This window comes from Schistocerca nitens, chromosome 12 (genome assembly GCF_023898315.1).
Source record: "Schistocerca nitens isolate TAMUIC-IGC-003100 chromosome 12, iqSchNite1.1, whole genome shotgun sequence".
In the NCBI taxonomy this organism is placed as follows: Eukaryota; Metazoa; Arthropoda; class Insecta; order Orthoptera; family Acrididae; genus Schistocerca; species Schistocerca nitens.
This window is the reverse complement of record NC_064625.1, coordinates 146,882,842-147,027,020: the sequence shown is the minus strand read 5'-3', so window position 1 is coordinate 147,027,020 and position 144,179 is coordinate 146,882,842. Positions and strand designations below refer to the sequence as shown.

At 46.2% G+C, this 144,179-nt stretch overlaps 1 protein-coding gene across 1 annotated transcript; it reads left to right on the top strand.

The window, feature by feature from the left end:
* Positions 1-34,243: 34,243 nt before the first annotated feature.
* Positions 34,244-108,822, top strand: LOC126214974 (sterile alpha motif domain-containing protein 1-like). The gene is made up of 5 exons (XM_049941607.1): positions 34,244-34,461; positions 79,235-79,541; positions 89,944-90,126; positions 99,093-99,292; positions 108,657-108,822. The coding sequence occupies exons 1-5, from the start codon at positions 34,244-34,246 to the stop codon at positions 108,820-108,822; spliced, it is 1,074 nt and encodes a 357-aa protein (XP_049797564.1).
* Positions 108,823-144,179: the final 35,357 nt, after the last annotated feature.

Sequence of the window (144,179 nt, the reverse complement as noted above, 5' to 3'; positions counted from 1 at the left end):
ATTATGGAGCCGCGCGGGATTAGCCGAGCGGTCTAAGGCGCAGCAGTCGTGGACTGTGCGGATGGTCCCGGCGGAGGTTCGAGTCCTCCCTCGGGCATGGGTGTGTGTGTGTTTGTCCTTAGGCTAATTTAGGTTAAGTAGTGTGTAAGATTAGGGACTGATGACCTTAGCCGTTAAAGTCCCATAAGATTTCACACACATCTGAACATTTTTTTGAACCATTATAGAGCCACCACCAACATGCACAGTGCCTTGTTGACAACTTGTGTCCATGGCTTCGTGGCATCTGTACCACACTCCAACCCTAGCATCAGATCTTACCAACTGAACCCGGGACTGATCTGATCAGGCCACGGTTTTCCAGTCGTCTAGGGTCCAAGCGAATACGGTCACGAGTTCAGGAGAGACGCTGCAGGCGACGTCGTGCTATTAGCAAAACCACTCGCCTCGGTCGACTGCTGCCGTATGCCATTAACGCCAAATATGGCCGCACTGTGCCAACGCATAAGTTTGTCGTACGTCCCACATTGACTTCTGCGGTTATTTAACGCAGTGTTGCTTGTCTGTTAGCACTGACATATCTACGAAAACGACGCTGCTCTCGACCGTTAAGTGAAGGCCGTCGGCGGCTGCGTTACCCGTGGTCTGAGACAAAGTCCAAAGATTGGTAATCTCGGCACACTCTTCACACTGCGCATCTTAGAATGTTGACTTCCCTAACGATTTCCAAAACACAATTTCCCACGCATCTAGCTGCAACTACCATACCGCGTTCAAAGACTGCCAGATCCCGTTGTGCAACCGTAGTCACGTCGGAAATCTTTCGACATGAATCACCTGAGTACAACTCACATCTCCGCCTATGCACTGTCCTTTTACAGGGTGTTTCAAAAATGACCGGTATATTTGAAACGGCAATACAAACTAAACGAGCAGCGATAGAAATACACCGTTTGTTGCAATATGCTTGGGACAACAGTACATTTTCAGGCAGACAAACTATCGAAATTACAGTAGTTTGTCAACAACAGATGGCGCTGCGGTCTAGGAACTCTATAGTACGATATTTTCCACATATCCACCATGCGTAGCAATAATATGGCGTAGTCTCTGAATGAAATTACCCGAAACCTTTGACAACGTGTCTGGCGGAATGGCTTCACATGCAGATGAGATGTACTGCTTCAGCTGTTCAATTGTTTCTGCATTCTGGCGGTACACCTGGTCTTTCAAGTGTCCCCACAGAAAGAAGTCACAGGGGTTCATGTCTGGCGAATAGGTAGGCCAATCCACGCCGGCTCCTGTATGTTTCGGATAGCCCAAAGCAATCACACGATCATCGAAATATTCATTCAGGAAATTAAAGACGTCGGCCGTGCGATGTGGCCGGGCACCATCTTGCATAAATCACGAGGTGTTCGCAGTGTCGTCTAAGGCAGTTTGTACCGCCACAAATTCACGAAGAATGTCCAGATAGCGTGATGCAGTAATCGTTTCGGATCTGAAGAATGGGCCAATGATTCCTTTGGAAGAAATGGCGGCCCAGACCAGTACTTTTTGAGGATGCAGGGACGATGGGACTGCAACATGGGGCTTTTCGGTTCCCCATATGCGCCAGTTCTGTTTATTGACGAAGCCGTCCAGGTAAAAATAAGCTTCGTCAGTAAACCAAATGCTGCCCACATGCATATCGCCGTCATCAATCCTGTGCACTGTATCGTTAGCGAATGTCTCTCGTGCAGCAATGGTAGCGGCGCTGAGGGGTTGCCGCGTTTGAATTTTGTATGGATAGAGGTGTAAACTCTTTCGCATGAGACGATACGTGGACGTTGGCGTCATTTGGACCGCAGCTGCAACACGGCGAACGGAAACCCGAGGCCGCTGTCGGATCACCTGCTGCACTAGCTGCGCGTTGCCCTCTGTGGTTGCCGTACGCGGTCGCCCTACCTTTCCAGCACGTTCATCCGTCACGTTCCCAGTCCGTTGAAATTTTTCAAACAGATCCTTTATTGTATCGCTTTTCGGTACTTTGGTTACATTAAACCTCCGTTGAAAACTTCGTCTTGTTGCAACAACACTGTGTTCTAGGCGGTGGAATTCCAACACCAGAAAAATCCTCTGCTCTAAGGAATAAACCATGTTGTCTACAGCACACTTGTACGTTGTGAACAGCACACGCTTACAGCAGAAAGACGACGTACAGGATGGCGCACCCACAGACTGCGTTGTCTTCTATATATTTCACATCACTTGCAGCGCCATCTGTTGTTGAAAATTGTAACTACTGTAATTTCGAAAGTTTGTCCGCATGAAAATGTACTGTTGTCCCAAGCAAATTGCAACAAACGGTGTATTTCTATCGCTGCTCGTTTAGGTTTTATTGCCGTTTCAAATATACCGGTCATTTTTGAAACACCCTGTATATCTTGTGCACGCGGTACTACCGCCATGTCTATATGTGCATGTCACTATCCCTTGACATTTCTTACCTCAGCGTAAGATTACAGTACTGGCGAAAAATTACTGGATACAGAGACTGCCGTAACATGGTTAGGAGTAAGGCTGAGGAGCGATCTAAAGTGGAATGATCACATAAAACTGCAGGAAAAGTAGGCGCCCGTCTGAAATTCATTGGAACAAAGAAACGTAATCCATTCACGAAAGGGAAGGCTTACAAAACAACCATTCGAGCGATTCCTGAGTACTGATAACCTGTTGGTGTGGCCGCGCGGTTCTAGGCGCTTCAGTGTGGAACCGCGCGACCGCTACGGCCGCAGGTTCGAATCCTGCCTCGGGCATGGGTGTGTGTGATGTCCTTAGGTTAGTTACGTTTAAGTAGTTCTAAGTTCTAGGGGACTGATGACCTCAGATGTTAAGTCCCATAGTCCTCAGAGCCATTTGAACCATTTAAAGCCATCTGAGTCCAGTCTGGGGTCATTGCCACGTTGTATTAGTAAGAGAGATATGGAGGATCTAAAAAAGATCGGTTCATTTCGTCAGCGGATCGTTTATTCGGCATGAGTGTGCTCCGAAGTTTCTCAAGGTATTCTAGGGGCAGGCACTGTAAGAGAGGCGTTCTGCATCACGGAGGAATGTACTATTGAAGTCCGATAGAATACTTCCCCCAACAAGTCGGGCAGCATATTACTTCCTCCCACATACGTCTCGCGAAACGACCGCGTCCAGAAAATTACAGAACTCAGAGTTAATACGAAAACTTATAGACAGCCATTCATCCCACGTGCCATTCGCTAGTGAAATAGGGGAGGACGAGAAAGACAGCAGAATCACAAATATCCTCCTCCACAGACAGTATCCTCAGTTCTGGAGTATGGATGTAGACTGTAAACCATGTCCTGGGGCGCTGTCGGCCGATGGATACCGCCCGACCGCCGTATCGTCCTACTGGAAGGGCGTTACTGGTTACGGTGTGGACAAATATGGGGTTAGCAGACCGCCTTCTCGGCCGTTGTTAAGTGTTTAGACCTGGAGCCGCTACTGCTCGGCGAAGTAGCTCCTCAGTAACTCATGGCAGTACTGGAAATCGAACCCAGTTGTACTGACCACTCAAGTGTGGAAGCGGACAGTGTAGATGTAAGAGGGGCGCTCAATAAGTAATGCAACGCTTTCTTCTCGCCCAATCTTGGCTGGAAAAAAATTTCAGAATGTAAAACAATAAACTGGCAGTCAAGATCGCAGGAATTCTTTATATTCTATGATAACCAGTTTCGGTGAAACTACGAGGTGCATTCAAGTTCTAAGGCCTCCGAATTTTTTTCTCCAGACTGGAAACAGATAGAAACATGCGCATTGTTTTAAAATGAGGCCGCGTTCATTGTCAATACGTCCCAGAGATGGCAGCACCGTACGGCAGATGGAGTTTTACCGCCAGCGGCGAGAATGAGAACTGTTTTAAATACTTAAAATGGCAACGTTTTCCTTACTTGAACAGCGTGCAATCATTCGTTTTCTGAATTTGCGTGGTGTGAAACCAATTGAAATTCATCGACAGTCGAAGGAGACATGTGGTGATGGAGTTATGGATGTGTCGAAAGTGCGTTCGTGGGTGCGACAGTTTAATGAAGGCAGAACATTGTGTGACAACAAACCGAAACAACCTCGGCCTCGCACAAGCCGGTCTGACGACACGATCGAGAAAGTGGAGAGAATTGTTTTGGGGGATCGCCGAATGACCGTTGAACAGATCACCTACAGAGTTGGCATTTCTGTGGGTTCTGTGCACACAATCCTGCATGACGTACTGAAAATGCGAAATGTGTCATCCAGCTGAGTGCCACGAATGCTGACGGACGACCACACGGCTGCCCGTGTGGCATGTTGCCGAGCAATGTTGACGCGCAACGACAGCACGAATGGGACTTTGTTTTCGTCGGTTGTGACAATGGATGAGACGTGGATGCCATTTTTCAATCCAGAAACAAAGCGCCAGTCAGCTCAATGGAAGCACACAGATTCACCGCCACCAAAAAAATTTCGGGTGACCGCCAGTGCTGAAAAAATGATGGTGTCCATGTTCTAGGACAGCGAGGGCGTAATCCTTACCCATTGCGTTCCAAAGGGCACTACGGTAACAGGTGCATCCTACGAAAATGTTTTGAAGAACAAATTCCTTCCCGCACAGCAACAAAAACGTCCGGGAAGGGCTGCGCGTGTGCTGTTTCACCAAGACAACGCACCCGCACATCGAGCAAACTTTACGCAACAGTTTCTTCTTGATAACAACTTTGAAGTGATTCCTCATGCTCCCTGCTCACCTGACCTAGTGACTTTTGGCTTTTTCCAACAATGAAAGACACTCTCCGTGGCCGCACATTCACCAGCCGTGCTGCTATTGCCTCAGCGATTTTCCAGTGGTCAAAACGGACTCCTAAAGAAGCCTTCGCCGCTGCCGTGGAATCATGGCGTCAGCGTTGTGAAAAATGTCTACGTCTGCAGGGCGATTACGTCGAGAAGTAACGGCAGTTTCATCGATTTCGGGTGAGTAGTTAATTAGAAAAAAAATCGGAGGCCTTAGAACTTGAATGCACCTCGTACAGCCGCTATCATGATCTTGACTGCCAGTTTATTGTTTACAACCATCTAGATCGCTCCCACATGAGCACTATGTGCTCCTTACAAATGCGGAATGTGTTGTGGGACCCTGATGCTTAATGAACCTGCGATAGGTGTCGGCGCTACACGTAGCCTTCTAAATCGACGTCTGTAGACGGAGGAGCGTTCCAAGCAGAGAGCTGTCATTGAGTCTTTTTCAATGGAAAACCACCGCATCACAGATATTGATAGACGCTTGCAGAATGTTTATGGAAGCCTGGCAGCGAACAAAAGCATGGCCAGTAGTGTATTTTCTTCTTCTTAGATTAGTTCACACTTGTACTCTCGTTGCTTTCATCCCTTAGAATCCTTCTACATTTCTGTATCTACGAGGTCGTTCAGTAATGTTATACATTTGGGTTTATTCACAATTGCAACACACCAAAGTATTTGCCACGCTTCTGACTACAAAACGCTATTTTTCAACGCAGTCTCCATTCATTGCGACGCCTTGCGCCACCTTACTGGGAGGCCCTATGTGCCCGCATGGTGTCACTCTAGAGGTCGACGACGGAGCCGACATATTCCTGCGTCATTAGCCTCCCCGTCACCTACGCACTGCTTCCCGTGGAGTACATGCTTCAGTGAGCCAAATAGATGGAAGTCGGAAGTTGCGAGTCGAGAAAGAATAGTCTAGTGAAATTTTGTGAGGTCTTCTCGAATGTGCAGATTTGTGTGAGGCCTTGCGTTGTCACGGGGAAGGACAAGTCCGTTTACATTTCTGTGGCGACCAACACGCTGCAGCCGTTTCTTCAGTTTCCTAAGGGTATCACAATTCACTTCACAGTTGATCGTTGTACCATGAGGGAGGACATCAAACAGAATAAACCTTTGACACTGCCAGAAGACCGTCGCTGTGACTTTACCAGCCCGAGCTGCGACCTGAAACTTAGTCTTCGAGTTGCCGTTTTGTTTCCGGTTCGAAGTGATGAACCCATGCTCTATCACCTGTGACGCTGTTCTAGGAGAAGTTGTAACGATCAGATTCGTAACGAGCGAACAATTCGGCATGTTGTTGTTGTGGTCTTCAGTCCACAGACAAGTCTGATGCAGCTCTCTATGCTACTCTCTCCTGTGCAAGCTTCTTCATCTCCTAGTACCTACTGCAACCTACATCCTTCTGAATCTGCTTAGTGTATTCATCTCTCGGTCTCCCTCTACGATTTTTACCATCCACGCTGCCCTCCAATGCTAAATTTGTGATTCCTTGATGCCTCAAAACATGTCCTACCAACCGATCCCTTCTTCAAGTTGTGCCACAAACTTCTCTTCTCCCCAATCCTATTCAATACCTCCACTGTCCACTGTTCAAAGTGCCGTCAATGCGAACGAGAGGTGACCGAGACGTGTAGCCAATGGCACCCGATACCATCACGCGTTCACCGCGATGTCGCCAAACACGGATGCGACCACCATGATGCTGTAAACAGAATCTGGGTTCGTCCGAAAAAATGACGTTTTGCCATTCGTGCACGCAGCTTCGTCATTGAGTACACCATCGCAGGCGCTTCTGTCTGTGATACAGCGTCAAGGGTAACCGCAGCCACGGTCTCAGAGCTGATAGTACGTGCTGCTCCAAACGTCGTCGAACTGTTCGTGCAGATGGTTGTTGTCTTGCAAACGTCCGCATCTGTTGACTCAGGGATCGAGACGAGGCTGCACGATCCGTTACAGCCATGCGGATAAGATGCCTGTCCTCGACTGCTAGTGATACGAGGCTGTTGGGATCCAGCACGGCGTTCCGTATTACCCTCCTGAACCCACCGATTCCATATTCTGCTAACAGTCATTGGATCTCGACCAACGCGAGCAGCAATGTCGTGATACGATAAACCGCAATCGCGATAGGCTACAATCCGACCTTTATCAAAGTCGGAAACGTGATGGTACGCATTTCTCCTCCTCACACGAGGCATCACAACATTCACCAGGCAACGCCGGTCAACTGCTGTTTCTGTATGAGAAATGGGTTGGAAACTTTCCTCATGTCAGCACGTTGTAGGTGACGCCACCGGCGCCACGCTTGTGTGAATGCTCTGAAAAGCTAATCATTTCCATATCGCAGCATCTTTTTCCTGTCGGTTAAATTTCGCGTCTGTTGCACATCATCTTCGTGGTGTAGCAATTTTAATGGCCAGTAGTGTACATGACGAAGGGATTAAAGAATATTAGTGGGGAAAAGGAGGGCGTATGATGAACATTCCAAATTGTTACGTGTACGTGTCAGTTGACCAAAGTGGGCGGAAAGTAAAGTTCAGCCATCAAAGTTTAAGGCTGGAGTCAGGGTTGGGCCCGTAATTTCGTACAGAACACAGTGGCCCGGCTGTGGGGAGCAGACAGAGCGGCTCGCGGTGTATCCCGGATTGGCGGCGGTGCTGAAAGACGGAGGGCGGTGCTTTATCTGTCTGCGTCGGCAGCGATCAGGGCTAGGGGGGGGGGGGGGCGGTGGCAGGGCCCTTCAGGTAGGGACGCAGGATGCGGGCACGATCAATGGCGATCACGTACGCCCGGGGTGGGGGGGGGGGGGGGAGGCGAGACGATGAGGAACCCCTCTGGACGTCTTCCGTGGGTCTCTCCCTTGCCATCTGCCGCTGCCTCCATAGGCACATCCCGCAAACAGCAGGCGGTGTTCTTGCGTCTGCCTAGATTTACCGCATTTTCTGACAGGCGTTCGGAACTGTGACACACCACCTGCTATTAATCAACATGCGATCACAAGGGATATGCGACTGGTTCGGGAATATTTAATTAACAGAGATTATACGAGGGTTGAAACTTCCTGGGAGATTAAAACTGTGACTCGAACTCGGGACCTTTGCCTTTCGCGGGCAAGTGCTCTACCAACTGAGCAACCCAAGCACGACTCACGCCCCGTCCTCACAGCTTTCCTTCTGCCAGTACCCCACCTCCTACCTTCCAAACTTAACAGAAGCTCTCCTGCGAACCTTGCAGAACTAGCACTCCTGAAAGAAAGGATATTGTCTACATGGCTTAGCCACAGCCTAGGGGATGTTTCCAGAATCAGATTTTCACTCTGCAGCGAAGTGTGCGCTGATATGAAACTTCCTGGCAGATTAAAACTCTGTGCCGGACCGAGACTGCAGAGTGAAACATCCCCTAGGCTGTGGCTAAGCCATGTAGACACAATATCCTTTCTTTCAGGAGTGCTAGTTCTGCAAGGTTCGCAGGAGAGCTTCTGTTAAGTTTGGAAGGTAGGAGACGAGGTACTGGCAGAAGGAAAGCTGTGAGGACAGGCGTGAGTCGTGCTTGGGTAGTTCAGTTGGTAGAGCACTTGCCCGCGAAAGGCAAAGGTCCCGATTTCGAGTCTCGGTCCAGCATACAGTTTTAATCTGCCAGGAAGTTTCATATCAGCGCACACTCCGCTGCAGAGTGAAAATCTCATTCTGTATACGAGGGTTATTCGAAAAGTAGAGTCCGATTGGTCGCCATGTCGGATACAGAGTGAAAATAAAAAATGTTTTATTTTCAACAAAAACATGGTTCAAATGGCTCTGAGCGCTATGGGACTGAACATCTGTGGTCATTAGTCCCCTAGAACTTAGAACTACTTAAACCTAACTAACCTAAGGACATCACACACATCCATGCCCGAGGCAGGATTCGAACCTGCAACCGTAGCGGTCGCGCGGCTCCGGACTGATCGCCTAGAACCGCTAGACCAACGCGGTCGGCCAAACCTAAAGAGATCACACACATCCATGCCCGAGGCAGGATTCGAACCTGCGACCGTAGCAGTCGCGCGGTTCCGGACTATTTTCAACAGCTGGCAAAACCTTCCAGCTACTTCTCTACAGTCACCGTTCCGACTGAGACATCTGTGATGGCATTGTATCAACTTTCCAATACCATCGTCACAGAAGGGGGCCTCACATGATTTCTGCCGATTCTCTACGCTACACTGTAGCTCGTTGTCTGCGCGAAAATTCTGCCTTCATAGCCCGCGGGTCATATGAGCAGAGATAAAAATCAAGGGGACCACGTCCAGACTGTATGGCGAGCGATCAAACACTTGCGATCGAAAACGCTGCAGGGACGTCTTCCCTGCTACTGCACTGTACGGCCGAGTACTAGCATGAAAAAGAAAATGGATGACTTATGTTGGGTTGCATGAAATCGGGCGAAATCTTTCACAGCCACTCGTACTTCGCTGGAGACCGGATTTTCTAGGCATCTCTACATGCTCTCTATTCGCCCAGAACTAAAAAGAGCGATGTTACGCGATCTACAGGAATACTAGAGATATTGACCAACATATCGCCGGCCGAAGTGGCCGTCCGGTTCTAGGCGCTGCAGTCTGGAACCGCGAGACCGCTACGGTCGCAGGTTCGAATCCTGCCTCGGGCATGGATGTGTGTGATGTCCTTAGGTTGGTTAGGTTTAAGTAGTTCTGGGGGACTGATGACCTCAGACGTTAAGTCCCATAGTGCTCACAGCCATTTTTATTCCGTTGTTGTGTGGGAACATAAAGTCCATGAATGGCTGCAAATGGTCTCCAGGTAGCTGAATATAACCGTTTCCGGTCAGTGATCGGTTCAGTTGGGCCAGAGGACTCGAGAGGACTAGAAAATTAGTGTTTAACGTCCCGTTGATAAAGAGGTCATTAGACCGATCACGAGCTCGGATTGGGGAAGAATGGAGAGTGAAATCGGCCGTGCCCTATCAAAGGAACCATCCCGGCATTTGTTCAAAGGTGTGTGTGAAATCTTATGGGTCACAACTGCTAAGGTCATCAGTCCTTAAGCTCGCACACTACTTAACCTAAATTATCCTAAGGACACACACACACACACACACACACACACACACACACACACACACACACGACCGCGGGGGGGACTCGAACCTCCGCCGGGACCAGTCGCACAGTCCACGACTGCAGCGCCCAAGACCGCTCGGCTAATCCCGCGCGGCCGCGGCATTTCTCTGAAGCGATTTAGATTGGTTGGTTGATTTAGAGGAAGGGAAGGAGGAGTGAGGTCTTCCGTTCCATTGGATTAGGGAAGGATGGGGAAGGAAGTCGGCCGAGCTCTTTTAAGGGTCTCCGGAAAGGCTCAAAATCATGAAAAGTTCAATTTTTACTTTTTTGCGTTTTCTGAATCTGCAGACTATTACCTTTTAATAGATATATAATTTATTCAATTCCGAAGACTACAACTATTTTTAAATTTTTTTTTAAAATGTGTTCTACATGGGTGTGACCCACTGTGGCGCTGTTAAACTGCTGTCTAATGGTGTTATTATTAACGTCCGTGTTCATCAGGTACATTTTAGTGATGTGAGATAAAGTATGTGTTGTGGCTAACCTGTGATGGTTCAATATATATCGCTGGTGTGATTGTCGATTGTTTCATGTTTATTTACTCTGTCGTTATCTCGAAAATATTCGTAATTAATTCTGTTTCTTGAGTCTCTGTTTTGTTGAAGTATAATAATGGGTAAAAGTAAAGTTATTAGAAATCCTCTGAAGGCTTTTAAGAAAAGGAGAAATGTCGGAAAGCCAAAGGTATTTAGAAATATGGGAATGAAGATAGGTTCTAACATGGTACGAGCGATGCTTGCTTTAGACAAGGAACGCCTTCGGGCTGCAGACAGGGCTGTAAAGAGTCTAGAAATACAAGCAAGAGTAAACAGGAGGAGGAACAAGAGGAAGCTGGAGGAGGAGTTTGCAGAGGATGAAGATAATCCATCCTATGGACCTGGAATGCACTAAAAAGTTAATCGAATCTTTGTCGCTCGATTCCCAAAACTTTTATTTTCTCATACTAATTACATGTTTTCTAAGGGTCTTCCAAACATATTTGTTTCAAACTTTCAGTAAATATTACACAGTACCTTCTGCATAATTTAACACAGCCTTTTTCCAAAAAACTGTATATTTTTGAATATATAAATAAAAAATTGCAAAAAAATGTGAATTTTTATTACAATTGAAAAAAAATCATCTTTAATAACTGAACTAAAATTTTGTAAAATCCATGTGTTAAGTTGTAGCCCATATTCCAATAAATAATCTGTTAAAAGTTCAACTTCCTACCTCAAATACTTTGTGAGGAAAGATGTAATTTATAAGCGTTGTTTTAACATTGCAAGCATAGGGCGTTCAGGAGCCCCTTAAAGAAACCATCCCGGAATTTGCCTGAAGTGATTTAGGGAAATCACGGAATACCTAAATCAGAAAGGCCGGACGCGGGTTCGAACCGTCTTCCTGCCTTTCGAGTCCTTTCGAGTGTGCTAGAGCCTGTGTCATCTCGCTCGGTCAGAGAACCCCCCTTAATTCCGTGTAAACACAACCCACACCGTAAAGCAGCCACCTGATTATGCACAACACCTTTTTGACAACGTAGGTCCATGGCTTCGTGGGGTGTGCGCCAGCTGTTACCAACTGAAATCTGGATTCATCTGACCACGCCACGGTTTCTCAGTGGTCCAGGGTCAAACAGATATGGTCACTAGCCCACGACAGGCGCTGGTTAGCAAAGGCACTAACGTCGCTCGTGTCCTGCCATAGGCCATTAACGCCAAATTTTGCCGCAATGTCCTAACGGGCCGGCCGGTGTGGCCGAGCGGTTCTAGGCGCCACAGTCTGGAACCGCGCTACCGCTACGGTCGCAGGTTGGAACCCTGCGTGTGTGGTGTCCGTAGGTTAGTTAGGTTTAATTAGTTCTAAGTTCTAGGGAACTGATGACCTCAGCTGTCGAGTCCCATAGTGCTCAGAGCCATTTGAACCTTTTTTGTCCTAACGGATACGTTCGTCGTACGTCCCAATTTGATTTCTGAGGTTATTTCACGCAATGTTGCTTGTGTGTTTAGCACTGACAACTCTACGCAAAACCCGCTGCTGACGGTCGTTAAGTGAAGGCCGTCGGGCGCTGGGTTATCTGTGGCGAGAGGTTATTCTTGTAAGCAGTCCGTCTTCAGGCCACGAGTGGCCTACCAGAACCATCCGACCGCCGTGTCATCCTCAGCGGAGGATGCTGATAGGAGGGGCGTGGGGTCAGCACACCGCTCACCCGGTCGTTATGATGGTATTCTTGACCGAAGCCGCTACTAATCGGTCGAGTAGCTCCTCAATTGGCATCACGAGTCTGAGTGCACCCCGGAAAACGGCAACAGCGCACGGCGGCTGGACGGTCACCCATCCAAGTGCCGGCCACGCCCGACAGCGCTTAACTTCGGTGATCTCACGGGAACCGGTGTATCGACTGCGGCAAGGCCGTTGCCGGTGAGAGGTTATACATGAAAAAATTAGGTATTCTCGGCACACTCTTGAAACTGTGGATCACGGAATATTGAATGTCCTAACGATTTCCGAAATGAAATGTCCCATGCGTCTAGTTGCAACAACCATTCCGCGTTCAGTGTCTGTTAATTCCCTTCGCGCGGCCATAGCCAAGTCGGAAACCATTTCACATGTATCACCTGAGTACGATGAGTGGCCTTCTGGCTATTGACCGGTGTTTTTCGCGCCACCCCTCGGTCTCTGTCATCCATGAACATCTCGCTGATATTCACCGTGCTGCTTGTTGCGTTGACTTCCTTTGGGTCCCTGGCCATGTGGGTATTCCGGGTAATGAGCTCGCTGATCGTTTGGCTGGGGGAGCAGTCACTTACCCCCCGTTTTCTGTAACCCTTCCTGCAGCGGATTTACGACTCCACATCAAATCCCACTTCGCACAATCATGGGCCAACTCTTGGAAGGCTACTCCCCTGTCTAATAAACTTCGTGCCATTAAGGTGACACCAGGCCCGTGGCGTTCTTCCTTTCGCCTCTCCGGAAAGGACTCGACCACACTGTGTCGTCTCCGCATTGGACATACCAGGCTGACCCACGGTTTTGTTTTGCGTGATGAGCCACCCCCACTTTGTGGTTGTTGAGCCTTCCAGTCAGTAGCCCACATTTTGGTTGAATGCCCCCCTTCTTTTGGCTCTGCGTGCTAAGTACAGGCTCCCCCGCACTTTACCTTTGATGTTGGCTCACGATTCGCGGATGGTCTCCCTGGTTCTCGGTTTCCTCCGGGAAAGTGGTTTTTATTCTAAGTTTTATGGTTTTTGATCTCTCTCTGGTGTTGGGGCAGGGCGGTGAGTGTTGGGGTATCTCCCACTGTAAGCCGTGTTTGCAGATTGCCGACTCCCCTCCATGACACATTTTTTTAGGATTGGTTAGTCTCCTTTTCCCATACGTACTTCTACATTCTAGCGGTTGCACCTTTTAAGTCGCAGGTGGTCTTGCCTCTGCTGCTTCTGAGATGGGATATTTCCTGCCTCTAGCATAGCGTTGGGTTCGCTCTCTTGCTGACTTACCTCATTTTCTTTTTACCATTGACGACATGACTGCCCTTCTACATTTCTTAGCCTTTTCCCTTTTATTGTTCTGAGATGTCACACTATCGGAATGGACCACATTTGAAACAAGGGACTGATGACCTTGCTGTTTGCTCCCTTAAACCCCAACCAACCAACCAACCAACCTGAGTACGAATGACAGCTCCGGCAATGCACTGCCTTTCATTCCTGGTGTATGCGATACTGCCGCCATGTGTATATGTGTATAAAGCTATTCCATGGCTTTTGTCACCCCATGTATTGTTTCGGTGCCTTTATGTCTTATAAGATGAATGAAATCGACACCTAATAGATCCTCTGTTGCCCCCCTCCACCCTTCTGTATATTACACTTGTCATCTCTAAACCTGCCCCCCGCCCCCCGCCCCCACCCTTCCTCACCCTCCTCTTTCCTTTATGGCCCTCGGACTGGTGACGCCAGTCAGCTAGCGCGTCTGCGGCGGCTCCTGATTGGCCTGCTGTGCCGCTAGTAACTGGCGGCGCTTACTGCCAAACTTGGCCGCCGGCCCCGCCTTGAGACGCCGCCTGCGCCGCCCCCCGCCCCCCACTGCCGGCCGTCAAGTGCCGTCTCGCGGCGGCCGCAGTAAAGCCGGCCGCCCCTCGCCTCCCGCCTGCGTCGCGTTATCACGGTGCCACAGCGCGCACACACTCGCCCAGGTAACGGCCCCGAGCACATGGATGGACACTCAAGATTTACTACTGCCCTGTCTGGGCTGAGGCGCTACCGCAGTCGAGGAACCACGCTGCACATTTACCACCCATGAGCGGTAGCCCACTTGCTTACGTCTGTGGTTTTGGAGCACAATGTTACTCACTGTCAGTAAATACCTCGACTTCCTTTCGTTGCATACATCGTTCGTTATGTCTCTTTACAACTGATTCCAGAGGGGGGGTGGGGGGGAGAGAGAGAGAGAGAGAGAGAGAGAGAGAGAGAGAGAGAGAGAGAGAGGGCGGGAGGGGGGGGGGGGGGCGTTGCACTAGATCAAAAATTACAAATCAATATCCTTAACATCGGTTCTCTGCGAAGTTCTTGAACATATTCTGATTTCGAATATTATAAATTTCCTCAAGACCGAATAGCTTCACGAATCAGCATTGTTTTAGAAGGCATCGTGCGAAGCCCAGCTTGCCCTTTTCTCTTATCACATAGTGAGAACTATAGGTGAAGGGCAACAAGCAGAAAGTTGAGTTTTGACTTAATCTACCAGCAAGTCACGGCTGTTCACATTGTGTCGTTTGCTGTTCGTTGTCGACTGTTGGGACAATCCTGCGAGCAACAAAGTGTGTTTTCAAGTTTTTAGCCACTCTCCAGTGCAGTTTAACTGTATTTGGTTATTTGAATTGAATTGCACCAGCGGAATCTTCAGGCTTGTGGCCGTTAAAGTTTCGGTTACCTGCCCAGGCCGTTGACGTAAATTCAGGCAGTGTATTTCCCTCATCCTGTTGTCGCTGTCCAGCACGGCGTGTATTTTAACAGCTCAATGTAAAGTTTGGAAGGTAGGAGACGAGATACAGGCAGAAGTAAAGCTGTGAGACCGGGCGTGAATCGTGCTTCGGTAGCTCAGATGGTAGAGCGCTTGCCCGCGAAAGGAAAAGGTCACGAGTTCGAGTCTCGGTCGGGCACACAGTTTTAATCTGCCAGGAAGTTTCAGCTCAGTGTATAATTGCTTGTGGGCGCTAATACCTTCTACATTGCTCCGTTGAACTGCCTGTTGTGTGCTGGTCGGGTGAAGTGGAGGTTATCTTGTCGGTGGGTACGTTGACTGTCTGTCGGTTGGGTTGTCGTCGGATCGACAATGGTTGGGCCGACTACCTGTCTCATCTAAACGAGTGATAGCTCAAGAATGGCTCTGAGCACTATGGGACTCAACTTCTGAGGTCATCAGTCCCCTAGAACTTAGAACTACTTAAACCTAACTAACCTAAGGACATCGCACACATCCATGCCTGAGACAGGATACGAACCTGCGACCGTAGCGGTCTCGCGGTTCCAGACTGTAGCGCCTAGAACCGTACGGCCATTCCGGCCGGCCGAGCGGTAGTGTTTGAATTCGAGACCGACCCTCGGAACTTCAGAGCGCCCTTCGTTGTGCTGCCTTTTCTTGTTTGTTCCTATGGTTTGTACTTGTATGACATCTAGCCGATTATTAGATTAAGGTTGTTTTACCCTTCTGGCGTCAGATAGTTTGGGCCTTCAGCCTAATGTAAGAGCTGCTTTATGCAAAGCCTTTAAAATTGTTCTTCAGTTAATGGTTCAAATGGCTCTGAGCACTATGGAACTTAACATCTGACGTCATCAGTCCCCTTAAATTAATGTTATTTAGTCTTAAGTGTTGAGTCTTCAGCCAATTTTGAATTTAAGTTGTTTTGCTATTAAAGTGTCAGATTGTTTGGACCTTCAGCTTAATTAAGGAACTGTTTCAAGGGAAGGCTTTGCCTTTTAAATTTCTGACTTTGGTTGAGCTCTAACTTATTGGCTTTCGGCCGTTTTTAAATTAAAGTGGTCTTGCCCTTAAGGCATGAGATTCTACGGCGCATTAAGGTCCAAAACTGAAGCTGTGTTTTTTTTTTAAAGTATTTATTGGCTCTTGTAATGTTTGATCAAATAAAAGGATGTATGAAACTTCTTGGCAAATTAAAACTATGTGCCCGACCGAGACTCGAACTCGGGAGCTTTGCCTTTCGCGGGAAGTGCTCTACCAACTTTTTTTTTAACCTCATTTTGTTCGCTGTTGTTGTTGAATCTGCTCGGGGCGGACGTCGTAAGACTTCCGTTGTTGATCGATTAACTCAGTTTTTTTATTACAGAGGGCAGCTAACCCTCTGACCGAACACGCTGAGCTACCGTGCCGGCTTACCAACTGAGCTACTACCTAAGCACGACTCACACCCCGTCCTCACAGCTTTACTTCTGCCAGTACCTCGTCTCCTACCTTCCAAACTTTACAGAAGCTCGCCTACGAACCTTGCAGAACTAGCACTCCTGAAAGAAAGGATACTGCGGAGACATGGCTTGACTTCGGTAGCTCAGTTGGTAGAGCACTTGCCCGCGAAAGGTAAAGGTCCCGAGTTCGAGTCTCGGTCGGGCACACAGTGTTAATCTGCCAGGAAGTTTCATATCAGCGCACACTCCGCTGCAGAGTGAAAATCTCATTCTGAAAAGGATGTATGTTCAAGTGTATCTGACAGCCGCTTATTTTGGCCCCTTTCAACAACTTCAACTACTTGTCTTGTCCTGCGGGTTTAGCAGGGCGTCTCATTGCTTTAATCCTGGACACCAGTCTACTAGCACACTGATACCCAGAGAAGTAATGGCTTCGTACGACGGCACTACTGCGTAATTCCGAGTCTCATAGACGTTATATCCAACAAAGCGGCGGTCGTGAATGTAATGGCTGTGAGTACAAAGAGGTTATACGGGGGACCACTGCATTAACAGAGCGGCGCAGTTTTGAGGCGGGGGTGTCGGAGCAATGCGCGCGCATGCGCCGTACGACAAGTGGTGCCCGCCACATAACTCGTCGCGGCACAGAACGATGATATTAGGCCGGTGTACAATGGCGGCGCGACGTGCGGTCGCAAATACACACGCGCGCGCGCATATATACGTATACACGTCAACAAGCGATATGGGGGGAGAGGTGTGACAAGAGAGATGGAGAAGGCGGCGTTTTGGAACTTTCGCATACGCAGTGCGCATACGCAGTTACGCAGACAAAAGCGGATCTACCGCGCTGGCCTTCCAGGTATGGCAATAACACGCGGCCGTCCCGTGTGCTGCCGACATCCTATTGTCGCGCCGGTCACACGGCGCTTCACCGGCAGCCGACGCACACGCGTCCACACGCGCACGCAAGTGCGTGAGTGCGTAGTGGTGCGTGAGCCCGGCTGCCGAAATGCCTCCGCCCGCACCGTGCCGCGGACGCGTTCTCTTCTGGCTCCGAGCGCCATAAATTAATCGCGATGCATATTCAGTTTTGCGTTCTCGGTGCGTCGCGTCGGACCGCGCTAGAGGTGATTTCAAAATAAACGGCGCTGTCCGCGTGAGGGGAGCGACACGCATGCGTGTACGCATTAGGTGCGCGCATGCGTGAGACAGTCAGGCTCGAATGAAGGGCTGCGGAACCGTGCCGGCGAAGCCACACACCGACTCACGTGTCGTGCGAACACTTCTCCCTGTGTTACGATTCCCAAGTCATGAAGATTTCATTATCATCTCGCATTAATCAGGCTGCTACCTGTTAAAGTGCCGTTGTGGTCTTCAGTCCGAAGACAGTTTTAATGCAGCTCTCCATGCTACTCTATCCTACATCTACATACATACTCCGCAATCCACCATACGGTGCGTGGCGGAGGGTATCTCGTACCATAACTAGCATCTTCTCTCCCTGCTCCACTCCCAAACAGAACGAGGGAAAAATGACTGCCTATACAGGGTGTTACAAAAAGGTACGGCCAAACTTTCTGGAAACATTCCTCACACACAAATAAAGAAAATATGTTATGTGGACATGTGTCCGTAAACGCTTAATTTCCATGTTACAGCTCATTTTAGTTTCGTCCACCTACGCTCAATGGAGCACGTTATCATGATTTCATACGGGATAATCTACCTGTGCTGCTAGAACATGTGCCTTTACAAGTATGACTCAACATGTGGTTCATGCACGATGGAGCTCCTGCACATTTCAGTCGAAGTGTTCGTACGCTTCTCAAGAACAGATTCGGTGACCGTTGTATTGGTAGAGGCGGACCAATTCCGTGGCCTCCACGCTCTCCTGACCTCAACCCTCTTGACTTTCATTTATGGGGGCATTTGAGGGCTCTTGTCTACGTAACCCCGGTACCAAATGTAGAGACTCTTCGTGCTCGTATTGTGGACGGCTGTGATACAATACGCCATTCTGGAGGGCTGCATCAGCGCATCAGGGATTCCATGCGACGGAGGGTGGATGCATGTATCCTCGCCAACGGAGGACATTTTGAACATTTCCTGTAACAAAGTGTTTGAAGTCACTCTGGTACGGTCTGTTGCTGTGTGTTTCCATTCCGTGATTAATGTGATTTGAAGAGAAGTAATAAAATGAGCTCTAACATGGAAAGTAAGCGTTTCCGGACACATGTCCACATAACATATTTTCTTTCTTTGTGCGTGAGGAATGTTTCCTGAAAGTTTGGCCGTACCTTTTTGTAACACCCTGTATGCCTCTGTACGAGCCCTAGTCTCTCTTATCTTTGTGGTCTTTCCGCGAAATGTAAGTTAGCAGCAGTAAAATTGTACTGCAGTCAGCCTCAAATGCTGGTTCTCTAAATTTCCTCAGTAGCGATTCACGAAAAGAACGCCTCCTTTCCTCCCAAGACTCCCACCCGAGTTCCTGAAGCATTTCCGTAACACTCGCGTGATGATCAAACCTACCAGTAACAAATCTAGCAGCCCGCCTGTGCAAGCCTGTTCATCTCCGAATAAGTACTGCAACCTACATAATTTTGAACCTGCTTACTGTATTTATCTCCTGATGCTCATCTACGATTCCCCCCCCCACTCCCCAACACTTTCCTCAAACAATATACTGGTTTGAAACTTTCCTGGCAGATTAAAGTTGTGTGCTGGATCGAGACTCGAACTCGGGACCTTTGCCAGTTTCATATCAGCGCACACTCCGCTGCAGAGTGAAAGTCTCATTCTGGAAACATCGCCCAGGCTGTGGCTAAGCCATGTCACCGAAATATCCTTTTTTTAAGGAGTGCTAGTTCTGCAAGGTTCGCAGGAGAGCTTCTGTAAAGTTTGCAAGGTAGGAGACGAGGTACTGGCAGAAGTAAAGCTGTATGCTCGCGAAAGGAAAAGGTCCCGAGTTCGAGTCTCGGTCCGGCACACAGTTTTAATCTGCCAGGAAAATTTGATATCAGCGCAAACTCCGCTGCAGAGTGAAAATCTCATTCTGGAAATATACTGGTTTGTACAGGAGCGGAAATTACTGACAGAAAGATTGCATTCACGTGTCGATTGTGTGCACATTCAGTAAGTTCGAAAACTTAACATGCAAATTTACACTTTGTCGTTGTTGTTGTTGTTGTTTTCTTCTTCATTCCGAAGACTGGTTTGATGCAGGTTTCCATGGTAACCCATCCTGTGCAAGCCTCTTCACGTCCGACCGAGCGAGTTGGTGCAGTGGTTAGCACACTGGACTCGCATTCGGGAGGACGACGGTTCAATCCCGTCTACGGCCATCCTGATTTAGGTTTTCCGTGATTTCCCTAAATCGCTTCAGGCAAATACCGGGATGGTTCCTTTGAAAGGGCACGGCCGATTTCCTTCCCCATCCTTCCCTCACCCGAGCTTGCGCTCCGTCTCTAATGACCTCGTTGTCGACGGGACGTTAAACACTAATCTCCTCTCCTCCTCTTCACGTCCTAGTAAATATTGCAACCTACATCCTTCTGAATCTGCTTATTGTATTCATCTCTTGGTCTCCCTCTACGGCTTTTATCCCCACAGGCCTCTCCAATACTAAATTGGTGATTCCTTGAAGTCTCAGAATGTGTTCTACCATCCAGTCACCTCCTTTGGTCAAGTTGTGCCATAAATTTCCATTCTCCCCAATTCTATTCTGTACCTCCTCATTAGTTTCGTGATTTACTCATCTGATCTTCAGCATTCTTCTGTAGCATCGTATTTCTCAACCTTCTATTCTCTTCTTGTCCGAACTGTTTATTATCCACGTTTCATTCCCACACAAGGCTACACCACCAGATAAAGACGTCCATGAAAGACCTTGTAACGCTTCAGTATGTATTCGATGTTTACAAATTTCTCTTCCTTAGAAACGGTGTTCTTGACAATCCCAGTCTACATTTTATATCCTCTCTACTTCGACCATCATCAGTTATTTGACTGACCAAATAGTAAAACTCATCTCCTACTTCTAGTGTCTTGTTTCGGAATCTAATTTCCTCGGCAAAAACAGATTTAATGCGACTACATACCATTTCCCTTGTTTTCTTTGTTGGTGTTCGTCTTATATCCTCCTTTCAACACACAGAACATTCAGCTCAACTCTTGTCTAAGTCTTTTGCTGTCTTTGAGAGAATTACAGCGTCGTCGGCAAATCTGGAAGATCCTTTTTCCTCTACCTGAACTTCAATTCCATTTCATAATTTTTTTTTTATTTACGTTATCTCTTGCTCAGTGTACAGATTGAATAACATCGGGTATAGGATATAACCTTGTCTCACTCCCTTCTCAACCATTTCTTCCCTTTCGTCCCTTACAAGTGTCATCTCGTTTGTGTACAATCCGTAAATAGCCTTCCGCTCTTTGTATTTTATCACTGCTACCTTCAAAATTTCAAAGACTGTACTCCAAGGAACGTTGTCAAAAGTAGTCTTTAAGTCTACAATTACTATTAACGTGAGTGTACCTTTCCTTTATCTATGCTGGAAGAGATTTGGTAGGGTCGGTATTGCCTCACATTTTCCTATATTTCTCCCGAATCCCAACTGATCTTCTACGAGGTCAGTTTCTACCACATTTTCCATTCTTCTGTAAATAATTCGTGTTAGTATTTTGCATCAATGATATATTAAACTGATCTCTACCTATTCACTCTCGAATGCGCCGCCTTGTTCGCAACAATGGATGACTTGGTGGGGAGCTTGCTTACAGAAGTCTCCAGTTCGGTTGTTGAGCTAACGTTCTACATGAAAAAAAAAAAAAAAAGATAGAAGTCGTTCCGGAAATGCTGTCACGCGATGGTATCATCATCTGAGGAAAAATGGAGAAGTCACTGGGTGCCCTGTTGGAGAAGGTTCAAATGGTTCAAATGGCTCTGAGCACTATGGGACTCAACTGCTGAGGTCATTAGTCCCCTAGAACTTAGAACTAATTAAACCGAACTAACCTAAGGACATCACAAACATCCATGCCCGAGGCAGGATTCGAACCTGCGACCGTAGCGGTCATGCGGTTCCAGACTGCAGCGCCTTTAACCGCACGGCCACTTCGGCCGGCTGTTGGAGAAGGTAGCTGATCAGAAAAACTGTGGTACACTTTGAGATAGATATGATTTTATGATGTTTTTCCGTTATGCTCGGAGTGGACCTTCCAACCAACAAAAGTGTATACGATGTAACTTTTTTTTGATAATGGGCACTACTGTCACAAGTAACGTAAAATGTAATTATTAATATTTATAATGAACCTTTGTCCCTTAATTAAGATTCCTAGATATCTGAAAAATATTATTCCATTCGACAGTGTTCTGACCTGTATTCATGGTATCCTATTTGAAGTGTTGGCAGAAGAGCCAACACCGTGTTGCTAGAGGAGGCCGAAATGCACGCGTTTAATTACACGCAGACTGGCGTGAGGTCTGGAACAAGACAATGTCTTGAGAATTGCAAATAAAATACGAAGATGATGTAATACTTAACTTTAATCCATAATTGGTGTACATCGCTCTTGACGGTACAGGTTTTATAATAAACTCAATATAACTGGTAATGGCGCCTTACTAGGTCGTAGCAAATGACGTAGCTGAAGGCTATGCTAACTATCGTCTCGGCAAATGAGAGCGTATTTGTCAGTCATCCATCTCTGGCAAAGTCGGCTGTACAACTGGGGCGAGTGCCAGGACGTCTCTCTAGACCTGCCGTGTGGTGGCGCTCGGTCTGCAATCACTGAGCCGGCCGAAGTGGCCGTGCGGTTAAAGGCGCTGCAGTCTGGAACCGCAAGACCGCTACGGTCGCAGGTTCGAATCCTGCCTAGGGCATGGATGTTTGTGATGTCCTTAGGTTAGTTAGGTTTAACTAGTTCTAAGTTCTAGGGGACTAATGACCTCAGCAGTTGAGTCCCATAGTGCTCAGAGCCATTTTTTGCAATCACTGACAGTGGCGACACGCGGGTCCGACGTATACTAACGGACCGCGGCCGATTTAAAGGCTACCACCTAGCAAGTGTGGTGTCTGGCGGTGACACCACACTATTTAGTTTGCTACTAGTAGTTTAGTATTGTTTTAAGACATCCCATTTTGCACGGCAAAATGCAGCGGCTGTGTGGTCACTATGGCCTTGGGAGTATCACAAGCAGTCACTCATCGAGCCGGCAGAGGACACAGTATATCATTCCTTACCTGTGTTACAGCAATTTTGCGACTGGTTTGTTATGTTTAACACGGCTCTTTGCTCCTTCACATCTTTAATTGGGAGGGGGGGGGGAGAGAGAGGGGGGAGGGGCTTGTACATTTCACTTACGCGATTTTCTGTATTTTCTGTATAAATTTTATATTAATGCCTTAGGGTGAGTGTTTCCTATTTTCTTTCACCTATGTTTAATATGTGTGACGGCGCAATGGTGTACTTAAATTCGCTTTAGTTTATGCCATTTGCTTTTTAGACGTTGACGTTGGGATGTTGGGTTTTAGACGAAATGTGGAGTAGTAGGTTTTAATGCGGTTGACGCTGGCACAGCAACAAAGACTCGCACAAGGTTTGTATTTCATCATTTTACCTACGGAATTTTTATCTGTCAAAGTAAATCGTAACGTCATTTGATTGTAATACCAAATGACATTCATACTGGTTGTTTGATTGATATGTGGGAGGAGACCGAACAGCGAGATATTGGTCCCATCGGATTAGGAAAGAAAGGGGAAGGAAATCGGCCGTGCCATTTCACAGGAACCATACCGGGATTTGCCTGAAACGATTTCGGGAAATCACGGAAAACCTAAATCAGGATGGCCGGACGCGGGTTTGAACCGTTGTCCACACGAATGCAAGTCCAGTGTGCTAATCATTGCGTTTTTACCGTTATGAACCTCAGTCGGTAGAAACGGAAGCGTTATAGGATCACTTCGTTGTCCATCTCTCTGTCTTTACGTAGTGTTCAGAACGCTTTTTCTCAGGAATCAGTAGACGCATCAAGTTGAAATTTGTCACATTTAAGGTCTATGGTCCGTTGGCGGTGTACAGAATTTAAGCTTGCCCGTCAGTGCAATCAGACATTTATGTCACTTATTTTGATACTTTCAAATTCATCTAATTACAATAGGAAACACGAAATTATATAAAAAAATAAAACTTCACACAAGAAATTAAAACGTTTTCGAAAATCTAGAAATTAACGAGACCGGTATCTTGCCTGTATCGATATAGATAACAAACCGTCGATATTCCCGAGACAGATGACGTATCTAAAGCTCTAAACTCCACCCGAACAGGCCATGAAGGCCCAACGGCACCGACCGGCCGCCGTGTCACCCTCAGTACACAGGTGTCAGTGGATGAACATATGGAGGAGCATGTGATCAGGAAAACGCTCTACCGGCTGTATGTCAGGGTACGAGACCGGATGAGGTACCTAGGAGGGTTGAAAATGGTTCACATGGCTCTGAGCACTATGGGACTTAACATCTGAGCTCATCAGTCCCCTAGAACTTAGAACTACTTACGCCTAACTAACCTAAGGACATCACACACATCCATGCCCGAGGCAGGATTCGAACCTGCGGCCGTAGCGGTCTCGCAGTTCCAGACTGTAGCGCCTAGAACCGCTCGGCCACTCTGGCCGGCCCTAGGAGAGTTGAATATAAAGTAACGGCAACACTAGCATAACATGAAGGATGCGCATCAAATGGCGGCCGCGCTGCCTGTAGTTGATTGCAAAAGGTCAGTTGAAGTATGGCACTGATTGGGGGCGGCCGCGTTTGAGTCAGTTGAAGTGTGTACTGTCTGAAAGCGCGCGAGACAAGTTTAAGAGCCCTGGCAGTATGATCAGGGAACACGAACAACAGCCCCGGGAGCGCACAACAGTCTCGAGGACGACACGAGGCGTTGGTGACGCAGAATTACCATATCATACTGTGGCGCTCTGTGCAGGAAGTTACTGCGTACGTTGGGGTAAGACACACTGGAAGATCGGCCGTATTCACCCGATATGAGTCCGTGCGGTTAGGACCTGCTCTCCAAAATGAAGGAACCACCTCCTGACACGCGCTGCAACACAATTGAGAAGACGACATCCGTGGCACAGGGCGGCCGTTGACGAGACATCTACACAGGTGGACACGCGAAATGTGTACGGCGCCTTCCGTCTGTGTAGAGGGTGATCGAAATGTGGGGCGATCATATTAAGAGCACGTAATTGTGTGAACTCCGGTCAGTAACTTGTGGTATGAACTATAACTGTGTTGCCACTACTTTTTATCCAGTATATGCACAATTAAGATTTTACGGTACCCTCAGAACGCGAGTGCTACTGTCACTTGGCCGAGTTTTTGTGTTAATGGTGCTAACTGGTGATGTACATGCAAGCTGTGCCCGTAACCACAACTTTCAAAACAGACCTTTATTGGGGATACCATTAGATGGAACTGGCTCCACACCAATGTGACTACTGTTTTCCACTGTGGCAGAGGTAAGTTAAAAGTTTTTGTATTTCTGACGTTATTCTTCTATTTTTGTAGCAGCTGTGACTTTTTTCATTGGATTCCCTACCAGGTAGTTTGAAAATGGACAGGGGTACGAGATGAGCTCACCGAAGTTAAGCGCTGTTGGGCGTGGCCGGCACTTGGATGGGTGACCATCCAGGCCGCCATGCGCTGTTGCCATTTTTCAGGGTGTACTCAGCCTCGTGATGCCAATTGAGGAGCTACTCGACCGAATGGTAGCGGCTCCGGCCAAAGAAAAGCATCGTAACGACCGGGAGAGCGGTGTGCTGACCACACGATCCTCCTATCCGCATCCTCCTCTGAGGATGACACGGCGGTCGGATGGTCCCGATGGGCCACTTGTGGCCTGAAGACGGAGTGCTACAAGATCACCTAATAGTGCAATAGCATGAAACAAACTGTTTTCTTCAGACATAAAAATTGACTACACAAGACAGTGGCTTCACTCAGAAAGCTGCGATAGTCAAAAGCAGCATCACGTGTGAATGTGTTGTGCGCAGTAGCCACGCTACCAATGACAGGTTACAACAGTGGACCAGCTTTATAGTCAGGAGAGGATATAGCTGCTTTGTGACACCTTTCCCACCCGAAACACTGCAGTCATCCAGTCCAGAATGGGGACGAACACAGACGACACGTGGTGTTTAATTTAGTTTCTTCCTCCCTCCTCTGGGTACTTCACTATTTTCTCGGACATTGTATTTCAGAGTTGCACGAGAGGCTTGTACTATCGTAACACCGTACTGTTTCAGCTACTCCGTAAACAATTTTTTTTAAATGTTTAATGCTACTGTTTTCGTCATCTTGGGGATCAGCAGGTAGTTTTCAGGTGTAGGTGTAATATGGTGTGGACGTACGAACCTGGGTGCTAATATGTGGTATTTTGATGGGATGGGGGGGGAGGGGGGGAGAGAGAGAGCACGGTGGGATTGTCGGGGGCGGAGGTGCCGGCGGCCGGTTGCCTGTCTGTCTGTCTGTCTAACTGCGAGGGTGGGTGTCGGCCCGTTTGACGCGGAACAATGCGGCCATTGTTTCTGGACGACTGCCCCGCCCGCGGCACAATCGAAACCTGCCGCGCGGCCGGCGGACACAATGGCGGCATTAGGCGGGCAGTCGGGGGAATCCCCGGCTAGGTGCGTGTCGGTGCGCGCGCCGCATTCGGCGTCCGCGTTTTACGACGGCGCGCACGGGGATCGGCGCTTTGCCCGTCGTTAAACGCGACCCTCCACTGGCGCCGACACCTACGGCGCGGCTACAGACCGTGTCGATTAGTGGAAACGTCCCGCACCCTCTCCCAGATTTCCTACCTCCCTCCCTGCCACCCCCTCCTATATGTCTCTCTCCCTCCCTCGCCGCATCTGCATGCACTGCCGGTCACTAAAACTGCAGCGCCAGTATGTATTTCATTTATAGTGCAGTTAGAGAAAGGCAGGGTTAGTTTTGTAGGTCATATGAAGGTGATATAAATAGGGCGAAATTTCGAAATTTATTTCTCAGATGCGATCAAGTTCGGCAGCGTCACACGGGCGGACACCGAGCCGAATCTAGCTCGTGAGACAGATACTGCTACGTCATTCCAAGCTGCTTCAGATCTATGGCAAAGGTCATTGACCGTAGTGACCGGCCAGTGATGAAGTATATCTACAGCATTAAATGAAGACAAGTTGTTGTTCAAGGTTGTTACCAAAATTCTTGAAAAGTACTTGAGCGCTTTACTTAAGATTTTTACCCGATACTCCAAAGAACATTCGGACGGACACAGACTTTATATTTTTTTATCTATATAATATTGAAAAATTAATAATACATGAAGGGGTGTGTTGCTGTTAGCATAAGTTAGTTTAAGGAGTGTGTACGTCTAGGGACCGATGATTTAAGCAATTTGGTCCATTAGGAATTCACACACATCTGAACATTTAATGTGATGTGTTTTTGTTCAAATGGTTCAAATGGCTCTGAGCTCTATGGGACTTACACTTGAGGTCATCAGTGCCGTAGAACTTAGAACTACTTAAACCTAACTAACCTAAGGACATCACACACATCCATGCCCAAGGCAGGATTCGAACCTGCGACCGTAGCGGTCGCGTGGTTCCAGACTGTAGCGCCTAGAACCGCTCGACCACTCCGGTCGGCGTGTATTTGTTGTTTCTGTGTATTTGTCCATCCCATGTACTTTGTCTTTCGCTGGAGGTGGAGTTGAAAAATCAAAATTTGTGAAACTATCACTACTTTTCTTGCCACGGTTCGCGCGGCTACCCCCGTCGGAGGTTCGTGTCCTCCCTCGAGTATGGGTGTGGGTATTGTCCTTAGCATAAGTTAGTTTAAGTAGTTTGTATGCCTAGGAACCGATGACCTCAGCAGTTTGGTCCCATAGGAACTTACCACAACAAAACTTTACGGCGGAGGAAATCTGAAGATTTCAATTGTACTAGAAATACGGCTTTACCTACTCTTTTTACCGAATCTCCATAGATTAACTTTAGAGCTTATGCGTATTGGAAGAGTCAGGTCTTCTGCTGCTCCTGCGTGCTACTCTCACCGTTCCACAATTCATTCGTCCGACTGCAACTTTCCCTGAAGGTTTGCCGACCGTGACTGAACCAGCAAAAAGACGGCACTATTGGAGACGTCGCATAACACACTCATTGTGTATAAAAGGCGTCTCGCTTCGACAGCTAAGTCTGCGCGAATTAAACGTACGGCACACATACCCACAGACAGGGGGCTGGCAAACACACTGGCCCGTGTACTTGCTCCAAATAATCACTCGCCGGCGTCTGTCCGCCCCCACCCTCCGCCACACACCGCTAAGTGAATTAGGGCCGCCGGCTGCGCGTTAGCTCGGCTGTCGGCAGCCGCCGTGACGTCATCGCCGCTGTGCGCCTGCGGCCCGCAAGTGTAACACAAATGTCCCGGCCGCTACCTTTCCTTTCCTCCCCTCTTCCACCTCGCTCTCTCTCCACCACTCTCTTACTCTCTCGCTCTCTTTTCCCTCCCTTCCCCTCCCCCCCCCCCTCTGTTTGTTTGAGAGAGAGCCCCCGTGAAGCCCGCCCGGACTCGCAGCGAATGCATATGCATGCAACGGACCGCAGATTGCCGTTATACCGGAGTAGGCAGCGCCGGCGTCGAGCAATCGGCAATTCTAATTGGTGTTCCTCGGCCGGGGCGTAATGCCGCATCGCCAAGTGTTTCCAGCCGCGCCGGGAAACGTTGATTAATATTTTGTTGGTACTCCGGGCCCGGAACGAGGGCAGTGAAAAATTCCTGTTTGCCCATCAGTTTCTCGTAGCTACACGAGTCGGACCCCTCACTCCAGCCATCCACTGACACACACACACACACACACACACACACACACACACACACACACACACACACACACGGGAACGCCTCGTTCTCCTGTAATATCGCCGCTGCCCACTCAGAATACTATTAGACTCTCGTTTGGCGTAGGGAGGGAGCGGAAAATGTGTGTGTGTGTGTGTGTGTGTGTGTGTGTGTGTGTGTGTGTGTGTGTGTGTGTGTTTCCCCGGCAGCTTGCTACAGGGAATGTGTCTGGTACACAACAGCACCTGACAGAAAATACATCACACAGCTGCAGTGTGCTCCACGTTATTCTACTCAATCGTGATTTTGTTCTTTTCATTGCCGTTACGACCGAAGTAAAATGTTAAACTGCCTGTTCCAGGACGAATAAACACTTGGTACGCGCCGGCCGGGGTGGCCGAGCGGTTCTAGGGGCTTCAGTTTGAAACCGCGAGACCGCTTCCAAGGTCATCAGTCCCCTAGAACATAGAACTACTTAAACCTAACCAACCTAAGGACATCACACACATCCATGCGCGAGGCAGGATTCGAACCTGCGACCGCAGTGGTCGCACGGTTCCAGACTGTAGCGCCTAGAACCGCTCGGCCATCCCGGGCCTGCTCACGCTCAAGTCCTTGGCAGAGAAATCACACCAGTGCTTTCACATTATTTCTCTACCAGAATGAGATTTTCACTCTGCAGCGGAGTGTGCGCTGATATGAAACTTCCTCGCAGATTAAAACTGTGTGCCAGACCGAAACTCGAACTCGGGACCTTTGCCTTTCGCGGGCAATGGCTCTACCATCTGAGCTACCCAAGCGCGACTCACGCCACTCTCAAAGCTTTACTTCAGCCAGTACCTCGTCTCCTACTTTTATTTCTCTACCGTTCGACTCTTGAGAAAAACGCGGGAAAAAACGATTACCTAAATCTTTCCGTGCTATCTCCGATTACTCTTATTTTATTTAGTGGTAATTTCTCCTTATGTACGTGGGAGTCAACAAAATATTTTCGCATTTGGAGGAAAAGTTGGTGACTGAAACTTTTTGAAAATACCCCGGCGCAACGAAAAACGTCTTTCTTTCAGTAATCGCCATACCAACTGGCATATTATATCCATGGCACCCTCTCCCCAATTCCGCAATAATTCAAAACGATGTGCCTTTCTCTGAATATTTTGGAAGTTCACCGACAATTCTACTTGGTACTGCTCTTCTAAAGCGCTGCACCGCTCTACCAGAGGACGGACAAGTGTTGCGTGGGCAGTCTTTTTAGTACATTTCTTACATATTATAACTGAATGTTTGACAATCTTAGGAAATAAAACTTTCGCATTTACGAGAGCTCAGTGTCAGTAATTTTATGTGTTGCATTTTGCTGCATTTAAGGATTAATGTGTTCCCCGAAAGACACGAGCTGATATTACTGAAAAAACTATCACCTGCGTCATATACATCTACATACACTCCTGGAAATGGAAAAAAGAACACATTGACACCGGTGTGTCAGACCCACCATACTTGCTCCAGATCCTGCGAGAGGGCTGTACAAGCAATGATCACACGCACGGCACAGCGGACACACCAGGAACCGCGGTGTTGGCCGTCGAATGGCGCTAGCTGCGCAGCATTTGTGCACCGCCGCCGTCAGTGTCAGCCAGTTTGCCGTGGCATACGGAGCTCCATCGCAGTCTTTAACACTGGTAGCATGCCGCGACAGCGTGGACGTGAACCGTATGTGCAGTTGACGGACTTTGAGCGAGGGCGTATAGTGGGCATGCGGGAGGCCGGGTGGACGTACCGCCGAATTGCTCAACACGTGGGGCGTGAGGTCTCCACAGTACATCGATGTTGTCGCCAGTGGTCGGCGGAAGGTGCACGTGCCCGTCGACCTGGGACCGGACCGCAGCGACGCACGGATGCACGCCAAGACCGTAGGATCCTACGCAGTGCCGTAGGGGACCGCACCGCCACATCCCAGCAAATTAGGGACACTGTTGCTCCTGGGGTATCGGCGAGGACCATTCGCAACCGTCTCCATGAAGCTGGGCTACGGTCCCGCACACCGTTAGGCCGTCTTCCGCTCACGCCCCAACATCGTGCAGCCCGCCTCCAGTGGTGTCGCGACAGGCGTGAATGGAGGGACGAATGGAGACGTGTCGTCTTCAGCGATGAGAGTCGCTTCTGCCTTGGTGCCAATGATGGTCGTATGCGTGTTTGGCGCCGTGCAGGTGAGCGCCACAATCAGGACTGCATACGACCGAGGCACACAGGGCCAACACCCGGCATCATGGTGTGGGGAGCGATCTCCTACACTGGCCGTACACCACTGGTGATCGTCGAGGGGACACTGAATAGTGCACGGTACATCCAAACCGTCATCGAACCCATCGTTCTACCATTCCTAGACCGGCAAGGGAACTTGCTGTTCCAACAGGACAATGCACGTCCGCATGTATCCCGTGCCACCCAACGTGCTCTAGAAGGTGTAAGTCAACTACCCTGGCCAGCAAGATCTCCGGATCTGTCCCCCATTGAGCATGTTTGGGACTGGATGAAGTGTCGTCTCACGCGGTCTGCACGTCCGGCACCAACGCTGGTCCAACTGAAGCGCCAGGTGGAAATGGCATGGCAAGCCGTTCCACAGGACTACATCCAGCATCTCTACGATCGTCTCCATGGGAGAATAGCAGCCTGCATTGCTGCGAAAGGTGGATATACACTGTACTAGTGCCGACATTGTGCATGCTCTGTTGCCTGTGTCTATGTGCCTGTGGTTCAGTCAGTGTGATCATGTGATGTATCTGACCCCAGGAATGTGTCAATAAAGTTTCCCCTTCCTGGGACAATGAATTCACGGTGTTCTTATTTCAATTTCCAGGAGTGTACATACACATCAAAAAAAGTTTTGCATCACCTCGGATCCGAGAGTTCCGGAACCTGTACAGAAAATTGGAATAGAGATCAACACAAACATCATTTTTGGCCTTTTTATTACGCATGAAAACCATACACTGCATGTTGTACCACCATACAGCGATACCTTCAGAGGTGGTGGTCCAGACTGCTGTACACGGGTACCTCTAATACCCAGTAGCACGTCGTCCTGCATTAATGCGTGCTTGTATTCGACGTGGCATACTGTCCACAAGTTCATCAAGGCTCTATTGGTTCAGATTTTCCCACTCCTCAATAGCGATTCGACGTAGATCCCTCAGAGTGGTTGGTGGGTCACGTCGTCCATAAACAGCCCTTTTCAGTCTATCCCAGGCATGTTCGATAGGATTCATGTCTGAAGAACATGCTGGCTACTCTAGTCGAGTGATGTCGTTATCCTGGAGGAAGTCATTCGCAAGATGTGCACGATGGGGGCGCGAACTTTCGTCCATGAAGACGGATGCCTCGCCAATATGCTGCCGATATGGTTGCACTATCGGTCGGAGGATGGCATTCACGTATCGTACAGCCGTTACGGCGCCTTCCATGACCACCAGCGGCGTACGTCGGCCCCACATAATGTCACCCCAAAACAGCAAGGAACCTCCACCTTGCTGCACTCGCTGGACAGTGGGGCGTTCAGTCTGACGGGGTTGCCTCCAAACACGTCTCCGACGATTGTCTGGTTGAAGGCATATGCGACACTCATCGGTGAAGAGAAAGTGATGGCAATCCTGAGCGATCCATTCGGCATGTTGTTGCGCCCATCTGTACCCCGCTGCATGGTGTCGTGGTTGCACAGATGGACCTCGCTGTGGACGTCGGGAGTGAAGTTCCGCAGCACGCAGCCTGTTGCGCACAGTTTGAGTCGTAACACGACGTCCTGTGGCTGCACGAAAAGCATTACTAAACATGGTGGCGTTGATGTCAGGGTTCCTCCGAGCCGTAATGCATGGGTAGCGGTCATCCACTGCAACAGTAGCCCTTGGGCGGCCTGAAGGAGGCATGTTCTTGTCTCACTGTCTCTCCTCTATATCCGAACAACATCGCTTTTGTTCCCTCCGAGACGCCTCGACACTTCCCTTGTTGAGAGCCCTTCCTGGCAGAGAGTAACAATGCGGACGTGATCGAAATGCGGTATTGACCGTCTAGGCATGGTTGAACTACAGACAACACGAGCCGTGTACCTCCTTCCTGGTGGAATGACTGGAACTTATCGGCTGTCGGACCCTCTCCGTCTAATAGTCCCTGCTCATGCATGGTTGGTTATATTTTTGGGCGGGTTTAGTGACATCTCTTGTCAAAAGAACTGTGTCTGTGATAAAATATCCACCGTCAACGTATATCTTCCCGAGTTCTGGGAACCGGGGTGATGCAAAACTTTTTTTTTTATGTGCGTGGAAATCCTGTCTGTCATCTTGTATATTCCTACAGTCACCCAGTCTCGATGCTTTCCCCTACATTACAGCTCCATCAGCAAAGTGGCGCAACTGTTGCTCACTGTATCGGCTATATCATTTATGTATATCCAGGAAAACAACGGCCGTATCTCATTTCCCTGGGGCGCTCCCGATGATACCCATTTTTTATTATGAACATTCGCAGTCCAATACGACGTACTGGGTTCTATTACCTAGGAATCGTCGAACCACTCACATACCCTATTTTCTTCTAACATTTCTTTTCCCACTGCGTATGTTTAGTTTACTTTCTGGTATCAGTATTTATCACTCTGTCTTTCCTTGTACGCCTCTTTCCATTTCTCAGAAACCTCATCTGCGTATTATCAGTATGCTTATCTTACTCCTTGTTTATAGTGCATCATTCATTCCCTATAACACCATTAGTGCCGTAAATCGTCTTCTCTCGTCTTCAGTCCTAAGCCTGGATCGATGCAGCTCTACACGCTAGACTATCCTATGCAAGACGTTTCATCTCCGAGTAGCAGTCTGCAGTGCGATGTGAACCTCATGTCATGAATATATATATATATATATTTCTATCAAAATCTTTCATTTCCTAACTATGCCTATCAGTAGTTAGTGCCTTCAGTAGTTTGAATCTTTTATTTAGCTGGCAGTATTGGCGCTCGCTGTATTGCAGTAGTTCGAGTAACGAAGATATTTGTGAGGTATGTGATTCATGAAAGGTATAGGTTATTGCTAGTCAGGGCCATTCTTTTGTAGGGATTATTGAAAGTCAGCTTGCGTTGCGCTAAAAATATTGTGTGTCAGTTCAGTGTTGATCAGAATAAGTAAGGAGAGAAATGTCTGAGTACGTTGAGTTTTGCTCAGCTGTTTGAAAATCAAATAACGTAAGAAGTTTACCAGCACAGTAATTCATGATTTTTCAAGGGGGACGTTACAACTTTTCAATAACAAAAAACAAAGCTGAAGGTTAGAGAGGGGGTAACAGAGGAGATTGGCAGAGGGTGGATGGGGCGGAGGGAACTGGTCATAGACGGAAGCAAGGAGAAGATGGACACAAAAGGGGCTGAAGGAAATTAGGACGTACATCCCATTCCCATACAAATCTAGGAATTCGAAGCACTTCTGGGTTCAATATGTAGCTATAAAAACCGTGCTTTAATTTCCTGCCCCAAAATTTGCAGAGACATAAAATATACGCTGATTTGTTGGCGAAATTCACACTGTGACAATTTAAGAAATTGCTATGGGGTGGCATAGATGCTGATGTAGAAGTAGATGTTGATTAAGAGGACGAGTCAGTGGGGTGAAACATGCTTCAGGTATATTCGGTAACGTGAATGTACGCCCTAAAGTCACCAGGCGACTGAAATACACGTGACACTGCCGCACGTTAACTAATTCCTTCGAGTCTGCCAGGGCGGCAGTAAACTTGTTACGCACAAGTGTGGCTGGCATCTCAATGACCTCTTGACCGCCGTTCAGTTGAACTCGAAAGTGGGAATCAAGGCGGAAGGCGACGAGAAGGAGCGGAGGTAGAGAGGAGCGTGCTGGAAGACAATGCGTGCAGTGCGCACACACGCAGCGTGCGTTTCCTCGCGGTCCTCTCTCCTTCCCGCCTCTGCGTCTCCCTCGTCTCCTCCACACATGCCCGGGCTTCCTCCTCCCGCGCCGGGCCGTGGCTCCGGCGCGCTCAGCCCTGGCATCCGGCGCTCTAATTGGAATAATCCTCTCCGCTGGCTTCTCTCAATTAATGGGGCAGCCAACAGCGAGCGGCACGCCAGCCAGCTAAGACTTAATAAAAGCCCCCGACAGCAGCGCCTGCCGGCTCGCCGCCCTACCTGCCCGCGCAGCACCGCTGTAATGCGGGTAGCCGACTGTGCAGGGGTTGCCACTGTGCACAGGCTCCGAAAATGTGTTTTCTTACATTTAAGGGGGATAGGAGAGGCACCACAGGACATTTTAATTTCCACTGTCTATACTTTTACGAATAAATTCATAAAACTTTGTCGACATGACCAAGAAGGGTTCAGGATTCACGCTCATAGCAGTGGAAGTTCAAAAATATAACAAAATATTTTTTTTCATGTGAAATGTCATCATTTTTTCACTTACTATCGGCTGCATTCGTTGCTATAGCTACACTTTCCTTCATAAGTGAAGAAGATTCTTCGATGAATTTTGCAAAGCATACAAACCATACTTCCAGGTATATGAAACTCTAGAATTTTCCAAATCTATTAAGAACTGTGCTAAAAATTGAGATAATAAACCATAAAATTTGAGTTTTTTCTAAACATGTAGTTTAAAATGTAACAGCTCATTCATTTTTCATTAATTAAATAAATTCTAGAGTTTGATACAAGTATGTTTTGTTCGCTGTGCAAAATTCATCGAAGAATCTCTCTCACTTATGAAGAAAAGTGTACCTATAGCAACAACTGCAGCCAATAGTAAGTGAAAAAATGATGAAATTTCACACGTAAAAAAAATTATTTTGTTATACTTTCGAACTTACATTGCTATGAGTTTGAATCCTGAATTCTTCTTGGTCGTGTTCACAAAGTTTTATGAATTTATTCGTAAAAGTATAGTCAGTGGAAATGAAAATGTCGTGTGGTGCCCCTCCTGCTCCAAGTCGGCCCATTTGATGTCGTACCCCCTTTCAAAGAGTCCTGCTTCTTTTTTACGATGAGAAGCGGTGTTCCGATGAGTTGCACAGGTCGTAGTCAGTTGCACGTGCTGTGTACAATGTTATCACACTATGAAAACAGCTTACGAGACGCGCAATATAATTTTTGCTTCGTTAAAATACAGGTTGATTATAATTAAATTCTCAAAACGCTGTAGAAATAACACCACTGGTCAGAATCATGTCAAATTGCAACCGAATATTTTTGGAGAAGGGCGAAAACGTATGGTAGAAGAAAAATAGTCACAAAATGTAGCCATAGATCTACATCTACATACATACTCCGCAATCCACCATACGGTGCGCGGCGGAGGGTACCTCGTACCACAACTAGCATCTTCTCTCCCTGCTCCACTCCCAAACAGAACGAGGGAAAAATAAACTGCCTATATGCCTCTGTACGAGCCCTAATCTCTCTTATCTTATCTTTGTGGTCTTTCCGCGAAATGTAAGTTGGCGGCAGTAAAACTGTACTGCAGTCAGCCTCAAATGCTGGTTCTCTAAATTTTCTCAGTAGCGACTCACGAAAAGAACGCTTCCTTTCCTCCAGAGACTCCCACCCGAGTTGTTAAAGGATTTCCGTAACACTCGCGTGACGATCAAACCTACCAGTAACAAATCTAGCAGCCCGCCTTTGAATTGCGTCTATGTCCTCCCTCAATCCGACCTGATAGGGATCCCAAACGCTAGAGAGGTACTAAAGAATAGGTCGTATTAGTGTTTTATAAGCGGTCTCCTTTACAGATGAACCACATCTTGCCAAAATTCTACCAATGAACCGAAGACGACTTTCCGCCTTCCCCACAACTGCCATTACATGCTTGTCCCAACTCATATCGTTCTGCAATGTTACGCCCAAATATTTAATCGACGTGGCTGTGTCAAGCGCTACACTACTAATGGAGTATTCAAACATTACGGGATTCTTTTTCCTATTCATCTGCATTAATTTACATTTATCTATATTTAGAGATAGCTGCCGTTCTTTACACCAATCACAAATCCTGCCCAAGTCATCTTGTATCCTCCTACAGTCACTCAACGACGACACCTTCCCGTACACCACAGCATCATCAGCAAACAGCCGCACACTGCTATCCACCATATCCAAAAGATCATTTATGTAGATAGAAAACAACAGTGGACCTACCACACTTCCCTGGGGCACTCCAGATGATGCCCTCACCTCCAATGAACACTCACCATCGAGGAGAACGTACTGGGTTCTATTACTTAAGAAGTCTTCTAGCCACTCACATATTTGGGAACCAATCCCATATGCTCATACCTTACTTAGGAGTCTGCAGTTGGGCACCGAGTCAAACGCTTTCCGGAACTCAAGGAATATGGCATCCGTCTGATACCCTTCATACATGGTTCGCAAGAATGATGTCAAATTGCAAACGAATATTTTTGGAGAAGTGGGAAACCGCATGGTAGAAGAAAAATAGTTACAAAATGTAGCAATAGATGGCCTGTAAGCATCATAATTTAATAGTGGTCGACTACAAATGACAAATGAATCATACAATGCCTAAGGTGTACGTTTGATGTTAAACAAACTGTAGTACTCAGTCTCCATGGCTGTGGAGGTGTGATACTGTTAGTTACGCAAGCCCAACCACTACGGCAAAGTGATATCACATCAGATGGAAAAAATCTGTTTTTAATTGTCCTGAAGCCAAAAACCGCGTAAAATCATCAGTAATATCGGTTTTTAACTGTCCTGAGGCCAACAACCGCATAAAAAGCATCAATAGAAATCAGATCGGATTATTAATTTCCTTGTGACAGGCGCGAAACATGTACAAAACATGGCTCTGAGCACTACGGGACTTAACATCTGAGGTCATCAGTCCCCTAGACTTCAAACTACTTAAACGTTGTAAGTAGGCTGTTTAGGTTTTTTTATTGGTAACACCACCTCTGTATGAAAATCACTGGCTGTGCTGTGTGCAGTCTGTGGCTGCTTTGCATTGTTGTAATGCTCGCCATTGTAGTGTTAGGCAGCTGGCTGTGAACAGCGCGTAGCGTTGCGCAGTTGGAGGTGAGCCGCCAGCAGTGGTGGATGTGGGGAGAGAGATGGCGGAGTTTTGAAATTTGTCATGAACTGCTATATTTATATATGATGATATCAAGGTAAATACATTGTTTGTTCTCTATTAATATCTTTCATTTGCTAACTATCCCTATCAGTAGTTAGTGCCTTCCATAGTTTGAATCTTTTATTTAGCTGGCAGTAGTGGCGCTTGCTGTATTGCAGTAGTGGGAGAAACGAAGATTATTGTGAGGTAAGTGATTTAGTGATTTGTGAAAGGTATAGTTTAATGTTAGTCAGGGCCATTCTTTCGTAGGGATTTTTTGAAAGTCAGATTGCGTTGCGCTAAAAAATATTGTGTGTCAGTTAAAGCACAGTCGTGTATAAATTTTTCTAAAGGGGACGTTTCAACGTAACTGACCTAAAGACATCACACACACCCATGCCTGAGGGAGGATTCAAACTTGTGACCATAGCAGCAGCGCGGTTCCGGACTGAAGCGCCTAGAACCGCTCGGCCACAACGGCCGGCCATGTTTAATATGCCGTCCACCGTTTTCTGCAAGCTGAAATCGAGAAACAGCATGTTCCACAACTGATGGAACTGTTTTCGAGGTCACGTTCAGAATGTGTTGCGCAATGCGTGCCTTTAATGAAGCTAACTTTTCAATCGGAACACTGAACACAACATCTTTCAGATAGCCCCAGAGCCAGGCTATAGGGAAATGGAGGCTGGTAATTCTAGCATTTCCGAAATAAGCTTCAGCAGCTGCTAAACTGGTTTTGGATTGTGCGGAGGTGCGCCATCTTGCATAAAAATGATCCCAGCCACACATGGACGCTATTGGAGAAGTGGAATGACGTGGTTGCGCAAATGACGCTCATAGCGCTTACCAGTGACGGTACAGGTAACAGGACCAGAAGCACCTGTCTCTTCGAAAAAAATATGGCCCTATGAAACAATTCTGTGTATTGACATATCCTGTCAGATGGAAGTGGGCTTCGTCTGCGCAAAAAATCTTCGACGGCCAATCATTGTCACATCCATGCGAGCAAGAAATCCTAAAGCAAAGGTCTCCCTCGCTTGCAGGTCAACAGGAAGCAGCTTCTGGGTAATTTTGAATGAATACCCGAGAAGGATGTTTCGTAGGATTTTATGCTATGTGAAAACCCGTCTTCTCGAATTTCCGAATCATTTTCTCCAGATCACGGCAGTCATCGGACCGACGCCTTTCTTCAAACCCTTCTGTGACCGGAACTTCTGCAGCACGACGTGTGCACAGTCATCATTCTTGTAATACAGCTTTACAGGCAGAGCGCGATCCTGCATTGAGACAGTCATGGCGAACGTCGCAGACGCGAAAGAAGGAAAAGCCGTGTATCCGGCGTGTTTATACCAACTTCAGAGCGTCATGCGCATGAGAGAAGTTTCCATTTACGGATTCTGACTCATACAGCGAGCGCCATCTATTGATCAACTTTCACTCTATCTTTTTTCTTCTGCCATACGGTTTCCTCCTCCTCCGATAATATTCCGTTGCAATTTGACGTCATTCTGACCAGTGGTTTTATTTGTACAGCGTTTTGGCCGTCCGCTGTGGCCGAGCGGTTCTAGGCGCTTCAGTCCGGACCGCTACGGTGGCAGGTTTTAATCCTGCCTCGGGCATGGACGTATGTGATGTCCTTAGGTTAGTTATGTAAGACTGATGACCTCAGATGTTAAGTCCCATAGTGCTTAGAGCCATTTGAACCACTTGTACAGCGTGAAACGTCCCCTTAGAAAAATTATACATGACTGTGCTTAAACTGACACACAATATTTTTAGCGCAACGCAATCTGACTTTCAATAATCCCTACAAAAGAATTGCCCTGACTAACAATAGCGTTTACCCTTCACAAATCACATACCTCACAAAAATCTTCGTTACTCGAACTACTGCAATACAGCGAGCGCCACTACTGCCAGCTAAATAAAAGATTCAAACTACTGAAGGCACTAACTACTGATAGGCATAGTTTGCAAATGAAAGATTTTGATAGAGAACAAACAATGTATTTACCTTAATAGTGTTCAAAAGTCATAATATACACTCCTGGAAATTGAAATAAGAACACCGTGAATTCATTGTCCCAGAAGGGGAAACTTTATTGACACATTCCTGGGGTCAGATACATCACATGATCACACTGACAGAACCACAGGCACATAGACACAGGCAACAGAGCATGCACAATGTCGGCACTAGTACAGTGTATATCCACCTTTCGCAGCAATGCAGGCTGCTATTCTCCCATGGAGACGCTCGTAGAGATGCTGGATGTAGTCCTGTGGAACGGCTTGCCATGCCATTTCCACCTGGCGCCTCAGTTGGACCAGCGTTCGTGCTGGACGTGCAGACCGCGTGAGACGACGCTTCATCCAGTCCCAAACATGCTCAATGGGGGACAGATCCGGAGATCTTGCTGGCCAGGGTAGTTGACTTACACCTTCTAGAGCACGTTGGGTGGCACGGGATACATGCGGACGTGCATTGTCCTGTTGGAACAGCAAGTTCCCTTGCCGGTCTAGGAATGGTAGAACGATGGGTTCGATGACGGTTTGGATGTACCGTGCACTATTCAGTGTCCCCTCGACGATCACCAGTGGTGTACGGCCAGTGTAGGAGATCGCTCCCCACACCATGATGCCGGGTGTTGGCCCTGTGTGCCTCGGTCGTATGCAGTCCTGATTGTGGCGCTCACCTGCACGGCGCCAAACACGCATACGACCATCATTGGCACCAAGGCAGAAGCGACTCTCATCGCTGAAGACGACACGTCTCCATTCGTCCCTCCATTCACGCCTGTCGCGACACCACTGGAGGCGGGCTGCACGATGTTGGGGCGTGAGCGGAAGACGGCCTAACGGTGTGCGGGACAGTAGCCCAGCTTCATGGAGACGGTTGCGAATGGTCCTCGCCGATACCCCAGGAGCAACAGTGTCCCTAATTTACTGGGAAGTGGCGGTGCGGTCCCCTACGGCACTGCGTAGGATCCTACGGTCTTGGCGTGCATCCGTGCGTCGCTGCGGTCCGGTCCCAGGTCGAAGGGCACGTGCACCTTCCGCCGACCACTGGCGACAACATCGATGTACTGTGGAGACCTCACGCCCCACGTGTTGAGCAATTCGGCGGTACGTCCACCCGGCCTCCCGCATGCCCACTATACGCCCTCGCTCAAAGTCCGTCAACTGCACATACGGTTCACGTCCACGCTATCGCGGCGTGCTACCAGTGTTAAAGACTGCGATGGAGCTCCGTATGCCACGGCAAACTGGCTGACACTGACGGCGGCGGTGCACAAATGCTGCGCAGCTAGCGCCATTCGACGGCCAACACCGCGGTTCCTGGTGTGTCCGCTGTGCCGTGCGTGTGATCATTGCTTGTACAGCCCTCTCGCAGTGTCCGGAGCAAGTATGGTGGGTCTGACACACCGGTGTCAATGTGTTCTTTTTTCCATTTCCAGGAGTGTATATAGCAGTTCATGACATCCATTCTTACAAATGTACTGTTTCTGATGGACACACGTCCAGATCATCCGCTCTCAAAAATCCGCCATCTCACTTCCCCACATCCACCACTGCTGGCGGCTCACCTCCAACTGCGCAACGCTATGCGCTGTTAACAGCCGACTGCCCAACGCTACAATAGCCAACAACAATGCCAACCAGCCACAGACTGCACACAGCACAGCCAGTGATTGTCATACAGAGCGCTACGTGGCGTTACCAATAAAAAAACCTAAACAGCCTACTTACAAGCGGTTTGAAAGTTTAACTTTAATTATAAGCACCAGCCAATGTCACGTAACTAAGGTAAGGCGTAATGTTTGCTTGCAGGCATCATGCAGATTTTGGATGTCATTACGTCATTCAAAAGTATGATGGATTTTGTTATACGTGATTCATAGCCATCTTAAGAATTTGCATTCGATACCTGGAACTAAGTTTAAGTCTTTGAAGAAGTATACTAAAGTGCAGTGTATTAATTGACATTTCGAAATGGTTTCCAACTACGCAGTGCAGAAAGCGTCTAAACAGCTTCGAATATCGAGGGATGACATACTGCAAATTAGATACCTATCATCCCATGAAATGATTAATGTACAAAATTCCTCGGTTTTTACGTCCTGCTACAATGTTTTCAATCGTCGTTCATCCGAAGGGAACTAAACTTACTCTTGCGGATATATGGACAGCCCTGCAGGATTTATGGTGTCATTTCGCTCCAGCAATACTTCAGACATTAGCTTAATCCATGGCACGTTGTGTTGCGGCAATTCGCTGGGGCTCTACACGATGTTCGGCAGGTGAACCAGTTTCTTTTGCACTTCTGTGTAGTATACCCCATATGGCAGACACAAGTTGCGCCTCCCAAAGTACTATCGCAATGGGAATTGACACGAAGTGTGGCTGATTAAAACTGTGTGTTCCAACGAGATTCGCACTAGGACCTTTGCTTTTCGCGGAAAGCGCTATCCTAGCTTTCAGGAGACACTGTAGGATATAATGCTGTGATAGCGAGCCCTGAGTAGTCGTTAAGTCTGTAAGAGCACTTTCCGCGCAAGCCAAAGGTCACAGGTTCGACTCCGGTGAGACACTATTTTAATCTGCCAGGGAGGTTCAAGGTATAACAGACTTACCTATTGTATTGTATCGTATGATACTGAACGAACATTGGCTGCTACGAAAAGCCCTTACCATTGCTACGATGCTTGATTATCACAATTCGTTATCAATACTGGCTCTGTTGGGTATTCTGAATAACGTTAAGATTTTAGGTACGAGGTTCTGCCGTTCAGGGTTTTGCTTTTTTGACGTTGTATGCCTGTCGGTGAGCGTGATGTATACAGCTACAAATTTAGTGATGGCCGGAACTGCTTGCAATAATTAAGACTTTTCGTTGTAGCTGATTCACATGTTTACTTCTGCAGTCGCTACATTTAACGCTGTTAGGCGTACTTACATAGACCTGCATACTTCAGTCCTTTATTATGAATGGTTTTTTATGTAGGAAATAGTTGAGAATGGACGCACGAGCTGAAAATGTACTTCGAATTTAAAAAGAACGCAGCGCAGGGACAAGGATTGACCTCTTCTTTAAAAATGTTGCCTAATTTATCCCGATCTTGTGGACCAGTTCTACATTTCCATCTCAGATGTAGAAAGCACATATGGTGTTGTTTTAGCAGAGAAATTGTTTCCACATAGCTTTGCAAATCCATTTTGAATGACATCAGCTGATTTCTTTCTTCTTTTTTGTTTCAGGTAAGTGGCAAACTTCAGAGGACTGTGCCAGTTTCAACAGTCACTGGAAACGTATAGCTATTCAAGCAAGACAACATACGGAGTCCTGGCCACGCCTCTTCAAAACGAGAAAGACAAAGTTATTTCGATCTACCTGGATCGACTACGCGGCGTAACACACCCTGTAAGTTACCGCGCGTCGCAGTAGCCTATGTTTACAATTTTATACGAATATTTTACAGTGACGCATGCTTCTGGTGAAAGGCATAGCATGCACGGAAATATTTACGACTCGAAGTATGGTGATCCATTATTGTCAACTGTCTGCAAGTTAATCCAGAAAAATTTCTATTTTTTTTCAGTCACAAGCGCATTATCATATATTCTCTATATTGAATAAGTCATCAACACAAGTCGTGTGAAGTTAGCACCCCTTTTTCGAGAAATATACATTTTTTTCAGAGTTCTTGATAGATATGGCATAGTTCTAGAGTTCTTTGTACAAAACTTCAATAGTTCTGCAGAATTTAGCGAAGGAAACAACAATATTTGAAAAAATTTTCGTATGGAAAACATTTTTTGTCAAAACACAGCATGGCAAGTGGGACCAGCTTCTTAAATAATCTGATGTATTGGTGAAGTTGACGACATACTGCTGATGATTCTGACACCATAGTAAAAAATGTGCAGCCATCTGAACGTGGACATAATGAAAGTGGTCAAGGTTGTGAAATAAATCTTCTTAAAAGTGTCTTGATTTTCCATCGTAGTGAATGGTGGGAACAGTATGATTTACAATGATAAATACACCAGCCCCTCGCTGCAAGAATGTTTTCTTAATTTATTCAGTTTCTTTCGGTAGTCAGCTGGTGACCGCTAAGGCGTCGTCTTGCGTGGTGGTGTTGACGCGAGAGTTGCACCTTTGCTGGTCAGTGGTGACAGCCAGCTGTGATCACGAAAAAACAGTACCCAACTTCGTTAGACGTATATTTCAGGATGTTTCTGAAGATTGGGCTGGCAATCCCGAAATCGACTGTGCTTTAAAGAAATTAAAAGCCATCCTTGTAGCCGGAGGCTAACTTATTTATAATACCGAAATTTTGAGCTCTGTTCCCGTGTTTGCATAAAATTAAAATGAAATAAGGATAGCTTCGCCATCTTGCAAGAACACAGTCATCCTTTTTCTTTAACGCCGGAACACATTTCACCACAGTTGTGGTACCCTCAGCGGTCTGGTTTGTTTTCCCTTGTTTTGAAATACATACTCAAGGATTATATTTTGTTAGGAAATATGCTATATCGGATTCTGTTGTTATTTAAATTACATGTGTACTTTATATTTTATTATTGCATATTATGCAGTGGCTATCTTGTGGTTAGCACCAGAAATCGGTACACATCTAAAGTTGTACACCATGCCATCTGCAAGCATAAGGGTTGTTAGGGTAATGTCTGGATCGAATATTTGTTTCTGATACCACCTTTTAAAATACATATTCCGGAAAAATCGTGGTATATGACCCTTTCTTTTTTGCCTCACCATCGCTGTATTTATCTTTCATGAGCTGTAGTTCTTTTGTGTTTGTCTGCCAGACGCGTTTGTGTTGTTTTTGTGTAATTCGAATGACCTGTAACCATTGGTAATAATTTGTTAAGCTTTGGTATCGAGAGCTGTTTGGTGTGGTTCTTATTCATTGATTATGTTCCGTAGTTCAACAATGTTTACTCATGTTTATCGTGCTCATTTGCGAATACTCTGCAACGAAGCGGTATTCAACCCTCTAAAAGAAATCTCTCTATCTCTCTCTCTCTCTCTCTCTCTCTCTCTCTCTCTCTCTCTCTCTCTCTGTGTGTGTGTGTGTGTGTGTGTGTGTGTGTGTGTGAGAGAGAGAGAGAGAGAGAGAGAGACAGAGAGAGAGAAAATTGGAATCTCGCGGCCGTCACACTAAGACAGAACAGTGAGACAAACAAGAGTCAAAAAGGCATCAGAAACGTAAATTGTGCAGCGAAGCACGTGTCTAAGCCACAGCAACATAACAGCATGCAGTATTCACAAATGAGCAGGAGAAAACGTAACATACGAAAATGTTAAAATACGAGACTTATCCCATGAATAACAAACCACACCAAATAGTTCTCCATACCATTGTTTAATAAATCTTTATCGATGTCCGCAGATGAGTCCAACCACATAAAAACAAAACAACACGTTCGCGACACAAACACAAATCAGCCACAGCTCAGGACAAACCAAATACAGCGATGTTAAGAGCTAAAAGGACCAAATGCCACGACTTTTGGCTAAATATCTATTTTAAAGATTGGATTAAAAACAGCAATTCAGTGAAGACAATATCCTAACATCCCTTACGCTTGCACATGGCTGATTTCGGTTGGCAGCTGAAGAAAATGTCATAACAAACGGTGAAGTACATATGGAATTTAAACAACGACAAAATCTGATGTATCTTATCTCTTAACTTAAATATAATCTGTATGTGTGTTTTTCAGAAAATTAAAAGGAAAAAGACCGCTGAAGATGCCACAACTGCGTTGAAATATGTTTGGGCATTAAAGCAAATCAAGTGTGTACTTGCAAAAAGGTGGACTCATCCTTAACTCGTTGTAATTTATTTATCATTGCTTCTTAAAAGTGTTTGTATGTGGTTGCGTTCTCTATCACCAGTCCTTGATTGATTAATAACCAGGGATTTGACAAGATTTAGTATGATAAAAAACATAATCACAAATATCCCTATATAGTAACGAGAGGATGCATAAATTGTTCTCACATGTGACTAATGCCGGTACAAGCAAGCGAATCCTCGGACCGTTAGAACAGAATCAGTTCGACATAATATTCGCCTAGTAAGCCTAGTAAGTGAGGGTGGAGGAATACTTCGTGACTGTCAGGCAGCGTGTTGTTCGATTAACCAGTCACATTACACGGCGATAATCGCTTGTCTTGGGATGCATTGACGGCTACATGCGTAAAGGCTGATTAAAAGTGTCTGAATTATATTGATTATCTACTCAGACAGTTAATTTACAACGACGTGTTTATTAGAGCGAAGGAAAGGAAAATTCAAAGGAGGAAAATCAGCAATGTTTAAATTAAACGCGGAGTTTGGGAAATTAGCTAGAAGAGACAAGAATGCCGAGAGACAAGAATTCCGAGACAAGAATGCCTCCTTAAATGAACAGTGCAAGGAAGTTGAAAAGAAGAGTAGATAGCCAAAGACGAGGGATCTTTCCAAGACAATTAAAAAAATCAAAATAAAATTCCAGGCAAAAATTGGAATGGTAAAAGATAGAAATGATAAAGATCTAACAGGAACAGAGCACTTGAAATGAAGATGGGCGGAATATGTAGATCTATATAAGAAAGAACTACATACTGATGATGGTGACGTTAATGTGATTTTAGCTCCAGAGACAGATATTTGGCAGAGTGATGTCAAATGGGCCCTAGAAAATATTGCTACAAACAAAACCAATGAATATGATGGAATTCCAGTATAATTGGTCAGATTCATTGAAAAGAATGCAGTGAAAGAGATGCATTCAGTGCGTCAGAAAATATTGAGGAACCAGCAGTGGCGAAAAGAGTAGAAAAGTTCAGTATTCATCCCGATTCTAAAGAAGGGAGGTTCTGAAGACCACATCACCGCACAATCGCACTTATCTCTAATGCTAGCAAAGTCGTGTTTCAAGTCATACAATATAGACTTCCTCAGTGTGTAGTCGTACAACTACCTGAAGAACAAGCTCGATTTCGTAAAGGAAGAGCGACCTCAGAACAAATCACCAACGTCCAATGGATTATGGAGAAAGTAAGAGAATTCCAGAAATGTGTAAATCTCTCTTTATTGATTATGCGAAAGCCTTTGACGTGATTGATCACAACAAATTATGGAAAGTACTAAAGAAACATGGGAGTACCAGATCACCAAATTTACCTCATACGGAATTTATAGTAAGCCCAAGAAGCCACCTTCAGAACCATATATGGAACACCTAGATGGGTCAAAATTCAGAAAGGAGAGCGGCAAGACTTTGAAGAATATTGGCTTAGATGAAGAAGAAACCGAAAATAAAATAGCCGGGATGAATGTAATTAACTTTAGATATTCAGATTATACCACATTTACGGTTGAAAGTGAAGAAGAAATACAAATAATGTCACTGAAGGTGAAAAAAAGACGGTACAAACGCTGATCTGATGCTGAACATTAAAAAACGAAAATTATGGCCTGTAGGAGGAGAAACATTGGAGGTAATTTCTGTGTTCAGTTACCTCGGCTCCCAGATTTCATTTGATGGTGACTGCAGTCACGAAATCAAGAGACGCGTGTTACTTGCCAGGAAGTCAATGTTCAACCTTGACCATGTTTGGAGGAGTAGAGGCAGAACTTTAACAACAAAGATCCACATAATAGAGGGTACGGCCTTTCCAGTTGTGTTGTACGGATGTGAGACCTCTACCATAAGAAAGGCTGCACGTAGTAGAATACAGTTGTGGTACTAAAGGAAACTCTAGAGTTACACGGATCGCAAAGAGAACGAACAAGTCGTTATAACAGCACATAAAACCAGATTGCTCCTTTGAAGGTCTTTTACTGAAACAAAAACTGAATTACTTTGGGCACATGATTAGAAGACGTGACTCACTGCACAAGATTATTAATGCTGGGGAAGATCGAAAGGACGAGGAAGACGACAAACGTTAAGATGGATGGATGTATTTGCAGAAGAAATAGATCTCAAACTGAAAGCCTGCGATAGAAAATGCAGGACAGAGGAAATTGTCATTCTTTAGTTCATGGAGTCACGGAGTATAGGAATCGACTAAACGAGAGAGAGAGACAGAGAAAGAGAGAGAGAGAGAGGGAGAGGGAGAGAGAGAGAGAGAGAGAGAGAGAGAGGCGGTGACGTGTCGTGGCTCATGAAATTGCCTCAAAGACAACAGCAAGTTGCTCAGTTTGAAGTACATTGAAAGAAGTTCTCTAAGATGCGTACTGGCAAGTCGTTAAGGTGCTTTGCTGAATACTTCAGTGACGGAATGTTTATACATTGGCTCTGTAGTAGCCGTGTTACCGCCGAGTTGTCCCCGCGTGTCTCAGCGTTGAGGCGACTTCCAGGGGCTGAGGCGGCATCTCTCTGTATCCTGGGGTCCTCCCCCGGCACGAGTCCTCAGGGGGCAATATCTGGAGGCTCCAGGCGCGCTGGAGAGGCGCCGGAGTAGATCACGCCGGTAGCTCAGGGCGGCGAGCTGAGGGGGTGGATAACTTGCCACCTGGGCAGAAATGACGAAGGTAAGCGGATCTCACGGCTCGAGAGTGCGGGGGCGGCAGCAGGGGGAGAGGGCCGTAACGGGATGACGGAGGGGCGGGGGGAGGGGCTGAGCCAGTGTTTTCCCCACCCCCTCCCCTTTCTTTCCTGGCAGGGTCGCCACTACCTATTCGCAGTCTCTCTCTCTCTCTCTCTCTCTCTCTCTCTCTCTCTCCCTCCCTCTTCCTTGTCTCGCACTTCGCGCGCGTGAATTCTTCCGGTCGGGAGAGAAGTGAGCCAGCGCGGAAAGAGAGAGGTGTGGAGGTGTAGTGGCTGCAAGGGTGGGGGAGGAAGAGGGAGGGGGAGATTGTGCTTGTCTCAGCGGATGCAGGCCGCGCCGGCTTAAGGTGAGAAGAGGGCGCCCTCCCCTGAGGACGATCGCTGGGGTGGGGGTGTGCCCGCAGCAACACCGGCCTTATTACACAACCGCCCCCACCCCCTACCTCAGCAGAAAGGTAGGGGGGAGGCGGATGTGATGGCTCTGTGAGACGCTAGCGTGGCTGGCGGTTTTTTTCCCCTCCGCCAACCGTTATTGACGCTCGAATGGAAAAATAAAAGGGCGTTAGGGTGTATTGGGGGATCAGGTGCAGCCCCGAGTTGCTGTGTCGATTCGGTTTTGTTTACGACGCGACAGCGGAAGGGAAGGAGAGGGTTGTGGCTGCTTGCTTACCTCACGAGGCGCCAGCTGCAGCCTTTGTTCGCGAACCGAATCCCCTGCGTTCTAGAAATTTCGGTAGTACTTCTCAATAGCGAGAACACTGCCTGAATCGCTTTCCAGGCTTTCACCTGTCCTCCTGTAGGGAACACTGTCAAATGAAACTCACCGAACAACATTAAGTGAAGTTTTTAAGGTTTTTTTTTTTCAGTTGGCGCTCCACAGCTTGTAAATATTTGGAAAAAGTCGTATTTCAAAATTACGAAGAGCTGCTCGTGAAGCAATTTTTTATTTATTACGTGTTCCCATTACCTGGTCATCATCAGCTGTCGTAAAATTATTTTCTACAGACTGGATGGCAACTTTCTTAGTACGACGTCAACTAAAATAAAGGCCATCATTCGTCACTGCCGCCAACAGAAATTACATTATACAGTCAGTAGCTGCCGACACAGGTAATCAATATCCGTGCACTGCGGTAATCAGGTTCTACCTTTTAGTGTGTAGTGCACTCTACATGCGATCCACGCGTCACTTCGTACAGTGCACTCCGCACGAATGGGAGATGACAGGAAGAGAGATCGTGTGAAAAAAAATTGGGTAGTAAAATGACACATTAAAATGGCTATGTAGAACTGAAACGTTTCAAAACGTCTTTGTACTGTTTTTGTGCCATCTTGCATCTCCACATCGGACATTTTGAGCAAACTGTTTCCTATGTTCTAAATTTTTTTCCTTCTGCGATTTTCGATCCATCTAATATAGCTTCGAGTGTCAAGTGAAATGTTCCTCAATGTCTTAGGAGCCGTTCCACACTATTTGGAAAGATCCGTCTCATCAGTAATGTTTCATTTCTATGTCAACTTCAATTTTACTTTCTTCTATCGCACCACACTTCAAATACTTCTCTTGTTTTTCTTCTGTTTCTCTACAATCTATCTTTTACTTTCATGCCATCAATCGATACATTTTTTCTTAATTTCGTTCCAGTACTTGCTGTCCCTTTGATAAGAAAGCTTTTTTGTAGCGCATAAACACTTACCATATTAGCCTCGCATCGACCATCTGCCGCAATCTCCCTTATTAGGTGGGAGAATTTAATTGCTACTGCTAAAGTATTGCACGAAATCACTTTGTATTGCTAGTCTACCCCATCATAAAATTCTGTAACTGAATATCTTCCTAATAGCTTTAATTTGGTACAAATGTTAAAATGTGTGTGAATTCCTAAGGGACCAAACTGCTTAGGTCATCGGTCCCTAGACTTACACTAACTTGCGCTAAGAACAACACACACGCCCATTCCAGAGGGAGAACTCGAACCTCCGGCGGGAGGGGCCGCGCACATTGGGACATGACGCTTCAAACCTCGCGGCCACTCCGCGCGGCTTAATTTGGTACCACCAACTGAATGTCTAAAGCTGAAAATTTTTACACCTGCTGCACAAAACACAACCTTATATCTGGCAACAACATTAACGCCGGCCGGAGTGGCCGTGCGATTGTAGGCGCTACAGTCTGGAACCGAAAGACCGCTACGGTCGCAGGTTCGAATCCTGCCTCGGGTTCTAAGTTATAGGCGACTGATGACATCAGAAGTTGAGTCGCATAGTGCTCAGAGCCATTTGAACCATTTTTTTAACAACATAAACAGTAGAATGTGCCGCATTTCTTGTTGTGTTCTGACATCGGTCACTAGATTGAAACACAGACCAGAAAGTCTCATGTGTGCCTAGGTACACTATCCACAAGGTACAGCACCCTTATCTGCAATCAAAGGTTCAGTCTTCGAAGTTCAATTAACGTGAAACTACGCCTAGGGGTTTGTTAGCTTAAAGAAGTAGAAACTATTCGGAGTTATAAGTAATCAACAATTCTGAGTTTTGCATAAAGTGTTTCAACACTTCGTTTTTTTTAATACACTGTACTAAAATACAGATTATCGTCTTGAACTGTGCTGTGATCGCATTTCGGAGAGAGTATCAACTGTACGATGTGTTTCGTTCTGTCTGTAGGCACGTGTTTTGCTCTTCAGCTGTTAATGGTGACAACCTCCTCCCGCTTGACGAGAATTTAGAGACCACTCTGTATCAAGGGTGTCGATCGCGTATTGTTACCGATTTGCTGCCTATCGCAGCGTGATGACTTCGTTTAAGATCGGATAACAATTGCTCACTGGTACGCGAAGATAGGAAGTTCCATATAAATGCAAGCTGTCGAGTTTATTTTGTGATTAAGCATTGAATTATACTGCACATTCAGTATTGCACTGAGATGGCGGTTGATATTGAGCAAGCAGTAAAGGAAACAAAAGAAAAATTCGGAGTAGGTATTAAAATCCATGGAGAAGAAATAAAAACTTTGAGGTTCGCCGGTGACATTGTAATTCTGTCAGAGACAGCAAAGGACTTGGAAGAGCAGTTGAACGGAATGGATAGTGTCTTGAAAGGAGGATACAAGATGAACATCAACAAAAGCAAAACGAGGATAATGGAATGTAGTCGAATTAAGTCGGGTGATGCTGAGGGAATTAGATAAGGAAATGAGACGCTTAAAGTAGTAAAGGAGTTTTGCTATTTGGGGAGCAAAATAACTGATGATGGTTGAAGTAGAGAGGATATAAAATGTGGACTGGCAATGGCAAGGAAAGCGTTTCTGAAGAAGAGAAATTTGTTAACATCGAGTATAGATTTAAGTGTCAGGAAGTCGTTTCTGAAAGTAATCTTATGGAGCGTAGCCATGTATGGAAGTGAAACACGACGATAAATAGTTTGGACAAGAAGAGAATAGAAGCTTTCGAAATGTGGTGCTACAGAAGAATGCCGAAGATTAGATGGGTAGGTCACATAACTAATGAGGAGGTATTGAAGAATTGGGGAGAAGACGATTTTGTGGCGCAACTTCACAAGAAGAAGGGATCGGTTGGTAGGACATGTTCTGAGGCATCACGGGATCACAAATTTAGCGTTGGAGGGCAGCGTGGAGGGTAAAAATCGTAGAGGGAGACCAAGAGATGAATACACTAAGCAGATTCAGAAGGATGTAGGTTGCAGTAAGTACTGGGAGATCAAGCAGCTTGCACAGTAGACAGTAGCATGGAGAGCTGCCTCAAACCAGTTGGCTGGCTCTGAGCACTATGGGACTCAACTGCTGAGGTCATTAGTCCCCTAGAACTTAGAACTAGTTAAACCTAACTATCCTAAGGACATCACAAACATCCATGCCCGAGGCAGGATTCGAACCTGCGACCGTAGCGGTCTTGCGGTTCCAGACTGCAGCGCCTTTAACCGCACGGCCACTTCGGCCGGCCTCAAACCAGTCTCAGGACTGAAGACCACAACAACAACAACAACAACAACAACAACAACAATGGCGGTTGCACAGGGAACTTGATGACATAGATGAAACTTCCCGGCAAATAAGAAACTTCCCGGCACATTACAGGAACAGATGTCCATGTTTCCGATTTTAACTCTCGCGTTCGACATCTGTCCGCTAACATAAAATGTCTGACAACTAGCTAAGCATAATTTAAGTCTAGTCTAAAATCATTTATTCTCGACCTTTACCCCTGTACCACAGTAGAATCCTTAATTAAATACTGGCAGAACGTGTAGCTTTCAAAAGTGAAAAATGAAAAATAAGCTCAAGTTTATCACTTGTAACGCGCGTGGTACCAAGGACAAACATGTTCACTCTCTTTCAGTTTAGGGCAACAAGTGTCCATACAAACAGATCATGTATACATCACCTGCGAAATGACTAGTTCCACATCTCCATAGATATCATGTAACATGTAACTAACTAGTTAGAAAGCTGCACCGAAATAGCTGCCTTTAATAAATGATCTTCATTCACAACACACTGTATCGGCATTTATCGCCACTGTCAAATACCTGCGAATACAATGTGAATGTCATTTGCATTAAAGTGACTGTATTGTACGCGCGTCTAGAATGATGTGACGTCCATATTACGTCATTAGTGAACTGTCTTACAACTATCACTGATTTGATAAGACGGTAAATAACGTAAATATATTGAAAATAATACGTTAATCATGGTTTGACGGTAGTTTGACAGTTCTGCTCTTACGATGTTAAGTGTTGGCAAAGATTCTACAGATGAGCAGCGACATTATTTTACTAACTAAATTTTGTTACGATTATCCTTGATTGTTGAACATGTTTTTTTCCGAATTATCTATTATCGTGTTAACGATGCCACACCCTCGTTTTCATTTTTGCCTGTATTCATTCACGTTCATTGTGCATTCCGACGGAGGTGGGCAATTCCAGCAGGACAGGGCCACACCCGACACATCCGTCCATAACTGCTACAGAATGGCTCCAGGAACACTCTTGTGAGTTTAAACACCTCTGCAGGCCACCTAACTCCCCAGGCATCAACATTATTCAGCATATTTTGGATGCCTTCCAATGTGCTGTTCAGAAATCTCGACCGCCATAAGAATGATCTCCGGTAACTCGGACAGTGGAATACGAAGACTTGGTTACTTCGTGAGGTTTCACTGTGTTAAGTCGTAGGGGCAACCGCGAATACTCGACAAGAATATTGTTAGCCCGGAAAGGGACGGTTAGTTGGCGAATTTCGTATAGGCCGGCTGTTCGGGCGTCTGAAATTCTACGTCTCACGTCCGTGTATATACACTATGTGATAAAAACTATCCGACACACCCAAAAGCATACGTTTTTCATATTAGGTGCATTGTGCTGGTACCCACTTCCAGGTACTCCATACCAGCGACCTCAGTAGTCATTAGACACCGTGCAGAGCAGAATGGGGCGTCCGCGGAACTCACGGACTTCGAACGTAGCCAGGTGATAGGGTGTCACTTGTCATACGTCTTTACGCGAGATTTCCACACCCCTAAACATCCCTAGGTCCACTGTTTCTCATGTGATAGTGAAGTAGAAACGTGAAGAGACACGTACAAAAGCGTACAGGCCGACCTCGTCTGTTTACTGACAGAGACCGTCGACAACTCAAGAGGGTCGTAATATGTGTCAGGCAGACATCCATCCATCCAGACGATCACACAGGAATTCAAAACTGCATCAGGATCCACTGCAAGTACTATGACAATGTACAGGGTGTTTCAAAAATGACCGGTATATTTGAAACGGCAGTAAAAACTAAACGAGCAGCGATAGAAATACACCGTTTGTTGCAATATGCTTGGGACAACAGTACATTTTCAGGCAGACAAAGTTTCGAAATTACAGTAGTTACAATTTTCAACAACAGATGGCGCTGCAAGTGATGTGAAAGATATAGAAGACAACGCAGTCTGTGGGTGCGCCATTCTGTACGTCGTCTTTCTGCTGTAAGCGTGTGCTGTTCACAACGTGCAAGTGTGCTGTAGACAACATGGTTTATTCCTTAGAACAGAGGATTTTTCTGGTGTTGGAATTCCACCGCCTAGAACACAGTGTTGTTGCAACAAGACGAAGTTTTCAACGGAGGTTTAATGTAACCAAAGGACCGAAAAGCGATACAATAAAGGATCTGTACTGGGAACGTGACGGATGAACGTGCTGAAAAGGTAGGGCGACCGCGTACGGCAACCACAGAGGGCAACGCGCAGCTAGTGCAGCAGGTGATCCAACAGCGGCCTCGGGTTTCCGTTCGCCGTGTTGCAGCTGCGGTCCAAATGACGCCAACGTCCACGTATCGTCTCATGCGCCAGATTTTACACCTCTATCCATACAAAATTCAAACGCGGCAACCCCTCAGCGCCGCTACCATTGCTGCACGAGAGACAATCGCTAACGATATAGTGCACAGGATTGATGACGGCGATATGCATGTGGGCAGCATTTAGTTTACTGACGAAGCTTATTTTTACTTGGACGGCTTCGTCAATAAACAGAACTGGCGCATATGGGGAACCGAAAAGCCCCATGTTGCAGTCCCATCGACCCTGCATCCTCAAAAAGTACTGGTCTGGGCCGCCATTTCTTCCAAAGGAATCATTGGCCCATTGTTCAGATCCTAAACGATTACTGCATCACGCTATCTGGACATTCTTCGTGAATTTGTGGCGGTACAAACTGGCTTAGACGACACTGCGAACACCTCGTGGTTTATGCAAGATGGTGCCCGGCCACATCGCACGGCCGACGTCTTTAATTTCCTGAATGAATATTTCGATGATCGTGTGATTGCTTTGGGCTATCCGAAACATACAGGAGGCGGCGTGGATTGGCCTCCCTATTCGCCAGACATGAACCCCTGTGACTTCTTTCTGTGGGGACACTTGAAAGACCAGGTGTACCGCCAGAATCCAGAAACAATTGAACAGCTGAAGCAGTACATCTCATCTGCATGTGAAGCCATTCCGCCAGACACGTTGTCAAAGGTTTCGGGTAATTTCATTCAGAGACTACGCCATATTATTGCTACGCATGGTGGATATGTGAAAAATATCGTACTATAGAGTTTCCCAGACCGCAGCGCCATCTGTTGTTGAACATTGTAACTACTGTAATTTCGAAAGTTTGTCTGCCTGAAAATGTACTGTTGTCCCAAGCATATTGCAACAAACGATGTATTTCTATCGCTTCTCGTTTAGTTTTTATTGCCGTTTCAAATATACCGGTCATTTTTGAAACACCCTGTAAGTAGGCTGTTTAGGTTTTCTTATTGGTAACGCCACGTAGCGCTCTGTATGAAAATCATTGGCTGTGCTGTGTGCTGTCTGTGGCTAGTTTGCATTGTTGTCTGCCATTGTAGTGTTCGGCAGCGGCAGCTGGATGTGAACAGCGCGTAGCGTTGCGCAGTTGGAGGTGAGCCGCCAGCAGTGGTGGATGTGGGGAGAGAAATGGCGGAATTTTGAAATTTGTAAAACTGGATGTCATGAATTGCTATATATATATTATGACTTTTGATGACTATTAAGGTAAATACATTGTTTGTTCTCTATTAAAATCTTTCATTTGCTAACTGTGCCTATCAGTAGTTAGTGCCTTCCGTAGTTTGAATCTTTTATTTAGCTGGCAGTAGTGGCGCTCTCTGTATTGCAGTAGTTCGAGTAACAAAGATTTTTGTGAGGTAAGTGATTTGTGAAACGTATAGGTTAATGTTAGTCAGGGCCATTCTTTTGTAGGGATTATTGAAAGTCAGATTGCGTTGAGCTAAAAATATTGTGTGTCAGTTTAAGCACAGTCATGTATAATTGTTCTAAGTAAGGGGACGTTTCAACAGTTAGGCGGGAGGTGAGAAAACTTGGATTTCATAAGCCACACATCACGCCGGTAGAACAGGGAGTTCTGCGCTCATAGGAAGCACACCGCGCCTGGAACACGCGGCACTCGGGGACCACAGCACAGCTACACCTGAGGATGGGCTTATAACAGTCCGAAACCGGTCGTGTGGAAATAAAGTAATTTACAACTGAAGTGGTATTTTCAACCCCAACCATAATGCTCAGTAGCGAATGTTGTGCAAACAGTATTGTTTGTTGTTTAATTTCTTTGTACATAAGTTATATAGTCAGCTTTCCATTACCAGTTTGCTCAGACTTCCATATACAGGGTGATTCAAAAAGAATACCACAACTTTAGGAATTTAAAACTCTGCAACGACAAAAGACAGAGCTAAGCACTATCTGTCGGCGAATTAAGGGAGCTATAAAGTTTCATTTAGTTGTACATTTGTTCGCTTGAGGCGCTGTTGACTAGGCGTCAGCGTCAGTTGATGCTAAGATGGCGACCGCTCAACAGAAAGCTTTTTGTGTTATTGAGTACAGCAGAAGTGAATCGACGACAGTTGTTCAGCGTGCACTGAGAATCCGCGGGAAACAACTCAGTATGAACGTGACTCGCCTAAAGTGAACGTTTTCTGTGCCATTTCAGCCAATAAAGTTTTTGGTCCCTTTTTCTTCGAAGGTGGTGTAACTGGACTACAGTATCTGGAGATGTTAGAGAATTGGCTGTTCCCTCAGCTCGAACCAGAAGCACAACAATTCATATTTCAGCAGGATGGAGCGCCACCACATTGGCACTTATCTGTCCGTAACTACCTGAACGTCAACTACCCGAGGCGATGGATCGGCCGCCAGGCAGCCCGTGACAGAGCACTTCATCACTGGCCTCCAAGAAGCCCTGATCTTACCCCCTGCGATTTTTTCTTATGGGGGTATGTTAAGGATATGGTGTTTCGGCCACCTCTCCCAGCCACCATTGATGATTTGAAACGAGAAATAACAGCAGCTATCCAAACTGTTACGCCTGATATGGTACAGAGAGTGTGGAACGAGTTAGAGTATCGGGTTGATATTGCTCGAGTGTCTGGAGGGGGCCATATTGAACATCTCTGAACTTGTTTTTGAGTGAAAAAAAAACCTTTTTAAATACTCTTTGTAATGATGTATAACAGAAGGTTATATTATGTTTCTTTCATTAAATACACATTTTTAAAGTTGTGGTATTCTTTTTGAATCACCCTGTATAATGAAGAGCAGAAGAAACTGGTACCTGCCTAATATCGTGTGGGACCCCCGCAGGTACGCACAAGTGGCGCAACACGACGTGGAATGGACTCGACTAATGTCGGAATTAGCTCTGGAGGGAACTGACACCATGAATCCTTCAGGGCTCTCCATAAATCCGTAAGAGTACGAAGGGATGGAGATCTCTTCTGAACAGCAAGTTGAAAAGCATCCCAGATATGTTCAACAACGTTCATGTCTGGTGACTTGGATGGCCAGCGGAAGTGTTTAAACTCACAAGAGTGTTCCTGGAGCCGCTCTGTAGCAATTCTGGACGTGTAGGGTGCCGCATTGTCCTGCTGGAATTGCCCAAGTCCGTCGGAATGTAGGAAGGACATGAATAGATGCAGGTGATGACGGAGGATGCTTACGTACGTGTCACCTGTCAGAGTCGTATGTAGACGTATCAGGGGTCCCTGGTTGGTTGGTTGGTTGGTTGGTTTGGGGAAGGAGACCAGACAGGGAGGTCATCGGTCTCATCGGATTAGGGAAGGACGGGGAAGGAAGTCGGCCGTGCCCTTTGAAAGGAACCATCCTGGCATCTGCCTGGAGCGATTTAGGGAAATCACGGAAAACCTAAATTAGGATGGCCGGACACGGGATTGAACCGTCGTCCTCCCGAATGCGAATCCAGTGTCTAACCACTGCGCCACCTCGCTCGGTATCAGGGGTCCTCTACCACTCCCACTGCACACGTCCCACACGGTTACAGAGCCTCCACCAGTTGAACAGGGTCCATGGATTCATGAGGTTGTATCCATCCGCTCGATACACTACGGAAGGAGGCTCGTCCGACAAGGCAACATGTTTCCCGTCATCAACAGTCCAATATCGGTGTTGACGGGCCCAGACGAGGCGTAAAGCTTTGTGTCGTGCAGTCATCAAGGGTGCACGAGTGGGCCTTCGGCTACGAAAGCCCATATCGATGATAGTTTGTTGAATGGTTCGCATGCTGACACTTGTTGATGGTTCAAATGTGTGTGAAATCCTATGGGACTTAACTGCTAAGGTCATCAGTCCCTAAGCTTACACACTATTTAACCTAAATTGTCCTAAGGACAAACGCACACACCAATGCCCGAGGGAGGACTCGAACCTCCGCCGGGACCAGCCGCACAGTCCATGACTGCAGCGCCTTAGACCGCTCGGCTAATCCCACGCGGCACTTGTTGATGGCTCAGCACTGAAACCTGCAGCAATATGCGGAAGAGTTGGACTTGTGTCATGTTCAACGATTGACTTCAGTCTCCGTTGGTCCCGTTCTTGCAGGATCTTTTTCCGGCCGCGGTGACTTCGGAGATTTGATGTTTTCCCGGATTCCTGGTATTCACGTTACACTCGTGAAATGGTCGTACAGGAAAGTCCCACTTCATCGCTATCTCGGAGATGCTGTGTCCCATCGCTCGTGTGACGACTATAACACCACGTTCAGACTCACTTAAGTCTTGATAACAGCTGCGTCAGACATTTGTCTGCCGACCGCAACGCTGTATTCTGCCTATTTACATAGCTCTGTATTTTTATTCGCATGCCTATACCTTTTTATTTGGCACTTACATAGAGGTAGTGGCGGAAGCAAAACTTTGCGGGTGGGCAGTGCACAGGTGGTTCAGTCGGTAACACCATTACTCGCGAAAGGGAAAGGTTCCGGGTTCGAATCCCAGTCTAGCGGGCAATTTTAACCTGCCAGAAAGTCTGGTAAGGTCCAGTAAACTCACTGCGCACGCGCACCAATGACATCTGACAGCGTATGGCCGCTGGTGGCACAGTATGAGGTGCGTTCTTCCGGTGGAGCAGCGCCTGCTTTAAGAAGACGTCTTCTATTCTCGCCTCCTCTCCCCCCGTTCTCCTGGCGCTGTGGGGAGGGAGGAAACCTCGGACAGGGCCGATGTGGAGGTGTATAATAAAACCTGGCCAGGATTCGGGTCACGCGCGACTTTTCATCCCCCACAGTCCAACTCCTCCCCCCCTCCCCCTCCCCCTCCTTGGCGGCTCTCCCCTCCAGACCGCACACAGACGTGGGCCCCGACGCGAATATATCTGGCCAGCAAAACCCCAGTCTTACAAGCGACCGCTGTACGTCTTACGCTACACGCGCCATGTGTCTCGCTTCACATATTCTTCTCTACAGTTTCTGACCTTCACTTTATTTTTTTTCCACTTCTTCGTGTGGCAGCTGCGATTCCTTCTCATTTCCTGTTCCTCTTTTCATCATTTCCCTTTCTTCTTCCTTCACATCACTTCACACATTTTTTATTACTTTTTTTTAGGAAGTCTTCTAATTTTCTCTTCTTCTTACACAAAACTATCTGATGCTGTTTGTTCTTTTATTTTTTTATTCGTAATCTTTTCTAACTCCTTAAGTCTATTTTCTTGGCAGTTTCTCCTTCGAAGGATACTTAATTTCCTGTTTTCACTTTCACTATACACATCATCTGTTCCGTCTGGACCACAATTTTCAAACGGTTTGTACAGTGTGTGGGAGTGTTCTTCTTCTACGACCATGATTTACCCCTTTTCTTCTTCCATTCGCAAATGTTCTGCGAAAAGAACGAATGTCGATAAACCTCCGTGTGAGCTCTAGACCCTCTCATTTTCTCGTGGTGGTCATTTCGCTAGACGTGTATGAGTGGAAGTACAATGCTGCCCGACTCTTCTTCGAATGTACGCTTTCGGAATTCGAACAGCGACCCTTGTTGTCATGCACAGCGCCCCTCTTGTAGCGCCTGCCACTGGAGATTGTTGAGCATCTCCGTAACGCTCTCACGCCGACTAAACGATCCCGTGAAGAAACGCGCCGCTCTTCTCTCGATATTCTCCATATTTTCTTGTGGTTGTGTTTCGTGAGGATCCCAGACTGACGAGGAGTACCGAACAGTCGGTCGAATGAGTGTTTTGCAGACCACTTCTTTCGCGGATGGATTACATGTCATCAATGTTGTTCCAATGAATCTCCTCCTAACATCTGTTTTCACTTCTGTTTGTTTTATCCGGTCGTTGCACTTTAGACCTGTTACTGTTTGCAGTAATTTACCGGCAGTAGGATAATCGAACAGTGGTATAGTGGTATTTCTTCGTCTACTTATTTGAAATCGCTACAGTTGTTTACGTTCGGGATCACCTGCCGATCTATGCTCCTGTTGTGGATTTTCTACAGTCTTCTGGTGTTACCACCTCCCTGCAGATGACAGCATGTTCCTCACGGAATGCACACTGCACTCGTATTCTGGAGGACGACGGTTCAATCCCGCGTCCGACCATTCTGATTTAGGTTTTTCGTGTTTTCACTAAATCACTCCAATGAGATTTCCTGTTGATTTTTCGTCAGGGCGCTGATGACCGTGATGTCGAGCGCCCCCTCAACCCATCATCATCATTATCATCATCATCATCTAAATCACTGTGGGCAAATGCCGGGATGATTCTTTTGAAAGGGCACGGTCGACTTGCTTCCCCGTCCTTCCCTAATCCGATGAGACCGATGACCTCGCTGTCCGCTTCCCCCCTCCCCCCGCCCCCCCAAACAACCCCAACAAAATGGTCCAAATAGCCCTGAGCACTATGGGATTTAACATCTGTGGTCATCAGTCCCCTAGAACATAGAACTACTTAAACCTAACTAACCTAAGAACATCACACACATCCATGCCCGAGGCAGGATTCGAACCTGCGACCGTAGCGGTAGCGCGGTTCTAGACTGAAGCGCGTAGAACCGCTCGGGCACTCCGGCTGGCAAGACATCAAGTGTCTGGCGCAGTTGTTAGATCGGTTACTGCTGCTACAATGGCAGGTTATCGAGATTTATGTGAGTTAGAACGTGGTGTTACAGTAGGCGCACGACCGATGGGTCACAGCATCTCCGAGGCAGCGATGAAGTGGAGATTTTCCTGTATGACCATTTCACGGGTGTACCGTGAGTATCAAGAATCCGGTAAAACGTCAAATCTCCGACATCGCTGCGGCCGGAAAAATATCCTGCAAGAACGGGACCAACGACGGCTGAAGAGAATCGTTCAACGTGAGCGTATCTGGGATGTAAGTCTGCAGGCTTTCGTGGCCGTTATCACTGAACTTAAAATCTTCTGGGTTATTAGACCTTGTCATGTTTCTTCTAAAATGTTCGACGTTTCGACCCCTCTGCTGGGATCGTCTTCGGTATCTTTTGGTGTCCACTTCTGCTAGAACACTGTCAGAGACGAGTGTCGCATCCACTGATAAAGGGGGAGTTTTCTGGCGTTCGTGCTGGCGAAGGGATACTATTGGTTAAAATTCAAATGGCTACCATTCGTGGGCCATAGTCATAGGCTAATATTCCCGCTCTGATGCAGAAGGGGCGTTGGTAGCTCATCTCCTGTGGATACCATTGACGGTAGCAGGCATTTCAACCAATAATCCTTCTGCAGCATAAGTGTGGACCGCCAATGGTATCCACAGGAGATGAGCTACCAACGCCCCTTCTTCTGCATCAGAGCGGGAATATTAGCCTATGACCACCAATGGTAGCCATTTGAATTTTATCCAATACTATCACTTCGCCAGTACGAACGCCAAGAAAACTCCCCCTTTGTAAGTGGATGCGACACTCGTCTCAGTGTTCTCGCTGTAGTGGACACCAAAAGATCCTGAAGAAGATCCCAGCAGAGGGGTCGAAACGTCGAACATTTTAGAACAAACATGACAAGGCCTAATAACCCAGAAGATTTTAACTTCATATCTGGGATGCCTTGGAACGTGCTGTTCAGAAGAGATCGCCACCCTTTCGCACTCTTACGGATTTATGGATAGCCCAGCAGGATTCATGGTGTCATTTCCCTCCAGCAGTGCTTTAGACATTAGTCCATGCCACGTCCTGTTGCGGCACTTCTTCGTGCTCGCGGTGGCCCTACACGATATTAGGTAAGTGTACCAGTTTCTCTGGCTCTTCATTGTGTAAAATGTGTTAGATAAGCACAATTTCATTTTTTGTCTTTAGCTAACGAACTTATGGCTCTTCGCCAAAACGCGAAGTAGCGTTGGATCGCGTGGGGCGGGCATTCACGCCTCTGCCGGTGTTAAAGCCGCGCGGGACGTAAGCCGCCGCGGCGACGAACGGCGCGCACAGTGGAGAACAAAAGGAAAGGCGGCGCCACCTCCGGTGTTGATTCCGGCTGATTAAACTGTGTACCGCGGGCCGCGCCGGCTGCTGGACGCCGCCAGCCAATCAGCAGGCCGCCGGCCGCTGACTCACCGCGCCACTTGCTGCTCCGCCAGACGCCTGCATTCACCGGCCTAAACTGCTCTCTCTCCACGGTACGCTACCGACGCGAACACGTGGGAGGACTTTTCCTTCAGTGGTGCAGCCTCGTACAAGAATACGAAATTGCAGTGCCGGTGTTACTCTGATGACGATGCACTGCGGCGACCACAGCTGTTATCCAAATTCGTATATGAGAAAAAAAATTAATATTTGGGTCAACATTTGTAAAACTCTTAATTCTTCTCTCTCTCAAACCCCACCATATGGGGAGAGAGGGAGAGTTTTAGTTGTAGCGAATCAAAATTTACGAAGTAAATAAGTATTTTTTATTTATCCGTTACCATTTTCCACGCAAAATGGGTTTTCTTGAATTGCAGCGCCAACTACCAAGAATCAAAAAAAATGTTTACGACAAAATGTACGTAGTTTTTTTATGTATAATCTGATTCTGCAATAAAAAATTGGGGTTCCCAATTGAAATTTTAAAGTTGCCTCCCCCCCCCCGCCCACCCAGGGGGCTGCAGTGGCGGGCTAATTTTAGCACCAGCAGAAGTCCCCCACGAAAATAATCATTATAGGGTGTAAATTTTAAGCTGACAAATGAGAATTACTCGAAAAATAAGCTTCATACGAAAAAAATGTGCAGAATCAAAAGTTGATTATTTAAAAAAAGTTGTACACCTAAGTAATATTCAAATTTTCAAATGTGTGTGAAATGGGACTTAACTGCTAAGATCGTCCGTCCCTAAGCTTACGAACTACTTAACCTAAATTATCCTAAGGACAAACACAAACACCCATGCCCGAGGGAGGACTCGATCCTCCGCCGGGACCAGCCGTAATATCGTGTACGGCCACCGCGACCACGCACAAGTGCCGCAACACGACGTGGCATGGACTCGACTGATGTCTGAAGTAGTGATGGAGGAAATGGACGCCACGAATCCTGCAGGTCTGTTCGTAAGAGTACGAGGTGTTGGAGACAACTTCTGAACAGCACGTTGCAAGGCTTCCCAAATACGGTCAATAAATTTCACGTCTGGGAAGTATGGTGACCAGTGGAAGTGTTTAAACTAGGAAGAGTATTCCTGGAGCCATTCTGTAGCAATTCTAGACGTGTGGGTTGACGCATGTCCTGCTGGAATTGTGTTTTCAGTAATAAACAGTCCAATGTTGGTGCTGACGGGCCCAGGCGAGGCGTAAAGCTTTTGTGTCGTGCAGTCATCAAGGGTCCACGAGTGGGCCTTCTATTCCGAAAGCCCATATCGATGATGTTTCGTTGAATGGTTGGCACCCCGACACTTGTTGTTGGCCCAGCATTGAAATGGTTCAAATGGCTCTGAGCACTATGGGACTTAACATCTGAGGTCATCAGTCCCCTAGACATAGAACTACTTAAACCTAAGTAACCTAAGGACATCACACACATCCATGCTCGAGGCTGGATTCGAACCTGCGACCGTAGCAGCAGCGCGGTTCCGGACTGAAGCGCCTAGAACCGCTCGGCCAAGCTTTGAAATCTGCGGCAATTAGCGGAAGAGTTGCACTTCTGTCACGTTGAACGATTCTCTTCAGCCGTCGTTGGTCCCGTTGTTGCAGGATCTTTTCCAGGCCGCAGCGATGTCGGAGATTTAATATTTTAATAATAAATGAAAAGCACCAGTTTGCTTTTGTTCTACAATATTGTACATATTGTAGAACAAAAGAGAACGGGTGCTTTTCGTTTATTATTATAATGTTGTTCTACCAAGAACCGACGGAAGATTCTGTTAATTTAATATTTTACTTGATTCCTGATATTGAAAGTACATTCGTGAAATGGTCGTAAGGTCCCCACTTCATCCCTACCTCGGAGGTAATGTATCCCATCGCTCGTGCACCTACTACAACGCGACGTTGTAACTCACTAAAATCTTGATAACCTGCCATTGTAGCACCAGTAACCGATTTAAGGGGCTCCGGAACGCCCTATACTTGCAATGTTAAAATAACGCTTATAAATTACATCTTTCCTCACAAAGTATTTGAGGTAGGAATTTGAACTTTTAACAGATTATTTATTGGAATATGGGCTACAACTCAACACAGGGATTTTACAAAATTTTAGTTCAGTTATTGAAGATGATTTTTTTTTCAATTGTAATGAAAATTCACATTTTTTTGCAATTTTTTATTTATATAATCAAAAATATACAGTTTTTTGGAAAAAGGCTGTGTTAAATTATGCAGAAGGTACTGTGTAACATTTACTGAAAGTTTGAAACAAATATGTTTGGAAGATCCTTAGAAAACGTGTAATTAGTATGAGAAAATAAAAGTTTTGGGAATCGAGCGACAAAGATTGGATTATCTTTTTAGTGCATTCCAGGTCCATAGGATGGATTATCTTCATCCTCTGCAAACTCCTTCTCCAGCTTCCTCTTGTTCCTCCTCCTGTTTACTCTTGCTTGTATTTCTAGACTCTTTACAGCCCTGTCCGCAGCCCGAAGGCGTTCCTTGTCTAAAGCAAGCATCGCTCGTACCATGTTAGAACTTATCTTCATTCCCATATTTCTAAATACCTTTGGCTTTCCAACATTTCTCCTTTTCTTAAAAGCCTTCAGAGGATTTCTAATAACTTTACTTTTACTCATTATTATACTTCAACAAAACAGAGACTCAAGAAACAGAATTAATTACGAATATTTTCGAGATAACGACAGAGTAAATAAACATGAAACAATCGACAATCACACCAGCGATATATATTGAACCATCACAGTTTAGCCACAACACATACTTTATCTCACATCACTAAAATGTACCTGATGAACACGGACGTTAATAATAACACCATTTGACAGCAGTTTAACAGCGCCACAGTGGGTCACGCCCATGTATAACACATTTCAAAAAAAAAAAATTAAAAATAGTTGTAGTCTTCGGAATTGAATAAATTATATATCTATTAAAAGGTAATAGTCTGCAGATTCAGAAAACGCAAAAAAGTAAAAATTGAACTTTTCATGATTTTGAGCCTTTCCGGAGCCCCTTAACAACTGCGGTAGACACTTGTCTTATGTAGGCGTTGCCGACCGCAGCGCCGTATTTCGCCTGTTTACATTTTTTCTGTACCTGTATACGCATACTTATACCAGTTTCTTCGGCACTTCAGTGTAGATTCAAAGCAAACAAATGGAAGCATCTACGAACACTGCGCGTGGAAGTTAATTAGCTTTTTGCGAAATGCAGCGAGCCGAGCTGTTGCACAGATCAGCTTTACTGTGCCAGACTTGCGTCTGGCGTGCTGTGAGAAAGCGACGTAGCACTGCCGGATGCCGCGGCTGCAGCCATAGGTCAAGGGTGAGCGCAATAACGTTCTTCCTCTGGCCAGACGCGGTCGCACTGTTGCCTCTGTGGCAGTGAGTCACCAGGAAAACCGAGCCCGTGTTTACACGAACCCTCTCAGGAAGACTGCGACGAGACGCGGGTGTGTTGCGTTTCCTGACACACTTCTTCAGCCTCGCAAATAACTCACACCTTTGCCTTGGATACTATGTAGAGCGAAATCGAAATACTTGCGTCGTTTTCAAGAAATCTTTTTTGGAGGACCATCAGAAGAAAGTCGTTGTGTAGGGGTACGGGAAGATGTCGTCGTTGAGTGACTGTAGGAGGATACAAGATGACTTGGGCAGGATTTTTGATTGGTGTAAAGAATGGCAGGTAACTCTAAATATAGGTAAATGTAAATTAATGAAGATGAATAGGAAAAAGAATCTCGTAATGTTTGAATACTCCATTAGTAGTGTAGCGCTTCAAGGAGTCACGTCGATTAAATATTTGGGCGTAACATTGCAGAACGATATGAGTTGGGACAAGCATGTAATGGCAGTTGTGGGGAAGGCGGATGATAGTCGTCTTCGGTTCATTGGTAGAATTTTGGGAAGATGTGGTCATCCGTAAAGGAGACCGCTTATGAAACACTAATACGACCTGTTCTTCAGTACTGCTCGAGCGTTTGGGATCCCTATCAGGTCGGATTGAGGGAGGACATAGAAGCAATTCAGAGGCGGGCTGCTATATTTGTTGCTAGTAGGTTTGATCATCACGCGAGTGTTACGGAAATGCTACAGGAATTCGGGTGGGAGTCTCTAGAAGAAAGGAGGCATTCTTTTCGTGAATCGCTACTGAGGAAATTTAGAGAACCAGCATTTGAGGCTGACTGCAGTACAATTTTACTGCCGCCAACTTACATTTTGCGGAAAGATTGCAAAGATAAGATCAGAGAGATTAGGACTCGTACAGAGGCATATAGGCAGTCATTTTTCCCTCGTTCTGTTTGGGAGTGGAACAGGGGTAGAAGATGCTAGTTGTGGTACGGGGTACCCTCCGCCACGCACCGTATGGTGGATTGCGGAGTATGTATGTAGATGTAGATGGAGTGCAACAGCGCGCATGTAATATTTCCTTTTATCATCATTATTTTTATCGTTATTATTTGGTTTTCGGTCTCAAGTTTAATGCCATCAAGGATGAAACTTCCCCTTTGAATGTAAATAGTGACTGTGCTTGTAAAACTTCTAGGTTACTTGATTTTTCAAACACCATAGTGAAACTGAACGTACTCAGACAGATTTCTCTTTACTTTTTGTGATCGTTTCTAAACTGACACACAATATTATTAGCGCAACGCACTCTGACTTTCAGTAATGCCTACAAAAGAATATCCCTGATTAACAACTGACTAACAATAACCTATGCCCTTCATCAATCACTTACCTCACAGCCGGCCGCGGTGGTCTAGCGGTTCTGGCTCTGCAGTCCGGAACCGCGGGACTGCTACGGTCGCAGGTTCGAATCCTGCCTCGGGCATGGGTGTGTGTGATGTCCTTAGGTTAGTTAGAGTAGTTCTAAGTTCTAGGGGACTTATGACCTAAGATGTTGAGTCCCATAGTGCTCAGAGCCATTTGAACCATTTGAACTTACCTCACAAAAATCTTCATTACTCGAACTACTGCAATACAGCGAGCGGCAATACTGGCAGCTAAATAAAAGATTCTAACTACTGAAGGCACTAACTACTGAAGGCACTAACTATTGAAGGCACTAACTATTGAAGGCACTAACTATTGAAGGCACTAACTACTGAAGGCACTAACTACTGAAGGCACTAACTATTGATAGGCACAGTTAGCAAATGAAAGATTTTGATAGAGAACAAACAATGTGTTTACGTTAATAATGGCTCTGAGCACTATGGGACTCAACTTCTGAGGTCATTAGTCCCCTAGAACTTAGAACTAGTTAAACCTAACTAACCTAAGGACATCACACACATCCATGCCCGAGGCAGCATTCGAACCTGCGACCGTAGCGGTCTCGCGGTTCCAGACTGCAGCGCCTAGAACCGCACGGCCACTTCGGCCGGCCCTTAATAATGTTCATATATATATATATATATATATATATATATATATATATATATATATATTCGTGACATCGAATTAAACAAATTTCCTTTTTCTGACGGACACATGTCCAGATCGTCCGCTGATATTAACATCTCAGAACTCCGCCATCTCTCTCCGCACCTCCACCACTCCTGGCAACTCACCCCCAACTGCCTAACGCTACGGGCTGTTCACATCCAACTGCCCGACAATACACTGGCGAATAACTTCCAACAACGAGTCCAGCCAGCCACAGACTGCACACAGCGCAGTCAGCGATTTTCATACAGAGCGTTACCAACATAAAAACCTAAACAGCCTACTTACAAGGAGTATTTTTCATCAGACTTGTACTGGTCTAATATGTAAAGCATCTTCTGTGGCCATTCTGGAAATGTAGTATCGTATACGTGTCTCGACATTCTGATATTTACAAGTTAATACGCTGTTTATTTGTTGTGAAAAACTGGTCCCGTCGGAGGTTCGAGTCGTCCCTCGGGAATGGGTATGTGTGTGTTTGTCCTTAGGATAATTTAGGTTAAGTAGTGTGTAAGCTTAGGTACTGATGACCTTAGCAGTTAAGCCCCATAAGATATCACACATATTTGAACATTTTTTTGTTGCGAAATCACAACAAAAACATAGGGCGATTTCGTTACAACGGGTCATGCAACACGTAGCTTTTCGCCACACCTCACGTTGTAATAACATTGAAACCTGTCTTCAGCGCGGACGCACAGCACGTTCGTACTCTTACGGGAATCGGCGAAATGCCGCAAGTAATGAGAACAATTGACAAGGGTCAATACATCAGTATTGTGTGGATAAGTTGAGAATTTTGGTCTGACGAAAGGCGTGCTAGGGTGATTACCACTGTGTCCGAATGGTTAAGCGATAGAACTTCTGCCTAGTGAACAGGAGACCCGGTTTCGAATACCGGTCCGACACAAATTTTCAACCGCCTTATTGATTTAACTCATGACCCTCTCGCAGCCAATGTCTGTAATTCCGCTGTCTCTTAAAAAAAACTTTGTCTATCGTAGTGCTGCACACAAATAACGGACACAAAACGACACCCCAGCAATGAAACAACGAAACCTGTAACAACCATCTGAAGGTGGATTTACAAGAAATCAGAGACCGGTTGTGGTTTGATCCAAATAAACCTTGTTAAACCTCACTTGTGCCTGGTCGTTTTTTCGATTATAAACCTTATAGTGTTACAGCCGTGCCTCCCAAAATGTCAGTTTTCGACAAAATAGTAATACTCTCGCGCTATTTTTGCCTCTTGCTGAGTGTTAGCGGAAGTTGAAAAAAGGAACGTGGTTGCACATTTTTAATTTTCACAATTCTTCGCCTTTTACCAACACGCTTTTTCTTACGCTGCATTTGTGACTGTTTTCCTCACTTTTGCAAACTACGCAAGGGTAATAGTAAGCCTACTGCATTTTCAACGTGTTCCGCACGCAACTAAAACCTCCTACTCGACACACCGTTTATGTCTACTCATTCGTTTTCTGTATAGGTTCTGCGTATTGCCAGCGCTGTGAATGCAGCGTAAGGAAAAGAGGCTTCATAAGTGGCGAAGAAATCGCGAAAAGTGAATGTGCAACCAGGTCTTTTTCGCTTTCGACCTCCGCTAACAACGAAGGAAAATGTGCACGATTTCAGAACACGTAGTAGCAGGCAAAACAGTACCATAAGTGAAATGTGCGCCAGTTTAACAAAGAAATACAGTATCTAATCTATAAATACCAAAATGCAGAGAGGAGTTGTGTGTTGTGTGTAGGGTACCGCATTTCTACGATGACCACAGAGGATGCTTTATGAATAACAGTGATATTGATGATGTTTGATTTGTGGGGCGTTCAACTGCGCTGTCATCAGCGCCAGTACAAAGTCCCAATTTTTACTTAGTCCAGTTTTATTCACACTCCAATCTAGCCACAGTCACGGATGAAGATGACGATGATGATGATGATGATGATGATGATGAAATGAAGAAGACACAAATATTCAGTTCCTGGGCAAAATAACAGTCAGGGGTGGGAAGCGCCAACAAAAGATTTTCGCATTCGAAGGAGAAAGTTGGTGGTTGAAATTTCGTGAGAAGAGAAACGCCTTTGTTTTAACGAGGTCCACCCCAAATCCAGCCTCATTCCTTCCCTATTTCGCGATAATACAAAACGTGTTGATTTTCTTTGAATATTCTCGAAACATACCGTTAATCCTATATGGTAAGGATGAAATGATAATCAAATCAAGACCATAAGCTGTCGACAGGCGTTGATAAACATCAAAGGCGACAGTTGAAAATACGTGCCCCGACCGGGACTCGAACCCGGGATCTCCTCCTTTCATGGCAGACGCTCTATCCATCTGGGCCACCGAGGGCACAGGGATAGTGCGACTGCAGGGATTTATCCCTTGAGGGATTTATGCCCCGCCGGCCGGGGTGGCCGAGTGGTTCTAGGCGCTACAGTCTGGAACCGCGCGACCGCTACGGTCGCAGGTTCGAATCCTGCCTCGGGCATGGACGTGTGTGATGTAGGTAGGTTTAAGTAGTTCTGAGTTCTAGGGGATTGATGACATTAGAAATTAAGTCCCATAGTGCTCAGAGCCATTCGATTTATACCCGTGAGACCCACATTCCGAACTTAATGTCCACACACTATATTCGTAGTGCCCCTGTCCATTACACTCATTAATCGTGGCAGACAATCTTACCGAGTCCCGTAAGAGTTCGGGCAACGTGTGTGCATCCAACACAGAAGGAGGAGGTCAGTGGCCGGTTTTCCTTAGCTATATGAACATAATATCTGTTCTTTCGGACATGTCCGAAAGAACAGATACCATCTTCATATAGCTCTGGTAAGGATCCTACACCGCGCAGCAGTATTCTGAAAGAGGACGGACAAACTTAATGTAGGCAGCCTCCTTAGTAGATCTGTTAACATTTCCTAAATGTTCAGCCAATATAACGTAGTCTTTGGTTCGCCTTCCCCACAACATTTTGTATGTTTATTCCAATTTAGGTTATTCGTAATTGTAATTCCTAGGTATTTAGTTGAATTTACGACCTTTGGATTTGATTGATTGATCGTGTAATCCAAGTTTAACAGATTCCTTTTAGCACTCACGTGGATGACTTCACACTTTCCATTATTTAGTGTCAATTTCCAGTTTCCTCACAATACGTATATGTTTTTTAAATCGTTTTACAATATCTTTCGCCGGCCGGTGTGGCCGTGTGGTTCTAGGCGCATCAGTCTGGAACCGCGCGATCGCTACGGTCGCAGGTTCGAATCCTGCCTCGGGCATGGATGTGTGTGATGTCCTTAGGTTAGGTAGGTTTAAGTCGTTCTGAGCTCTAGGGGACTGATGACCTCAGATGTTAAGTCTCATAGTGCTCAGAGTCATTTGAACGGTTTGAACCATACAATTTGTTTAGATCTTCTGATGACTTTACTAGTCGATAAATGACAGCGTCATCTGCAAACAACCTGATATGGCTGTTCGGAATGTCTCCTATATCGTTTATATAGTCGAGGAACAGCAAGGGCCTTGAGAAATTCAGAAATCACTTCTATTTTATTCGATGACTTTCTGTCATTTATTACGAACTGTGATCTTTCTGAAAGGAAATCACGTATCCAGTCACGTAACTGAGAAGATATTCCATATCCGGTGCGCTCCAGGGAGAGTGATCGATGTGAAGTACGCCACAGGCTCAAATGGTTCAAATGGCTCTAAGCACTATGGGACTTAAGATCTGAGGTCATCAGTCCCCTAGCCTTAGAACTACTTAAACCTAACTAACCTAAGGACATCGCACACATCCATGCCCGAGGCAGGATTCGAACCTGCGACAGTACCAGCAGCGCCGTTCCAGACTGAAGTGCCTAGAACCACTCGGCCACAGCGGCCGGCTGCGCTGCAGGAAACGAAATCAGTTAACAGGACATCGCTGAACGAGATGGACGAATAGGACCTCAGGAACTCAGATGCGCAGACAGCAGGTACTGTGTGGGCGAGGGAAGAGTCTGTGAGCTGTCTCCCTGCAAGCGAGACAATGAAAACAATGGCCGCCTGTGGCCGCCGTTCAGCGCTATCTGAACTTAGGAGTCTGGCAAGAGAGAGTTCTCTCCCGTTTGCTTGTGTTTGCGCGTTAGAAAAACTTCTTCTCGTCGCTACAGCGCAGACAGTTCCCGTCCCAGAGCGGCGTGTTGCACTCCGCCCCGAGCTTGTTTGCAAACACGCCAGAAAGGCGCCACACAGCCAAAGTCTCGCCGCTGACGTGAAGCGTCTTCACCCATCACGCTTCCAGGCCCCTCATCGGGAAACCGTGAATGAGTCACTGTCTTGCATCACAAACACGTTTCGCAGTAACTTTTTAAACGGCCTCTCTTCGGTGTGAACGTTACTGCTCTGACAAGGGAACCTCCCCATCGCCCCCCCCCCCCCCTCAGAATTAGTTATAAGTTGGCACAGTGGATAGGCCTTGAAAAGCTGAACACAGTTCAATCGAGAAGACAGGAAGAAGTTGTGTGGAACTATGAAAAAAATAAGCAAAATATACAAACTGAGTAGTCCATGCGCAGGATAGGCAATATCAAGGGTAATATTAGCGTAAGAGCGCCTTGGTCCTGTGGTTAGCGTGAGCAACTGCGGAACAAGAGGTCCATGGTTCAAGTCTTCCCTCGAGTGAAATTTTTTATTTCTTTATTTTCGCAAAGTTATGATCTGTCCGTTCGTTCATTGACGTCTCTGTTCACTGTAATAAGTTTAGTGTCTGTGTTTTGCGACCGCACCGCAAAACCGTGCGATTAGTAGACGAAAGGACGTGCCTCTCCAATGGGAACCGAAAACATTTGATCGCAAGGTCATAGATCAACCGGTTCCTCCATAGGAAAATACCTCTGATATATTCTATACGACACTGTAGACGGCATGTGCGTCACATGACAGGAATATGTTGTCGACCTGCCTAACTTAAAAACTTAGCGAATGCGTAAAAAGATTCTTCTACCTTGCCCGTTTTAGGTTTTCTTGTGGATGTGATAATCAGTCCCAAAAAAGTGGTGAAAATATAAGACTTTGTCACATAAACTGAAAATAAAAAATTAAACTTTTCACTTGAGGGAAGACTTGAACGAAGGACCCCTCGTTTCACAGCTGCTCGCGCTAACGAGACCACGGCGTCCGGAGCTAATATTATTCAAGAAGTTGCCTATCTTATACATGGACTACTGAGTTTGTATATTTTGCTTATTGTTTTCATAGTTCCACACAACTTCTTCCTGTTTTCTCGATTGATCTGTGTTCAGTTTTTCAAGGCCTATCCACTGTGCCAACTTATAACTATATCTGAGGGGGGTGCGATGGGGAGGTTCCCTTGTGAGTAGTGCGAACAGGTCTTGCGGAGCCGACCAACCGCCGTGTCATCCCTAGACTATAGGCATCGCGGGTAGCGGATATGGAGCGGGCATGTGGTCAACACACAGCTCTCCCGGCCGGTCAGTTTTCGTGACCGGAGCCACTACTTCTCCGTCAAGCAGCTCCTCGGTGGACCAAGGGCTGAGTTGCACCACGCTGGCCAACATCGCTCGGCAGATATGGGCGGTCACCCATCCAAGTGCTACACAAGCCAGACAGCGCTTAACTTCGGTAAAACGCTTTTTTATTTTAGTCTCTGATCACAAATGAATTCTTTAGACGATGACCGGTTTCAGTCTGTAGTGACCATCTTCAGATCTAAAATATATAAATATATACATCTAGTGACCAGTGTGTCTTTTAACATAAAACAGCGATATGTATCACAATACACTGTCATACACCAGGGAAATGTACAGATAAAATATGGTATAACGTACCTTTTTTACACCATGTCCTAAAGTGATACGGCCATAATGGCATCGTCCAAACATATAATCAGCATAGCATCGTCATATAGAATTAAAATATGGTGTAGAATAGGCCACATCGTCCACATCGTGATTATTGCCAACTAGCTACTGAAGTACAGTAGCATCCAGAAACATGTTTGCCTACACCCTCCCTACATTTCGCTACTGTGGGCTTGCTTATATGTAGTCATCATTTATGCAAAAACATAATCTGATAAAAGCACATTAGATAAAATGCATGTAGCAGACTTATTAAAATTGATGACTATCATAGAAGCCAATTGTGATACATTAAAAGATGAATGCAGTTACCCATATAAAATTATTAAATGAAAAACTTTGAAGAGTATAGGTTCGACCCTTTCTTATGGTGAATTTACGGCCAACAATTAATATATCGTAATACAGTGCCTGTGGCAACCTATACTTATGAAAGATAAAATGTCTATATGACATTGATCTGTCTCTTTTTCAGCAAGCCCACAGTAGCGAAATCTAGGGAGGGTGTAGGCAAACAGGTTTCTGGATGCTACTGTACTTCAGTAGCTAGTTGGCAATAATCACGATGTGGCCTATTCTACACCATATTTTAATTCTATATGACGATGCTATGCTGATTATATGTTCGGACGATGCCATTATCGCCGTATCACTTTAGGACATGGTGTAAAAAAAGGTACGTTATACCATATTTTATCTGTACATTTCCCTGGTGTATGACAGTATATTGTGATACATATTGCTGTTTTATGTTAAAAGACACATTGCTCACTAGATGTATATATTTATATATTTTAGATCTGAAGATGGTCATTACATGCTGAAACCGGCCATCGTCTAAAGAATTCATCTGTGATCAGAGACTGAAATAAAAAAGCATTTTACAGTATTGGATGACTGTTTGCACACGTGATTATGTTGCAGTTGGCTTAACTTCGGTGACTGCCGCTAGCAATGGTGGTGCTCTGTCGTACGGATTATGGAAAACACTGCTCTGCCTTAAATTGTCAGTTTGTTGTTCGTGCATCACGACTGCTCCTTGTTATGAAGCGAAAGAAATTCATCTGCAATACGGATGTTGCCTGCTGGCCAATGAAAAGGCAACGAAACTAAGGTTAGCAGTTAAAGGGATTGTGTCACATTGTGAAAATACACTGTGTTGGAAGAGTAGGCCTATTGATTAATTTGCTGGGGTTTTTGGGTATACAGCTTGCGAAATCCAGTACACTGAGCTGCCACGTCTGACAATAGCAATGACTCTGCCCATGCCAGTGGAACTGAGTGTGGATGAGAGATGCGGGTCCGTCATTCGACGTTGCTTGAGCTCTGTGCCAGCAGATTTCAACTATCATAATGACTGACGAGTGCTGGCGTGTCAGTCCCCCGGCACCGGGGACCAGATGTCTGTGGGTGAAACGTATGCAAAACGTGCTTGCTAGAGCAGCAGCAGTCGAAGACCTTCGATGTTGAGATAGCGGTCAGGACAGCACGGGCCACATGTGGTCTTGCGTTATCCTGTTGAAAGATAACATCACGTACCCCTCGAATTACAGAGTGCAGCCACTGGCTTCAACACGTCACAAAGACAATGCGAGTAATATTTTATATGTTCCTATACGTATTTTTACGAGATATATTATTGGTCAAAGGTCTTACGTCAGCTATCACGTGGTTGAAACAGGGATTTCGCTTTCAGTATTCCATCATATCCTTATTCTGATAATAAAACAAGCATAAATATATAAAGACTAAGCGTCTCTGTTGAGTATTTGACCGGTTCTTTGCCTAGAGCGTGCGCGTGAGTATCCTCAACAAGACTGACGTCCTTTTACTGAAGATGGGCTCTTTCGGATGGTCCTCATACCTAATGGTGTCTGTGTAGCAATCGTGTCGCATTAATTTAGACTACATTGCCTGCATCTTGCAGCGTGCTTGTGTACTTTATAAGGTTCATACCATATTACCTTCTAATGCAGGGCTTCACAACGTACGTGCTCGCGGAGCAAGCAGTGAGCAGCAAGGCGCGAGCACGGAGCAGCGCGAGCACGCTACCCCCAATACCGGACCAGAGCGGAGAGTGGGGAGAGTCACGTGGGGCACACAACAGCTGCAGCAAGTCGACGTAAATCCGCGGCCACCTGCAGGGATATCACTCACGAATTATTACTGCGACAAATGAAACAAATAAAGGAGAATGTACACGTGCCACATAATTTTATTAGCTTAGTGTATGCCTCTACCATCTGTAGACACTGAAACTAAAGAATTCCACGACAATCCTACATTTTCAACACTTTCTTCAACACTACTTAAAATATCACCTCCGGTTGTAGTGTTCTTCATGGCTACTACATCGAGGAGCTCCCCCCTCACCTGAAGATCTCTTTTAACACCTCTAATAAATATGGAAAGCTGCGCTGTTCCAGTGATATCAACACTTTCGTCCAGAGCTAGAGAATACGCCATAAAATCTTTACAGATATTTGCAAGCTGGCTCTGGACGTCGTCTGCTATGTCCTGTATGCGACGCATAATGGTCATGTTAGATAATGGCACAATCCGAAACTGTTCAACTTGAGATGGACACAAACGTTCCGCTGCAACTACCAAACATTCTTTTATTAGATCGCCATCAGTTAAGGGGAGCAGGGATTTTCCTAAAAGCACAGCAATTTGGTAACCCACTCTGAGAGCTGCCTCACTTGATTTTTCTTCGTCGTCCAGATCTTCTTCGGATAGCTTCCTTTTAAGTTTAATAACTTCCTGTGCACGATCTGGTCAATCACATTTTCCACGTCCGTAGTCTTTCGCGTGGTACGATATATAATGTCGCTGCAAATTAAATTTCGTAAAAGAATTCAGCATTTTGTGACATACTGAACATTTTGCAACACCATCTTTTTCTGTAAACAGATACAATTCCTCCCAATGGGGGTTGAACTGCGAAAGCATGGTTGGGGTTACAGAACGGCGACTTCACATGATTCTTAACCAGCGAAGTGACTGTTAAGAGCTGATCGTAGTACTTTAAACGTTACACAGTCGGCGCGAATTCAATAGGCACGCTGCGGCCCTATTCAAACGTGCGCCCGCATTTCCCCTCCTTCCTCTCCCTCCCTACTCCACGACCTTGCAGCTGCTCGCGAGCACGTGCCTGAGCAGACGCGAGTACTCGCGCTCAAAACCGGCCAGTTGTTAAGCCCTGTTCTAATGGAACGTAAGTAGAAGACTGGAATTGAAAACCGTGCTGTAATTGTAGGTCTGGATCAGGAAGGCTATTCTAGTAGGACAACAGCAACAATCATTTTCGTAGCCCAATCTACAGTGGGTGTAGACATTGCACACTGATACCAATGCAAGCGTTCCGCGATCCGGAACGCCCATTACAAAGACCAGTGGACAGAACAGAATACTGGGCGTTCCGGATCGCAGAGCACTTGCATTGGTATCAGTGTGCAATGTCTACACCCACTGTAGATTGGGCTACGAAAATGATTGTTGCTGTTGTCCGACTAGAATAGCCTTCCTGATGCAGAGCTACAATTGCAGCACGGTTTCCAATTCCAGTCTCGTATTTTCGTTCTTATGTTCGTATAGGGTGCCTCTGAAGCTGTTTTCTAGGATTTCTAAACTGCAGTTCAAGCAAATCGTATTAATGGTGTTTATTAGAGTAAGTTTCCGCCCCCGGTAGCTAAATGGTCAGCGCGGCGGTTTGTGAATCCTCTGGGCCCTGGTTCGATTCCCGGCTGTGTCGGGGAATTTTCTCCGCCCAGGGACTGGGTGTTGCGCTGTCTTCATCATCATCCCATCATCCTCATCTACTGCATGTCGCCGAAGTAGCGTCAAATTGAAAGAGCGGCACCCGGCGAACGGTCTGCCCGACAGGAGGCCCTAGCCATACGATTAAATAAATAAATTACAGTGGGTTAAACTGACAATACTTAACTTTGTGTCCTCGACTGGTGTGTCGCAAGCAACTGCTACATGCAAATAATCAGTGTTCTTCGGTACATACAATTTCAATGCAAGCAAAAGAATAAAGTTCACAAGTCACTTCCGTAGCATTTGTAGGACGGCTCTCCGAAGCTTATATCCTCTTCGTGTCCGACACAAAGAAATTAACCTGAAATAGGATAGTCACATCTGCCTGGTAAAAGTATCATTTCACAGCTTCAGTTCGTAAATTCACTGACTTAATGTCAAAAAATGTGTTTGCTTGTTCTTTCTTTTTATAAAACTTTTTACCTGTGGAATGAAATATTACCTCCTTCCACCATATCTTTAGGCGGACCAAAACGTCGCGCGATGTTTCACCAACGTAACGAAGAAAACTTTACAGAAAATACCACAATTACGATAAGTTGAATAGTATTGCAGAAGTCACCCGCAATGGCATGCTGGCATCAGTCAACTGATCGAGGTGTAATGTGAAACACTGAATAACACGTTCAGTCTCTCTCCCTCTCTCTCTCTCTCTCTCTCTCTCTCTCCCTCTCTCCCTCTCTCCCTCCCTCCCTCCCTCCCTCCCTCTCTCTCTCTCTCTCTCTCTCTCTCTCTCTCTCTCTCTCTCTCTATGTGTGTGTGTGTGTGTGTGTGTGTGTGTGTGTGTGTATGTATGTATGTATGTATGTATATGTGTGTGTGTGTAATAATAAATGACGAAGGAATTCATGATTCATCGTGCATCGCTAGTGCTATTCACAACTCCTCTTTAGGTAACAAACCTAACAAATTTTCCATAGTGAGGGAAGCCACTTGTTACAAAACAGTCTTCCACTACATTACTCCTCCCCATTCCGGCATTTGCTTCACGTGCGCACACTATACTTACTGTTCATAAATTACTTGCTTACTGCACTCCTTGCTTCTGAACTGGCAGAAATTGGAAGACTTCAGGATGTTAATGCTTTGTGTCATACCACAACACTAAGAATAATAACGGAACTCACAATAATAATAATAATAATAATACTGTGTATAGCATTATAGTAGCCCTTATGTAGCTACTGCTGTGTCCTGCTGTCAATTAATTCATTTATCTGTTTCGAAGCGAGAAATGAAGCAATTTCTGCACTACTGTAGGTACTATCGACAACTTGAAGGAGATATGCTCTTGAGATATTTAGCGTTCGTTGCGTATTTGTCTCACAGTTATCATCAGCGATGCACGGGACAAAGCGCAACATATATGTGTAGTGGGTGGACTGTATGAAAAACCTGTAATCTCTATCGCATTAATGCTACAAATACAGAAAAAGTAATTGTTGATAACTTATATAATTATTATTGGAGTGTTACAAAATTGTGATAATAGTAATAATATTTTGAAAATAATTTAGTTTCGCTACAAAAACAGAAAAAGTCATTTAGTTTTTACCCCTCAAAAAATTTCCTTTTACCACTCAGGGGGTACTACACCCATGTTCGGGTCGTATGCACTATGTTTCGATCACCAGCTGACCCATTATCCAGGTGAATGTTGGGGAAAAAAGGACCCTAGATGCTGGGGGTTTCAGCGTAATGACGTCACGCGTGGTCTGAACTCGTGGCAGCGAACGAGCCGGCAATGGATCTAAGGCCTGCCCTGTGGCACGTGTGCACCTCGGCCACGCGCGGCCGGCAGAGGTCGCTTCGCCAGCCGCCACCTCGCGGCCTCGCGTTCTTCAGCGTGTGACGTCACGAGGTGCCGCACATGGGCCGCTGGTGATGTCACCGCCGCGCGTTATCGCCGCCATGTTTTCCCCGCCGCCCGGCCGCGATTTAGAGCTGTTTGTGGCGCCGCGTTGTCCCAGGCGCGAGGCAACTAATGAGGCCTACGCTGCCGCCTCGCCACAGCGGCGCCGAGATCTGGCGCTAGAGGTGCGTTTGTAAGGACAGTGTCTTAGGGCGGCGTGTCGCAGCAATAGTGCTGTCGTCAACATTGCTGCAATGCGGCTGCAACAGTCTGCGGTATCTAAACTCCCTCCTCCCGAACAGGCCATGAAGGCCCAACGGTTACGACCGGCCGCCGTGTCATCCTCAGCCCTTAGGCGTCACCGGATACGGATACGGAGGCGTGGTCAGCACACACCTCTCTCGGCGGTATGTTAGTGAGAGGTTCTCGCTCCCAGCTATGCGATTTCGTGAACTTGGCTGTCTGTGTTTGGTTTCCCGCCCTTGTTGCGGTTACGTCGTGGTTCTTCTTCCTTCTACGTGCGGCAGCAGTGATGTGTATCGATATTTGCGTCGTGTACCGTCTTCGGATTGGTGCATATAGTTTCCGGCTAGGGGGGCTTTGCAGGCAATCGGTCGGTTGCTGCAGTCCAGGGAAGTTATCTCCGCGTGGTGCAGTAGGCTGGGGCCGCTGGCGGTCCCTGCGCAGTGTTGGAGCGTGTGTGGAGCTGTCCGATCGCTACGAGCTTCGTGGCTCACCGACCCAGGACGTCAAACTTGAGTAGTGGTTTCAACTACCCAAGCCACGTCCACTCATGTTGTGGTGGTTCGCTGTTGGGGAGGTTTTCCTGTGAGCCATACCGAGTGTTTCTACTGCTGAAGTTTGGCCGCCATGCGTTGCAATTAACTTTTTAGCTTGACTACGATTCGAGTGCACCAGTGGAATTTTCTGCCTTGTGGCCCAAAGAGATTCTGGTCATATATAAAGCACACCAGTGGTAACACGCAATAAATATATTCACTGCTCGATAACAACGGTGAAGTCACTGACGACAGTGCCACTAAAGCAGAGTTATTAAACACGGTTTTCCGAAACTCGTCCACCAAAGAAGACGAAGTAAATATTCCTGAATTCCAATCATGAATAACTGCCAAGGTGAGACACACAGAAGTAGATAACGTCGGTGTTACAAAGCAGCTTAAATCACTTAATAAAGGCAAGGCCTCCGGTCCAGATTGTATACCAGTCAGGTTCCTGTCAGAGTATGCTGATACAATAGCTCCATATTTAGCAATTATATACAACCACTCGCTCACAGAAAGATCCGTACCTAAAGAGTGGAAAATTGCTCAAGTCACACCCATACCCAAAAAAGGGAAGTAGGAGTAATCCGCTGAATTACAGGCCTATATCACTAACGTCGATTTGCAGTAGGGTTTTAGAACATATACTGTATTCGAACATTATGAAGTACCTCGAAGAAAACGATTTATTGACGTATAGTCAGCATGGATTCAGAAAATATCGTTCTTGTGGAACACAACTAGCTCTTTATACTCATGAAGTAATAAGTGCTATCGACACGGGATGTCAAATTGATTCCATATTTTTATATTTGCAGAAGGCTTTCGACACCGTTCCTGACAAGCGTCTTCTAACCAGACTGCGTGCCTACGGAGTATCGCCTCAGTTGTGCGACTGGATTCGTGATTTCCTGTCAGACAGGTCACAGTTCGTAGTAATAGACGGAAAGTCATCGAGTAAAGGAGAAATAATATCCGGCGTCCCCCATGAAGTGTTATAGGTCCTCTATTGTTCCTGATCTATATTAACGACATAGGAGACAATCTGAGTAGCCGTCTTAGATTGTTTGCAGATGATGCTGTCAGTTACCGTCTTGTAAAGTCATCAGATGACCAAAACTACTTGCAAAATGATTTAGATATCTCTATGGTGCGAAAAGTGGCAATCGAGCCTGAATAAAGAAAAGTGTGAACTTATTCACATGAGTACTAAAAGTGTTCTGCTTACCTGCCCTGGCCACTAACGTAATTTCAGGCAGCGTCCTTTCCTCACCTGTTGTCGCTGTCCAACATGATGTGTAATTTTGACAGCAAATACAGTGTGTCCCAGCTATCTTGTCCACCCAAAATATCTCTGGAACAATAACAGCTATTGGAAAACGACATTCACCGGTATCAATGTAGGGCTGGGGCCCATGAATGTACATATTTGGAAACATTCTAAAACGAAAGCATATGTGTTTTTTAACACAAACTTATGTTTTTTTTTAAATGGACCTCCTATATTTTTTCTTCAGCAATCCATAGCATGACAAAGCACATACACAATGGCGTTGATTGCATCGCAGTATTCCCATTACATCCCGAGATATGAAGACGCGAAGTTGACGCTTGAAACACCCGACATGCGCTGCTAGCGCACGTCCTGTGGCCCAGGCGTGAACCCCATGCTGCCATCATCTCGATGTGATGGACATGCGTAATCACACTTCCATACTTATAAAGAGGTCCGAAACGAATAATACGGTCTGCTGCAATCCTGCTGCGATTACGGGCAGTATGGGGTTCACACTTGAGCCTCAGGACGTGCGGTAGCAGCGCATGTCGGGTGTTTCAAGCGTCAACTTCGCGTCTCAATATCTCGGGATGTAATGGGAATACTGCGATGCAATCAACGCCATTGTGTATGTGCTTTGTCATGCTATGGATTGCTGAAGAAAAAATATAGGAGGTCCATTTAAAAAAATATAAGTTTGTGTTAAAAAACACATATGCTTTCGTTTTAGAATGTTTCCAAATATGTACATTCATGGGCCCCAGCCCTACATTGATACCGGTGAAAGTCTTTTTCCAATATCTGTTATTATTCCAGAGATATTTTGGGTGGACAAGATAGCTGGGACACCCTGTATATACTCCATTGTGGATTATCACGTTTGTAACATTTTATGTTTGAGTTCTCACGTACTGATTGATGGGAAGCAAGTCGTTGTGTCGGTCGGTCCGTGGCTGTCCCCTGGTTGGGTTCCGACGGATCGAGTATAGTTGGGCTCACCATCTGTCTCACCTAACTGAACGAGGACAGACCGTCACCCTGGAGGCATCTGAGTGCCGTTGTTTTTATTGCCTTTCCCACCGGTGTTAATTATGTTTTCAGCTACTTATAACTCAAGGTTTATGGTTATCTTTTCTTCTCCTTAAAAAAATTGCAAAACTAATTCTGGGCTTTCAGTCTTGCAATCTTATTTTTAAAATTATCTTTCAAGCTTAAACATTGCGGCCTCCTGCCTTTAAACGATTATGGTAATATATTTTAAAATTTTCATACTTAATTGTGACCTTCAGCCATTTGCATTGCGCCTCTCATATGTTTGTTCTATCTACTTTGCTCTGAGGCTTTCCACCTAGCTGTGATAGATGTTTTTTCTAATTATTTTATTGCTATTTCAATTGTATTTTTAACTTGTTGCTTTGTTAAGATTCCTTCTTTGGAGGCTTTCAGCCATGAAAGAGTTGCATTTGGTAAAGGTTCGGCTATTTGCTGCTATGGTTGTAAATGTGTTATTAAATTACAATTAGTAGGTGAAACTGACCCCAACCTTATTTGGCCCTTTCCACAATCCTAATTACCTGTTCTGCCCAACGTGTTTAGCGGGACTATAAGGCAGTTTACGAGACATGAGCCACTACTACTCAATCAAGTAGGTTCTCAGTTTGCCTCACAAGGGCTGCGAGCAACCTGCTTGCCAACAGCACTCAGCAGATCGGATGGTCACCCATCCAAATGGTAGCCCAGCCCGACAGCGCTTAACTCCGCTGACCTGACGGGAACCGATGTTACCGCTGAGGCAAGGCTGTTGGCAATATTGCGGTGTCGCCCAGCAATATTGCTGACGGGGCAGAATGATGCGTTTATTTTCCGAGGGATTGCCGATGTGTTGCCAGTGCCGTCCACCGAGGGTGAAGAGTATTTCGTACTGCCGGACAAAATCTGACCCTGTCCTTGTCTGTAAATGTTGTCCTCCGACTCCAGGCGATGCCTGTTCCTTGTCACGCTGACACCGCTGCAGTCATATGTCAAGTAAAAAGCTATCGAGCGATGTAACAATATTGTTAGGCTTTACTTACATGGCGTACGTAGATGAACTGTATTTGTTTGTTTTGGTGCTGGTAAGTTCGTATGGAACTAAACTCCTGAGGTCATCGGTCCCTAGACTTACACACTATTTAATCTAACTTAGAGTAATTTACGCTAAGGACAACACACACACACAGCCGGCCGCGGTGGTGTAGCGGTTCTAGGCGCTCAGTCAGGAACCGCGCGACTGCTACGGTCGCAGGTTCGAATCCTGCCTCGGGCATGGATGTGTGTGATGTCCTTAGGTTAGTTAGGTTTAAGTAGTTCTAAGTTCTAGGGGACTTATGACCACAGATGTTGAGTCCCATAGTGCTCAGAGCCATTTGAACCATTTGAACACACACACACACACACACACACACACACACACACACACACACACACACACACACACACACACACGCCCGAGACGACTCAACTTCCGACGGGAGGAGCCGCGCGAACCGTGACAAGGCGCCAAGACCGCGCTGCTACCCCGCGCGGCTTTTGTTTGTTGCGTACAGGAATGTAGTAGTGGGTAAAGGAGATAGACCTGAATTCCATAAATGTGGCGTGTACATCGACGAACAGAAAGTAATGTAAACAAAAGGTTGCCAGTGGGCTGGAAACGACAGGTACAAAGAGGCATGCCGATGAAAAATAGGCCTACTTTTTGGAGAGGTACATCATACTTCTGTATGATTCAGACAATTGCCGCGATGGTTCCTTCAAAACACCACGGCCGCTTTGCTTCTCCGTCCTTAACGTAATCCGACCTTGTCCTCCGTCTCTAATGACCTCGTTGTGGACGGGACGTTAGACGCTGACCTACTCCCTCCTCCCTCCCCATATACACTCCTGGAAATGGAAAAAAGAACACATTGACACCGGTGTGTCAGACCCACCATACTTGCTCCGGACACTGCGAGAGGGCTGTACAAGCAATGATCACACGCACGGCACAGCGGACACACCAGGAACCGCGGTGTTGGCCGTCGAATGGCGCTAGCTGCGCAGCATTTGTGCACCGCCGCCGTCAGTGTCAGCCAGTTTGCCGTGGCATACGGAGCTCCATCGCAGTCTTTAACACTGGTAGCATGCCGCGACAGCGTGGACGTGAACCGTATGTGCAGTTGACGGACTTTGAGCGAGGGCGTATAGTGGGCATGCGGGAGGCCGGGTGGACGTACCGCCGAATTGCTCAACACGTTGGGCGTGAGGTCTCCACAGTACATCGATGTTGTCGCCAGTGGTCGGCGGAAGGTGCACGTGCCCGTAGACCTGGGACCGGACCGCAGCGACGCACGGATGCACGCCAAGACCGTAGGATCCTACGCAGTGCCGTAGGGGACCGCACCGCCACTTCCCAGCAAATTAGGGACACTGTTGCTCCTGGGGTATCGGCGAGGACCATTCGCAACCGTCTCCATGAAGCTGGGCTACAGTCCCGCACACCGTTAGGCCGTCTTCCGCTCACTCCCCAACATCGTGCAGCCCGCCTCCAGTGGTGTCGCGACAGGCGTGAATGGAGGGACGAATGGAGACGTGTCGTCTTCAGCGATGAGAGTCGCTTCTGCCTTGGTGCCAATGATGGTCGTATGCGTGTTTGGCGCCGTGCAGGTGAGCGCCACAATCAAGACTGCATACGACCGAGGCACACAGGGCCAACACCCGGCATCATGGTGTGGGGAGCGATCTCCTACACTGGCCGTACACCACTGGTGATCGTCGAGATGACACTGAATAGTGCACGGTACATCCAAACCGTCATCGAACCCATCGTTCTACCATTCCTAGACCGGCAGGGGAACTTGCTGTTGCAACAGGACAATGCACGTCCGCATGTATCCCGTGCCACCCAACGTGCTCTAGAAGGTGTAAGTCAACTACCCTGGCCAGCAAGATCTCCGGATCTGTCCCCCATTGAGCATGTTTGGGACTGGATGAAGCGTCGTCTCACGCGGTCTGCACGTCCAGCACGAACGCTGGTCCAACTGAGGCGCCAGGTGGAAATGGCATGGCAAGCCGTTCCACAGGACTACATCCAGCATCTCTACGATCGTCTCCATGGGAGAATAGCAGCCTGCATTGCTGCGAAAGGTGGATATACACTGTACTAGTGCCGACATTGTGCATGCTCTGTTGCCTGTGTCTATGTGCCTGTGGTTCTGTCAGTGTGATCATGTGATGTATCTGACCCCAGGAATGTGTCAATAAAGTTTCCCCTTCCTGGGACAATGAATTCACGGTGTTCTTATTTCAATTTCCAGGAGTGTAGTTTTGAAGTTTCTGTTGAGATTGTGTCTTCAGTTTCTGTGCTGTTGAGGCTTCTTAGAAGTTCGTAAATTATGTGCACTTTAAACTTCTCTAAATATTGCTCATGCTTTATTTCCTTTTGCTTATTAAGATTTTTGTCTGGAAATTCGTCTCGGTGAATATAAATTTCGAGTTCATCCAGAATATTGTCTATGGATCGTTTGGGTACGCGATGTAAATTTTTCATTGCAGTTTTTATTTCTTCTACTTTGTGTTTATGGTCGGATAAATTTGTGTAAAATGTGGACCGATTTCAAAAGAATAGAAGATAAAGCTGACACTGAGGACAGGGAAAATTTTAGACACCTCCAGCAAGTGGCAAAACAGGATGTATCTTTACATGTTGCATAATGGACAGAAACTGGTTGTCGCATCCATAAATATGCGGATGTGTATGTGTATATGTATGTACGTTCCACGTCTCATCCTAAACCACAGGGCTGATTCCAACCAATCTTGGTTCACACATCCATCACTGCCAGACAAGAATCGCTCTGGGGATAAGAACCACCTACCAACCATAGTTCAGGAGACATGACGTCATAAACACCGCCGGTCGGTGTGACCGAGCGGTTCTAGGCCCTTCAGTCTGAAACCGCGCGACCGCTTTGCGCAGGTTCGAATTCTGCCTCGGGCATGGACGTGTGTGTTGTCCTTAGGTTAGTTAGGTTTAAGTAGTTCTAAGTTCTAGGGTACTTATGACCACAGATGTTGAGTCCCATAGTGCTCAGAGCCATTTGAGCCATTTTGCTACCCCGCACGGGTTTGGTTTGTTGCCTACAGTAAAGGATATAGACGTGAATTCCATAAATGTGACGCTTACATCGACGAACAGAAAGTAATGTAAACAAAAGGTTGCCAGAGGGCTGGAAACAACAGGTACCAAGAGGCATACCAATGACAAATAGGCCTACTCTTTAAAGAGGTACATCATATTTCTGGATGAGTCACCTGCAGCCAAAACTGAAGTCTGACCACGAGTCTCGTTCTAACTGGTGGATATTCTTTGGTTCAAATGGCTCTGAGCACTATGGGACTCAACATCTTAGGTCATAAGTCCCCTAGAACTTAGAACTACTTAAACCTAACTAACCTAAGGACATCACACACACCCATGCCCGAGGCAGGATTCGAACCTGCGACCGTAGCAGACCCGCGGTTCCGGACTGCAGCGCCAGAACCGCTAGACCACCGCGGCCGGCGGATATTCTTTGATATTTGTATTGCTCTTACCAGTTCTTGTACGAACTGCCTTTAAACGAAATACTGAGAATGGTATTCTAGGAATGATACGTATCCTGCGTGAGTTCAAGAGCTATAGTTTCGGCAACAGTTCGACTAGGTAAAAAAAAAAAAACAAAAAAAACGAAGCCACAAAGCAGGATTTCTCATTTCCTGGTAACGTTTTTGCTTCAGGGAAGCTCAGTTACCATAGCTCTATTTCGTCATTTAGCAGCCATAGAGTGCTTGGTGTAAATCAGTGGCTCTGAGCACTATGGGACTTAACATCTGAGGTCATCAGTCCCCTAGAACTTAGAACTACTTAAACCTTACTGAAATGAAATGTGTGGCTAAGGCCTCCCGTTGGGTAGACCGTTCGCCTCGTGCAGGTCTTTCGAGTTGACGCCACTTCGGCGACCTGCGCGTCGATGGGGATGAAATGATGATGATTAGGACGACACAACGCTCAGTCCCTGAGCGGAGAAAAATCTCCGACCCAGCCGGGAATCGAACCCGGGACCTTAGGATTGACATTCCGTCACGCTGACCACTCAGCTACCTAACTTAAGGACATCACGCACATCCATGGCCGAGGCAGGATTCGAACCTGCAACCGTAGCGGTCGCGCGGTTCCAGACTGTAGTGCCTAGAACCGCACGGCCACTCCGGCCGGCGGCAACGTGCAAGCTGGTGGTGACTCCATAATGGTGTGGGCTGCATTCATGCAGAATTCACTGGTACCTCTCCTCCAACTCAACCGATCGTTGACTGGAAATGGATATGTCCGGCTATTTGGTGACCATTTTCAACCATTCATGGATTCTGTGATGGAATTTTTGTGGATGACAGTGTGTCATGTTACTGGGGCACAACATTTTGCGATTGGTTTGGTGATCATTCTGGACAATTTCAGCGAATGATTAGGCTCCGCAGATGGCCCGACATGAAACCCATTGAACTTTTATGGCCGGCCACTGTGGCCGAGCAGTTCTAGGCGCTTCAGTCCGGAACCGCGCTGCTGCTAGGGTCGCAGGTTCGAATCCTTCCTCGGGCATGGATGTGGGGCGTCCTTAGGTTAGTTATGCTTAAGTAGTTTTAAGGGACTGGTGACCTCAGATGTTACATACCATAGTGCTCAGAGCCATTTGAACGTTTATGGGATATACTCAAGAGGATAGTTGGTGCACAAAATATTGGACCGGCAACACTTGCGCCATTATGGACGATGGGTTCCTTTCACAAGGGCACGGCCGACTTCCTTCCCCATCCTTCCCTAATCCAATGAGACCGATGACCTCGCTGTCTGGTCTCCTTCCCCAAACTAACCAACCAACCAACTACTTCATGATCGTAGATACGATCATACCCGGTCGTGAAGTTACTGTTACGACAAAACAATTTCCTAAAGGACCAGAAAGTTCTTAAGGGCGCAACAACAACTCTAACATCATACAAAAGGGAAATTCAATATTAAAGCTGATGCAAGAAGACGATAAAACAGTTTCTTTTTGTCAATGTAACACGCACATTGGACTGCTGATCTTGGTGTCTGCAATCTTAGCAAAATGCATAATTAAAATGAAAATAATACTGAGGAGATAATAGGAATGAGCACTGCTAAATGATTCAGTATTCCCAGAACAAATAGTTATTATAACCAAAGCATATATCGTACCTTAAGCTTAGTACTACAATGACGGTAGATTTTTATGTCCGCATCATGTCCATTGAGCGCTCTTTTATATAGCCATTGTCTTCTTTGAGTCGCTCGTGCGTCGTTACGGTAAGTTATAACACTTCTTTTTACACTTCTCTCAAACTTAGACAGAATACGTTTTTATACATTTAGTTGAAAATTAGATCAGACCGCCACAAATCTGCGTCCGTCTTACTTAAGAAAAACAGTACAAGTGTTTAGCGCTCAAGGCTTCATTTGTTCTCCAGCGAACAAAATCGTGAAGGATCGCATATCGATCCATATTCTTCTGTTTATATTGCCGCCAAAAGACGACGAATTACATTATTTTGGAAATTCCACCATCGCTATGCGACGCCTTATTATACATTAATCATTCTTCATAAACACGTATTTGCCTTCTGGCTGAAACTATTAACTATTTGCTGTTTTAATGAAGCCAAAAATAGCGAATATCACAAGCACTTGTCCAACACGATATTGGGAGATATCCCATGACTTTTGTGACGTTAAGTCTGTTACAGCAACTGTGACTCGAAATATTGCCGAGCTTGTGGCTGCACTTTGCGTGTACGGCAATGCTAAGGAGAAGAAAGAGAATTAAAGTGGGAAAGAATTTGGGGTGAACCAAAGTAAAAATTGCATCACAATTTGGGCTGAGATGAAAAGAAATAGGGTAGAATAACAGCAAAATGAACGAGGAGAAAGGGAGAGACGGGGCGAAAAAACGAGAGAGAGGGCAATAGAGATATGGAGGGAGAAAGAGGTGGGAAGATAAATGGAAAGTAAAAAAAAATTATAGTGAGATTAACGGGAATACTAAGCAGACAGATCGAAATTGAGAAGTAAAGAGAGAGAAGAAGAAAGGGAAATTGAAAGTTATGGACAAGGAGTGAAATTGAAAGAAACAGGTGCGATGGACAGAAAAAGTAAGCGAGGGGCTGAAAGATTGGAAGGATTGAAATGGAAACTATAGTAATACAAGTTGGAAAATCAACAAGACATTTGTGTGACAGCGTGATTTCAGTAGCCTCTAGCTGCCTGCTACAGTCGTGCCCGCAGCCTGTTTTTGACGTCACACGGCAGCGCAGAGACGCTGTCTGAGCCACAACAGCAAGCGTGGCGTGTATATATATACAGCTACTAGCGCAGCCAAGCGCTACCTGCCGCGTCGGCTGGCATTCCGCGTGGCAGCGCCTTGTTATTATTATTGCTATTATCTCTGCCTGCTACAGCGGCTGCGGGCTGGCGGCTTCATAAAACACCCTCCGCCGCGCACTCACCTTACCCCGGCCCGCCCACATACAGCGGCGCCGCCTCCGCCCCCGCCGCGGCGGCAGGAAATTAGCCTGTTTGTCCCGCTGTCGTCTCCCGCTGTTGCACAAGGACGACATGGCCCCCCGCCCCCGCTGCCGCTGGCGCGCGCCCGCCTTCCTCCGCCTCCGGCCTCCGGCGCCTGCAGACACCTTGCCGCGACATTCCCTTTGCATTTCCGCCCACTCATCTCCGCCCGCACCGCAGCGCCTTGTACGGCTCTCTCTCTTGGAAGATGTACGTACCAGCAGTCCAAAGAAACCCTACAACCGAGTCAGTGTATTCTGTTACTCGTGCATCCTACCGACGTAGACAACTTATTAACATTAACTGGCCATTAAAAATTGCTACACCACGAAGATGACGTGCTACAGACGCTAAATTTAACCGACAGGAAGAGGATGCTGTGATATGCAAATGATTAGGTTTTCAGAGCATTCACACAAGGTTGGTGCCAGTGGCGACACCTACAACGTGCTAACATGAGGAAAGTTTCCAAACGATTTCTCATACACAAACAGCAGTTGACCGATGTTTTCTGGTCAAACGTCGTTGTGATGCCTCATGTACGGAGGAGAAATGCGTACCATCATGTTTCCGACTTTGATAAAGGTCGGATTGTAGCCTATCGCGATTGAGGTTTATCGTATCACGACATTACTGCTAGCGTTCGTCGAGATCCAATGACTGTTAGAAGAATATGGAATCTGTGGGTTCAGGAGGGTAATACGGAACGCCGTGCTGGATCCCAACGGCCTCGTATCACTATCAGTCGAGATGAGAGGCATCTTATCCGCATGGCTGTAACGGATCGTGCAGCCACGTCTCGAACCCTGAGTCAACAGATGGGGACGTTTGCAAGACAACAACCATCTGCACGAACAGTTCGACGATGTTTGCAGCAGTATGGATTATCAGCTCAGAGACCGTGGCTGCGGTTACCCTTGACGGTGCTTCAACAGACAGGAGCGCCTGCGATGGTGTACTCAACGACGAACCTGGGTGCACGAATGGCAAAAGTCATTTTTTCGGATGAATCCAGGTTCTGTTTACAGTATCATGATGGTCGCATCCGTGTTTGGCGACATCGCGGTGAACGCACATTGGAAGCGTGTTTTCGTCATCGCCATACTGGCGTATCACTCGGCGTGATAGTATGGTGAGCCATTGGTTACACGTCTCGGTCACCTCTTGTTCGCATTGACGGCACTTTGAACAGTGGACGTTACATTTCAGATGTGTTACGACCCGTGGCTCTACCCTTCAATCGATCCCTGCGAAACCCTACATTTCAGCAGGATAATTCACGACCGCATGTTGCAGGTCCTGTACGGGCCTTCCTGGATACAGAAAATGTTGGACTGCTGCCCTGGCCAGCACATTCTCCAGATCTCTCACCAATTGAAAGCGTCTGATCAATGGTGGCCAAGCAACTGGCCCGTCACAATACGCCAGTCTCTACTCTTGATGAACTGTGGTATCGTGTTGAAGCTGCATGGGCAGCTGTACCTGTACACGCCATCCAAGCTCTGTTTGAATGAATGCCCAGGCGTATCAAGGCCGTTATTACAGCCAGAGGTGGTTGTTCTGGGTACTGATTTCTAAGGATCTATGCACCCAAATTGCGTGATAATGTAATCATTTGTCAGTTATAGTATATCATATTTCTTCAATGAATACCCGTTTATCATCTGCATTTCTTCTTGGTGTAGCAATTTTAATGGCCAGCAGTGTACATGTCCTCGTGAAGCATCCGCGAGTGTTACATTAAAATGGAAATATTTTTGTTAGTAATACTCTGTCTCCATTCACAATATGTTTCAATCCTATACGTTTCGCAACCACACTAGAGTTTCAACGACTACATTACTGTTTTCTGGGCATTACCTCTACTTGAGTCGTCACCTATCAGTCTGGCAATATCACCAGTGGTTGCGTCTGTGAAAAGTTCTACGCGCGAAGGTTACAACTACCACCGTCATTCCTCACCGAAAGATCTAACAGAAAACTCGACAAAACTCTGGTCCCATGTAAAATCGCTTAGCGGCACAAACCGTCCCATCCAGTAATTTGTTGACCATTCTCCTGTGGCAGCTGAAGACATCAAAACGAAATCCGAAGTTTAAGAAATCGTTCACGCAAGAGAATCGTACAAACATACCGTCATTTGACCATCGGACAGACTCCCACATGGGCGTCATAGTAATAAAGATCCCTGGCGTGGACAAAAACTGCAAGATTTGAAAGCAAATTAGTCACCAGGTCGGGATGGAATCCCAATTCGGTTTTACTGTATGGGACTGTCCTCTTACCTACTTTGCATTTATCGAGAATCTCTCATCCAGCACAGCGATGGGAAAAAAGAGCAGGTGACTCTTGTGGATAAGAGTAGTAAAAGAACGATCCCGCAAAATTACCAACCAATATCCTTAACATTGTTTGCTGCAGAATCCTTGAACATATTCTCAGTTCACAGATAATAAATTTTCTTGAGAGCAAGCAGCTTATGTCTACGAATCAGGATTATTTTACAGTGCATTGCTCATGCGAAACTCAGCTGAGAACTATGGACGAAGACCAACAGGTATATTCGATATTTCTACATTCCTGGAAAGCGTTTGACACAGACAGAGCCCCATTGCAAGCTGTTAAACAAGGTACGAGCACATGGAATAGGCTCCCAGATATGTAACTGGCTCGAAGACTTCTTAAATAATAGAACCCAGTTTGCTGTGCTCGACAGTGAGTGTTCATCAGAGACTACGGTAACATCAGGAGTGCTCCAGGGAAGTGTGATAGAGCCGCTGTTGTTTCCTGTATACCTAAATGATTTGTCGGACAGAGTGGTCAGCAATCTGCTGTTTTTTGCTGATGATGCTTTGGTGTACGGGAAGGTGCCGTAGTTGAGTTAATGTAGGAGGATACAAGAAGAAAGAGACAAAGTCGGTGTGATGATTGGCAGCTAGCTCTAAATGTAGAAAGATTTTAATTACTGCGAATGAGTAGGTAAAACAAACTCGTAATGTCACGTCGTTTGAATATCTGGGCGAAACGTTAATAAGTAGAATCCGGTTCCAGTCCTCCCACCAAGGAAAAATCCTAAGCAGTACTGGGAATCGAATCCGGGTTCTCCCAGACGAGTCAGACACGCTGACCACTCAACTACAGAGGTGGGCTAGTTGCAGGTAATTAAGTCCCATTACTGAATATTTTTCGGCCTTTAACTGCGCTCGGAGGCTATTATCTGCAAGGGGGAGGTTGGCAGCGCCGCTCTCAACTACCTGCCGTTGCATCGCCAGCGTTCGGGGGTTCCCCTCCTGTAAAGTCGGTCCAATAACAGGAGCCGGGCACTTAATGTCTGGCGCCGGACCGCTACAAGGTGCGAATTAGCCCTGGAGCCGGCAACTGCCGGGTGGCGGTCTGGGGGCTAATCTTCCCTCTGCACCTCCCTCCCTCCCCCCCCCCCAACCCTTCAACCTGCGACCGACCGCAACCGCGCCGCGACGTCGGCAACAGCAGCTGTTCCAGCTCGCAGCCGCCGCTGTCTTCTCGCGAAATTAACTCGGCGCACAGCGTGTAAAGCACGGGGTAGTACAGTCTGTAGCATGAAACACGGCCCAGGCGATATTCACTTAGCACAGACGCGGGAATAACGCATGTTCTAGACTAAGGAACAGATGAAAATTGGCAGAAAAGTAAAAATACGGCAGTGAGGCCGAAGTACAGGGTTTTCCCGGAAGTCTTTTCCGAAAGTGCTTCTGACCAAAAAGCGATTCTGGTAGCTGAACTCCAAAGTTTTTGTTAACCAAGCCTTTTGCATTCTTGTGGAGAAGTTTCCGTAGCAACTTTCATTCTCTATCAAATACTTCTTTATATCTAACGGAGATGAACCATGAACCATGGACCTTGCCGTTGGTGGGGAGGCTTGCGTGCCTCAGCGATACAGATGGCCGTACCGTAGGTGCAACCACAACGGAGGGGTATCTGTTGAGAGGCCAGACAAACATGTGGTTCCTGAAGAGGGGCAGCAGCCTTTTCAGTAGTTGCAGGGGCAACAGTCTGGATGATTGACTGACCTGGCCTTGTAACACTAACCAAAACGGCCTTGCTGTGCTGGTACTGCGAACGGCTGAAAGCAAGGGGAAACTACAGTCGTAATTTTTCCCGGGGGCATGCAGCTTTACTGTATGATTAAATGATGATGGCGTCCTCTTTGGTAAAATATTCCGGAGGTAAAATAGTCCCCCATTCGGATCTCCGGGCGGGGACGTCGTTATCAGGAGAAAGAAAACTGGCGTCCTACGGATCGGAGTGTGGAATGTCAGATCCCTTAATCGGGCAGGTAGGTTAGAAAATTTAAAAAGGGAAATGGATAGGTTAAAGTTAGATATAGTGGGAATTAGTGAAGTTCGGTGGCAGGAGGAGCAAGACTTCTGGTCAGGTGAATACAGGGTTATAAATACAAAATCAAATAGGGGTAATGCAGGAGTAGGTTTAATAATGAATAAAAAAATAGGAGTGCGGGTTAGCTACTACAAACAGCATAGTGAACGCATTATTGTGGCCAAGATAGACACAAAGCCCATGCCTACTACAGTAGTACAAGTTTATATGCCAACTAGCTCTGCAGATGATGAAGAAATTGATGAAATGTATGACGAGATAAAAGAAATTATTCAGATAGTGAAGGGAGACGAAAATTTAATAGTCATGGGTGACTGGTATTCGTCAGTAGGAAAAGGGAGAGAAGGAAACATAGTAGGTGAATATGGATTGGGGGGAAGAAATGAAAGAGGAAGCCGCCTTATCGAATTTTGCACAGAGCATAACTTAATCATAGCTAACACTTGGTTCAAGAATCATAAAAGAAGGTTGTATACCTGGAAGAATCCTGGAGATACTAAAAGGTATCAGATAGATTATATAATGGTAAGACAGAGATTTAGGAACCAGGTTTTAAATTGTAAGACATTTCCAGGGGCAGATGTGGATTCTGACCACAATCTATTGGTTATGAACTGCAGATTGAAACTGAAGAAACTGCAAAAAGGTGGGAATTTAAGGAGATGGGACCTGGATAAACTGAAAGAACCTGAGGTTATAGAGAGTTTCAGAGAGAGCATAAGGGAACAGTTGACAGGAATGGGGGAAAGAAATACAGTAGAAGAAGAATGGGTAGCTCTGAGGGATGAAGTAGTGAAGGCAGCAGAGATACTGCCTACAGGAAAATTAAAGAGACCTTTGGAGACAAGAGAACCACTTGTATGAATATCAAGAGCTCAGATGGCAACCCAGTTCTAAGCAAAGAAGGGAAGGCAGAAAGGTGGAAGGAGTATATAGAGGGTTTATAAAAGGGCGATGTACTTGAGGACAATATTATGGAAATGGAAGAGGATGTAGATGAAGATGAAATGGGAGATAAGATACTGCGTGAAGAGTTTGACAGAGCACTGAAAGACCTAAGTCGAAACAAGGCCCCGGGAGTAGACAACATTCCATTAGAACTACTGATAGCCTTGGGAGAGCCAGTCATGACAAAACTCTACCATCTGGTGAGCAAGATGTATGAGACAGGCGAAGTACCCTCAGACTTCAAGAAGAATATAATAATTCCAATCCCAAAGAAAGCAGGTGTTGACAGATGTGAAAATTACCGAACTATCAGTTTAATAAGTCACAGCTGCAAAATACTAACGCAAATTCTTTACAGACGAAGGGAAAAACTGGTAGAAGCGGACCTCGGGGAAGATCAGTTTGGATTCCGTAGAAATGTTGGAACACGTGAGGCAATACTAACCTTACGACTTATCTTAGAGGAAAGATTAAGAAAAGGCAAACCTACGTTTCTAGCATTTGTAGACTTAGAGAAAGCTTTTGACAATGTTAACTGAAATACTCTGTTTCAAATTCTGAAGGTGGCAGGGGTAAAATACAAGGAGCGAAAGGCTATTTACAATTTGTATAGAAACCAGATGGCAGTTATAAGAGTCGAGGGGCATGAAAGGGAAGCAGTGGTTGGGAAAGGAGTGAGACAGGGTTGTAGCCTCTCCCCGATGTTATTCAATCTGGATATTGAGCAAGCAGTAAAGGAAACAAAAGAAAAATTCGGAGTGGGTATTAAAATCCATGGAGAAGAGATAAAAACTTTGAGGGTCGACGATGACATTGTAATTCTGTCAGAGACAGCAAAGGACTTGGAAGAGCAGTTGAACGGAATGGACAGTGTCTTGAAAGGAGGATATAAGATGAACATCAACAAAAGCATAACGAGGATAATGGAATGTAGTCAAATTAAATCGGGTGATGCTGAGGGAATTAGATTAGGAAATGAGACACTTAAAGTAGTAAAGGTCATTTTTGAAACACCCTGTATGTCTGCCTACTACCCATTACAACCCTCTTCAACAGTCAGCGGTCTCTGTCAGTCAACGCACGAGGTCGGCCTGTACGCTTTTGTGCTGTACGTGTCCCTTAACGTTTCCACTTCACTATCACATAGGAAACAGTGGACCTAGGGGTGTTTGCGAGTGTGGAAATCTCGCACAAATGTATGACACAAGTGACACCCAATCACCTGACCACATTCTGTCCGTGAGTTCCTCGGAGCGCCCCATTCTTCTCTCTCATGATGTCTAATGACTACTGAGGCTGATATGGAGTACCTGGAAGTAGGTGGCAGCACAATGCACCTAAGATGGAAAACGTATGTTTTGTGGGTGTCCGGATACTTTTGATCACATAGTGTACATTGAAAAAAAAATTGTTCCAATTTTAGCCATCAGGTGCAAATATGGGGCTGCGAATGAAAGTAAGATGTGTGGAAATGTTTCCATATGTAATGGATTAGGATCGGAAGGTGAGCAGAGAAGGCCAAACAAATGAGAAAGGCATAATATTGATGTCATTATTAACTGCCGCTTATACACTCCTGGAAATGGAAAAAAGAACACATTGACACTGGTGTGTCAGACCCACCATACTTGCTCCGGACACTGCGAGAGGGCTGTACAAGCAATGATCACACGCACGGCACAGCGGACACACCAGGAACCGCGGTGTTGGCCGTCGAATGGCGCTAGCTGCGCAGCTTTTGTGCACCGCCGCCGTCAGTGTCAGCCAGTTTGCCGTGGCATACGGAGCTCAATGGCAGTCTTTAACACTGGTAGCATGCTGCGACAGCGTGGACGTGAACCGTATGTGCAGTTGACGGACTTTGAGCGAGGGCGTATAGTGGGCATGCGGGAGGCCGGGTGGACGTACCGCCGAATTGCTCAACACGTGGGGCGTGAGGTCTCCACAGTACATCGATGTTGTCGCCAGTGGTCGGCGGAAGGTGCACGTGCCCGTCGACCTGGGACCAGACCGCAGCGACGCACGGATGCACGCCAAGACCGTAGGATCCTACGCAGTGCCGTAGGGGACCGCACCGCCACTTCCCAGCAAATTAGGGACACTGTTGCTCCTGGGGTATCGGCGAGGACCATTCGCAACCGTCTCCATGAAGCTGGGCTACGGTCCCGCACACCGTTAGGCCGTCTTCCGCTCACGCCCCAACATCGTGCAGCCCGCCTCCAGTGGTGTCGCGACAGGCGTGAATGGAGGGACGAATGGAGACGTGTCGTCTTCAGCGATGAGAGTCGCTTCTGCCTTGGTGCCAATGATGGTCGTATGCGTGTTTGGCGCCGTGCAGGTGAGCGCCACAATCAGGACTGCATACGACCGAGGCACACAGGGCCAACACCCGGCATCATGGTGTGGGGAGCGATCTCCTACACTGGCCGTACACCACTGGTGATCGTCGAGGGGACACTGAATAGTGCACGGTACATCCAAACCGTCATCGAACCCATCGTTCTACCATTCCTAGACCGGCAAGGGAACTTGCTGTTCCAACAGGAGAATGCACGTCCGCATGTATCCCGTGCCACCCAACGTGCTCTAGAAGGTGTAAGTCAACTACCCTGGCCAGCAAGATCTCCGGATCTGTCCCCCATTGAGCATGTTTGGGACTGGATGAAGCGTCGTCTCACGCGGTCTGCACGTCCAGCACGAACGCTGGTCCAACTGAGGCGCCAGGTGGAAATGGCATGGCAAGCTGTTCCACAGGACTACATCCAGCATCTCTACGATCGTCTCCATGGGAGGATAGCAGCCTGCATTGCTGCGAAAGGTGGATATACACTGTACTAGTGCCGACATTGTGCATGCTCTGTTGCCTGTGTCTATGTGCCTGTGGTTCTGTCAGTGTGATCATGTGATGTATCTGACCCCAGGAATGTGTCAATAAAGTTTCCCCTTCCTGGGACAATTAATTCACGGTGTTCTTATTACAATTTCCAGGAGTGTAGTATTGGTTAAATATGAGCACTGGAGGCTAAGACGAAGTGCTGTGCAGCGCCAGAATTACATCTGGCTACCAAAAGTGGACCTATTTTTTTTCTTTGTTTTCAGTGTAAATCGCATTAATGCATTGCAGTGTAAATCACATTAATGTAGTAGCATACCTACCAAGTTTCGCTGATATATAATAATATTACAGCCCACACTGGACCTCTGTCAGTATCTACACTTTAAATATAGCCAACCGGTATGTTAGCTTATTTACCTAGGCCGTCCTTAAGTTTAGCATATCACGGTCGTATCTTGTGACTTGAATATCAGTCAGTTACAAATCGAATGAGTCAACTGGATGTAACAATCTGTAGCATATCAAATGGAACGACGGCATGGCCTCAGTGGTAGGTCAAACAGGTAGGTAAAACTATGCAGATATAGGTAGAAGAGAGGTGGAACTCGTAAAAGTTGTCACCAAGCGGAAGACATGCACAGTGTCTGGACAATGGGCCTGAAGATGGAGGATGAAATACTCATTCCAACGTCACGGTAATTCGGAACTGCCAGCTGCGTGGAAGCCTGTGCTTTCTGTCATCGGGACGGAATGCGTCAGGTCGCTCCACCCCTCACACGTCACGTGTGAGATTCATATTGCACCTCCGTCCCACGGGCGGCGCATTTCGACACGTGTTGTTCGCGTCTCTGCCTCCGAAGCGGACAATTTACTTTTAATTAGGAAGGAGTCGGCAGCTCTTCTGAAACCGCAGCCGCGCGCCGACAAATAAATCAGCGACGCGTCGCGGTCCACCTGCGCTGCGGGGGCGTGGCGGCTGTGACGTCAAGGGCTGGCGGGGGTGGCAGGGCCCCACGTGACGCGGCGCATGCGCACTGCGGCGGGGGCGGCAAGGCGCTGCTAGTTCCGGCGGCCGCCGAGAGGTGGCACTGGCGGTCTCTGAGTGACTCTCTCCCAGCTACCACGGGGTGACTCTGTAGCAAACACTGCCTCGAGAAAAAAATTAACAACCAGGAGCCGCAAACCAAGTAACATACTGAATTCTACCTCAGTTTTTCTATTTTTCTATTAGACCCCCGAAAATGCTTCCTTAATTTTTTTGATTGTATTCATGGATCCCTAACTGACAAAAAGGACGTATGTTGCTAAGCGTGATTTTCAGTTACAATTCGGTTTTCACCTCTACCTTAACATCTATAACTTGCGAATCCCTGTAATGTCTATGAGAGAGGTTACGTTTAATTGAAGATTGTTACATATCAACTACGTTTAATACAAAATTTCAGCCGCGTGGAATTAGCCGAGCCGGCATGGTAGCTCAGCGTGTTCGGTCAGAGGGGTAGCTGCCCTCTGTAATAAAAATAAACTGAGTTAATCGATCAACAACGAACTTAAAACGGATGTCTTACAACTTCCGCCCCGAGCAAAGAACAAAAGCGAACAAAATGAGACATTTTTTTAAAGAAAGGAAAAGAAAAAAGCGGTCTAAGGCGCTGCAGTCATGGACTGTGTGGCTAGTCCCGGCGGAGGTTCGAGTCCTCCCTCGGGCATGGGTGTGTGTGTGTGATAATTTAGGTTAAGTAGTGTGTAAGCTTAGGGACTGATGACCGTAGCAGTTGAGTCTCATAAAATTTCGCGCACATTTTTGAACCTACAAAATTTCGATGACTAAGACAAACGCGTTTTGTACCTTCATAAGTCTTTGCGAATCATTGTAAAATATACAACAGAGTTTAGTTCGTACTGAAAGTGGCTGGATGGTCAGAAAATATAGTTTTTAGTCACACTCTCTTTGCTTCTGTACCTAGATTATGTATCACTCGTGTATCCCTACAAGTTTGTGTCAGAGGGTGATATTTTTAGAAATTATTTCATTCATGGCTGTAATTTTCAGCAGATGTAGTATATATTCCTCACAATAAATCTACAGCCAAGGTCTACAGACTTGTAGTATCCCTAGTTTGGTAGGTTTCTAAAGATGACGAATTAATTTAAAAATGTGTGTGTGAAATCTTATAGGACTTAACTGCTAAGGTCATCAGTCCCTAAGCTTACACACTACTTAACCTAAATTATCCTAAGGACAAACACACACACCCATGCCCGAGGGAGGACTCGAACCTCCGCCGGGACTAGCCGCACATACCATGACTGCAGCACCTAGACCGCTCGGCTAATCCCGCGAGGCACGAATTAATTTGTCGAAACCGCTAAGTCGTAATAAAAACATATTTGCAACTGACGACTGAATTTTATTCCGAAAAATATCTGTAGAAGATTGTACGATGCCAACTGTAACCTACGAATAGCACTTTTAAGGCCATGTTTTGGGACAATATTTGCCCGCAGTGATGCGGCACTGCAGCACTGCTGCAAGTGGCTCCAACAGATGCGGTATAGCCGGGCAATACTGCTTCTAGACCATTTCCATCTGCTTGGCCGTACCAGTACACAAACACCATCTCGGCTTGTTACCACCGGGCGAGGTGGCGCAGTGGTTGGCACACTGGACTCGCATTCGGGAGGACGACGGTTCAATCCCGTCTGCGGCCATCCTGACTTAGGTTTTCCGTGATTTCCTAAATCGTTTCAGGCAAATGCCGGGATGGTTTCTTTGAAAGGGCACGGCCGATTTCCTTCCCACACCTTCCCTAACCCGAGCTTGCGCTCTGTCTCTAATGACCTCGTTGTCGACGGGACGCTAAACACTAACCACCACCACCACCATCTCGGCTTGTTACCGACAAGAATACCGGACCATTCTGCTGCTTACAGTACGCTGCTTCAATCAGGCAGCCTGCAGCACACGGCACGTGGTCAGGGAAACTGTCATTCGTCAGCGCCATCTGCCGTGGCAAAGATGCATTTCCGGACACACGTTTTAGGACCATTTTGCCTTTATTTTCAGTCAGGAGTTCGCCCTTGCAGTTTGTCGGTTTTAGTAATCTGCACACCGTGTAGAACATTGCTGGATACCCCACTGTAGTTCACGAATCATATTCACTACAAACCACGGGTTTGAGTCACTGCTACGCTTTAATTCTACACCTGCAGGGGTACTTATACACTGCTGGCCAACGTAAATGCAACACTAAGAAAGGCAAGAGGTAGCACAACAAAATTTATTTTCTAGATAACATGTTGACCAAGTATCAAATGATTACGTTTACAGACGTCTGTGACATGTGGTTCCTGCCAGAATCAGTAGCCACAGTAGCCGCCATTGTTGGAGATCACCGCTGCCACACGTCTCGGCATTGAGTCAAAGAGACGTTGGATGTGTTCCTGGGGTACAGCAGCCCAAGCAGCTTCCACACGTTGCCAAAGATCATCTGGTGTGGCAGCTGGGGATGTAATTTGGGTCACTCGTTCAGCAACCATGCACCACATGTTTTCTATCGGCGAAAGATCCGGAGAGCTAGCCGGCCAGGGAAGCAATTCAATGCCACGTGTGGTCGCGCATTATCCTGTTGAAATATGGCTGTGGCCGAGCCCTGAAGGTAAGGAAGGGCAACTGGCTCCAGCACCTCGGATATGTAGCGCCGGCTATTTAAAGTACCGGCAATGCGTACTAGAGGCGTGCGACAGTAATATCCAATACCGCCCCATACCATAATACCCGGTGCAAGTGTGGCGGTGCATAATGCAGCTGTGCAGCATCCTCTCTCCACGGTGTCTCCACACTCGAATCCGACCATCGTGGTGCTGCAGACAGAAGCGTGCCTCGTCAGTAAAGACAACGTCATTCCATTATGCCGCCCACATCCGTCTGTCATCACACCATTGGCGACGGAGACGTCTGGGGTTCTGCGTCAATGGTAGACGAAGCAATGGACGTCTTGCGGACAGACCACTCTGCTGTAAACGGCGTCGAATGGTACGCGCAGACACTGGATGATGCGTTACAGACGCAATGTGCTGTGCTACGGTTCGGGATGTCACTGAGCGATCCGTCACTGCCATGCGCACAATTTGCCTATCAGCACGCGCAGTGGTGCACCGAGGTGAATGCGATCGACCACGTCGGTCCGTCGTATCCTCCTGCATCCGACGGTCACATATCCGCATTACAGTTGTTTGGTTTCGTCCAACACGACTAGCGATTTCTCTGTATGATAATCCACAATCTCGGTAAGCCACTATCCTTCCTCTGTCGAACTCGGATACTTGACCAAAAGATGTTCGCTGTTGTCTACGAGGCATAACTGATCGTATTGTGAAACAACCACAAGGTAAACACACGTGCCGAACGTACACTCGTCGAAATCGCCAAGCCTTAAATGGCGCTATGAGGTGGCGCCACAGGCGCGCGTGATGTGCGTCTGCGCTGAAATTCTAATCAGTTGCATATCTCATCGCTGCAAACCCATGGTGTAAATTTCACTCGATTCGGATGCTTCCTTCAGGGTGTTGCATTTACGGTGGCCAGCAGTGTATTTCAGGTATCCCTATTAAGAGTGTGGCAAAGAGTACGTTTGGGTTGTTGATTCATAAACTATAGTCCACCAAAACGTTTGCTACGAAACACTGGCCTCAGTAGCAATAGCGTTTGACTGCTACTTCTGCGGCTATACTTGGCGAATCACGGTGATGGAGGCGTATGGCACTTCCAAGAGCAGCACGTATTAACTTTCCGTTCCGTTCTGTTCAAATGTGGAAGCAGTGACTGATGAATGTTTCTGTGTGGGATGTTCCAAGCCTAACTTCAGCTACATGATCTCTACGGTATAGTTAGATACGGGCACTCACGAATCTTCGTAATTTCTGCCCTAAAAGACGGCAGGGCCTATCGGTTAAGAATTTCTCAACACCTCAGTTCCACTCCTGAGCCACTCGCGTTGCCCTTCCTTGTTTACACTCCTCATTCCGTGTTATGCTCCTCCTCAGTTAACCAGTAGCCTACCAAACATTGACTGTGCAAATATTTTGCTTGGAATTTATTTTGTAGAGGAAGCGTCGTTTCATGACAGCGTACCAACGCTACCAGTACTTCTAGCGAAGCACTAAGATCAGTTGTTGAGGCTGTGATGCATCTGTTCACCATCACACAGTACCACTTACGTGTTGATGGTCAACCGAATTCTAGTGGGTCATCTCTTGCTGACTCTACTTACGTATCCTACCTTTTTTTTTTTTTTTAGGTGGAACAGGCCATCACTGTTTACCTCTTTGTTGTCATTTTTGTCTGTTCTTTGCTTAAAAAGAGCCATTTTCAAGGACGTATTTATTCTTCTTCACTGTTGACAGCGAAAACTCGAACATGACGTTACTCCAATACTAAATTAATTAAACGAGTTCTTGCATTGACGTTAGAATTCTAATACTCCGAAACCAGTGTTCAACAAATGCATTTCGGTGTCTCCCTCTCAGTAACTGTTTTTCCTTGTGCAATATAATTCATGAAATATTCAGAATTTTACAGGACAGTAAGTGGGAAACGGAAGTTTTACAAGGGGATGACTGCCGTGTTGTCATACGGCAGCGAGAAATACACGGTGTTTCAAAAATGACCGGTATATTTGAAACGGCAATAAAAACTAAACGAGCAGCGATAGAAATACACCGTTTGTTGCAATATGCTTGGGACAACAGTACATTTTCAGGCAGACAAACTTTCGGTCTGGGAAACTCTATAGTACGATATTTTCCACATATCCACCATGCGTAGCAATAATATGGCGTAGTCTCTGAATGAAATTACCCGAAACCTTTGACAACGTGTCTGGCGGAATGGCTTCACATGCAGATGAGATGTACTGCTTCAGCTGTTCAATTGTTTCTGGGTTCTGGCGGTACACCTGGTCTTTCAAGTGTCCCCACAGAAAGAAGTCACAGGGGTTCATGTCTGGCGAATAGGGAGGCCAATCCACGCCGCCTCCTGTATGTTTCGGATAGCCCAAAGCAATCACACGATCATCGAAATATTCATTCAGGAAATTAAAGACGTCGGCCGTGCGATGTGGCCGGGCACCGTCTTGCATAAACCACGAGGTGTTCGCAGTGTCGCCTAAGGCAGTTTGTACCGCCACAAATTCACGAAGAATGTCCAGATAGCGTGATGCAGTAATCGTTTCGGATCTGAAAAATGGGCCAATGATTCCTTTGGAAGAAATGGCGGCCCAGACCAGTACTTTTTGAGGATGCAGGGACGATGGGACTGCAACATGGGGCTTTTCGGTTCCCCATATGCGCCAGTTCTGTTTATTGACGAAGCCGTCCAGGTAAAAATAAGCTTCGTCAGTAAACCAAATGCTGCCCACATGCATATCGCCGTCATCAATCCTGTGCACTATATCGTTAGCGAATGTCTCTCGTGCAGCAATGGTAGCGGCGCTGAGGGGTTGCCGCGTTTGAATTTTGTATGGATAGAGGTGTAAACTCTGGCGCATGAGACGATACGTGGACGTTGGCGTCATTTGGACCGCAGCTGCAACACGGCGAACGGAAACCCGAGGCCGCTGTTGGATCACCTGCTGCACTAGCTGCGCGTTGCCCTCTGTGGTTGCCGTACGCGGTCGCCCTACCTTTCCAGCACGTTCATCCGTCACGTTCCCAGTCCGTTGAAATTTTTCAAACAGATCCTTTATTGTATCGCTTTTCGGTCCTTTGGTTACATTAAACCTCCGTTGAAAACTTCGTCTTGTTGCAACAACACTTTGTTCTCGGCGGTGGAATTCCAACACCAGAAAAATCCTCTGTTCTAAGGAATAAACCATGTTGTCCACAGCACACTTGCACGTTGTGAACAGCACACGCTTACAGCAGAAAGACGACGTACAGAATGGCGCACCCACAGACTGCGTTGTCTTCTATATTGTTCACATCACTTGCAGCGTCATCTGTTGTTGAAAATTGTAACTACTGTAATTTCGAAAGTTTGTCCGCTGAAAATGTACTGTTGTCCCAAGCATATTGCAACAAACGGTGTATTTCTATCGCTGCTCGTTTAGTTTTTATTGCCGTTTCAAATGTACCGGTCATTTTTGAAACACCCTGTAGATACTACAGAAATCAGAGAGAAGAAATGTATGCCCCTCCGAAACAATTTTGATCTATTGAAGCGTACCCAGTCCTGGATTAAAGAAAAAAAGAGAGATAAGTGATTATTTATGCAAGTGGTTTGAAATTTTGTGTAAACAGTAAAATACAAGAGACTGAAGTAAAGTGAAAGCAACAGACTGAAGGAATGAACAACAACAACATTGAAATGATGGTGTTGTTATATAAGGGAACCAGTAAACCCTCCACTCCCGACTATTCGAAGACTCCTACTCCCATGTGTAAAATAGCTTCACACTTCAGACTTATTTACTAATGAGTTGTTATGATAATGAGAGTTTAGAGTCCAAGAGAGAGAAAGTTTAGAAAACGTTTAAAACAAGGTAAGTGTTCTCAATACGAAACACTGGATAAAAACAGTGTCGGTAGTTTGCGATCTGTTTTAAGCAGAAGCTGGTGTGTTCCACATCTGAATGTTTATAACGTTATATCTTCTGAACTGTGTGTCACACAGTGATATAATTTTCAGCTACATTTGGTGGTGTATGTGGATAATTCCAGAATGAGATTTTCACTCTGCAGCGGAGTGTGCGCTGATATGAAACTTCCTGGCAGATTAAAACTGTGTGCCCGACCGAGACTCGAACTCGGGACCTTTGCCTTTCGCGGGCAAGTGCTCGACCATCTGAGCTACCGAAGCACGACTCACGCCCGGTACTCACAGCTTTACTTCTGCCAGTATCTCGTCTCCTACCTTCCAAACTTTACAGAAGCTCTCCTGCGAACCTTGCAGAACTAGCACTCCTGAAAGAAAGGATATTGCGGAGACATGGCTTAGCCACAGCCTGGGGGATGTTTCCAGAATGAGATTTTCACTCTGCAGCAGAGTGTGCCCGCGAAAGGCAAAGGTCCCGAGTTCGAGTCTCGGTTGGGCACACAGTTTTAATCTGCCAGGAAGTTTTTTATGTGGATAATGTCCGCAAAACTTGTTGCGAATAGAGCTAGCAGCATAGAAGTACGTCAGATGTGATGTTGCAAATTTGCTGCAGGAGCCGGCCACGGTGGTCTCGCGGTTCTAGGCGCGCAGTCCGGAACCGTGCGACTGCTACGGTCGCAGGTTCGAATCCTGCCTCGGGCATGGATGTGTGTGATGTCCTTAGGTTAGTTAGGTTTAAGTAGTTCTAAGTTCTAGGGGACTAATGACCACAGCAGTTGAGTCCCATAGTGCTCAGAGCCATTTGAACCATTTTTTTTTTTTTTTTTTTTTGCTGCAGGAACAGCGGAAACGTAGTAACTGATAAGCGTCTTTCTTTTCTTTCACTATTTTGTGCGTGGCGTCCGGGAGGACAAGTTTAATAAGCGTTTCGAATTAAATGTTAAGTTTGTCACAAGTTGCTAAATGCTCTCAATCTCATGTACTGGTTGAATGTAGTCGGGGTAATTGCGCGCCATGAATTACGTTGTCTCACGAAATACGTATAAATTCTGACTGTAATACTTTCTCTCATTGTGTTGAGCCTTGCAAATAAGATTATAGCTCGTAATGATTAGATTATGAAATTATTTTAATTTTTTTAAAAAATTCATCAAATAATTACACGAAATAATGTTGACTGGAATACTCTCCTTCAAATTGTGAAGGTGGCAGGGGTAAAATACAGAGAGCGAAAGGCTATTTACAATTTGAACAGAAACCAGATGTCAGTGATAAGAGTCGAGGGGCATGAAAGGGAAGCAGCGGTTGGGAAGGGAGTGAGACAGGGTTGTAGCCTCTCCCCAATGTTATTCAGTCTCTATATTGAGCAAGCAGTAAAGGAAACAAAAGAAAAATTCGGAGTAGGTATTAAAATCCATGGAGAAGAGAGAAAAACTTTGAGGTTTGCCGATGACATTTTAATTCTGTCAGAGACAGCAAAGGACGTGGAAGAGCAGTTGAACGAAATGGACAGTGTGTTGAAAGGAGAATATAAGATGAACATCAACAAAAGCAAAACGAGGATCATGGAATGTAGTCGAATTAAGTGGGGTGATGCTGAGGGAATCAGATTAGGAAATGAGACACTTAACAGTAGTAAAGGAGTTTTGCTATTTGGTGAGCAAAATAACTGATGATGGTCGAAGTAGAGAGGATATAAAATGTAGACTGGCAATGGCAAGGAAAGCGTTTCTGAAGAAGAGAAATTTGTTAACATCGAGTATAAATTTAAGTGTTAGGAAGTCGTTTCTGAAAGTTTTTGTATGTAGTGTAGCCATGTATGGAAGTGAAACGTGGACGATAAATAGTTTAGACAAGAAGAGAATAGAAGCTTTCGAGATGTGGTGCTACAGAAGAATGCTAAAGATAAGGTGGGTAGGTCACGTAACTAATGAGGAGGTATTGAATAGAACTGGGGAGAAGAGAAATTTGTGGCACAACTTGATTAGAAGAAGGACCGGTTGGTAGGACATGTTCTGAGGCATCAAGGGATCACCAATTTAGTATTGGAGGACAGCTCTTTTAAATGAACATTGCTTTCTGTGTTTTTATATTTTACTTTATTTAATCTTCTCTTCTTTCACTACCTTGTATACTATTGCTTTATTTTTTATGTTTTCTCTTTATTGTAATCTTAAAGATTTTGTTAAAAATGTTATTTTGGATACAATAAATAAATAAATAATATTGGCGGGAAGTGTGGGTGGTAAAAATCGTAGAGGGAGATGAATACACTAAGCAGATTCAGAAGAATGTATGTTGCCGTAAGTACTGGGAGATGAAGAAGCTTGCACAGGCTAGAGTAGCACGGAGAGCTGCATCATACCAGTCTCTGGACTGAAGACCACAACAACAACAACAACAACAAAAAGATTGTAAATCAACTGTTTTGCCCCTGCAAGGCAGTAGGTAGGCAACCTGCACTCGTGTTTGTGCACCATCAACTGAATTAGTGGTTCAAATGGTTCAAATGGCTCTGAGCACTATGGGACTCAACTGCTGTGGTCATAAGTCCCCTAGAACTTAGAACTACTTAAACCTAACTAACCTAAGGACATCACACACATCCATGCCCGAGGCAGGATTCGAACCTGCGACCGTAGCGGTCGTGCGGTTCCAGACTGTAGCGCCTTTAACTGCTCGGCCACTCCGGCCGGCTCAACTGAATTAGTCATTTACAGTTAAAACAGCGGGGTGTATGATAACCACTCACCATATGGGAGGACAATTTCCTTTGAACAGCAATTAGCCCACATGACCAAGTTTGATAAAATAATGATTTTAATTCTTTTTACTGTACTGACTGCGAGAAGTTGGTGGGTGGGTGTGTCGCGAACGCTGCCACAGGAAGGGAAGGTCGCCTGCCCCACTGTGGCGGAGCCGACAGGTGGCGCCGCGCGGCGGCCGGTGGCGGTACTACGAGAGGCGCCGCGGGGGTGTTGCGGGGGCGGGCTGGGCACCGCCTGCCGCAGTCCCTAGTCACGCGGGAGCGACCGGGGGTGGCCATCTCCTCGCCGAAAGCGCGCTTTCTGACCACTGGTACGGCAGTCGACCACGATTCCGCATTTCGCCTCCAGCTCTACTGTTCTGTAGTATCCTTTGCTCGTCCATACTGTGGGGGAAGAGGGGGGGGGGGGAGTCTGTCACACACTGCAGACACAAAAGTTAAACTTTGTGGCTGTCTAACTAATAGTGCCCCCATACATTTCCTGGCGGACTGGTTAAGTACTGTTTTTAAATCTATGTTTCTCACGCTGCAACTGACATTTCGTCTAACTGTAGCGTCCATATACATTAGTATTTTAATTTCTGCTTATTACATTTAACACAATTTTAAATGTATATAATATATAATAGTATATTATATTATATTCAGAAAAAATTTCTGTTCATAAGTGGAATTTAAAATTTAAAAGTGAACAGTGACACTAACCGGAGAGATATTTATGAAACGAGACACTAGACACATATTTAGTGCAATCCTGACACAGAAGCTAAAATGAGAGATCTACATCTACACTCTGCAGCTACTGTTGTAGCGCATGGCAAGGGGTATTTAGCCGTCCGGTGTGGCCGAGCGGTTCTAGGCGCTACAGTCCGGAACCGCGCTGCTGCTACGGTCGCAGGTTCGAATCCTGCCTCTGACATGGATTTGTGTGGTGTCTTTAGGTTAGTTAGGTTTACGTCTAGGGCACTGATGAGCTCCCATAGTGCTCAGAGCCATTTGAATCATTTTTAAGGGGTATTTACCATTGTACCCTGTATTAAGGTCCCTTCCCATTTCATTTGCGTATAAACTGTGGGAAGACTGAGTTTTTAAACACCTCAATGCACACTGTGATTATCCTAATAGTATCTTAGCGGCTGCTAAGGGAGCGATACTTAGGGAGCCGTAGCATCTAAATTCGTCGGATAGTGCTGGTAGTGGAAAATAAGCAGACACAAAGGAATTAAAGACATTATCTACCAGTGGGCAATGAGTTTCAATAGGGCAAGCTGAAAATTTGTACCGGACCACGATTCGAACTCGGTTCTATTGCTCCCGAGGCAGATGCACTGACCACTACACCATCCGGACATAATGGTCGCCGCAAGTGTACGGTCTACCTTAGCACGCCTCCCGTCAGACCCAAATTCCGGTCTTACATCGCTCGCCACTGATGTTGTGCCCCTGCTCATTAGTCTCATTATATACGGCATCTCGCCAATTCCCTTAAGAGTTCTGGCTTGGGCTGCATCCGCACCGAAGGTATCGCTGTCCGTCATCGCCTAAGTCAACCAAGCTGATGTCTTTAATTCCTTTGCGTCGTGACTCGTAGTGACTGCAGGATCAGAACAGTGTCTGTTCTTTCGGACATGTCAAAAAATGGTTCAAATGGCTCTAAGCACTATGGAACTTAACATCGGAGGTCATCAGTCCCCTAGACTTAGAACTACTTAAACCTAACTAACCTAAGGACATCACACACAGCCTTGCCCGAGGTAGGATTCGAACCTGCGACTGTAACTCCAGCGCGGTTCCGGACTTAAGCGCCTAGAACCGCTCGGCCACCGCGGCTGACTCGGAAATGTCACAAAGAGCAGACATGACGTAGCGTATGTAATTTTTACGTGGACTTTCACTCGATATCTGCGTATGTTAAGGCGTCTGCGAATTCCACGACACTCCCTTATGGGTCGCACAAACCTGTGAGTATTCGCTCTGCTCTCCTGTGTATACTTCAGTATTCCCTGTTAGCCTTACTTGTGCCGGCCTTGGTGGCCGAGCGGTTCTAGGCGCTTCAGTCTGGAACCGCGCATCCGCTACGGTCGCAGGTTCGAATCCTGCCTCGGGCATGGATGTGTCTGGTGTCCATAGGTTAGTTAGGTTTAAGTAGTTCTAAGTTCTAGGGGGCTGATGACCTCCGATGTTACGTCCCATAGTGCTCAGAGCCATTTGAACCCTACTTGTTACGGGTCGTACAGACCTCAGCAGTACTCTAGGTAGGGTCGCTGGAATTTTTTGCAAGCATTCTCCTCTCCAGACTGATGGCATTTCCCTATTATTCTACCACTCAACCTATGTCTGCCACCTACTTTACCTACAGTTCAGCTTATGCCACTGTTCCCTTTCATATCCTCACAAATTGGTTCATCCGGTCAGTTGTGTTGAGAGGCACCCACATGCCTTGCTCATACTGTGGCATCAAGCAGTCAGGCCTGCAAGATGAGTGGTCTGCCAAGCGAGTGGATTCTTTCTTATTTGACGAGTAACATGAACTCTAGTACTCACACTTAGTTACAAGTTATCCTCCTATATGATTACTACGCAACGGAAACGCATATCTGACTATCAGTGATTTACAGAACTCTGACTGTACACTACGCACTGGCAATACCACATTTTCTTTTTTTGTCTTTTATTTAACGGCTTTTATTAACACGTGGCCATCCCACTGAATATGAATGGCGCACACATTATAAATTCGGGACGTTATGACAACATACAATTCAATGGAAAAGTCTACCAATCTTTTTCTTTTCACTATCTTATTTATTCCGATAAATTCTCTAACCTAAACACACAAATTCCATAACCTACAACAATAACATATGAGAAATTCCGCCCAGTGGGCATGGCTTTACATTAGTGAATCTCTATATTATGGTCTCGTAATTTATTTAACGCTACAGTGCACTTTCTGGATAGGATGGTGGATCTTTCATTATACCTCACACTTCGACTCTCACAATCATCATCACGAAACTTTCCTCCAGATCGAGCGACACAGAAGGAACAAGCATAATCCACTAATCTTTTGAAAGTACCTTGCTACTCTCCCATGCAAACCACACATACCCAAAATTACATGACATACATCACACTGCAACATGAAATACAACACTAAATAGTCACAACACTATCACTTTCAGCTTTCCCACTTCAATTAATATTTATCCCAGTTTCACACGACACTGTCCCACTTTGTAATTCTACTTTCCTACTATGAACTCTGGAGATATTTGCACGTTTTCCTGTGCAATGCAAGCCAAGTGGCGTTGCTGGATAGACGGCCGACTCACCTTGCTTCTCTCTCAGAGTTTGAATCTAGCGTCACACGGAATCATATCACGCAAAGTAATATTAAGAACGTATTCATCACACACGCGAGTCCTCAACTGATACCATGGACGAGTACTTCTCTTTATCCTTTGTCTCATACACAGTTTGAGACTCACACAGTACTCACCACGTGGAAGTACTCGTCTCTAATTTCAAGTCCGGCACACGCCGTTTCTTAAATATTTCAGCTTATGGTACACACGCTATTTCTTAAATATTTCAACTTATTGTACACACGCTAGTAATTCAGCTTAACTAGCCGGCCGCGGTGGTCTTGCGGTTCTAGGCGCTCAGTCCGGAGCCGCGCGACTGCTACGGTCGCAGGTTCGAATCCTGCCTCGGGCATGGATGTGTGTGATGTCCTTAGGTTAGTTAGGTTTAAGTAGTTCTAAGTTCTAGGGGACTGATGACCACAGATGCTAAGTCCCATAGTGCTCAGAGCCATTTCAGCTTAACTTAAGCACACGGAAGTATTTCAACTTATTGCTACACGTGGTTTCATTGTGACCGTTGGTCACTTCCGAAGATTACTACAATCCCATTAATGTTACCTGCCTGACATTTAATTCTCCCCACAAAAGTTCCTGAAATGGAGAAATTAGTATTTCAAACTACTCTTAAATATTCCACATGCATACCATGTCTCCACTCTTTCGTCATTACGGAGCACAACTAAAACAGGTCTTAACAGCACAAGATCCAGCGGCAGAGTGCTGAAATATGGCCGTCCTCTAGGACATCTCCCATCTCTGTCGAGGTGGGGGATACACCTTGGTTCCCTATTGGTCAGCCACATTTCAGGCCTCAAAGCTCTGGTAAATTTCATGTCTTTGGTCCCACCAAAGGTGGCCAAAGGATCGACTCAAAGATGATCATATATTCACATTCACTATCTGTGGTTAGCAGACGACCATACATTCATTCATTTCACAGATCTCACCAAACTGGATGTAGGGATTTACTTTGTGGGAGTGCACATGCGATCAATTAAATAAATAAATTGTCATTCTTTCCCACACTGGTATCCGGCTTCGCTGCATTAATTGAAATTGAGTTATTTTTACACAAAAAAGTGTTGTTCTGACAAGAATAATGAAGTATTTTGTACCTATTTTCAATGTCGGGCGGTACTGTACTCTTTCAGTGTAAGTAGACTGATTTCAAGTGTGATTCATTGATGCTGATGTCATAGGATTCTTCAGAGACAAGCCTATTGTCAGGAGCGTCCCAGATAAGTGTGATACGACTGCTGTTATTTTCTTCATACACAGATGATCTGACGGACAGGGTGGCAATAATCTGCGCTTGTTGGCAGACGCTGTGGGCTATTGGAAGGTCTTGTCCTTAAGTAGTTGTAGGAGGATACAAGACGATAGACAAAATTTCTACACTCATGTTCAAAAATTAAGGGTAATCCTGATACATGGTGAAATAACGCTCTGGTGGGCGGTTTGTGGGTTTAAATCACCTCGGGGTATGACCATGCGCTGCATTTGACCTACGGTCGTCGCACGGTGGCGCTGGCAGCAGTCCACATACGCAGAGGTGTGTTGGTGCATGTCAGAGTACGGTGCAGCGAGTAAGTGTGCAGACGTTTTCAGGCGTGCTAAAGGTGACTGTGTGTTGAAAGTGACTCAAAGAACACACATTGATAACGTTATGAGGGGTAGAATACTAGGGCGACTGGAGGCCTAGAACCGCTCGACCACACAATGGCTCCTGACGCTTCGGATGTAATGTACTCATTTCGAAATGCAACCGACAAAACAAAACATTCAATTTTTACGCTGTTCGTCTATACACTGCAAAAACTCATTGATTACAGATTCGAAACCACTACTAGGAATGTCGCTGTGGAAGCTATATTTAAAATTATGGCGTCCACTTACTTGTGGAACTGACTGTAAATGCCAGACCGCGTCAGCAGAACCATCATAACTCATGAAAAAAATGTCGTATTTGTATGGAACAAAAACTGTTTGACGCAGGAAATAGCGGGCATTTCCAATACGCAAAAATCAAAAATCAATTTATTGAGCCCGATGCCTTTCGTCTCCACAAATTTCTTTTGTTCAACTGGTTGCTGATAATGTCCATAAATTCAAATACAGTTGCTGAATATGGATGAAATTTTTCGGGCGGGAAGGAGCGCCTGTTCCCCGGCACGAATCCGCCCGGCGGACTTGTGTCGAGGTCCGGTGAACCGGCCAGTCTGTGCATGGTTTTTAGGCGGTTTTCTATCTGCCTCGTCGAATGCCGGCGGGTTCCCCTTATTCCGCCAAACCTACACTATGTCGGCGACTGCTGCGCAAACAAGTTCTCCACGTCCGCGTACACCATCATTACTCTACCACGCAAACATAGGGGTTACACTCGTTTGGTGTGAGACGTTCCCTGGGGGTTCCACCGGGGGCCGAACCGCACAATAACCCTGGGTTCGGTGTGGGGCGGCGGAGGGGTGAAGTGGACTGTGCGAGATTTGGCTAACAAATTTCGAAGTACGGGTTCAGCGACAGATGCACCGAGAAGAGGTCGTCCTAGCGTTTTCACTGAGGATAAACTACTCGATATTTCCGATAAAATGTCCACGAGTCCAAACAAGTCAGTAAGAAAACTCGCCCAGGAAATCGATGTTAGTGTCGGAACGGCCGACACAGCTGTAAGGAAAAAATTATAAAATTTCCCATACAAAGTGACAGTCGTGCAAGAACTGAAAAATACTGATCATGGCAAGAGACTGCATTATTCTCAATGGTACAAAAATTTCGTTCAACAAAATGGAAGGGATATTCTTAATGAAAAGTTTTTAACTGATGAGGCGTGGTTTCATTTATCCGGGTACATGCTTCAAATGGCTCTAAGCACTATGGGACTTGACATCTGAGGTCATCAGTCCCCTAGACTGAGAACTACTTAGACCTAACTACACTAAGGACATCACACACATCCATGCCCGAGGTAGGATTCGAACCTGCTACCGTAATAGCAGCACGGTTCCGGACTGAAGCGCCTAGAACCGCTCGGCAACTGCGGCCGCTCCTGGTACATGAACTAGGAAAATTCTCGTGTGTGGAGTACTGAAAACCCATTGTGTATTGATGAGGAACCACTTTATTCTGTGGAAACAGGAGTCCGTCCTGCAATTTCTAGACGTCGGACTCTGGGTCCCATATTTTTCAGCGAAGCAATAAACGGACAACGATACTGCAGAGATATTCTGTACCCATTCACAGGAGACCTTGTGTTGAGTGAAATACTGAACGGTTAATTTCAACAAGATCGTGCAAGCGCGCATACAACTCGAGATTCAATGTCGCTGCCTGCTGATGTTTTTGGTGATCGCATAATTTCACAGGGACTTTGGCCTCCACGATCGCCTGACCTAACACCACCTGACTTTTTCTTCCGGGGTGCAGCGAAAGCAACTGTCTATAAAGACCGTCCAAAATCCATCGATGTACTGAAAACTGCAATATCCACTTCCACTGCTCCTGTTACAGAAGGAATGTTACAGCTTATGTTTGGAAACATGATTAGTACGAATTGAATTGTGTATTCAACAACATGGGGGACTGGCCGGATTGGCCGAGCGGTTCTAGGCGCTACAGTCTGGAACCGCGCGACCGCTACGGTCGCAGGTTCGAGTCCTGCCTCGGGCATGGGTGTGTGTGATGTCCTTAGGTTAGTTAGCTTTAACTAGTTCTAAATTCTATGGGACTGATGACCGCTGCAGTTAAGTCCCGTAGTGCTCAGAGCCATTTGAAGAAACCAACAGGGGGGCCCCTTTCAACATTTAATGTGAAAATTTGTAAGTAAAGTGAATATTCAATAAATTAATGACTTGTATTTCACTGAGTTTCGTTTCGGTGTATTCACTGCGGCATACGGCACGCGCAACTAACAATCATACGGCTCTGCGAAGAGACTTCCTGAACACGCCGTACAAATCCACACTAAATTTTCACATTACGCGTATTTCTTTGTACGAATAAAAGACGTCCCGGAATTCTACGACAGAGTGACGTCAGCGAAGTAGGCCTACGGTCGTGTTGTATACGGTGTTCCTGGAGAACGCCAGCCCGCCATCGTGGCTGCCTCCTTGTTTGTCCCGTCTCCGCCGTGCAGAGAGCCACGTGCGAGGTGGCGGCCAGCAGCCAGCAGCGGACCGGGGCCTGCTGGGTCCCCGTGTTAATGGGGGCAATTCGCGCTGGTTAACCTGGCCGGGCGGCCGCCCCTCCCTCCCTCCCTCCCTCCCTCCCTCACTTGCCACATAGCTGGCCGCCGAGGAAATTCCCGCGACCGCCATCAGCTATCACACGACTGTAGCCGGCGCCGTCGCCACTCACACACAGACATCACACAGGGGGTCCGCGGCTCGTGGTCTTACGGTAGCATCTCGCTTCCCGCGCACGGGGTCCCGTGTTCGATTACCGGCGGGGTCAGGGATTTTCTCTGCCTCGAGATGACTGGTGTTGTGTGTCTTTCGTCATCATTTCATCCTGATTCACTCGCAAGTCGCCGTAGTGGCGTTAAAGAACTTGTGGAGCGGCGGCCGAACCGGCCTGCAAGGGGTATCCCGGCCACCAATGCCATACAAATGGTTCAAATGGCTCTGAGCACTATCGGACTTAACTTATAAGGTCATCAGTCCCCTAGAACGTACAACTACACTCCTGGAAATGGAAAAAAGAACACATTGACACCGGTGTGTCAGACCCACCATACTTGCTCCGGACACTGCGAGAGGGCTGTACAAGCAATGATCACACGCACGGCACAGCGGACACACCAGGAACCGCGGTGTTGGCCGTCGAATGGCGCTAGCTGCGCAGCATTTGTGCACCGCCGCCGTCAGTGTCAGCCAGTTTGCCGTGGCATACGGAGCTCCATCGCAGTCTTTAACACTGGTAGCATGCCGCGACAGCGTGGACGTGAACCGTATGTGCAGTTGACGGACTTTGAGCGAGGGCGTATAGTGGGCATGCGGGAGGCCGGGTGGACGTACCGCCGAATTGCTCAACACGTGGGGCGTGAGGTGTCCACAGTACATCGATGTTGTCGCCAGTGGTCGGCGGAAGGTGCACGTGCCCGTCGACCTGGGACCGGACGGCAGCGACGCACGGATGCACTCCAAGACCGTAGGATCCTACGCAGTGCCGTAGGGGACCGCACCGCCACTTCCCAGCAAATTGGGGACACTGTTGCTCCTGGGGTATCGGCGAGGACCATTCGCAACCGTCTCCATGAAGCTGGGCTACGGTCCCGCACACCGTTAGGCCGTCTTCCGCTCACGCCCCAACATCGTGCAGCCCGCCTCCAGTGGTGTCGCGACAGGCGTGAATGGAGGGACGAATGGAGACGTGTCGTCTTCAGCGATGAGAGTCGCTTCTGCCTTGGTGCCAATGATGGTCGTATGCGTGTTTGGCGCCGTGCAGGTGAGCGCCACAATCAGGACTGCATACGACCGAGGCACACAGGGCCAACACCCGGCATCATGGTGTGGGGAGCGATCTCCTACACTGGCCGTACACCACTGGTGATCGTCGAGGGGACACTGAATAGTGCACGGTACATCCAAACCGTCATCGAACCCATCGTTCTACCATTCCTAGACCGGCAAGGGAACTTGCTGTTCCAACAGGAGAATGCACGTCCGCATGTATCCCGTGCCACCCAACGTGCTCTAGAAGGTGTAAGTCAACTACCCTGGCCAGCAAGATCTGCGGATCTGTCCCCCATTGAGCATGTTTGGGACTGGATGAAGCGTCGTCTCACGCGGTCTGCACGTCCAGCACGAACGCTGGTCCAACCGAGGCGCCAGGTGGAAATGGCATGGCAAGCCGTTCCACAGGACTACATCCAGCATCTCTACGATCGTCTCCATGGGAGAATAGCAGCCTGCATTGCTGCGAAAGGTGGATATACACTGTACTAGTGCCGACATTGTGCATGCTCTGTTGCCTGTGTCTATGTGCCTGTGGTTCTGTCAGTGTGATCATGTGATGTATCTGACCCCAGGAATGTGTCAATAAAGTTTCCCCTTCCTGGGACAATGAATTCACGGTGTTCTTATTTCCATTTCCAGGAGTGTACTTAAACCTAACTAACCTAAGGACATCACACAGATCCATGCCCGAGGCAGGACTCGAACCTGCGACCGTAGCGGTCGCGCGGTTCCAGACTGTAGCGCCTAGAACCGGTTGGCCACCCCGGCCGGCGCAATGCCATACGCTCATTCTTTATCACACAGGGTGCCGTGTTCTAGGCGACGGTACGCTCTAGCGGAGAGAAAAACGGACCGCTTCAAACCGATGCCTGTATTTTTGCTTTTACACTTACACACATACTCCACAAGCCACCGTGCGGTGCGTGGCACACGTTCCCTGTACCGCTACTTGTCATTTCTTTCCCTGGTGCAATCGCAAGTAAAGAGACGGAAGAACAACTGTCTCTTTATCTCCGTTCGAGCTCCAGTTTCTCCTATCTTCGTGGTCCTTACGCGAAATGTATGTCGGCGGCAGTAGAAAAGTTCTGCAGTCATTATAATTAAATCTAAACCCTCAGCTGCCGACAGATGTTGTTGATACACATCAGTGGGGACAGCTGAAAATGCCTGCCCCGACTGGGACTCGAACCCGGGATCTCCTGCTTACATGGCAGACGCTCTGTTCATCTGAGCCACCGAGGGCACAGAGGATAGTGCGACTGCAGGGACTTATCCCTTGCATGCAGTCAGCTTCAAATTACAGTTCTCTAAATTTTCTCAGCAGTGTTCCTCGAAAAGAACGTCACCTTCGCGACACTGATTCTCATTTGACTTCCCGAAGCGTTTCTGTGCTACTTAAGTGCCGTTCGGAACTACCTGCAGCGAATCTAAGAACACGCCTCTAACTAGCGTCGATGTCTTCCTTCAATCCGACTTGTGGCGGATTCCAGACCTTCGAACAGTTCTCAAGAATGGGTCGTGCTGGGGTCCTGGATACAGTCCTCTTTACAGATGAACCACGATTTCCTCAAATGCTTTCCATGAACATAATCCAATCTCTCCCCTTCTCTACTACAATCCCTACAGTCTCCTTCCATTTCGTACCGTTCGCTACGTTATGTCTAGATATTTTCTCGATGCTCAAAATGGTTCAAATGGCTCCGAGCACTACGGGACTCAACTGCTGAGGTCATTAGTCCCCTAGAACTTAGAACTAGTTAAACCTAACTAACCTAAGGACATCACACACATCCATGCCCGAGGCAGGATTGGAACCTGCGACCGTAGCGGTCTCGCGGTTCCAGACTGCAGCGCCTAGAACCGCACGGCCATCTCGGCCGGCTTACTCGATGTACTGCGTCAAGCAGCATACTACGTATGCTACATTGGAACATTACTCATCCGCTTTACTCCATACTTAACAATCATACACAACCGTTCGCTCGACGAACCCGTGTTGTTGCCCAGCCGCCTCTCTCTTAAGAACTGACTCTAAACAAGGAAGTACTGCGCAACCGCAACCGGAAGTTGCGCAATCCTTATCAGCAAGTTTGATTTTCGTGAAACACGGGTCTAGTAAAATATATATAGCGGTGCCGGAGGCGCTCAGCCAGAGCTGAATAAGTCCGTCATAACAGACAAACACATCAAAGTTGCACAGGTCACACCAATATTCAAGAAAGGTAGTAGGAGTAATAGACTAAATTACAGGCACATATCGTTAACGTCGATATGCAGCAGGATTTTAGAACGTATCATGTGCTCGAACATTATGAATTACCTCGAAGAAAACGGTCTATTGACTCACAGTCAATATGGGTTTAGAAAACATCGTTCCTGTGAAACACAACTAGCTCTTTATTCACATGAAGTGTTCAGCGCTATTGACAAGGGATTTCAGATCGATTTGCGGAAGGCTTTTGACACTGTAACAGACAAGCGGCTCGTAGTGATGGTTCAAATGGCTCTGAGCACTATGGGACTCAACTGCTGAGGTCATTAGTCCCCTAGAACTTAGAACTAGTTAAACCTAACTAACCTAAGGACATCACAAACATCCATGCCCGAGGCAGGATTCGAACCTGCGACCGTAGCGGTCTTGCGGTTCCAGACTGCAGCGCCTTTAACCGCACGGCCACTTCGGCCGGCGGCTCGTAGTGAAACTGAGTGCTTATGGAATATCGTCTCAGTTATGTGGCTGGATCTGTGATTTGCTGTCAGAGAGGTCAGATTTTGTACTAATTGACGAAAAGTCATCGAGTAAAACATAAGTGATTTCTGGCGTACCGCAAGGTAGTGTTACAGGCCATCTGCTGTTCCTTATCTCACTGAGGATGGGGATAGGAGGGGCGTGTTGTCAGCACACCGCTCTCTCGGTCGTTACGATGGTTTTATTTGACCGGAGCCGCTACTAATCGGTCGAGTAGCTCCTCAATTGGCATCACGAGGCTGAGTGCACCCCGAAAAAATGGCAACAACGAATGGCGGTCCGGACGGTCACCCATCCAAGTGCCGGCCACGCCCGACGGCGCTTAACTTCTGTGATCTGACGGGAACTGGAGTATCCACTGCGGCAAGGCCGTTGCCTTTTTAAATGAAGCTTCTTTAAAATACAATAAATGTTTGTACCTAATGTGAAGGACAATCAAACAGTTTAAAATCAAACGTGGTGAAATAGTCTATACTGAAACTGAGTGATAGTTGAAATCCGCATTAGCTGTTTATTGTGTTTTCACTGTATACTCCTTTCACTGCAATACAATCAAAACGGAATAAATAGCTAATGCGGATTTGGACTTTACGCAGTTTTAATAGAAACTGTTTTACGGTAATTGATTTTAAATTGTTTAATTGTCCTTCAGATTATGCAAGAGTTTTTTAGCTGTGGTTGCCCGACCCATAAGGTTACTTGTAATAAATTTTTGTTGCCGAAATTTCCTTTTCTTTGAAATTTGGTTATTGCAGAAAATGAGAAAACGGAACAGTACTAGTTAAACACTGTGGTGCAGTTTCCCACTGCAGTGAACAGCTGTTAATGTCGCTTTTTTGGCGTTTTCAATCGCTCCTGAGGCTGCAAATGCACGCAATCCACTCCCTTGGAAACTTCTACTAGTGCTGTGTCTTACATGCGTTTTCCTCCACTACAGTGGACAACTGCACCACAGGGTTAATGTCAACGTTAAGTCGGCCGCTGTGGTCGAGCGATTCTAGGCGCTCCGGAATCGCGCTGCTGCTGCTATGGTCGCAGGTTCGAATCCTGCTACGGGCATGGATGTGTGTGACGTCCTTAGGTTATTTGGGTTTAAGTAGTTCTAAGTTCTAGGGGACTGACCTCAGAAGTTAGCTCCCATAGTGCTCAGAGCCTTTTGAACCACCCCATTCTGATTCTTCCTTCGTGGTGCGGCCAGTTTTTTTGCCTCGGTGTGTATTCCGTAATGTGTTCCCAGACATGTGTCCGGTTCGTCACGAGTTAGTTGACAGGTGTCGGGGCTTTGCAGACAGACGGGCGTGGAGTGTGGAACAGCGGACGCACCCTGCTGCCACCACGCACCCACTGGCGCCCCGGTAATTAGCCGCACTTAGCGCCCAACCTGGCTGTCGCCGCAGCCACCATTTTCGGGCCGCTGCCGGACGGACGCGGCGAGGAATAATTTGGTGTTGTTTGAGCGGCCCGGCCGTCCCTGCCTACATTGGTATTTCCTGCCGCGGTAACGGCGGAAGCTCCCCATTAGCCCCGGTACCTAGGACTCACATAAAAGTGTGTAAACGCCGCGTCCAGGAACCGGGAGGCCGGCATCCGGCGGCGAGCGCGTGACGTCATCGTCTGTCCGGTGAGGACCGCGGCGCCGGAGCTCTCTACAGTTCACAAGACCTCGTGCGAACGTGACGTCATTCTGACGTCAATCACTGTATCGAAGAGGGACAGGGCTTTCTTTCGACTAGCGTGATCTCTCGGTTCACAACACGTCAGGCGCACATGAAGTTCAACACAATTCACTTAAAGTCGAGAAAACGGCGGGTTACGCTTTTTCTTTACTACGGTGTACGCTGACCTCGTAGATACGTTCTTTATAAATGTGTAAAGTTCTGCATTCGTACGGACTGAGCTGTGGATAAGAAGGAAAATCGGCAGAATCCTGGGGGAAACACAATGTGAAATGTGTAGTGGACTGACAAGGCAGCCAGTCCACAGTGACGGGTAACCGAAAGGCACGCGTACACACACGCCGACTGGCGTTAAGTCTGAAACAGGATACGTGATGAAAGCTATAAAGAAAACAACGGAGCTTCTCGTATACTTAACTTTAATTCATTGTGGTACATTTCTCTTGATAATACAAGTGAGACTCTCTCCAGATATGGTTAATGCGCCTTGCTAGGTCGTAGCCATGGACTTAGCTGAAGGCTATTCTAACTGTCTCTCGGCAATTGAGAGAAAGGCTTCGTACGTGTAGTCGCTAGCAATGTCGTCCGTACAACTGGGGCGAGTGCTAGTAAGTCTCTCGAGACCTGCCGTGTGGTGGCGCTCGGTCTGCGATCCTGACAGTGGCGACACGCGGGTCCGACATGTACTAATGGACCGCGGCCGATTTAAGCTACCACCTAGCAAGTGTGGTGTCTGGCGGTGACACCACAAAATGTGTATTCCGACCCCCTGCAAAAACCTTGACTCTACTGGGTTCAGTGAAAGATGACCTATGCCTTCGAAAACCAGGCGTTTATCAAATTCCGTGTCAGTGCGGAAAATCATACATTGGGGAGACAGTCCGCACTGTACGAGAGAGGTCCCGCGAACACAAGCGCCATACCGAATTACGCCAGGCCGCTAAATCAGCCGTGGATGACAGTTGTATAAAGACTGGCCATACTATGGACTATGAAAAAACAAAAATACTCTGTCAATCCTCCTACTTCTTGGACTGCGTTACTAAAGAGGCCATCGAAATCCGACTACAGGACTATCTAATTAATGGAGACAGCGGCCTTCAACTTAGTCACAGGCTTGGAACCCTGCACTCAGCCTGGAGAGAAAGATGCGGTCCCAGAGATCGAGGACCGCCCCCGACGGCGGCAGCAGGGAGACTGCAGACCCCAGTTCAGACCCAGGGGCCGCTTCCCCCACCACCTCCAGTAGCCAGGAGAGGAACGGTGGAGGGGGTAACGGCTAGTATATATAGGGCGCCGAGAGGAACAGCACAGCATTCGTCAGGAACCACCTGAAGATGGCAGCGTCTACGTCTGCCGAAATATTGTGGAGAAATTACGACGCTACCCGGTCGGATACCCGAGACCTGTTCAAATTGGAAATACGCCGCGAAAACTTCAGATCGCAAGATAACGCTCGTCCACAATACTCATCATGTTGGTTTCGCCTTCTGGATCGCCAGAGCTGGCTCCAATCGAGCTCATATGGCCCATCATCGAATGACACCTCCAGTGTCATCCAAAAACAGCATTAACCGTTCCTGTACTGACCGACCACGTGCAACAGTCATGAAACTCCATCCCGCAAACTGGCACCCTCCGCCTGTATATCACAGTGCATGTACAGGGTGTTTCAAAAAATAACCGGTATATTTGAAACGGCAATAAAAACTAAACGAGCAGCGATAGAAATACACCGTTTGTTGCAATATGTTTGGGACAACAGTACATTTTCAGGCGGTCAAACTTTCGAAATTACAGTAGTTACAATTTTCAACAACAGATGGCGCTGCGGTCTGGGAAACTATATAGTACGATATTTTCCACATATCCACCATGCGTAGCAATAATATGGCGTAGTCTCTGAATGAAATTACCCGAAACCTTTGACAACGTGTCTGGCGGAATGGCTTCACATGCAGATGAGATGTACTGCTTCAGCTGTTCAATTGTTTCTGGATTCTGGCGGTACACCTGGTCTTTCAAGTGTCCCCACAGAAAGAAGTCACAGGGGTTCATGTCTGGCGAATAGGGAGGCCAATCCACGCCGCCTCCTGTATGTTTCGGATAGCCCAAAGCAATCACACGATCATCGAAATATTCATTCAGGAAATTAAAGACGTCGGCCGTGCGATGTGGCCGGGCACCATCTTGCATAAACTACGAGGTGTTCGCAGTGTCGTCTAAGGCAGTTTGTACCGCCACAAATTCACGAAGAATGTCCAGATAGCGTGATGCAGTAATCGTTTCGGATCTGAAAAATGGGCCAATGATTCCTTTGGAAGACATGGCGGCCCAGACCAGTACTTTTTGAGGATGCGGGGACGATGGGACTGCAACATGGCGCTTTTCGGTTCCCCATATGCGCCAGTTCTGTTTATTGACGAAGCCGTCCAGGTAAAAATAAGCTTCGTCAGTAAACCAAATGCTGCCCACATGCATATCGCCGTCATCAATCCTGTGCACTATATCGTTAGCGAATGTCTCTCGTGCAGCAATGGTAGCGGCGCTGAGGGGTTGCCGCGTTTGAATTTTGTATGGATAGAGGTGTAAACTCTGGCGCATGAGACGATACGTGGACGTTGGCGTCATTTGGACCGCAGCTGCAACACGGCGAACGGAAACCCGAGGCCGCTGTTGGATCACCTGCTGCACTAGCTGCGCGTTGCCCTCTGTGGTTGCCGTACGCGGTCGCCCTACCTTTCCAGCACGTTCATCCGTCACGTTCCCAGTCCGTTGAAATGTTTCAAACAGATCCTTTATTGTATCGCTTTTCGGTCCTTTGGTTACATTAAACCTCCGTTGAAAACTTCGTCTTGTTGCAACAACACTGTGTTCTAGGCGGTGGAATTCCAACACCAGAAAAATCCTCTGTTCTAAGGAATAAACCATGTTGTCTACAGCACACTTGCACGTTGTGAACAGCACACGCTTACAGCAGAAAGACGACGTACAGAATGGCGCACCCACAGACTGCGTTGTCTTCTATATCTTTCACATCACTTGCAGCGCCATCTGTTGTTGAAAATTGTAACTACTGTAATTTCGAAAGTTTGTCCGCCTGAAAATGTACTGTTGTCCCAAGCATATTGCAACAAACGGTGTATTTCTATCGCTGCTCGTTTAGTTTTTATTGCCGTTTCAAATATACCGGTCATTTTTGAAACACCCTGTACGTTTGCACGCTTGCTTTCAATATTCTGGCGGTGACACCGGTTATTGATGGACCGGCATTTCACATTTGCAATGGCTTACATTAACTTATGATCTTGTAATGTTAATCACCGAAATATGTTAACCTACATAAATGTATTAACGAAATTTCATTGCTCTTCATTAACTGTTTTATTGGTGCTTTGATTTTTTCCCGTCATTGTATGTCTTGCCTGTCTTGCCTCCATTGTCAGGTGCAACGTCAGAAACGGCTCGGCAGTCACTTCACCTTTCCTCAAGCAAACTGATGGTCATCTAATTGATCATCTGTTTTCTTTCCCATTATTCTTTGTACTACTCTTTGCCAGAAAATTGTATGCATGAGTCGCTGCGATGACTGTGCGATAGCTCTCGCATTTATCTGCCTTCGCTATCTCAAGGACTGGGTGGATGACATTTTTGTGTTAATGTTTATACAAAATCGAATCTTCTACGTGTGTAAGGATGCCCTGATCTCACGGTGCGTCACACACCGATGCTTTTCAGTGGAGCAGCGCACACATCGGCTGTGTTTATCAGAACAACAACGGATTTTGGTCCCCATTCTCCGAATTCGTCTCTCGTAGAAGCACGACCATGATGAAATTTAGCAAACCGATTCTAAAGCTGCTTTTCACGAAGCAGTTTATTACCAAAAGTTGCAGAACAGATTACTGGCATTGTCGTAAGAAAATCCTAACAAGGGAATCTCCCCATCGCACCCCCCTCAGATTTAGTTATAAGTTGGCACAGTGGATAGGCCTTGAAAAACTGAAAACGGATCAACTGAGAAAACAGGAAGAAGTTGTGTGGAACTATGAAAAAATAAGCAAAATATACAAACTGAGTAGTTCATGGGAAGATATGCAACGTCAAGGACACTGGGAATGCAGGAGCGCCGTGGTCTCGTGGTAACGTGAGCAGCTGCGGAGCGAAAGGTCATTGGTTCAAATCTTCCATCGAGTGAAAAGTTTAATTTATTATTTTCAGTTAATGTGACAAACTCTTATGTTTTCATCACTTTTTTGGGAGTGATTATCACATCCACAAGAAAACCTAAATCGGGCAAGGTAGAAGAATTTTTTTACCCCCTCGCCAAGTGTACAAGTTAGGTGGGTCGACAACATATTCCTGTCATGTGACGCACATGCCGTCACCAGTGTCGTATAGAATATATCAGATGTGATTTCCTGTGGAGGAATCGGTTGACCTATGACCTTGCGATCAAATGTTTTCGGTTCCCATTGGAGAGGCACGTCCTTTCGTCTACTAATCGCACGGTTTTGCGATGCGGTCGCAAAACACAGACACTAAACTTATTACAGTGAACAAAGACGTCAATGAACGAACGGACAGATAATAACTATGCAAATATAAAGAAAATAAAATTTTCACCCGAGGGAATACTTGAACCAAGGACCTCTCGTTCAGCAGACGCTACCACGGGACCACGACGCTCCTGAGCTCACTTTGTCCATGATGTTGCCTATGCAACCCGTGGACTACTCAGTTTGTATATTTTGCTTATTTTTTCACAGTTCCACACAACTTCTTCCTGTTTTCTCATTTGATCTGTGTTCAGTTTATCAAGGCCTATCCAATGTGCCAACTTATAACTAAATCTGAGGGGGGTGCGATGGGGAGGTTCCCTTGTAAGAAGATCATCCAGTTAATAGTTTCACAGATGTCTTCCCCTTATTTAAAACGCTGTTTCTTAAAGTGGTCAATGTAAACGAACTACACGGCCGACTATGGATGTGCCAATGTTTTACGAAAATCAAATGGTAAATTTTTAAAACAAGAGGGGTGTAAAACCTCAAAAGCGGATTCCAGTGTTCGTTTCTCATCCTCGTAATTCTCATTCCTTTCCAGAAACATTTCTATACGCACATTCTCACATGGCCCCTCCCCTGGACGCCGTTCCAGCGGTGTTAATGGCGCCAACTCGAGCTTGTGGAGTTCCCGTCGTTGGTGGTCCAGTGACGGCGGGTGAGTGGAGCGTGTGATAAGCGGGCGTCACTCAGGACAGTTAAGCGACAACCACACACACACACACACACACACACACACACACACACACACACACACACACACACACACGCTGCATCTCTCCTCCGTCTCTCCGCTGCTTGGCCCCCCCCCCCCCTCCCCCTACGTCCACGCGCACGCGGCGAAGCCAGCGCCTACACATACCAACGCACAGCACCGGAATTACGTAGAATCGAGACCGTAACAGGATTGGCTCGTATGTGAGTACAAGTTAAATATGTGGTGACGCGCCTGTGCACTGCAGCAGTGCAACCCGTCAAGCAGCAATTGAAATTTATGTGGGCGAGATTCTGCCCTCTCGAATGCTTTTCTCCGTAATTACATCGTCATGTCAGGATCGGCGAAAACCGTTTAAATCAAAGTAGCCGGTGTTAAGTGTTCTAGTTGTTCGTTGCTCGCCTTCAGCAGGGGAATTGAACTATGCAGCCAGCCAGAGATCCGGATCAACTTTGCAGATAAGTCAGGCTATGATTGCATTATGATCATATTTAGCTGGCGCGTTTCTTCAGAAGATACTTTCAGATGCTCGTGAGAACCCAGTGGCAGATGCTACAACAGATGCGTAGGGTATCACGGAGAGGCGCACTGCTGAAATTCTGAAGACATGCATTTCGAGAAGAGTCGCACATCACATTACTGCCTCGCACATACCACCCGTGAAAGAATCACGGTGGGAACGTCCACACTCTCCCACACTTTCTTAGTTTGTCTCTTGCTCCCTCTCTCTCTCTTTCTCGCTAAACTCTTATCTTCTTCTTCTTCTTCTTCTGCTTTTACGGCCTCATTGGACCACTTCAGTCAATCATTTCTGGTCCTCTTCTTTGGTATTTTCCCCTTCCGAGTGGCCCAGTATCTCTTCATTCGTTCCGATGCTTTTCGTCGTTCCTTATCTGTAAATACCCTTTTCATTGTATGTCGTTTGTCAACTTTTGGTTTAAATCTTATTTCTGTGTCCCTCAACTTCTTTAAATTTGGCGTTTTGTTCTGCAAATCATCCAGAGCTATTTCCAGTTCTTCCATATCCTCTCTTATTTCCTTAAGCCATCCTCCTTGTTGTTTCAAATTCCAGAGTTTCTCAATAATTTTCCTTGATAATCTGGTTTCTGGTGTCCTCAGAATGTGACCACAAAAAGAGATCCTTTTCTTTCGTATAGTATCAGTGATGGGCTCCAGTTCTCTGTATACCACTTCATTTGGAACTATCCGCCATTGCCCAGCTTTTTGATATTTCTTATTTATGCATGTTCTAGCAATTCTTCTCTCTACTTTTAAAATTTTGTCAATTCTGTTTTTCTGGGTGACTTTAAAAAGAGTTTCACTTCCGTATGTGACCTCTGGTTGAACCTCTCCTCTTATCTATCAGCTCATTATTACCTATTTCTCTCTCTCTCTCTCTCTCTCTCCCCCCCTCTCTCTCCCCCCCCCCCTCTCTCTCTCTCGCTCTCTCTCTCTCTCTCTCTCGCTGTCTGTCTCTCTCTCTCTCTCTCTCTCTCTCTCTCTCTCTCTCTCTCTCTCTCTCTCTCCCTCTCTCTACCCCCCCTCTCTCTCATTATATATATATATATATATATATATATATATATATATATATTTCTTCCAGTCAATCTCTTTCAATTTCATTCACATAACCACAATGAGAAACTTCACACTCCCTCAGTTTCTCTCTTACTGTGTTTTAACCTTCCCTCTCCTCACTGTTTCTCCTTAAACTCACGTTCATTAGCTCGTTAACTAAGTATTTCTCTCTGTCAATTTCTCTCTCTGTCAATTTCTCTCTTTGTCGATTTCTCTCTCTTTGTCTGTCGCTCTCTCTGTCTCTCTTTGTGTGTATGTGTGTGTATCATACTTGTCACGTCTCTTCTCTTTTCACTTTATGTCTCTGGCTGTTCTCTTTTTCTCTCTGTCCATTCCTCGATTTCTCGTACCCATTATGTTTGTTTCGTTCGCTCACCTCTCTCTCTCTCTCTCTCTCTCTCTCTCTCTCTCTCTCTCTGCGTGTGTGTCTGTATGTCACTACCACTGTATCCGCTGGGTAACCTATATACGTGAGTCTCCCACACGTAACATTCCCGCCAGAAGACGAAACTGAAGATGACGCCTGTGCGACGCGTTAATCTGGGAAATGTGGTGACGACTCGTGGGAGCGCCGCCCCCAGCGGAAGCGGCTGTTTAGCAGCGCGCCGACCACCCGTATGGGTGCCTGTATTTATCTCCCTACCTCTGACTCACACCGCCAGGCGCTACCATGCGGGACGACTAATTAAACACAGCACCGCGACCTGTGGCGTGGCGCAAAGAGCTGCCACATGCGTGTCGCTTCACTACGCGTAGCATCAGTTCTTCCCCGTCTATACTCTGAGATAACAAAAGCGACGGCATACCTCCTAATATCTTGTCCACCTCTTTTCGCCCGACGACGTAGGATGGATTCAACAAGTCATTGGAAGTGCCCTGCCAGAAATATTGTGCCATGCTGCCTCTACAGCACTCCATAAATGTGAAAACATTGCCTCAGCAGAATTTTGTGCGGGAACACACCTCTCTAATATCACCCATAACTTTCAATGGACACATCTCGAGCGATGTAGGTGGGCAAATTATTCGCTCGAACTGTTGAGCATGTTCTTTAAACAAGTAGCTAACAAATCTGGCCCAGTGACATGTTGTTTGGGAACATGAAGTCCATGAATGGCTGCGAATGGTCTTCAAGTTGCCGAACATAAACGTTTCTAGTCAATGATCAAGAGGCGCACTCCATTCCATGTAAACTCAGCCCACTACATTATGGAAGCCTCACTAGCTTGCACAGTGCCTTGTTGACAACCTGAAACCATGACATCGTGAGTTGTGCACCACACTGGAACCCTACCATCAGCTTTTACCAGCTAAAATCGCAACTTGTCTGCGGGCAATCGTTTTCCAGTCGTCTGATATACAGGGTGAGTCACCTAACATTACCGCTGGATATATTTCGTAAACCACATCAAATACTGACGAATCGATTCCTCAGACCGAACGTGAGGAGAGGGGCTAGTGTAATTGGTTACTACAAACCATAAAAAAATGCACGGAAGTATGTTTTATAACACAAACCTACGTTTTTTTAAATGGAACCCCGTTAGTTTTGTTAGCGCATCTGAACATATAAACAATTACGTAATCAGTGCCGTTTGTTGCATTGTAAAATGTTAATTACATCCGGAGATATTGTAACCTAAAGTTGACGCTTGAGTACCACTCCTCCGCTGTTCGATCGTGTGTATCGGAGAGCACCGAATTACGTAGGGATACAAAGGGAACGGTGATGGTCCTTAGGTACAGAAGAGACTGGAACAGCACATTTCGTCCACATGCTAACACCTTTTTATTGGTCTTTTTCACTGACGCACATTTACATTACCATGAGGGGTGAGGTACACGTACACACGTGGTTTCCGTTTTCAATTACGGAGTGAAATAGAGTGTGTTCCGACATGTCAGGCCAATAGATGTTCAATGTGGTGGCCATCATTTGCTGCACGCAATTGCAATCTCTGGCGTAATGAATGTCGTACACGCCGCAGTACATCTGGTGTAATGTCGCCGCAGGCTGTCACAATACGTTGTTTCATATCCTCTGGGTTTGTAGGCACATCACGGTACACATTTTCCTTTAACGTACCCCACAGAAAGAGGTCCAGAGGTGTAAGATCAGGAGAACGGTCGGGCCAATTTATGCGTCCTCCACGTCCTATGAAACGCCCGTCGAACATCCTGTCAAGGGTCAGCCTAGTGTTAATTGCGGAATGTGCAGGTGCACCATCATGCTGATACCAAATACGTCGACGCGTTTCCAGTGGGACATTTTCGAGCAACGTTGGCAGATCATTCTGTAGAAACGCGATGTATGTTGCAGCTGTTTGGGCCCCTGCTATGAAGTGAGGACAATGTTTCAAGCGTCAACTTTAGGTTACAATATCTCCGGATGTAATAAACATTTTACAATGCAACAAACGGCACTGATTACGTATTTGTTTATATGTTCAGATGTGCTAACAAAACTAACGGGGTTCCATTTAAAAAAACGTAGGTTTGTGTTATAAAACATACTTCCGTGCATTTTTGTATGGTTTGTATTAAGCAATTACACTAGCCCCTCTCCTCACGTTCGGTGTGCGGAATCGGTTCGTCAGTATTTGATGTGGTTTACGAAATATATCCAGCGGTAACGTTAGGTGACTCACCCTGTATATTGACGAGACCGGGAGGTACGCTGCAGGCGATTTCGTGGTATTAGCAAAGGCACTCGCGTCGGTCGTCTGCTGTCATAGCCCATTAGAGCCAAATTTCCCCGCACTGCCCTAACGGATACGTTCGCCGTATGTCCCACATTGTGTTGCTTGTCTGTTAGCACTGACCAATCTACACAACCGCCCCATCTCTCGGTCGTTAAGTGAACGCCACTGCCTTGTCCGTGGTAAGTGGCACTGCCTGAAATTCGGTATTCTCTGCAGACTCTTGACACTGTGGATCTCGAAATACTAAATTTCCGAATGATATCCGAAATGGAATGTCTTATGCCGATAGCTCCTACTACGGTTCCACGTTCGAAGTCTGTTAATTCATGTCGCGCTGCCATAATCATGCCGCAAACTTTTTCCCGTGAATCACCTGACAAGGGAACCTCCCCATCGCACCCGCCCCTCAGATTCAGTTATAAGTTGGCACAGTGGATAGGCCTTGAAAAACTGAACACAGATCAATCGAGAAAACAGGAAGAAGTTGTGTGTAACTATGAAAAAATAATCAAAATATACAAACTGAGTAGTCCATGTGCGAGATATGCAACTTTTAGAACGATGCGAGTTCAGGAGCGCCGTGGTCCCGTGGGTAGCGTGAGCAGCTGCGGAACGAAAGGTCCCTGGTTCAAGTTTTCCATCGAGTGAAAATTTTTATTTTCAGACAATTATCAGAGTTCAGGCACTGAAACATAATCAACTTCGCTCTCCAAAATTCCGGTACATGTTCAGATTTTCTTGGACATATACAGGATTTGACGGTCTACACACGGAAAAATTTGAAAACGTTAAAAACATATGTTTTGAGAGAGCACAGAGGAAACTGTGCGTCTGTGAAACTGTTGCATTCATTTGTTGCAGTTTATGTGACACACTCTTATGTTTTCATCACTTTTTCGGGAGTGATTATCACATCCACAAGAAAACCTAAATCGGGCAAGGTAAAAGAATCTTTTTACCCATTCGCCAAGTGTGCAAGTTAGGTGGGTCGACAACATATTTCTGTCATGTGACGCACATGCCGTCACCAGTGTCGTATGGAATATATAAGATGTTTTACTGGATCAAATGTTTTCGGTTCCCATTGGAGAGGCACGTCCATTCGGCTACTAATCGCACGGTTTTGCGGCGCGGTCGCAAAACACAGACACTAAACTTGTTACAGTGAACAGAGACGCCAATGAACGAACAGACAGATCATAACTTTGCAAAAATAAAGAAAGTAAACTTTTTGCTCGAGGGAAGTCTTGAACCAAGGACCTCTTGCTCCGCAGCTGCTCACTCTGACCACGGCGCTCGTGTGCTTACAGCCTCCTTTATGTTGCTTATGTTGCCGATGGACTACTCAGTTTGTCTATTTTGTTTATTTTTTCATGGTTACACACAACTTCTTCCTGTTTTCTCGATTGATCTGTGTTCAGTTTTTCAAGGCCTATCCACTGTGCCAAATTATAACTAAATCTGAGGGGGGGTGCGATGGGGAGGTTCCCTTGTGAGTACAAATGACAGCGTCCGCAGCTCGTGGTCGTGCGGTAGCGTTCACGCTTCCCGCGCCCGGGTTCCCGGGTTCGATTCCCGGCGGTGTCAGGGATTTTCTCTGCCTCGTGATGACTGGGTGTTGTGTGCTGTCCTTAGGTTAGTTAGGTTTAAGTAGTTCTAAGTTCTAGGGGACTAATGACCATAAATGTTAAGTCCCATAGTGCTCAGAGCCATTTGAACCATTTTAAACAAATGACAGCCCCGCCAATGGACTGCCCTTTACCTCTTGTGTACGCAATACTACCGTCATCTGTATGTGTAGATATCGCTACTCCATGACATTTGACACCTCAATTAATATCTGTAACATGAGTCACAAGTGACTCGTACATTGAAGTATGCTCGGAGTTGTTTTGGCCATGCAGCTAAACGATGGCCAAAACAAAGGAACAGGTATCCTCCCAACAATGTCGACGTTACTGGTGAACGACAACTGGTCACAAACCAGCATCTGCGAGGCAATGGTTTCTGGACAGGTAACATTCCTACCCTGATCAGGGTCTCAACATGTACCCAGTGTAACATGTTTGTGATGAGTTAGAACGTTGAATTCGCTCCAGACCTGTGTGTCCAGCATCGCCACCTTCTCTGTTCCGGCTCTTAAGGAAGAACGGGCTGACGGTCCTCTACAGATATTCAGACACACCATTAAATGAAACTTCTTGGTAGATCAAAACTGTTTGCCGAACCGCGACTCGAACTCTGGACCTTTGGCTTTCGCGGGCAAGTGCTCTGCCAAGGTACCGGCAGAGGAGGTGGTACTGGCAGAATCAAAGCTGTGGTGACGGATCGTGAATCGTGCTTGGGTAGCTTAGTTGTAGAGCACATGCCTGCGAAAGGCAGAGGTCCCGAGTTCGAGTCTCGGTCCGGCACACAGTTTCATATCAGCGCACACTCCGCTGCAGAGTGAAAATTTCACTCTGGAAACACCGTTAAACGTCCCCCATCAGTGTTCTAGCCGTCATAAAGGCTAAGGATGGACACAAAGCACATTAATGTCCTCTAACAGGTGTTCCAACATTATTGATGAAATGAAATGTCGTGAGCCGGCCGCTGTGGCCGAGCGGTTCTAAGCGCTTCAGTCTCGAACCGCGCGACTGCTACGGTCGCAGGTTCAAATCCTGCCTCGGGCATGGATGTGTGTGATGTCATTAGGTTAGTTATGTTTAAGTAGTTCTAGGGGACTGATGACCTCAGATGTTAAGTCCCATAGTGCTCAGAGCCATATGAAATGTCGTGTGACTCGGGCCTCCCATCGGGTACACCGGTCGCCTAGTGCAAGTCTTTTTAGTTGACGCCAGTTCGGCGACTTGCATGCCGATGGAGATGAGATGATGATGAAGACAACCCAACACCCAGACCCTGAGCGGAGAAAATCCCCGACCCAGCCGGGAATCGAACCCTGGTCCCTTTGCATGACATTCCGCCGCTCTGACCACTCAGCTGTCGAGGCGGACCACACTATTGACCAAATAGTGGAACTGAAATTGTAAAATAATTACAAATCATTGTCCGAAAAATGGCACGAATTTTCACTCTGTAGCGGGTTGTATCTGTGTGCTGGGCTGGGATTCGAACCTGGGTCGTTTTCCTTGGAAGCCAGTGACGGAAGTAAGGCTGTGAGAATGAATCGTGAGTCATATTTGGATGGCTCACATGGTTCCAAAATTCTAGCATCTGTAGTCTTTCTTCCCGATCATCTTAAGGAATGAGTCGAGTGTTAATTGAGAAACGTGGTAAGCTAGTAGTGAGTGAGGAGGAGCCGTACTATGTCTGTAAGCTGAGCAGCCTGTTGTGGAGATACCGGCGGTCTCAGAGACACGTGTGGGACGGAGACGGGATGGTGGAGGAGGGTGGGGCAGTGGGGTGGAGGGAGGAGTAGAGGGGGGGCGGGAGAGGGAGGGGAGGCCCGCATGATGTCGGAGCACCTGGCCCCGGAGGTGCAATTGCGGTCAATTGGCGCTGATGAGGGCGCGAGCCGGACAGGAATGCGGGGTCAAGGCGGACGCAGGCGGCGGCGAGGCGGCAGCGCCAGCAACGGAACGGCGTCTCCACCCGCCGCCGGTACAGCACCATCAGCAAACTAGATGTGCGACGCAAAAGTCGCGCAGGAGGTCTGCCTCCTTGATGTAAACTGGAGAGGACGTGCGTCAGTGCTGAAGAGATCGCCAGAAACGGATTGGTCACTAGTTCAAAAAACTTTTATTATACTCACGCGTTTCGGCCGCAGTTCATCTTCAGACCGTGAAACAGAACAGCCTTCATACAACGTATGAGACCACTTGCACCCGTTCTTAGCATCAGCACTGAGTACTCAGTTCCGTACTGACGGTGAGGACGGGCGCATGTGATCTCGTATGTTGTAAGAGGTCTATTCTGTTTCACGGTCTGAAGATGAAATGCGCCCGAAACGCATCAGTGTAATAAAAAGTGACCAGGCCGTTTCTGTCGAGCTATTTAACATTGACGCAAGTGCTCTCCAGTACCAAGTGACGGCCGGCCGCTGTGTCCGAGCGGTTCTAGTCGCTTCAGTCCGGTCGCAGGTTCGAAACCTGCCTCGTGCATGGATGTGTGTGATGTCATTAGGTTAGTTAGGTTTAAGTGGTTCTAAGTCTAGGGGACTGATGGCCTCAGATGTTAAGTCCCATAGTGCTTAGAGCCATTTTTGAACTATGTGGCGCAAATCAGCAAGCATTACTGGCCACTTAAACTAATAAAATAATCTTGCTGTGTGTAAGCTTACGTATACTCTCAACATAGGAAGTTGAAAACAAGAATTCTGTTGTGAGAATGTGTAGCAAGATCTGACTGCATGAAAGTAACTCGAAAGTGCCTGTCTGGCTCCGCGTCTGTTTAAACATTCGCAGTGGCAAGAATACTGTCTGAATTCAAGACTGTGAATCATTAAACTTTTAAACTGATAAATTGGCTCTGGGAAAACTCATCGTTCTCCTTTTTTATTATTTAATTTTGTCTTGGCTATTGCAAAATGAAAACACCGTGATACTGCTCTTGTCTTGAAAACGCGTCGCATCCGCTGAGCTACAAGTAACTACTAACTACAGAGATGCTCCTGGTGCAATGCGCTCTCTCTCTCTCTCCTCATCCTTCTTCTTTTTTTAAGGAATAGCATAGAGGTAAAGGTGGATAAATGGGCCCCCACTCTGTTTTCTTTATATAACACCTTTTATTTTTAGTATAATCACCTAAAATTAACATAAAACATTTCTCTATTATGTCCTGCAATAGTTACGACATGTTTTGGTCCAACTTTTTAATATTTAAAACAAAATTTTATTTTTTCCTGATACTCTGCATTTTGTCTCGTCAAGAATTTGTGCTGGTAATATGGGCCCCAAGGTAGTTTGAAATAAAAAGAAACAAAAATTTGAAAAATACAATTTTATTTAATTTTTCTGTATAATGAAAGAAAGATTCACTCTGAACATTGTTAATTAGTCTACTGGTGGGATGATTTTCAGAGCCTACGCCTAGCCTATTTACTGTAGTCACAAACATAAGCATATTTTTCGCATCCAGCGCATTCATTGTGAGCCCACATCTCACAGGCTATACACTGGACCCAAAGTTCACCTTTTGTGTCCTTTGAAAAAATCCCTTCACAAAGTAGACATACAGCGTCGTCAACACCAGGGACAGAAACACCAACTTTTTATTTCTTGTGCAAAGCTGGTAGGCCATGCGCCTGACGTCATTTCTGGTAAGGCCGTAGAATTTGGATTCCATAATGAGAAGATATTTAACCAGTTCGTCCTCAAGAGTAGCAATATTTGTAAATGGTCCCATAAAATCTGATTGATTTTACGGGGCCCATAATACCAGCAGCAAAAGGGGCCCATATATCCACCCTCGCCATCTTGGGAAAAACGATTTTGCCTACGGTTAGTTTGGTTCGCAACCGACGTTAATTAACGTAAAACGGTATCCCAACAGCAAGCCAAATACGTACCTTACCTTAGTTTTACTAATAACATGTTAGAAATTTGAGTTTTATTCAAGTAAACACTAACCTTTCAAACTTTTGATGACAGCGAAAAAATTCACAGCACAACTACTCACAAACCATGACAGCTACTACGTCTGTGCACTGTACAGTGAGGTTTGGCAACTAGTTGTAGTAGTTCATGTGCTCTCCTCTAGAATTCGTGGCCTGTACTTCCAAACATGTAGGGGGCCCGTAATACCAGCCGGGGCCCATTTTTCCACCTTTGCCTCTACTTGTTTCATATCAAATCTGAATAAGTATAGAGATGATAACTCGTAGTTTGGCATGGTCTTTGGATGCGGACAATGATTTGGGATAAATTATAACACGAAATATAGTTGGTTTTTTGATTAGAAAAGTTGGGTAACGAAAACTTATTATTTTCTGTGCTTCACAAACATTAATACACATGAAAAAATATAATTCTTGAGTGGAAAAACGTAAGTAGTCTTTAATATAAAATGAGATATTTCAAAAAATGCAACTCGTAAAAATGACATTAAATGTTGAACAGTTATTCCTACATCCAAATTCAAGCAGAAAATGACGCATGGCTTGTTTATCTATCCCAATACTGAAGTATCAGGATGTCTGAATGAAGAATGCGTAACTACAAGCTGCCGCAATAAAGTACAAAATCTGAAATCAATTACCTTACATTAAATCCTCTAATATTACTCATTAGAATAATCGTAATAAAATATGCTTTCCACATTCTTCAGTCTCGTTTCTCATCTCAAATAATTAATCAGTAGATCAACGTGTTACAGTTCCTCAGAATATAACTGCAATCGTTCCACTCTGCCTGTGCAGTACTACTCACGACGACACACCAATGCCGACTACTGTGTCTCCTCGGCTGACGATTAATGCAAGCACCATCTTCCGTGCATCTCGCAAAGTGGATGTAGTGGAATCAAGCCGCCGACACAGCGTCTCTGATGTTGTGCGCTTATAATTTCAAACAGTAAAAAGGCGCTTACTCGTTCATGGGATCCAAATACTAGAGAAATGCTCATGAAATTTAGCTCCCTTTCAACATTTCACTATGATGGCAGCATGTAAGACTACAAAACTGGTGTGAAGTGCGTTGACATGCAGAAGATCAGCATTTCAACGGAGAATATACGAGTAAGCATCCTGTACATAGGCTCCTGTAAGGGAAGGGTTTGTTGTTGTTGTTGTTGTGGTCTTCAGTCCAGAGACTGGTTTGATCCAGCTCTCCATTCTACTCTATCCTGTGCAAGCTTCTTCATCTCCCAGTACCTACTGCAACCTACATCCTTCTGCATCTGTTTAGTGTATTCATCTCTTGGTCTCCTTCTAGGATTTTTACCGTCCACGCTGCCCTCCAATACTAAATTGGTGCTCCCTTGATGCCTCAGAACATGTCCTACCAACCGATCCCTTCTTCTGGTCAAGTTGTGCCACAAATTTCTCTTCTCCCCAATTCTGTTCAATACCTCATCATTAGTTATGTGATCTACCCATCTAATCTTCAGCATTCTTCTGTAGCACCACATTTCGAAAGCTTCTATTCTCTTCTTGTCCAAACTGGTTATCGTCCATGTTTCACTTCCATACATGGCTACACTCCATACAAATACTTTCAGAAACGACTTCCTGACACTTAAATCTATACTCGATGTTAACAAATTTCTCTTCTTCAGAAACGCTTTCCTAGCCATTGCCAGTCTACATTTTATATCCTCTCCACTTCGACCACCATCAGTTATTTTGCTCCACAAATAGCAAAACTCCTTTACTGCTTTAAATGTCTCATTTCCTAATCTAATTCCCTCAGCATCACCCGACTTACTTCGACTATATTCCATTATCCTCATTTTGCTTTTGTTGATGTTCATCTTATATCCTCGTTTCAAGACACTGTCCTTTCCGTTCAGCTGCACTTCCAGGTTCTTTGCTGTCTCTGACAGAATTACAATGTCATCGGTCAACCTCAAAGTTTTTATTTCTTCTCCATAGATTTTAATGCGTACTCCGAACTTTTGTTTCCTTTACTGCTTGCTCAATATACAGATTGAATAACATTGGGGAGAGGCTAGAACCCTGTCTCACTCCCTTTCCAATCACTGCTTCCCTTTCATGCCCCTCGACTGTTATAATTGCCATCTGGTTTCTTTACAAATTGTAAATAGCCTCTCGCTCACTGTATTTTACCCCTGCCACCTTCAGAATTTGAAAGAGAGTATTCCAGTCAACATTGTCAAAAGCTTTCTCCAAGTCTCACATAGGTTTGCCTTTCCTTAATCGATTTTCTAAGATAAGTCATAGAGTCAGTACTGCCTCACGTGTTCCAACATTTCTACGGAGTCAGCTTCTAGCAGTTTTTCCATTCGTCTGTAAAGAATTCGTGTTAGACTGTTAATTCATTGCAGAGTTTCCGTACGTTTCTAGAAACAATTCTCATCGACTCTGCTAAACTGCAGATGATGCACTGGCGAGGACGACGAAAATACTGTGATTTCCGCAATCGCTATACATGGTTGAGGATCAACTAAAACCTGGACCGCAAGTACTGCAGAAATCGAAAGTACTGTTGATGAACGATTTTCACAGAACAGATTACTAGTCAGGGTGTCGTACTGTTAGCCAATAAACAGATTGTAAGAATAGTTAGAAAGTGTATTTTTGTGCAAACATACAATTTCTTACATTGAACAATGCCTATTGGCATTAACGAACTGAAAGTACGGTAAATTAGAATGTCAGTGGTGTTTGTTGAAGAATTCTACGTGAGTCATTTATGAGAAATCGTACTTTGAAAAGCTTCAACAGCGATGTGGAGTAGTTGTTGATATCCTTGGTGCACATTCCAGCAGTTCTGCCTTGCGGAGGTCAGACGTGGCTCTACATTAACCGCGACAATTAGTGTGGCTGCCCTCAAGTTCCCAGGCAGTACATCATCAGGCAGCTGTCACCTGGATTCTGCACGAATCAACCAGACAGCCAAATGGAGACCGATAATGATGGCCCCGTCAACACTCTGCCAGGTGCTGACAATTCTGTCTCACACGTTTACGTGGCATTTGCGTATGCTTGACAGTGAACACGCAACATGTGACGCTGTTCACACCCCCTTATATACCATAGCAGGGCTGGTAACACCACCAACCGGAACAACACTAACGATCTGTTTTGCCATTTCACCTGTGACAGAAAATTAGGACGGTAATCAGCCGACCACGGTGGTCTCGCGGTTCTAGGCGCGCAGTCCGGAACCGTGCGACCGCTACGGTCGCAGGTTCGAATCCTGCCTCGGGCATGGATGTGTGTGATGTCCTTAGGTTAGTTAGGTTTAAGTAGTTCTAAGTTCTAGGGGACTGATGACCACAGCAGTTGAGTCCCATACTGCTCAGAGCCATTTCAACCATTTTTTTGAACGGTAATCATTTATACACACACACACACACCGCTGGTGCGTACGAGAAGGTCGTCACAGTGACATCCTAGCATGTCTTCTCGGTGTTTCATTTGTTTTTCAGTGTATCTGACTGCTGACATAATATTTTTGAAAAATTATTGCAGAAGGAGCACTTGCCCGCGAAAGGCAAGTGTCCCGAGTTCGAGTCTCGGTCGGGCACACAGTTTTAATCTGCCAGGAAGTTTCATATCAGCGCACACTCCGCTGCAGAGTGAAAATCTCATTCTGGAAACATCCCCCAGGCTGTGGCTAAGCCATGTCTCCGCAATATCCTTTCTTTCAGGAGTGCTAGTTCTGCATGGTTCGCAGGAGAGCTTCTGTAAAGTTTGGAAGGTAGGAGACGAGGTACTGGCAGAAGTAAAGCTGTGAGTACCGGGCGTGAGTCGTGCTTCGGTAGCTCAGTTGGTGGAGCACCTGCCCGCGAAAGGCAAGGGTTCCGAGTTCGAGTCTCGGTCGGGCACACAGTTTTAATCTGCCAGGAAGTTTCATTATTGCAGAAGTTTCATAATTGAAACACAAACCCTTGAAGATCTCAGAAAACGATGATGGTAATCAGAAGTAGTATGCCGAACAGTATTCCCATAGGGCAGGAGCGCTTAATAGAGGAGAAACGTCAGTATTCCGTTTTGCCCAACTGTTCCATAACATCTCGAATCTCCTCTACATTTTCTGACCGAAACGAATATCCTGTAAATCATGATTTTTCAAAGATATTTACTACGCGAAAATTGTCGCCTTCCAGATATAATCAAACTTTATCCTCACGATTAATTAAATATCTTTCGCTTTTAGAACTAGATGTTCTTCGTTCCTTAAACCTCAATATTTTTCTTCTTTATATTTGTAATCAATTTTTTCCTAAAACTTAAATACTTCTCTCTACATTTATTTACATATTTATCACCGCCATGTGCTATAAATCCACTAAATGGATTGGTTAAGCACAAAATGCACTCGCTAAGTATGACAGCAATTACACGGGCGCGCCCCCTGTCTCGGTGGTTAATACGAGGCGTAATAAAAAGTTATGCCCAAACGGTCTTCAAACGCAAAGGAAGAAAATACGTTAAATGGACATGGGTCCGGGAACAGTTCGTTTCCGTGTTAGGGCTCAGTTTCAACAACTATGCAACACAGTAATAAGGGGGGGGGGGGGGGGGGGAAGCTATCGGCATGTCCTGCTTGAAATGTTCAGAATGCTCTCCATTACCAAGGATACGTGTACCAACCCGCCGTCGCATTGAATCCCTGATGCGCTGACCTATACCTGGAGAATTGCGTATTGTCTCCCAGCCTTCCACACTACAGGTACGAAGACTCTATCCATCTCGTAGCAGGGATCTGTACACAAGAGCTTTCAAATGCACCCAAAATACACGTAAAAGACTTGTGAGTCTAGGTCCGGAGAGTGCGAAGGCCATCTAACATAACATCTCGAATCTCCTCTACATTTTCTGACCGAAACGAATATCCTGTAAATCATGATTTTTCAAAGATATTTACTACGCGAAAATTGTCGCCTTCCAGATATAATTAAACTTTATCCTCACGCTTAATTAAATATCTTTCGCTTTTAGAACTAGATTTTCTTCGTTCCTTAAACCTCAATATTTTCCTTCTTTATATTTGTAATCAAATTTAGAAGCCTACGAACATTAACACTGAAATGAGGAGTCCCATCATGCATGAAGTACATGTTTTGAGGCCCTCATGGAGGTGCATGTTCCAGCTGAACAGGAGAATATTCCCTGAGATAGAGTTTGCCAACCTGTGTTCTGTGGAACTCTAGTGTTCTGCGCGAAGTGAATAAGTGCCCCACGAAATTCTATTAATAACATGGCGTTTATTCGGCGACACTTTGACGATACTAATTTTTTAAATTTTGTTTTGATTTCTGTGCTATTAATTATGATTTAAAATTGGAGTAATCACTGAATAAAAGCAGTTTCTCTCGTTTTTAAAAATTTCATTAATCTTCATCACAAACAAGGCGTTCCATCAAAGTGCCAAGATTCTCAAAGTGTTCTTTCAAAGGGAAAGTTTGCAAACCTTTGCTCTGAGGAAACATAGCAAGTTGTTCCATTGAGCCTGAATGGAAGAACATGAGGACCTAGCAAGAGTCACCAGCACTGCCGTCCCAGACGTTGACATAAAGACTTCGCTGATGAAGTTGTTGCACAATTTCGTGAGGCCTCTTGGCAGCCTTTAATAAATACAAGTCGACCCAAAATTGAACCTTGTGGGACCCCCATCGTGATTTCTCTCTCTTCGCTAAATTTTATTGTCCTTCCAAAATTGTTTCAATTTTTCGATTCTGTTTTTTAATTGGTATTCAAACCAGTCACATTTCCCATGACTAGTCTTGTTATGAAGAGAAACAAAATGAGTTCTGACAGGGAAATCAAGTGTTTCCTGACCCATGTTAATATAACACATTTTATTCCAGTACTTAGTTAGTTACTTTCATGTTTCATGGGTCATATTACATTCATATCCCAAATTAATTTGGTCATCTATTTGTACTTCAAACTTCACCATATAATCATTTTTCCCTCGAAATGAAAACAAGATATAGAGATTGAGTTAGCTATTCCTACCCACCACCTTTTACACATTACGAACATAGAAATTCTTCTACAGAATAGGAGGAGTTGTCAAGGAGAAACTTTTTCAATTTATTTTCAAAATATACCTTGCGGTCTGTTAAGACATTTTATATCACTGGGTAAGTATTCAAAAATTTTTGTTGCAGCGTTGTGCACCCGTTGCTATGCTAAAGACAACCTTAATATTTAGTATTGTAATTATGTACCTCATTGTTCGTTTTGAACTGGAGTGGATTATTTACAACAAACTTTCTGAGGGAATAAATAAACAGTGAAGCAGTAGTCAGAATGCCCAACTCCTTAAACAGATGTCTACAAGATGATTGCGGATGAGCACCACACATTATTCTTACAGCTCGTTTTTGGGCAATGAAAACCACCTTCCTTAAAGATGAGTTACCCAGAACATTATTCCATATGACATTACTGAATGAAAATAAGGAAAATGTGTCAACTTACTGACTTCTCTCTCCCCAAAATTTGCTTTGATTCTAAGCGCAAATGTGGCCGAACTAAGTTGTTTTAGGATTTCCAAAATGTGTTTTTCCCAATTTAAATTCTCATCAATATCGACACCAAAGAATTTTGATCTTATCGCTCTATGTATTATTTCATCATCATGTGTTACACTTGTCACCGGTGCAGTACCCCAAGAGGTGCAGAACGGAATATGACGTGTCTTTGTGAAACTCAGCCGAAAACCAGTCAATGATACTTTTGAGGACTTTATTCACGATTTCTTCCATTTCTGTATGTATATTGGGAGTGACTACAATACTGCTGTCATCTGCAAAAAGAGCTAATTCTGCTTGTTGTACATTACACAGTATATCATTTACATGTATGAGAAACAGTAGGGGACCTAAGATTGAGCCTTGAGGAACCCCATACGTGAATTCTTCACTGTCAGAATTATGTCCATGGATTCTATTGGTTGAAATGCTACTAAGTACAACTTTCTGCACTCTTTTGGTTAGATATGACATAATCTATTGGTTGGCTTTACCATCAATCCCATAAAACGTCAGTTTATCTAGGTGTATACTATGATTCACATAGTTGAGTGCCTTGGATATGTCACAGAAAACACCTACCGACGCTATTTTGTTATTTAATGCTTGTTATATCTAGTGTGTGAGAAATGTTTACTTTGACCAATCCTTCATGTTACACCCTGTACATCGGAACACCACTCCTCCAGAGGGCAAT

Bases quoted from the DNA above. Each gene is read 5' to 3' on its own strand.
- LOC126214974 (XM_049941607.1), top strand. From the start codon at position 34,244: ATGCCCGGGCTTCCTCCTCCCGCGCCGGGCCGTGGCTCCGGCGCGCTC. The intron at 34,462-79,234 runs GCGGGTAGCCGA...AACTCGTGGCAG, and splicing joins CCGCGCAGCACCGCTGTAAT to CGAACGAGCCGGCAATGGAT. The intron at 99,293-108,656 runs GTGGCACTGGCG...GACTGCGAGAAG, and splicing joins GTTCCGGCGGCCGCCGAGAG to TTGGTGGGTGGGTGTGTCGC.